The 144,179-nt window shown below is 30.7% G+C and overlaps 1 protein-coding gene across 1 annotated transcript; it reads left to right on the forward strand.

The window, feature by feature from the left end:
- Positions 1–47,952: 47,952 nt before the first annotated feature.
- On the forward strand, positions 47,953–108,994 carry LOC128989360 (small proline-rich protein 3-like). Its single transcript, XM_054411248.1, has 2 exons — positions 47,953–47,969; positions 108,253–108,994. The coding sequence occupies exons 1-2, from the start codon at positions 47,953–47,955 to the stop codon at positions 108,992–108,994; spliced, it is 759 nt and encodes a 252-aa protein (XP_054267223.1).
- Positions 108,995–144,179: the final 35,185 nt, after the last annotated feature.

A 144,179-nucleotide genomic window follows, 5' to 3' on the forward strand; every position in this document is an offset into this window, starting at 1 on the left:
TTGTCAGTCCTCCTTATTCGTCTTTGCGCCTAGCCATGTATAAGTCACGCCAGGTTGGTAAACGAGTTTCTTAATTTCACGCACAATCTAGTTGGAAACTGTATCACAGTGTACTGGAACAATGTTAACTTAATGTGCTGGACCGATTTTGGTTATTGGAAGTTGCCGTAAAAAATCATAATTATGACGTTTTTGCGTACCAGCATTTGTCCCTCATATTCGTTCTCAGGTAGTAAGAGTCATGCAGTTTTCCAATATATGTTTGTTAATAGCTCGAATTACCTTTTGTATTCTGTGAAGTGTGTTTCACAGTTGTCTCGAGGCGTAGTCGACGTCGTAAGTCCTCCTTCGTTTGAAGAAAGAGTATTTATAAGAATATTATTTATTTAAAAGAAGTATTTGCAATGTTATTTTATGATTTTAAAATTGACTAGGTGAACCAGTGCGAATTCGCACGAATAATAAATTAGGATATTATAGCAACGACGTTAGAAGTTGCGTCGTTGTATCGTTGGTCTTGAGCTCGATCGTTGGCTGTATGCATTCTAAGTTCTTTTTGCTGTTCAGTAGGATTATTTTGCAGGACGGAGCTCAAAATATGCATGAGTTCAGTGCTGCAAGAGCCATTAGCTTTGTTTAGTATTCTTTCTTGACGTCCGTGGATACAAACTTTGGTATATGTGGGATGCTCCCCTTCTGACGGTTGAAAGGTGCCAATTGAGTGATAAATTGTGTCGTTCACCTTATACATGAAAGTCCCTCCATCGTTATGTTCTTCAATTTTAGCTCGAGTGCTGACCATTGCGAGCGAAGAGTTGTACGATCTAATGTTCTCTTTGTAGTTTCTCCTCAAATTATTTGCTTCATTAAGTAGGCTCTGGATATAATAGATTTCTTGGTATGGCGGTGTCTTCACTTTTCCTTTATGGCAGCAGAATGAAAAAGCTTCGCCTCGCCCTCTTTGTTCTTCTTGAAAATGTAGCGCACCACATTTCTGACATTTTAATACCATCTCGCCAAGTGAATGCTGCCGAATTGTTGTATTTGTCAGTGTAATTTTGTAAGTACACGTTGCCACTAACTGTTCCAGCTCCTCGTCTGGGCCCTTTACGTTTTGCATTGCTTGCCGTATGTTGATTCGCCGTGTCCGACCGGCAATATTTCTTTGTCGTCGGGTCCTTGGCATGTTTAAACGAAAATATAATGTTTAAATATAACTTAAATATAAAATATAACTTTTCTCCCGTCGTGACCTAAAGGTAACATTTCTTTGCCGGGTTTCTAATTTATTTTTAAAAACATGCAAACTGTTTACATTTCAAAACCAAACAAAACAGCTGGGATTTAATTTTTTTAAAACTAACGTATTGACATCTGTTTTAGAATATAAAAACATTCAAATTGATCACAATGTTATCCTTATGGAAGGAACTTTGAGGGCAGCCCACGCCCTTAAACAGATGTATTTCGAAAATCTAAAGCCAGTTTGCACATCTACACACCTAGACGAACATTTTGGTATACAGGGTGTTCATTTGAAAACTTTCCATATCTGTTGTGTGCAAAGGTAAGGCTTTTAACACTTGTTTGTTCTCATTTCCCCCTAATTTGTACATGCCAAATCCAATAAAATTATTTTCAATTTCAAAAAATGCCCCAAAAGGGCCCAATTTGGGGGGTAGGGGTGCTTTTTGAGAAATTTTCAAATGTAAACATGGGTTGTGTGATACATCAATTTAAAGGTCTAATCACCCCGACTATTTTGGTGCAATAAAAATGTAATTATCTTTAACCGTATTTACAGGGTGGGTCAAAATGTTTAAAAAAAGGACTTTGAAGTTAAGTACCGTATTACCCGAACTACTGAACGGAACAGCGCCAAATTTCTTTCCAAGCTTATTCTTGATCTACTCTTTAAGATAACTTGTAATAAGGGAATTTTCCGTGTTATTTTCTAATTTAAAAAAAATCTCAAATTTGAATAATAAAAGAAAGCTGAAAACTCAAAAATCTTAAATAGCAAGGTATAACAAATTTCATACCACGTGAAAGGTACTTTTTTAACAAACATTTTACGTATTTAAGTTTTCTTTCTATCTCTTACCGTTTAAAAATTGCAGTAGAAAATCTGAATTTTCTATGGTAAAATTATAACTAGTTTTATAACAAAACACATTGCACTTTGCTCAACGATGTATTATGATTAATTACAAATTGATCAACTACTTTTACTTGTGTCAGTTCATCTTGGACCCTTCATCCTGTTCTTTTCTCATTGGTAACTGAGCCAGTTTCAGAAATTTCTTAACTAAATCATTTACAGCTTTATTACTTAAGGTCTTACCTGGATATTTATTGTTAAACACTTTTGTTCTGTCCAATAAGTAAAAATAAAGTCTATTTTTTTAAGTGTACACCATATTCGATTAGATACTACAGAAAATAGTACTTTTTGAAATTAGTACTACCATTGACTAGTCAATGGTACTACAGAAAGCGGCCCACATGTAGGTTGTCCTCATCAGCTATAAGACTTGTTTTTCACAAAGTAAAACGTAATGACTTGTTTGTCAATCAGTGTATCAATAATTATGAATTGTTTCCTTCAGTTAATGCACCATTAAATGTGTCTAGATACGAATTTTGGCTGTTTGATTAGAAAACTAGTTACAATATTACAATGGAAAATTCAGTTTTTCTACTGCAATTTTTAAACGGTAAGAGATAGAAAGAAAACTTAAATACGTAAAATGTTTGTTAAAAAAGGACCTTTCACGTGGTATGAAATTTGTTATACCTTGCTATTTAAGATTTTTGAGTTTTCAGCTTTCTTTTATTCTTCAAATTTCAGATTTTTTTTTATTTAGAAAATAACATGGAAAATGCCCTTATTACGAGTTATCTTAAAGAGTAGATCAAGAATAAGCTTGGAAAGAAATTTGGCGCTGTTCCGTTCAGTAGTTCGGGTAATACGGTACTTAACTTCAAAGTCATTTTTTAAAACGTTTTGACCCACCCTGTAAATACGGTTAAAGATAATTACATTTTTATTGCACCAAAATAGTCGGGGTGATTAGACCTTTAAATTGATGTATCACACAACCCATGTTTACATTTGAAAATTTCTCAAAAAGCACCCCTACCCCCCAAATTGGGCCCTTTTGGGGCATTTTTTGAAATTGAAAATAATTTGATTGGATTTGGCATGTCCAAATTAGGGGGAAATGAGAACAAACAAGCGTAGAAAGCCTTACCTTTGCACACAACAGATATGGAAAGTTTTCAAATGAACACCCTGTATAATATGGGGGGTTAAATCTTAAAACAAAAAAGCCTTATTGTTCACAAAGTTTCATGTCGCGTATTAAATACAGTATATAGATTTCCTACTGTATCATGTTATGTTTTGCAATATAACGTTCCATTACAAAATCAGTGAAAAATCCTTTTATCACAGAAACTATTGCAATTATTTCTTACAGAACGATCTTATATCTATTTTACGGGTTGGTGTCTGCCTTTTCCGCCACTTTAGCCTATATGTTATCATATTATTCTAGACATATCATCATAGGTTCATGAAATTATTGTCATACATGTTTTCAAATCATTGGGTAAATATTCGAAAATTAATAAGGCTGAGACAACTAACTGACAAGGAATCCATCCATGTCAAGGAATTCCAGCTTTATCAGTAATCCCACAAACAATTTGCCAAACCTATGATAGAGGGTTATTCATTGGCACAGAAGTACGATATGAACTGACAAACTTACACTGTAACGGATATACCCCCCTTTGAAGTTAGAACGTGTCTTCCCAACAATGCTAAATGCTCAAAATATGTATAATTTCACTCAATGTATAACAGTAACTGAATTAGTGTAAGCCTTGAAAGTAGATTTAATGTCAACATTTGAAAGATTCTAACACTATTACGAGGCTATAACAGTTTCCCATGTTATTCATAATAAGCTTGGAAGTGATTTACATATGTGTTTGTTTCATAACCATTTAGAAACTTGATAGAGACTTAAAACTTGAACCCCTGGTAACTACGACCTGGGTTTTTACACTCACCTAGGCCCCCAATAATAAAATAAAAAGTCAATTTAAATTAACCTTTTACTTACATTCAATATCAAGGGAGTTAAAAGCGCTTTGCCGATTAACGTGTTTCGCAACTTTGCGCCCCCACCCTTAACTTGTCGACCACCCCTGGAGGTGACGACATGGGTTTTTACACTCATCTAAGCCCCCATTACCAAAATCAAAAGTAAAAATCTCTGACTCTTTTCATGTCTACTCAACTGCACCTAGCACCTCGCCTAAACCATTCCCGATCAACTTTTGTAAGCACATCCAAGTGTGATTAAAACCGTTGTGCCTTACTTTAACCGGTTTAATTAATCACAAGTGCAACGATTGTTCTTGAGTTTTTATAACGGGGGAAAAGACCACGAATCATTGTTGTATAGTGCTGGGAAACTTATATTTTTTTAATACTCGTCACCAATAGCTTCCAAAAAAGGTTTCCACTCATTGACGGCGCTTCAAGGACAGTGGGTGATCGTGGATGATGCTGCGATCTTGGAAGATCTTTCTGATTTCGCTGTGATTGTAACAGAGGGTTAACTTACAGAAGTAGCTAAACTTGCTTTTCCAATGTGTCCCTTTTGGTTCCTACTTACTTCTTTGTGCTGTAATTGCTGGACCATACCGCAAATCTTGGCCCATAGCCCATCTCCTGGGTAGGCCCTACGTAGGCCTAATTATTCACAACTACATTTCCATTTCGACAACGATATCGGTACTTTTCCCTAGAATACATGGCCTTCCCACGTAGGAAGTAAAACTACAAACGTACAAAACCCTAGATTTGTTTTTTGTCACATTTCCTCCGAATGTTTTCTAGAAATACCGATCATAGTTTAGAGATTACGTAACATTTTAAATAAGAAACCTTTGTTTGGATAAAGGTGGTTTCTTCAAACTGTCATTAATATGTGAACATCAAAAGTTGCTTACAAATAATACTATTATTGGAAAATAGCTTTGATTTTCGAAAACTTAAAAAATCCAAAACCAAGAGAGATTAATAACTTCGGTACTGATACCACATCAAGTGAAAGATTTTTGAGCAAACCATCATGAATTTTGAAAGCTTTAGGTTGTTAACGTTTCATTGGTTTTTGGCCTGTGTATTTAGGCCTATATATTTGCCAATGGATTAACACCTATTAACACCATTAACACGGATTAACACCAGTTTGATTACAAGGACAGTTTGAATTGGTCGTAAGTACTATAGTTATTTTCTTAACTGTACACGTTGGTTTTTGGTACTGATACTTTTCCTTAGAACCGGTGGTAGAAGCAAGAATCATTTTTACGTACACACACATCACTAAAGTGTAGTTATCGTTAGTGCTGCAACTTATTTCTTATTAAATTTAATTGATGTCTTACAGTATGATATTTGCGTTTTCTGTCTGGTATCCAAAATATTAGTTAATGCTGTAAAAATGATAAAACATCAGTGAACGATTTTTTTTAGCAAACCATCATGAATTTTTAAAGCTTTGCGTTGTTAACGTATCAATGTTTTGTGGACTGAGTATTTATTTACTTATTTATATATTTGCTAACGGATTTATACAAATTTTACTGATTGATCAGGCCTTAATAAGATTATCATAAAATTTGATGACTCTATCAAAACTTTCAAATAATTATTTTGTTTGTAGTTTGCTTTGGTTAAATCGTAGCAAATCCCCAAATTCAATTATGTATTTGTGTGTGTATGTATATTGCATTAATGTCCTTATTTCTAAGTGTCTCGTGGAAAAGACAAGAGCAACTTTGTTAATGAAAATTTCAACCCGAATAAAGTGTGCAGTAGTGAGGTTGAGGTAATTTTTTAACTACGTTTAACCAGTGTTGGGCTATGCCTCATATGAAATATGGACTAACACGATTGGGTGACATTTAATTTCGAAACATTCATTTTGGCTCGAAACTGTCAGATATTGTATTTGCGAAGGTTTATATGTCTTCCCATACAGTAATAGTTTTGCCAGCATATCTGAAAAAATGCACTCGGCCTGGCGCACACGGTCGATTTTTGATCGGCCGATAAAAAAATTGGCCAAAAATAAATCGCCATTGATTTATGTCTAGGCACACACGTGGCGATTTTTTAGTCCAGAAATGGATTTTTTGAGTGCGTTGTTTAAGCTATCCTAAAATGGACTTTGTTGAATTAACCTGTGTTTGTACTCTTCTAATTAGAAAAAAAGACAACTTAAATATTGGGTTCATCCGATAGTAAGTCAGAGACTTTTAAATCGACAGTTTTATAAACTATACACTTCACGTGATGACAGTAAAATAGTATATTTCGTACCAAGGGCCGAAAATAAGGTTTTGCCGGCACGAGATAGTTTTTAAGTTCGAGACGAAGTCGAGAACTTAAATCGATCGAGAGCTGCAAAACCATTTCGGTCCGTGGTACGAACGCTATTTTTCACCACACTATACCATATTACCACTATTAATTCACCACTATAATAATGCACACTGATAGTCAACACAACTACAACTTTAAGGTTATGTGAAGAAATAATTTGAGTAATCAGCAAAAATAAAAATAAATAGTTGCTAGGCAACGGTGACAATAACACAATTATATTGCAATGTTATGGATTTTGATTGTGTATTTAAAATGCATTCATGTTTAAGTAAGTAAGCGGACAGCTGATTTTGCGGCCCGGTCTGTAAAAACCTGCTCGGTCCCCAATTTACGATGACAGCTGGCATCGCCAGCAAAACGTAACTTTCAGCCACCAATTAACGTATGTAATACAGCCAAAAACATCATAGTGTGGTGAAATAGTATATTTCATTACTAGGACCGAAAGTGGCATTTTCCGGCGCGCGCTTAAGTTTTTGTGTGAGGCGAAGCCGAACACAGGGAACCCCAATTTCACGTGCGAGGCGAAGCCGAGTACGTGAGAGCCATTTCCACGTACGAGGCGAAGCCGAGGACGGGAATAATGGAGCAAGTACCGGGTAATAACTTTCGGTACGAGTTATGAACGATACTTTTCATCACGACGCAAAAATACACAAAGAAAGATAAGCAGACCTCAGCATTATAACAATAATTATTAATCAAACAATTTGTTTGAACATAAAAATAAAATAAAATCTTCTAAAAGTAAACCTAAGTACATTTTAGTTTAATTTTTTAAATATAAAAATAAAATAAAATATTCTAAAGGAAACCTTTGTATATTTCTCAATACTTCAAACATCAAAATAAAAGAATAAAACAACTTTGAACAATACATACAGCTGATTCAAATCATTAAATTAAACCGTAACAAAACACTAGCGCGCGTAGTGAATAAATGGAGAACTAATTGAGAGCGAGGGAAAGTAAATTTAGAGCGAGGGAAAATCAGCTGTTCGATTTTCCCTCGCCCTAAATTAGAGCTTGGGAAACAACTACTTTCATAGATGTCAACTGTTATCGAAAATAGTTACTTTCGGTGAGGAGTGATGAATAGTATATTTCATTACTAGGACCGAAAGTGGCATTTTCCGGAGCGCGCTCAAGTTTTTGTGTGAGGCGAAGCCGAACACAGGAAAATCCAATTTCACATGCGAGGCGAAGCCGAGTATGTGAGAGCTATTTTCACGTACGAGGCGAAGCCGAGGACGGGAATAATGGAGCAAGAGCCGGAAAATAACTTTCGGTACGAGTTATGAACGATACTTTTCATCACGACGCAAAAATACACAAACACAGAATAACAGACCTCAGTAATATTACAACTAGTTTATTTCTAAATTATTTATTTTAAACATCAAAATAAAATCTTCTAAAAGGAAACCTTTGTATATTTCTCGATTAATCTTTTTTTTAAACATAAAAAAATCTAAAGGGAACCTACTTAACAATCAAAAAATTAGAAGTTTATGGTTATGTTTATTGTACAGTTTTCATTGTTGGAGACATTCACTCCTTCGTTTAAAAGTTTTTTCTGAAGTTCTTGAATCGTTGAAACGTTTGTAGTGGTTGTGTTTGTTTCATCAACTTTTCTTACTTTTCTCTGAGGACATTCTTCATCTTCTGAGTTGTTAAACACATGATCAATGTCAAAAAAATCTATTTGGCTTCCTGAATGTGTTTTTTCTACAACATTTCTGTTTGTATTCTCAGCAGCTGTTGAACTCATTGCATGCGGATTTTTAAACAGTTTTCTTGACAGTTGTAATTTTCTTCCAATGGAATTTTCTATGTAACTCTCTGCGACATTAGAGGATTTCCAACCTCCGTGTGATTTAAGGGCAAGTAAATCCCCTCCTCCCTCAACTAGCATGGTGGCTGAGGTACGCCTGAGGGCGTGTCCAGTATAGCGCTCCGGTTCGTCTAATTTAAGGTATTCTGCTACCTTTTTTGGGATTGAACTGATTGTGTGACCCCCTACATTTTGTCCCACGCATTTACCCTTCCTGTAACCAATTAAAAATCGGTTACTTTTCATTTGTCTGGGGCGCAATAACAAATATTTGCGAATCAAATCACATGGTCTATATGGACAGTTGTCATTGGTTATGGTAAAACTGCGTTTAATGTGTGTTTTGCCATCGTTGAGAAACACGACAAAAAAACTGCCATTGTCTGTAATATCTTCTACTTTTAAATTTATAAGATCGTGGTTTCGACAAGCTCCATAAATACCGAGCGTTAGGATGACTTTGCTCAATAGCCATTCATTGTCAGGAGCGTTAACCATGAATCTTTGAATTTCGTCTTCAGTAAAAACCTTAGCTTTTGTAGGTTGATAACCCACTGATTGACGTTTAAGAAATGCTAGAGATTTGTTAAATTTTGATACATCCACATTTTCTTTTAATTTCAAACCACTCTTTATCATAGAAAATTTACTCCACAACGTTGTTGGTTTCATGCTTTTAGATTTCTCAGATAAATATACTAATAAAACTTCGTCACTTACATTCTTTGGTAAAACATTGTGTCCTTGGCACCAGTCCATAAACTTCCTGAACTCCTCATTATACCTCTCTCTCGATTTCTCTGGAAGGAGGTTTTTGGTTATCTCTAAAGCTTTCTTCGATAAATCGTCCGAAATAATAGACATATTTTGGCCGCTTTTAAATACGCACTAAGCTAAAAACACAGCAAAACAAGCTTATGCCTGTTATTTATGTTTACATTTAGATTGTCACACAATAAAAACAGCTGATTCAAATCATTAAATTAAACTGTAACAAAACACTAGCGCGCGTAGTGAATAAATGGAGAACTAATTGAGAGCGACGAAAGTAAATTTAGAGCGAGGGAAAATCAGCTGATCGATTTTTCCTCGCCCTAAATTAGAGCTTGGGAAACGGCTACTTTCATTGATGTCAGCTGTTATCGAAAATAGTTACTTTCGTTACGGAGTGATGAAAAATTCTTTACTATAAAATGTCGGTACTTTCCTGTTAAAGGGAACATTCATTAATATCGATGATTTTTTTTCTCGATGTATCGATATTAACAAATTGAAACATATCAGCTGACAACTACGAAAAATATTGTTCAGTATCAACGTGGTATCAACAAACATTAATGAAATGAAACTGTTATAAAAAAATAAACCTAACATAACTAACCAAACTTGCTGTAACATTTAAAAACTCCGTGTTTATAACTTGCCTTTTATATTCAAACCCAAACGATTTTTTTTAAATGGTACAGCAAGTTTGGTTGGTTATGTTAGGTTAGCTTAGAACAGTTTCATTTCTTAATCCATATAATAGACTATTTTAGCCTAAACAAGATCAGTTAGTTGTTGTCAATTTGTAATGGATCGGAAAACAAAAACATCGATACATCGAGAAAAAAATCATCGATAATAATGAATGTTCCCTTTAACAGGAAAGTACCAAAATGTCTATTTAATGTTTCAGTTTGTATTATAACAGCTGTGGCTTTTTTAGCAAAGAAAACAACACAACTCACACTGAAGTTCACTGACTCCTGTGGAGAACAACAAGCGACTGGCCGATTTTTTAGTCGACCGTGAGCGCGGACTGATAACAAGAACCTGTACGTTACAGATTTTCGGGCGACAATCGCCTTGCCTACGAATCTGTGGCAAACCCCAGATTTTAAAATTGGCGTATTTCTCGATCGCCTGTGTCCGCGCTTCCATTCAAATACGAGTACATAATGCACAGATCGGCCGATGAAATAGTCGCCTCAAAATAATCGCTAGTGTGCGCCTAGCCTTATGCAAACAAACTCCTGTTCTGAATATAAGAAGGTTCAAACCTACTACAAGATTCCCGTACGTAGGACGGGCACACAGCTAGTTGAAAATAATATCAACAAAAGCAAACAAAGACGAACAACAAACTGTTTTTTTACACAAAAGATATGTTCTACTGTACTGAGATATCTACCCTGTCACATAGATAATTTCAATTTGATTCCGAGTTTGTTTAAATATTACAATTATTTGTTTTACTTTTGAGCGTTTTAGGGGCTTATGTCGAAGCCATATGTCATTTCATATTAGTTCCACTACATTACGTCATAATTTACGACCTGCTTATGAAGTACACACATCCTTTAATTTTATGAGAATGTTGTATTGAGGCTTTTGACAAGGTAAAAGGCCCTGAACTTAGGCTCTTTATGACAACAGTTTACCTTTCTAATTGTCCGTAGACGCTAGCTCAGTAGGCCTGGGACCCGTGTTGTCTTACCAGATGGAGTAGAGAACCTGATAGCGTATCAGTCACGCACATTCTCAACAGCTGAGCAAAGCTATTCACAAATTATAGAAAAGGAAGCTTACTCATTGTTGTGGCTTGCCCCTGAACTGGTAAGACAAATATAGTACGAAGGTAAAGGTAACTAAACCACTATTATTTTATAAAAGGAAGCTCTTGCTTTAGCATTTGCAGTTTAAAAAAATTCAATACCGTAACGTTTTTGTAGGGGAAAGCTTATTTTGGCTCTGATTGCAAACTACTTCGTAGTATTTTTGACTAAAAAGGCAATACCTATTTTTGACAGGGCCCGAGTGCAAAGATATGCGTTGTTCTAAAGGTTATGAATTTAAAATCTATGTTTTTGCCCCTGAGCTGTGATGATAATTAAAAATAAATATTTACTTTTGTCTACAGCTCAAACTGTTGTAACTTGGGTTACGGCCGTTTCGGCATTATAACTCGGATTGAAACGACGTAAATTCAAGTTATGGCCGTAACTCAAGTTACAACAGTTTGAGCTGTAGACAAAGGTAAATACCTATTTTTATTTAGAATTTAACATTGAAATAATTTCTTGTACCTTATTGAACATAACAGACCAGGCCGTATCAAAGATAAGGCGGGTTCCAACAGAAAAATCTAAAAAAGTTTTCTCTATTTTGGCTTGTAAATCTGAAGTAGATTTGAGAAATCTTTCGGACCTTGTATTTGTGCAACCATGAAAAAATGATCTGTTAGAGCACGTTTTATAATAGCAGATTTAATGAAGTTATTATTTTTACAGTCGGTGTAAAAATGATCCAGATAGCCTTCTGTTTCTTCTGTAACTCTGGTTGGCACATCGATACAACTAATAAAACCTGAACCATATAAAACATTCACGTAGTGGTGTGAGATATTGTTAGCTTTTTTTGGCAAAATGCAGCAATTAATGTCGCCGACCAGACGTTCGACCAGCCAGTGTTTCCTATATCCCTATTAACCTAAGTAGGCTTCAAGGTCGTCGATAAATGGAAATACTGTAGATCACTAGACGGACTCCTGTACACCGATAACAGGGAAAGCCGCGCACCGCCAAATGTTACCTCTACTTTAACCATATACAAAAATAATTAAATATAGACTGTCAGCCTTGCTGTGATTACCATGGTTACCATAGGTTCTGGCGCACACCGCTTGGAGCGCCGCGTAGTTACGTAGCGCGTACATACATGGTGCTCCCAGTGTTGTGTCTATGGTAACCGCAGCACAGCTGACGGTCTTTATTTAGTCCTTTTTGTCTATGCTTTAACACATGTTGCTCAAAACATTTACCAACCTTAATACCAAACAAAACATAATACCAACCTCCTCCATGCACGCAGAAAAATACTTTTTCACAAACAATCACACCATCATTACGATTTCTACTTTCTTTGTTCATAAACACGTTATAACCATCCATACTCACATTCCCACTTGATTCATCCACCCAAGACTCAGTTAAAGCAATTATATCAAATTGATATACATAACTATCTAAAATAATAATCAGCTCGTCTATATTTTTAGAGTAACTTCAAATAATTGGACTAACAACCGTTTAACTATTTTTAAAATCTTCATTAAACTCGACTGAAAAAATTAAATGTTGATATATGTCTTCAAATTATTTGTAAATAGCCTGGCAAATAGTCGAAAAAATAATAAAAACTGTGGGTAACAAAAGGTCATATATTTAATGGACATAATTCAAATTATTGATTGATTAATTCAAAATATGTTACGTTGACCATATAATACTTAGGCGAAAGACGCGCCGACCTTATGTCACACAAGTTTTGTCGTATCTGTCACGTAATACACTGATTTCTATATAACTAATAATAATAAAGACATACAATAATAACAATATAGATGTATAACCTTTAATCGTGTATTCAGAATGGTATATGGCTACGGAAAAAGAGCCGTTACCGTTCACAATTTTAACTTTTGCTAAGATTTTCTAGTTTTATAAATTTACAGTTTATTTCAATGTTTTTTTTTTATTAAAAGTACTAGGTGACCCGTCAAAATTGACGTTAATGTTTCAATTAAAATAGTTTAACTATCAATCAATGATAAATAGCTTTTTTTGTTGGTCATGCTTCTGCAGCGTGCTTTAGATACATTCGATCATAATAGTCTACCACTAAAATAAAAGCTGGTATTTAACTAAACGTTTTTGATAAAAAATAGTATAACGTGATTAGAATTGAACAAATATGTCTAAAATTAAACTCAATATTCGAGAACTAAATAATTTTATGTTTTGTAATTCAGTACCGGTAATTCAACATCTTGAACTGTTTAGGATAAATTTGTCACTTAAAAATTGCCGTTTTATCATAATCAATAAGTTAGACAAAACAAACAAAGCATATTAGCGTCTAAAAGATTTTAGGAGTTGGTATCACTGGGTAGTGTTAAGCCTGCAAGTAGTGATATGGTGAAAAACAATAAAATTGGAGTGAGGTAGTGATATACTGCAATCTGAGTGTTAGGTAGTGTTATCCCGGCTTCCAAGTGTTTGAAATGCAGGCATAACGCTACCAAACTTTGCTACCTCGCGGGGAGTAATATCCTGCAATCCAATGCGGTAGGTAGTGTTATCCTGCAGTCTATAAAGATATATATATATATATATATATATATATATATATACACGTCCGTGAACGCGATAACTTGAGTATTTTTTGTCCGATTTTGATGAAATTTGGTTTAAAGGTGTAAAGCGGGATAAACTTGAATGAGTTCGCGAACCAGCACGATCGGAACATGGGAACGGGGCTTTACGGGGGGTTTTATGGGGTAAAAATTGGTTTTTCTCACTTTTGACCCTCAAAACACAAAATTTCCCAATTTCTCTTTAGACCTTTTCAAAGAGCTTAAAAAAACAAATAATTTAGTATATAAAAGTATTTTTGTTCGAATATTAGTAACGGAAAAAATTTAAAAAAATGTAAATTTAAAATTCCCATGTTATTCTTTTATGGAGAATATTGTCAAATGTTGTAGTTTGCTTGTTTATGAATATATTTTGATCAAACTTGGCAAATTTATTTATTTTGTACTAAGCTATCAATATTTTACTCAAAAACACACTTTATTAGTTTCCTTGTAGCAGCAAACCTAGGTACTCGTTAAATCTAATGTTATTAAAATATATTTAACTGAAAATAAATTCAGACAAATGGAAATTCGCTTAGTCGGCAGGTTTGCTGCGGCGGGGGTATTTTAATATAGTGGTGGTATCTCTTAAAAAAAATAAAATTTAATTTAACATTATATTTCCCATACATTGTTTCAGTAAGGTTTTGTGAAAATGATTCAACAAAAGAGAATAAGATATTTTTTAAAGGATTTAAAACTTCAAAGTCAGCAAGTTGGCAAACTAAAGCCCACCGTAACTTGTCCCACTAACAAAGTGGTCTTAAACATTTGTTTATTTTGTCTTTCTTTGAGAACCTATACTATATTCCAGACCCATTTATTTGGTTGACTTGAAAATTTTAAAACTCATTTATGAACTAAATTGATCACAAATTTTAATAGGTTTAGAAAATTAGTGATTATTTTCATTGTGATTGGGACTAGTGGGTTTCAGCAGTCCATGCATACAGGTATACAAACTCATTTTTTGTCTTTACCAAGTAGGTTTCGATTGTATTTAAGTTGAGTAAATTTGCTTATAATTAATAAATAGATGCTAACTTGTGTTTTGATAAATGAATACAACGGATTTATTAGCCATAAACCACTAGTATTTGATATATACAAGCTTTGACTATTCATACAACAGTCAATGATACAAGTAAGTAATAAAAAAAAAACAATAAACGAAAACTACACATTACGTTTTACTTTGTTTTCATATTTACATTAATTCGGAGTTATGTTTTTACTAATAACACATTATACAAGCATATCGTAATGAAATGTAGATTGAATTGGAAATTTCCATTGATAGTGAAGACTTAACATTGTACATTGTGAACACTTAACATATATTATATTCAAGAGTAGAATTTGTTTTTTAAATTTTGAAAATCATTACCTCGACTTATTTATTTATTAAGTTTAAAGTCCTTCCAGTAACCTTGAACAAAAGATCGTCCAAACAAAAAACGTTTGAAAGGAGTAGCGCTGGCATACAATAATGATGATCTTTGGCAATTATTTCACCATTACATCTTTGTTTTAACAGCGGAGGAAAAATTGATATATGAATTGTCTAAGAGATATTTTGCGGTATGTGCATTCGTCATAGTTTATAGCTTTTAAAACACCATCAATACATAACATACAAATAATTGAACCAAACTATAAAACTCCAAGCTACATTTAAAGTCTCAAAGTGGAAAGAGATTTGATGTAGATATGTACTGTAGTAAAAATAATGTTTTTCAGCTAAATACTCTGGCTTATTTACATTCTAAATTGTATATTACGCTAAATAATATTTCATACATATAAAAAAACATTTTTACGTTTTAGTGGGTTTACTACTGTACGTAATAATAAAAAGTTTATTCAGAATATAGTAGGCTACTGGTTTAGGACAATATATAATGGTTTTTTGGTTTGTTTGCAACACTGAGTGTGTTGTAGGGATATAAATGAAAACGCAGCGCACACAGATAGTGAACGTGTGTTGGTTAAGTGTGGGGTCGGTACTGCGGTTGGTGGTTTGTCCAAGTATTGTCAACACCATGGGTATACATGTGGCAATCATGTCGATAACTATTGCTGGACTAGAGCTCACTAATTTATCGATTCGCTCAAAACGTTAGCAAAACCTCATAGACACTTCTTAAGAAAGTAAGTTACTAAGTTAATAGACGTGCTTATATGCAAGACGATTTTAGATTTTAGATTTTACAATTAAAATTCAAAACAAAGTAATGTGAAAACCAATACAGTTATTTTATTACACACAACACTTATATAAAATTACTAAAAAAATTATTATAAAAATACTTATAAATTTTGTGTTTTATGGATTATGTGATAATCTTTGTTTCAATTGGCTTGGCTATCCTGACCGTTGTCATGGAGACAAATGCAGTTCCTATCAATTGTTGATGTCTGCCAGTGAACTCGTCCTTTACTTTTATTTTATTGTCACTGGCATATACGATGATGACAAAAAAAATAGATATGTTAAAGAAGTAATACGTCTATTATTAATTGCCGAATTTGTCTTTATAAATACAGTACAGTATTTATTTATGTATTTTTTAATTTTTTGTATTCGTTACACACAATATTCAAGTCAAAGAGTTTTTTTTAACTTAAGATTATCCATGCAGCCTCAGTTCCTTATTTATATGTAAATACTTTAACACATTAGCTACCAACTATACTCATCCCTCAGTTACAGAGAAGTGTGACGGTCGGCAGGGAACGTGTTAATCCATTTTCTTGGTAAAATATCTATATCTATAAAAGAGGAAGTATGTATGTATTAATGTTTGTATGTATGCATATATGTATTTATTTACCCTATGCACTCCAAAATCACTCAACAGATTGTAATGAAATGTTTAGGCATTATTAAATATTGTTCAAGGATGATTTGTGTGAAGTTTGGTGTAGATCCGTCAAAAGGGCTCCGCCCCAGAAGGTTTTAAGGGGTCCAATGTCAGAATTTTGTTTTATATTTATCAACGTCCTAGTTTTTGAAGCTGCCCCGTTTTAAAAATGTCCACTCTCTTAAAAACTGTTTATTGAAACAGCATGCACATTTACGGCTGCTTTTTTCGTGAGGATGTCCCCACTCCCCCTGGGAATAACGAATCAGTAAATATAGCAAAGAAGTGGAATTATAATGTTTGGTCAATAAAAGTCAATATTTTATCTACAGTTCTGTTTTAGTAAACCTATATTTTCTATTAAACATCATAAAATTGAATAACAGTATTTTTTGAATATTTTCATGGTTTGGATTTTTCATTTAGGCCTAATATTCTTTATGTATCTCACAATATATTTCTCTAACTTAAGATTTCAGTCCATTTACGTTCCACGGGGAAACCTATTTTGCTTGAAAAAGAAAAGAAGGAATTATAGAATTGTTATAAGAAATTAAACTTGATTTGCTTGTAGGTAATCCTCCAAGTCTACAAAAATTGAAATCCTCAGGGAAATATAAAAGACATTACGTCTCACTGGTCTGTCCTCTTGTCCACTTATTTACCTCAATACATGAATTGTGAAAAAAGTTATATTTCTTCCAAAATAAATGTCAATAAATTCTCAATCTATCTTTAAGATACTTGGCAAGAGCTGTTACAGTAGAAGTATAACGCAATCTTTAGTGAAAACGAGTTTTTGTAAAAAGCAATAGTGGAACCCTTTGAGGAGCTCTTACGCTACTGACAGCATTCTTATTTTCAGACACCAACCTCAAGCTTTAATTTAAATGCAATATTTACTATTTTAACGATCAGATGGGTTTTGCTGTACAAAGGCATAAATTATTTTACAAATTGACTAAGTTATATCATTGATTCGGATCTTCTGTTTTAAAGTATTTAGATAATATTGATTATATCTATGTATATTATTTAAAGGATGAAAACGCTGTGCGTATGATTAAATTTTAATGTTAGAAAAATTACGTTCACAGCTTCACGTAGCTTTAACAAGTAAAACATTCCTCTACAGGATATGCTAAAAATCATGAATTGTACATAATTTTTACGGGTAATCTGAACATTTATACGGTATGCTATGAACAAAATCATTATTCTTATGTACCCTAGTAATATGTACTGGGATACTTTCTGTACCCAATTTTTAAACCATGCATTATCAGATTCCGAAAAAAACAAAAGATATATACTGGCTGTTCTAACAATTTGGGGATATAATATAAGTACTGATCACTTGGGTCAAAATAAAGTGAAAATCAAGAAAAAATATATTTTTTTCAAAATCGCTTCGTTAAGAGGCAATTTATGGAAAGTGTAACCAGAATACAGAATAATCTGCAAGGTGCATCATTCTATTATATAAATAGTAACTTGATTACAACAAAGGATAACAACAAAATTATACAAAAACTAAAGAAATTAAAATAAAAATACACAAAGATTTAGAAAACTCTTCATAAAATCCTGTAAAAATAGTTCTATGATGTATCAAAACACAAACAATACAATCAAAGATCTGATATCTTTCGTTCTTTTAACTAATAATCACAAAAAACAACAATAAAATACATACATCATTAAACAAGGAGAGTGTTCCAACAATAAGCCAACTTTAATCGAATGACTTCAACTCAAAGAGTGAAATGGACTGTGTGTCGATAAAAAGTTTGACCTACTTGTTGAGAACTTTCAATGCTAACCCTACAGTGGTCTTGATATTTTACATTGAATATGCAAAGTGTTTACTCCACTGACACGTCGTATTATTATTTAGTGATGAACCATAGTATTTATTACACGTTTCTCTTTGCTAATATAATTTATATTTAGATGAAATGAAATAAAAATCACTCATCATTGAGGCGAACTTAGGACCTCACGGTCCTTTCTTACAGTTAACCTCTAAAAACTAATAATAATAATAAAACATTAACAAAATAAAACAAGAAAGTTTACAATAAACAAAAAAATCTTATAACATGTCATAAATTTAATTCCCCCACATATAATCACAATCACACACACATACACCTTCTGCTGCACCCAGGCCTAAAGCACACCATACCACCACGTTACGGCCTACGGTTAATCAGGGTAAGGTAATACTCTTTCAGCTTCGGGATAGATTTTCTAAGGATTAATATAGTATAGATCAATATATTACGCTAATAATTATAAGGTTTTATATACAGAGTGTTCAAAAAAGGTGGGGGAGATAATTTAAGTATTGAATACTTGGGTCAAAATAAAGAAAAAATTAAGAATGACATTTTTTCCAAAATCACTTCGTTAACCAGATATACCACATTTAGTGTTTTTTACATAAACATTTTTGTCTTTGATTTTTTTTTTCAACCAATCTTTATGAAATTTAGTATGTAGCCTACGTTAGGCCTAAGGTAGGAGATACCCATCTTAGAAAAAAATCCATCTTTATTCAACCTTAAATTTCAAAATAGTGGCCATTTTAACTTGTTTAACTTAAATTACTCCAGAATGGCTGATTTTATGAAAGAATTTCTACAGCACTTTTCTTTAGCACTTTTAATTCTCTATCAAACGATACCAAGTTCTAAAAGATCGAATAAAATTATCTTAAATATTACTTTTAGCTGTAAAATGCCCAAATAACATAGATTGTTACAGTAGTACGGTGCCAAAGTGGTCAGAGTAAGAGTTGGGTTGTATTGACATCCTGCAGTGCACGTGTAACAACGGTGATGTGGCATAATATCCAACTACACAACTTGGCTCTGATTTTACTGGGTCAAAAACTCAATATCAGTTGGGATACCCTTCAGTGTCTGAAATGGTGTGTTTAACTTCGTAAACACTTGTTTTAAATAAATAATGTGTACTCTCCAAACCTGACATTTTATAATAGAGAAGCACAAGGGTAAAACGGTAGACATGTGGTTTCAACTGACCCTTTATTGTATCCTGGCAAATAAATGAAGTCCTAACCTTTGAACATTATAAATAGACACTGTTTGGTTTTTCGTAGTTTGTCTTTGATTCATACAGCCACTGAGACCTGATCGTCCTCTGTACTTGCTTAGTTACGTTTACACAAACTGTTAATTACAACGGTTTCATTATTACTAAGTACTGTGACACGGCGAGAGGACGAAGAATATAATGAGTTTTTAACTCAAGTGGAAAAAATGTTTCTTACCGTTGTATACAGAGTTAAATTAAATACAGATTGTATACAGGTTGTATACGGATTAAATACCTTATTTGGAATTAAAATTTAGTTTTGTAAAATTTTCTTTGGTTTAAGCCAACAAGATGCACCACATGAAAAAATACTATTTTGACATCGTCATTATATTGAATTTGAAATTTCTTTGATACGCAAAGCGTAGAATGTGTAATCTTTGTTATTATGAAAGAAAATCGAAAATTGAAAACTATAATTTGTGATTTTTTACTTTTGCCATTGAGACCATTCAATACACCGTCAAATACTCTAAGCCCAAAACGTTGGACAAACATAGTGGATTTTTAGGAGATTAATAGACATAACTGTGTGTTGGCTGGGGTTCCAATCGCGGTATTTCTACGGAATTTATGGCCAATGTGGTTCGTTATTTTTCAAGTTGTAGCCGGTAAATGTAAACAGACACACGCGTATCATCTCTTCCTCATAATGTTACTAATTGCGAAATCCGTTATAAAAAATATATATCCTAAAACTAATGTAAAAAATTAATCACACACTAAACACTTCTATAAAAAACAAAACTCTAAATATTACTTAGTTTCATAATATTTTCCCCCCATCCGCTCAGTTATCTACTTATAATGCAGGATAAATTTGATAAGTTTTCCGAAACTGTGAACATTTTGAAATGTTCACAAACAAATAAATGGTGAAATTGGTAGGTACGAAACATGTAACCAATAGTTGTTCTGTTTCTTATCATGGAATCAGATCAATAATATAATCAATAAACTCCAACTCCGAATTTTGGACTTGCTTGGTTATGGTTAGTCGCCTGAGGGTATTTGACCGATATGAATAACTTACATGTTGACCAATTTCATGTCTACCTTTGTGTTAAAATTTGCTCGGCCGGTTATGTAATTTTGCATTCACATAAGCAGACAGACTGACAGACATACAAAAGACCCTTTTCCTCTACCTTTGGATAAACATTGACTAAACAGTTAGCTAGGAAGCTATAACATGTCACTATACAGCTAAACAGCTTACTTAAATGCTTATTTAAACAATTTATTTGTTGGTTTTAACTTAGATGGCTATACTAGTTTAACATTAGTAACATGTGTATAATTGTTTTACAACCAATGCTTGTGGGGAGAAACTAGTTAACCTAATTGTATCTTTGTAGTGAATAGTTGAAAATCGGTTATATTGCAAGTGTGTAAACATTTTGCGTCTGCATATCTACTGAATATTGACAAAGAAACGTATCAGTGAAAAAGATAAATAAAATATAGACAGATAAATAGTAGCTACGTATTCCCTATCTGATACGTAATTATGTCTTCTTCTGAGATTTACTCTTTGTTATATTTACAACTACATGGTTTTTTTTTGTTAAGCCCTATGAGTAACATCAGTTTTTAAAATTTAAATTTTAAAAACAAATTACTAAGTTTTAAAGCTAAATGTACTTGTCTTGAATGTTTACTAACGGTACAACATCACTCCAAACACGAGATTCAATGCCTTATATGTTCATAACTTTGTATATTCGGTTTTCGCCGTCAAACTTTTTCAATATCCGAGAATCGAGGACACTAGACTGTGGTCAGCAGGTGATGTAAATTACAATTCTTTATGGGTAGATTTTCGCATCTGTCGACACAAACAACCGAATGAAAATATCGATTGTTTCATTCAATATATCGATTGTTTAGTTAGGTTAGGTTAACCTTACAAAACTAACCAAAAAATATATCGAATCATCGTAGATATATCTATGTATATAACAAATAATCGATAAATATATATATAATAATCGATATATCGATCGATATTTTCATTCGGTTGTTGGTGCCAACAGATTCAGAAGTCTACCCTTCTTTAAACCCTGTAGTTATACAATTGTAAATATCTCATCTTATATTTTATCCACATAGTTTTCTACGATAAACCTTTACGGATACGATTTCATCCGGTGACAAAAAATTTATAACTTATAACTAGCCTATGTTGAATTACTACATATATGAATTAAGGCTATTTTAGTAAAGTTAATCTAGTTTACTAGAACGACATTTTTTAGTACAACATTTTGCAATGTTTTTCGACAGTACAGGAAGTAAATGTTTCAAAACGATGTAAAATTATTGTAAAAAGAGTTATGATAAAATATTTGAATGATACGTAGCATAAACTAGGTAAGAACAAAAGAAATGATAAATTACCTTAAAATAATAGTGGGTTGACCTGTACAACTACAATTATTGTAATCTTTACAATAAGCTACAATGCACAATAATTAAAGAGAACGCTGTGGGCACAGGTTTTGGTAATTTATTTGAAAGATGTATATTTTATTTTAACTAGCCTATATACTACATTTTCTGGTTAGTTCACTTTCATCACAAGAGCAAAAAATTCGTTAATACTTGCAAGACATGTGTTGACGAACCTCAACACTTTTAGTCGTTTATGTTTAAAGTTATTAAAACAATAATAAGGTATCGTGAATTTTCTTTAATAACTAAACAACGTGTTGAAAACATTGACAAACAAACTAAATCGATTGAATTTGATCAGGATAGTCCATAAAATATGATAGATATTATAATTACCAATTTTATCACAAATCCACAAAATTCACAATCACCTAAGGTTCTCATGCGTAACAGAGTGATTTACATAAGGAAATGTGCAAAATCTTGACGAAATCTACGTATTTTTTTACTAAACTTGAAAAGACCAACAGCCAAGTTTCCTCCGCTTCGGTTATTTCTTGTAAGAAGTTGGGTAACGTTTGAACCACACACTTGAATGATCACAGAATGTTTTTAATTCGGGATGACTTTAACAATAAGCTGGTCTTATAGTGGTTTTATCAAATAAGATACGCACACTCAAGGTTTTATTAAACGACTTACCTGATTTAACAAGTGAAAACTTATCCATAACCTCAATCCAACGAAATAGTCATGAATAAAATAATAAAATAACTTTCCCAATACTGATCTAATCAGTCAATTAACAAGTTGAGGAATTGAATAGTTTGTAAAAAAAATATTAGAACAATTACTACTGTATTCATAGCTTTTTATAAGATAATCACTGTTGTTTTTTATGTTAGATGTGATTAGTGTAGTATTATATTTATTTATTTTTATTTTTAAAAAATCACAAAATATTAGCCTAACCTAGGGCTATTTGGAAAATATTGTAAACCATGATGAAATATACGTAGATACTGTTTCTGGCGTTATTCTTTTTTGTATTCGTACAACATTACCAAAGGTATTCCAAAGAAGCCAATAAAAGAGTTATTGTTATTATTTTTTAACTGAGGTATTCATAAGTTAGTTTGGTCACAACTGTATTTGTCATAGTCATTACTCATAAACATCATTAAAACAGGTATATCACATTTAAACCAAAGACAATACAAAAATCAATACGTCTCTAGACAAATTCAATCAATTGCATCGTTTAATTTATACCTTAATGCTTATCCAAATCCATGTTACATGAAATAAACCTTGTAACCATACATACTGCATTGCATTACACTCTTTAAACACACCATTGAAAATAAGGGAGCAGGAAAGGGTAATACATAATACGTGTCTGGTAAACTAAGGAGAGGTTTCCATTGTATTCCTGGTAAATGAAGTTTTAAACTTTGATCATTGTAAATAGAAACTGTTTAGTCATTGGTCGTTTGTGAACCACAAAGACACAGAGAACTGTTTGTAGATCTGCTTACTTTTTTAATTAATGTTTACACAAAATGATAATTACAAGGGCTTTTCTATTACTTTTACTTTACACGGCATATGACATAGTGTAAGGACACAGAATAGAATGACATTTACCAATAGACTGTAAAAAAGTGTTATTCAACTTTACAAAAAGTAGGGTTTAATTATTTATTTTGTGATTTTTGTTTTCTTCAATAGGAAGTGTAAAAAACCTAAATAGTACAAATTGAGACCAATTTACATTTATTCCCAAACATTCTTTGAACATATTTGCTGATGAGGAATTTTAAGGAGATTATGATTGTTAACATTTGTGTTGGCAGAGCTGTCGATATATATTGTGTGAAATTTCTGCTCCGACGGTTTATATTTTGTCCGTCCCGGAAAAAATATACAAAAAGAACAAATTGGGTAAGCATATCTTATTTGGGATGCTACTAATCACCCTACCTGTGATTCGAAACTTGGCAACAACGCTAAAATAGTGGCGTTTTATTAATCATTTAAAATACTCACATTCATGACTGATTCGTAGTATGCAACTCAGGAGATTGCTTGGTTTCATAAAGTATTCACATAATCAGTTCAGTCAGCTATGATGCAGGATAAAATAGTTAACTTTTGCAAAGTGTACAAGTAGGAAATGTAAACAGTTATTTTAATAATTGTAGTTTTTTTCATTGTCCATGGGAACCAGAAAATGTATACTTATATTAATACTTTTCAATGAAATGGCCACCATACTAAGTAAGTATTTTGAATGGAGATGAGTGTAGTATGAGTGGCGCGATCTTGTAGTCTTGTTAGTGACAAAGGCCGACATATTCCTTAGACACTTAATAGCCCAAACAGATAATGGCAACTAAGGGACCTACAGTTCATAGTGGAATTCGAACCACATTTTTGCCTTTGTATTAACGAATTGATCGAAATTAAGGATAGTACTGCGGATAGTCGTAATACTCACTAGTGCGGACCAGGGAGTATCGCATCCACAGTGCATGCCTATAAATATCCACAATTCTTGACCTCCTGGTGGCTGGATTACAGGACGACGCCACTGTCCCAGGCATAACTCCACTTCGGAACTTTGAATGTGTAAGTATGTACCCGAGGGTTATTTAAAGGGCTTGAATAGCTCACATGTTGATTTTTCATCATTAACTTCCACGCATAATTTTAACATTCGGCTAAAACAAACAGATAGACAGACTTACGGACACTGCACTGTCTTTAAACATAAAACACAATGATGAAATGTATTCAATATTTATCAGAGATAAACAATTTTACCTGATTATCCGTGTTTATTGGGTGGTCAACAGTCTTTTTATATCTTGTAAATATTTTGTATTTGTGTACAAACGTTCACAATGTTGACAGAGAAACGATTCATTGTAAAAGATTACGAGTGTTAACAAAATTCCGTAGCTTTGAAATCCCAACAGTCTGATAATAATGTTTGCTTCCGAAATTCATTCTCTGTTATATTTACAACACCTTTATCGTCTTATTTCCATGTTGTAAAGCCAGAATAAGAATTTTATGTTTATCTAAGTTGGCAAATTTCAGTTTGAAAATGTAACGCTTAACCAAAGTCAAGTGTTATTAACCTTAGAATCTTCTCACAGAACAGCGATACAAGAGTGATAAAGCTACTGCAGTTTATAGCATTGTACATTTGGATATTTACAGAAATCCTTTTTTAAATATATTACATTACACTTATTCTCTAATGTATAGTGAAAAAGAAACAGTATGGATCCCAAAAACATAATCAATGACGTCACTAGCCCGAATGTCTATAGCTATATTCGTAACAGCTCGTTTGGAATTTTTTTACAGTTCTATTGAAATCGTAATAAATCCTGTTTACTTTCGGGCCAGTAACATCATTCACTATCATATCAACATCATATTGACTGGGACGGGTGGCGTCGCCCTGTAATCCAACTACTAGTAGGTCACGAATTGTGGATAATTAAAGGGATGCACTGTGGGTGCGATGCTCCCTGGTGTGGATTAACTTCCGCACTAGTGAGTACTACGACTATCCGCAGTACTATCATAATAATTAGACCAATATGTTAATTACGAGGAAAAAATTTGGTTCGGATTCCACAATAAACAGTAGGTCCCTTAGTTGCCATTAGCTGTATGGGCTATTAATTAACAGCTGTGTCCAAGGAACATGTCGGCCTTAGTCACTAACAAGACTATAAGATCACGCCACTCATCTTACGCTCATCCTTAACTCGTATTTGGGTTAAAATACGCACATAGTGGTGTCTCCATCTTAAATAATTGATCATTGATAATTGATAATTAATTCAATTCCGTTAAAATCCACACAATCCTTATTTATAATACGTGAAGGCGATTTCTACGAAACACTACTCCTCCGTTAAAAATGGGCGGATTATTCAAACGATGTGTCAAAATTAAGTATTTTATGGGTAGATATTAATAAATAATTAAGTGGCTGATATCAAAGAAAAAAATCCATTGTTGATAGTTCAATTATTGTTGTTCAGTGGTTGTACTGTTTTAAAAAACAAACATTTTACCTGTTTTAGTTAATATATTTTTCTGGTCCGTATTTTTGTTGGATAAATACAAATTATTACGTTAAGTAAAATGGTAAACTAATGATACTATTAGACTCTAAAAGAATATAGAATCGTAATTTAAATACTTTAATTACAAATATAAATATATTACTTATACATACATTACAATATTATACATTACATTTTTTCATACATTCTGAATAATCACGATTATTAAAGGTTCAAATGGATAAGAAACAGTTTTAATTAAGTAAAGGTGTAAAATTTTGACAAAATTTATTTAAATCTCACAATATTTGAAGGGATCAACAGCAAAGTTTGCTACGCTTTGGTTATTTCTTTGAGAAGTCGGACAAAGTTCGCACCACACACTTGAGTGCTCTTAGAATTTTCATAAATTGGGGCAACTTTAACAATAACAGAGTTTGTTGTTGTTTTATTAAGTTTTGAACCGTCCAAGAAGCAATGCGTGTACACTAGGCTACAATTATAGCGTTTAGGTAGGCCCTACCTTTGATTCAGAATTACGATGTTTTTACCTCAATTGCCCATCAGTACTAACTGTATATCCATACAGTTTTCTACAGAAGTTGGTGAGTCGGTGGCTCAGTAGGTAGCGTTACGAACTTCCGGCCCAAGACAGCGTTGTCGTGAGTTCGGATTCGGTTCCGGGTCACTGTCAGTCACTCCTACTCTTTATCAGTACAGTTCATCCCTTGCTTTGCTGGATACGTTCTACGCACAGGTCGATAGCCTATGTGGACGGGCAAATGCGTTAAAATAGGCTGACAACCTCCTTAAAAAAATATCGTTACATAAAAAACCAATTAAAACACTGGTAGATCCAGTGATAAGTGCAAGAAGCGTGAACTAGGAATTCTTGCAGCCCAATAGGCTACTAGTAAGCTACCGCGTTAGGTTCAATATTTGTTGCTCATGAGAGTTTTAAAATATCGATAAGTAATTATTTTCAGTAGTCCTTGCATCTATAACGGGATTTTACTAAGATTATTGTATGCACCTCAGGGTTTAACAGCCTTAAATTTTAATTGACGAGTTTAAAGAGCCTACCAGGCATGGTAAAGAGTTATAACAAGCAAATGTATGTGTCTTGTAAATATTTTATATTTGGCTACAAATCTTCCAAATGTTGTCAAAGAAAGGATTCCGTGGAAAGATTACGATTGTTAACAATTGTGTAGCATTGTAATCCTCAAAGCCGGATAGTAATGTTTGCTTCCCAAGTTTATTCCTTGTTATGTTTACAAGGTACGTCATTATGACAGTATTTTAGTAGTTTAAGGATAGAATAATAATAATATAGACCTACTATACATTTAAAAAATTTCATTAAAACGATCAAAACTAAAACGCAATTATGTCATTTGTTACGAATAAACTCCTTTGTTCTATGGTACTCAATTACAACGTTATTTTTTATACAACATTGACTACGGTTATAAATTCATAGTTCGGCATTCAGATTTTTTTACAATTTCTGAGGATTAACGTGTTAGTTTAGTAAGAAATGAAAATATTTTCCGTGTTGCACGTCGTTCAGTAGGAGAATACAGAATATTACACACCTCTAAAGTAATATTTGTGTACGTATAGTTTGTAATCTTAAACTTTAATTTTTTGCACATATTTCAATTTCAATGTAAACACCAAATGTGTAGTTTGTCAGCATAGCATTATAAATTAAGGTATTATCAAGAATACTAGAAAATACCATTTTCTAGTATTCTTGGGTATTATGTAGTAGTATGAAAGTTTTCACAGATATAACCCATTTATAAATGGCATTGGGTAAGATAGCTTACCTTATTTCATCAATACTAAATGTATTTATTTTAGCATAAGGCGAAGGCAAAACATAACGAATTCCCAAACCTTGTAAAATTTTAAATTACAGCTGAACAGTCAAAACATTAGTTTTCATGTTATATGTGTTCAAAACGTCTTCTGTATGTTACATTGAAAAACTTTTGATTGGACGTTTAGGAACCAATGAGCGTTTGAAGGTAAAGATGAGTGTAGAATGAATGATGACAGCGTTAAACCGACTCATATTAGTAGGTTCTTTATCCCAATGATCAAGAGCAGTTGCGTCCCGGTTTCTAATGAAAAACCTCTTCTGATATTTATCAGAATCGAATTTTCAACCATCAGACTACCTGACATACACTCCTCTCTATTACTCTCTACAACGCTTTTTAATCTTCTAACTATTAAACGCTGTACATAACCCAACAACGGTGTAGGTTATCACCTAAGACGACCCCATACACCTTCAAAGATAAAAATTTCACCCTACATAACAGTGATAATTTCTTATAAGACAAATACAGGGGTCAGCTACTATTGTTAAATTTCAGGGAATACACCAGCTGAAATATGACCTAATGATTTTCATTTGTATAGATGACGTCACTCCTAGCTAGAATGCAACCACGTTTTAGTATGTATGTAAGCACCTCTATAATAATGAATGCAAGCTTTAGTAACGGAATGTAAGAAAACGCTGTTTACTGTAAAATGCAAATACCAGAGAGAGAGGTTACAGCCTGTGGCTACATGAATAACACAGACAGAAATGGGGCTCAGAGATGCATCTCTGGTTTAGTTATTTTACTTAAACAATTTTGTTTATAAACTTTTATTGGACAATATGGTTATTATTTTAGATAAAAATTGTGAAAGTCGCAGTTTCTTATTCAAGAGTACTAGTATATATCTTGGTATGTTATTTTTAACAGTTTTCACTGGAACAGAAAGACATAGGCGTGTTTTGATTGTAGCATTTATCACCAGTTTACGGTCATGTTTTTCTTTGATTTATTGCCCCAATCTGTTTGTTTATGGCTGATTGGTCTCGTGATCCTAGTTGATGGTGTCGTTTTCCGGTGATACAAACAAACCACACCATTCGATGCAATAGTATACTGGGAATACTTTGAAACAGTTGCTTATATCAACAGAATTCATAAATCAAGTTAGTGTGCTATAATATAAACTATATAATAACTAGTAAAGAACTGGATGATTAAATAACAGTATAGTTTCACATAGAAATATAAGAAAATATATGTATATATAAATAGAGCACGAGGTAAATGTTTCATATTTTACTTTAAAACACGAATAAATTAACATCCGGTACAAGAACAGAAAATCTATCAACATAAAAATAGAGAAAGAAGCAAACATAAATAAAGTTTGCACGACACATAATTTAAAACACCCGTGAATATTGTTCTAAATAAATAAAATCAAAATTACGAACAGTAAAATCATATTGTTTTTTTAATATCTTATATACGTATATATATGTTTGTGCATTAAACGTTCAGTAAGGAAACTGTATATTATTAGGCCTTTTGTCGTAATATAGTTTATGAATGAATCAATTTATTTTTCATTCAAATTCTTTATCTAATTAATTGGCAATGTAATTTAACAACGGTATCATTATTGGTCATTGGGGTATTAATTAATAAAGCTATGTAATAAATCTTAGAAGTTACATAGTAACAAGACTGGGGATTGGACCGTACCCTAAAATACTTTACAAAATTCCAACAGCGTATAAAAACACCGAAATGTACATTTTAACTGGCTGTCTCGTAAAAATGCATAAGCTTATAAACTATACAGAGACTTAAGTTTCTAACCGTGAGTCTTAAAAGATTACTGTCTGTCTGTTTGCTTGACTTGCATATCAAGGCTTGCACATCTCAAACTCTGTTTTGGTTTCACACTAAATTCTACTTTTTCTAGCATTTTATCCCTATTACATCAGACAATGTTCTTAATTCCATGTAAACATTTCTTTGGATTATTTTTTAAATTTCTTCTCTTGAAATATGAAATGAAAGTGAAAAACTTCATAATTTGTTTTGCATTTACAGTAATAATTTTCTAATGAATACCCTAAAGCAAATAACCTTTAAACTTTCTCTTATACACAAAGTTAGGACCACCCTTTCACAAAATAATGTAAACATGGACTATACATATAACGTTCGAAAAACCTCGAACAGTAATATTGATCGTGACAGACACTGCTAAACTCCTTTTTGTCTACAGATTTGATAGGGGATTCAACAAAAAATCCACTGATAAATATATTATTTTAGTGAATTTCTCGTATAGGGAATAAGCTATTTTGTGAAGATTGGGTACATACTTCAGAACAAAAGGTTATTTGTATAAGTGTTCAAGCATAATAAATTGTTATAGTACAGGTAAAATAGGGTTTTATAAACAACAAAATTTGTACATTCATGAAATTTCACCTGTGAGTTACTAATAATATGAGAAATGAAGATCCGATGAGTCCCCAAAATTTTGGGTGTCCTAAGGCCCTTTTTGGGGCCCTTTTTGGTCCGAAGGGCCCTTGTTCCTGAATAATTTTGTTTTTACGTTTAAGGTCAAGTGAGGTTTGGTTTTCGATGGTTTTAGTTATTTTAAATCGATTGGGACTAGTTTTAAGTGTATTAAACCACTCCATACAGGGTGTTTAGAAATGTTATTACTTTTTACGATATTTAAACATGTATTCATAGAGTAAAAAAATTAGTTACCTCCATGCTCTACATAAAAGGGGATTATTGAAAATAATTGTAATTTTTTACTACGTAAGGGGAAAGGATCACAAGGAGTAAGAGAAAATATTAAATACCCCCGTCACAGCAAACCTGCAGACTAAGCGAAATTCGGTTTTACTTACTTGATTTTCAATTAAATCTAAAATAGCATTGCGTTTAAAATTACCTAGGTTTGCTGCTACAAGGAGGCTATTAAAGTGTGTCTATATTAAAATATTAATAGCCTAGTATAAAAGAAATAAATTTGACAAGTAAGTTTGATCAAGGAAACAAAATCATTTTACACTATTCTACATAAGAATAACATGGGAATTTTAAATTTACAAATTTAGTATTTTATCCGTAACTAATAACTATACAAAAACACGTTAATATACTAAATTATTTGATTTTAAGCTATTTAAAATGTTCTAGAGAAAAATTAGGGAACTTTGTGTTTTGAGGGTGAAGTAAATGAGAAGACCCAATGTTTACCCTATAAACCTCATTCCCATTGTTCAGGACAAAAATGCTTGTACCGACAATGCTGCTCTGATGTCTTAGTGCTGTCCTGGTCGTCATAACCACGAAAGACAACCGTACTTGTATTGATTGAAAATAATTGTGAGGAAATTAAGATACAAGCTGCAAACGTCATTATGTATGAAAGGTGTTTTTGTACCAAATCACATTGTTCGTGCTTTAAGATTGGTGTTGCCTGTTCTGCAATATGCTAGGTTTGTAAAGGGGAATCCTGCTTGAGCACCAACTTGGACAAAATCAGTAAAGATGGACAAGTTGCTAAGAATAATAAAATTGTTAATGAGTCGTCTGAGAATAATTATTGTGATGATGAAATTGTAGAAAAATAGCTTTAGTTTAAGTACTTCATTTTAATATGTAAGGTTTTATACAAATACAATTGTTTTAATTTTTAATAAATGTAAAAAAAACAAAAAAACTTAAATAACTACCTAAGAAAAATACATATCAATTTGAAATTAGTCTTAATAGATTTGCATGAAAAACACATTAAAAGATTATTCACATCACCTTAAAAGTTGAAATTTTTGCGTAGTAACCTATGTTATTATGTTATAGTGTAAAACTTAATCCATCCCCTTTTAGCGAACTTCCCATATAGGAAATAAGCTATTACCGAAGGTCTTCAAGTAAAACATAGACCCGAAACCGATTTACGTTTTCATTTCGATGCCCCCAGAAGCCTAAAGCACCCTTAGAGGACTGCTGTTTAGAAGGTTGCGAGATAACTCAAAATATTACATAAAGGGTTTATAAACATATATATATATATAATATATCCATGTTATATACGTGTCCGTAAACATGATAACTTGAGTAATTTTGGTTCAATTTTAACGAAACCGGCAAAATCGGTCCTTGGAACGGGGTTTTATGTGGTATAAATTTAAGACCCTCAAAACACAAAGTTTCCCAATTTTTCTCTAGAGCATTTAAAGAGCTTAAAGAAAACAAATAATTTAGTATATTAACGCGTTTTGTAAGTGTATTAGTTACGAATAAAATTCAAAAATTGTAAATTGAAAATTCCATGTTATTCTTAAGGAGAATAGTGTAAAATGATTTTGTTTGTTTGTTTATAGACATGTCTTAGTAAAACTTGTCAAATTTATTTGTTTTACACTAGACTATTAATATTTTACTATAAACACACTTTATTAGCCTCCTTGTAGCAGCAAACCTAAGTATTCATTAAACTCAATGCTATTTTAGTTAATTGAAAATCGGGCAAATGGAAATTCGCTTAGTCTGCAGGTTTGCTGTGACGGGGGTATTTAATATTTTCTCTTACTCCTTGTGATCCTTCCCTCTTATATAGTAAAGAATTACAGCTATTTTCAATAATCCCCTTTTATATAGAACATGGAGGTAACTAATTTTATTACTTTATGAATAAATGTTTAAATATCCTAAAAGGTAATAACATTTCGAAAAACCCTGTATAGAGTGGTTTAATACACTTAAAACTAGTCCCAATCGATTTAAAATAACTAAAGCCATCGAAAACCACACCTCACTCGACCTTAAACGTAAAAACAAAATTATTCACGAACAAGGGCACTTCGGATCAAAAAGGGCCCCAAAAAGGGCCTTAGGACGCCCAAAATTTTGGGGACTCATCGGATATTCATTTCTCATATTATTAGTAACTCACGGGTGAAATTTCATGAATGTACAAATTTTGTTGTTTATATGGAGTGTTTTTGTATTATTTTACCTGTACTATTAGGTCTGCTACGTTTTAACTAAAAAAAACCTTAACTACTAACGTAATATTTAATTTATTATTGTGTTCCTAGATATATCATTTTTAAGAATACAATTGTGAAACTTGTAGGTTTGTATTGTATAACATTTTCCCATTGCCATTGTGCTTTACAATTTATATTTTCTTCTTCTTTACTATTATTATTTTTTGGTTATGCTTGTAAGGTCGCATCCTCAATACCGGGTTGAATCTAAACCAAATTTGAAATCTGAAATCCAAATCTCAGCAATCCTGCACAGTAAAATACTAAGTAGTTAATCTGTTGAGGTTATATCCATATGTTTAACAAACAGTTTTATTTTGGTTTGCTGCTATGTACGATTTAGGATACCTTATTTATTATAAAACCTTAATCATAAATTTGAAAACTATTAAATTTCAGGAGAATTTAAATTAAAACCACGGGTTCATTATTACGTCATAACATAATTTATAATCAATCCATTAATTTCATTTTTATTCTATTAAATAGATTTCATATTTTAAATCAAATTAAAAACACTTTTAAGTGAATTAATAAAATATTTGAGGTATCTATATATTAATTTGAAACTGTTTTTCTTTGTGACAGCTATTTTGAGAGAACGGCTGGGCGTAGAAACTCGGTAGGGGTGTCTAAAGAAAGGTCCTGGTCTGTAGATGAGCCATCAAAAGAGAAACATGGAGAATTCCCTCGGGGCTCTGCCCCAGTGGCCTTTAAATTCCCAACCCATGTTATTCTTATTGAGGAAAACGAGGTTTTTGTCACAGCTAATTTGAGAGAACGGCTGGGCGTAGAAACTTGGTAGGGGTGTCTAAAGAAAGGTATTGGTCTGTAGGTGAGCCCTCAAAAGAGAAACGAGGTAAATTACCTTGGGGCTCTGCCCCAGAGGCCTTTAAAGTTCACTCTGCAGTTTTGTTTACATTTCGACCATATGGATAATTTTACACTACTTTTAATGAACCAGCTGTTAATATTAAAATTGTATCCAAAGGTCTGCTGAAACTGTCAAAATTAAATGTTTACATTATTATTTATGATTTTAAATGGATTCTCCACTGCATGGCAAGTTTTTTATAGTTTCAACAAAATGATAAATTTATGATACGAAAAATCTATGCTTTATTGCTCTTAGAAAATTTTAAATTATGAAATAAGTGTGACATATCAATTTTAAAGGAACATATAACTATTCCTTATCGGGTTTGCTTATACATATTGTAAGGTTGACACTTGCCTTTTTTCCTACTTTCAATTACCATGTATTTTTAAATTCAAGAAAGAACACCTGAGATTAATTTATTGGTATAACAGTTTTTGATAATCGGGTTGAAAATTGTGTCATAGATGAGTACGTTGAGGATGAGAGCTGTGTTCAAGTTTTGGAATAGACTAACTACGGAGTCTATGGTTTTGGTAAAGTAGGTAAACTAATGTCAATTCAGGTATTTTTTTAAAAAGTGTACACAGTTACACAGTTTTTACTTTGATATACACATGTAGCTAGGTCGAACAACGCATCTAAACCTCACTACATATAAAACATTCGGAAACACAACAGTGTCATCACATCTCATCGCATTTGCATAATTTGTTACCAATGCTGGACTAGGTTATGGTTTTGGTTCCGCAAATGTTCAAGATTTGTGATAAAATTTCCTACAATTATGGTTTATTCCAATCCACGAAATACATGCACAGCTTTATGTGATCTATACGGCCAATGCAAAACTACCCCATAAGTTAATGAATTATCAAGTAATAACTGGATGATTAAATACATGGGTCGATGTGGCAAGAGAAGGATTTAAAATTGCTGATATCGAAGTAAGAATGTTACTGCTTTCTGGAGAATCAAATATTTTTATCAAACGAAAAAAATACTGATTTAATATGCTGATAGAATTCTGTATTTTTATGACCAAAGATGAAGATTGACTTATAAATCCGGATACAATCTGAATGATTTTTCTAAAGCAGATGGAATTAGTGGTTGGTCATAAATATTGACTCTTTCCGTAACATAATAGACTTATTATATGAACTCATTCTCCCATATAGTGCAAGTGGCTTTGGTATTAAACAAACTCATGAACAAACAATTATAAGACTCCTAAAAAACCTTTTGGGCAACTCAAAGCCGATAAAAAGGTAGGAAATATTGTGTTAAACGAATTCATCAATCACGTTTTTTAGGGAACACAATAGTCATACTTATTATTGCTTATCCTCCCTTCATTTAACTAAGATTTTAATGACTTCACTCTACCCAACGCAGTAAGCTAAATTTACATAAAACCTCAAGATTAACCGTCGATTTCAGTTTGTTTTAATTAGTCGATGCCAACTATCAGTTTATTTGCAGGAATATTAATTATTTAATTTGACTAACAATATCATTGGGTAGAAATTGTTATCAAAATGTGCATGACCATTTGATTAAAATTCAATATTTACATTTAGGTTTTTACTTTAAATTCATTGAGCTAAATATTTAATATTTTAATTAATTTATTGAATATTAATAAACCTATATAGAGACTTTTAAGGCACGGAACCCCTTAGCTACAGCATCAGCATTCCGACAGTTGTAAGTTATATTCCTGATTAAGTCTACTTCTACGCTTCATTCTATCCAATTCTGTTTAGCCATCCATAGACATAAGGAGAAGCTTTCATACAGACGTTTCCTCTACCCCTCCTTATTATCCTTCTCCTCCTCCTCCTCCTTCTCCTTCTCCTTCTTCTCCTTCTTCTTCATCCTCCTCCTCCCCTTCTCCTTCTTCTCCTTCTCCTCATCCTTCTCCTTCTCCTTCTTCTCCTCCTCCTCCTCCTCCTCCTTCTCCTTCTCCTGTAATAAATGTTTTTTTTTTATCACTATTGCAAAATACTAGTTTTTTGTTTAGACAAATCAAATAAGCGACTGTGAGCCATCATATGTACACGCTACATATCAATAAAAATAAGAATATGTATTATTGATGGAAGGAATCCAACATAATTATTTGTTTTTCATGTGAAATACGATGTATTTGACCAAATAGATGTCATATAATTTGCCCCGAAGCAATAACATGCCACAAAACTGGTAGTAAAGTTCACATCAAGCTTTTATACCTATACTCAAGAAGCTTTTTCATGATTGATTCCAAATGAGGAAATCACATTCAGTCGTATTTTCTCATACATTAACAGCACACATTATTGTGGGTAAATTAATAATTTTGTGTAGCTTGATTTCAACATTTTACTTATTTTAACTTAGTTAAAGATATTATATTTTTGAAATTGCAAACACTACAATATAACTATTTAACTACATCGATATCAAACTCCATGGATCTTGGTAAACATGATAATAGGCTATCTGAGTAGTCAAAGTGCTAGCTGTTAACCAAAATTGTTAACCAGTTTGATCTTAAGAATAGTAGCCTATATTTATAGGGCATCAAGTGACTGAGCGAGGGTTAAAATTAGCCCTTTTGCCCGTGTGGTGAACTATATTTTTCGTGATATTGCATCATCATTATAACAAACTAAGCTAGAAAACAAATAATTAATAAATAATTTGTATGTAAAGATAACATCTCAAAACGACTTCCAACTCGTTTTCAATTCTACTAATGCAATTAAGCAGTTGTTTATTAATACATAAGTAATTCAATCATTTAGCCTATTACGAATGTCCATTATACCATCGATATGTCGAGCAATCGACAACAATAGGCCTTACCTTACCTAATAAATCAATCATAAAATAATTTCCATCAATACGATTGCAACAATCAAAATTTACAACTGTTTACAACAGCTGATTTTTTCTCCCTAGAGACTAAAAATGATTTTTACTCCCTTACGGCTGTGTATGTTGGCAAATGCCGTTTATTCCATAGTTTTATGACAAAATTATAGGTCTGTTGAGCGAGGAATACATTGTTGATGACACATTTCACTAAAAAACAATAACATTTCTAGTTTTAAAATTATTTAAATTTATATTTCCTGATTAAGAGTTTATAACTACAACATCACTGACAGTTAACATCTTCCACTCAATTGACATCTGACAATAAACGAAAAGCAAGTTCACTCAAAATTACTTCTGAGTGATGTAATAGTATATTTTGTACCTAGGGCCGAAAATGAGGTTTTGCCGGCTGGAGATAGTTTTTTAAGTTAGAGACGAAGTAGAGGACTTAAAACGATCGAGAGTTGCAAAACCATTTTTGGTCCGTGGTACGAACACTATTATTCACCACACTACTATTCACAATAAGTAATGCTCACTGATAGTCAACGCAACTTTAAGGTTATGTGAAGAATTAATTTCAGGAATCAGCAAAAAGAATAATAAACAGTTGCTAGGTAACGGTGATAATAAAAAAAATTATTGCAATGCTATGGATACTGTTTGTGTATTTAATATGCCGGGCAGCTGATTTTGCGGCCCTAGGGATGTAAAAACCTGCTCGGTCCCCAAATGACGATGACAGCTGGCATGGCCAGCAAAACGTAACTTTCAGCCTCTAATTAACGTATGTAAAACAGCTAATAACATCATGGTGTGGTGAAATAGTATATTTCGTACCTAGGGCCGAAAACCATTTCGCTATTTTTCACCATACTATACCCTATTACCACTATTCACCACAACAATGATGCACACTAACAGTCAACACAACTACAACCTTAAGGTTATGTGGAGAAATATTTTGAAGATCAGCAAAAATAATAATAAATAGTTGCTAGGAAGTAGTGACAATGAACCAATTCTACTACTATGGATACTGGTTGTGTATTTAATATGCTATGTTTTAAGAAAGTAAGCGAACAACTGACTTTCGGCCCTAGGGATGTAAAAGCCGGCTCCGTCCCCAAATGACGATAACAGCTGGCATAGACAGCAATACGTAGCTTTCTGGCCTCTAATAAACATTCGTAAAATGGAAGGGTGGTGAAAACAAAATTAAATCCTAGCCTCAAGTCCAACCATGACCCAAGATTTAGAGTTGTGTTATTCATGTCACCACGAACTTTAGCTTCTGCCTCATTTACATTTTTACGGTGAATGCATTATTTTACAAAATGTAAGGAAAAACAACATTGTTAATCATAAAAGCTATTAACATTCTAATTCTGAACAGGTTGATGGGCTGCATGACAACCATCGTTATACTCAATCGTTATTCCGTAGTAGTTCTGGATACTGAAAACATAATCATAGTAAGAGGAAAAATTTACGTATCGAGTAGTATCTAAAAAATGAGAATCAAGTAGTCAAAATCAAAATTTAAATCAATAGAATGGATATTGTATCATAAAAGTTTTTTTTTTTTTTGTGGGAGATTATATAATTGGATAATACAAGTGTGCCAATCACACTACAAATATCGTCTAAACGATGACATTTATTGGAAATTATAGCTTAAAAGGTTTGTTTCAAATACATTTAATGAATGCAGTATATAACTATCTTCTAAACATATTTTAATATATTAAAAAAAGATGTTATGTGTATATATACTTTTATTCTTCATATGTTTAAGTAAATATTGAAATACAACATTGTAAAGGTTAATATAATATGCAGATTTCGCTTTTAATAATCATTATTTTCCATTTGGTTACGGCAATGATTTCATTACTAGGGTAAACATATACTATATATTATAGTATTGACCATTGTCAAACCCAAAAAAAATCTGATAATGTCATATACGTTTGTAAATTTTACCATTCACATTTATGACAATTTGACAACGCTGTGCACTATTTCATCATCACATAATTAACATCCCATAACATTATGGTTTGGTGTGATTTTTAAAGTTTTTTTAACAATTTAAAAGTAAAACGCAAAATTATCACAAATGTATCATACATATTGCCTTATGAAAGTTAGTAAACACTGAATGTTCTGTTGACCCTTATGTTTAGAAAACCGTAGTTTGAAAAATCTTCCGATAAAATCCAAAATGATCAAACCCACTACCGATTTTCATTGACATGTTTGTGTTATCAAAGCAATTTTTTGTTTATAAATCAACGATTCCTTTAATTTTTACTAGAACTAGTTTACAAAATTTAAAAAAATCAAAGGACGAATTGTGGATATTAAAAATAATTGTTGCAGCCAACAGACTACATCTCGGTGTTTTAGGTTAACACAAAGGCATTAAGTCTGTGACGAGACAGCTGTAAATATAACTGGGTAAATCTCGGCTGTAAACTCATTATCAAGACTGCCGGGATTATGAAGATATGAGCTGTTTGACGTTCATTACCATCTTCAAACAAGTTGAGATATCAGAGTACAAATCATAAATGAACAGGAAAATATAGCTATTACTGTAGGTCTCATGGTAAGACTTGTGCCCGTGGCGGATTTACTTTTTCGTTTTGAGGTCTCTAGAGGCCAAAAACACCATCAGTTCATATTCATATATACGGTTCGATTTGACCAACATGATCTGACCATAGGAACGCGCATTTATGGGGGGTTTTATTGGGTAAAAACAATATTATTTATTTATTACCATAAAAATAACCATAAGAATAACCCTGTACTATAACCTTACAGTACTAACAATGTCTCACGAGCTATGCAAAATTAACTTAGAGAGTTTGAAAATTGAAAGATTAATTTATAGCCTAATGCCTCAAAGGACATTGAAAATGTAAAATGTTTAAATTACCAGACCTTATTGAGTTCGTTGGAATTTAAAATTTTGTATAAGATACAGTAATAGGATTACTAGACGTGTAAAATAGCACAATTAACATAAATAAGTCGTACAAAATCTCTTTGCAGCTAATAGTTTTCCCCAGAAAAACTTGATCTGAAATATTTTTTCCTGGAAAAATAATGAGCACTAATAATAAGAATAATAAATTAAAACATCGTTTCTAAAATAGGTTAAAATTAAAAAGTTTGATTAATTGGTTAGAATAATAAACTAATCCAACTTAAACTATAAAACACTAGTTTATACGATTTTATAAACACGTATCATTCATGAATAAATATTTGACATTCGTCGGCATAAAGATAGTTCTACACTATAAAAAAAACAAATTTATTCATAAATTTTGATTTATAAATCACCAACGAGGTATGAAAGTGAAATGAAAAGACAGACCAGATAGACGTGATGTCATACGATGTTATATTTCCCCGGGGGTATCAATTTCTACGATTTGCAGGATTTCCAAGCATATCATCTTTTCATATGTTCCAATGAGAATTCTATTACTATATCCTTTTTTTTGGTTTTCAAGCTCATCGATGTACTATCTATTTATACTTCTATTCTATTTCTGTTCTTTCTACTTGTTAAAGGTGAATATTTTCTTTACCTATGTAACTAACGTGTTACATAACATATATGTAAAAAACATTTGTACACAGTTTTTGGAATAAGGAGACATGGTTAGCTAGCCTGTAATACGTCGGCTGTAGTTGCGTCCAAATTAAACATTATTTTACAACAAAGAAAGAACAAAAATAAATAAAAAGTTATGTGTGAAATATGAGTGGTGAATATTGTGAAATAAATAAACTATAATAACAAATATAAAGTGGCATAATCAAGTTAAAAAAATATTGTTAGTTGAAGTCCCTAATGTAGGCTTTGTTTGAATGTTATACAGTAAGAAATCCTGCAGTAGGTTATGGTATACCTTTCATTGAAAACAGATTACATGTTTTACTGGACAGTTTTATTTCCTAAAACAACATTTTTATTGTAGTTCAACTATTATCTTACTATCTCTGGGTTAATCATTTTATGATTATTAATTATAGTTCCAATTAATTATAGCCTCTTAATTATAGTTCCAATAAATTTTAAAACAATTGTAACTATAATTCACCAATATCTTAACATTTTTTTACGAAAAAATAGGTGAAGTATTAATTTTAAATTTGCAAATAAAAAGATCATATGTGAAAAATTTAGCAAAGAAATCGACCCCAGTTCTTTCCTAAAGTTAGTGTGTTGTGATTCGTACAGTTCAGAGATATTGAAACTAAATTGTCCTGAAACAGGCTTGGGAGAATGGACATTTTTGATTCAACATAACAAAATGAAAATGTAAAATACAAAATCTGTGAAATTAAACAATTTATATACTTTTGATAAGCCAATTGTTAGTTTTTGATAAAAAATATGGCATTTTTTAAATTCGTTGTTTGTATTCTGTGGTTAAAATAGACGGCCACATACAAGATTATTGAAAACTACAAACGTAAAACCTACTTTCGGTTTGGACTATCTTTTTTTACAGTACCATCAATAAGTCTCAAGGCCGAACTTTCCACATAGCTGGGAAATTCTTAAGTAAGTAACCAATGACATTTTGATTGTTTATCTAGCAGAGTTGAATCATAGGAATAAATAAAATCACTAATCTAATGCTATATGAAATATGGTATATGCATATGTTATTTGGTAATGGTATTTATATTTTGTATCTAAAAAGTAAACCACTTATGGATCAGTAATAGATACCAAAGCACACCTAAGGTAGCGTCGTACACATTAGAATTTAAAATGTAAAATAGGCTTGACCCTAAAGACGTATCTTTTATTGTTACCTACAAAAGGTACGAATAATTAAAAGTAAGGTTTTCTATCTGATACAAATTAACGACTAAAATAATTTAAATCATTCTAGAAGACCAAATTCTTTACACAATAATCACAACATTTAAGAATGCTAATAAAATACAAGCCAAAACATAAAACTGCACTGATACAATGAACCATAAAGTATTTCACTGATACAGAAATATAGTAAGAATCATTATCTAGCTTTAATGAATAGATTGGTGAGCAAAAATACAGTTTAGGGTAAAGCAATACAATATTATCAATACAACACATGTTGTGTTGTTGTGTTGTCGACACATATAATCACATTTATAACTATAATTTACTTACAAACTACACATTATAGAGAATCATGTTGTATAACCTTTTCATCATCGATATGTTTCGATATAAATACGACAGTTTATAACTAGTCTTTATCCTCATATGAGACTGAAACAACCTATTGAACAATACAACGAAGTCAACCGTGGAACAATTATAACTTAAACAATGTTAATGTTGAACAAAGGGGAGAACCAGCTGATAATAATGTGCAAAGATATTTCTTGGCAAGTTGTTTGTTTCATTATTTCACTTTATAATGAGGAGATGTTTCTTTGGTTTAACTCATAACATTTAGATGGCATATTTCCCTGTTAATAATCATTGTTGTTTCATAATAATTTTCCGTGTTCTCCCAAAGTGTGAAAGTTACCACTAAGAAAATAATAAAATGCCAATCTCGTCACGTAAGATAATTTATCTGTTAGGCATTCGAGACATATACAGGGTGTATCGCTTAAAATGAACCAATAGCTGTTTTACTTTGGGTATGGCTGCTAACTTCTTTTGGAGCACTCACCTTTATTTATTAAGATGTTTTTATGGTGTGGCATTTTAAAATATACGACCACCATTTTCAATATGGCGGAAGACAATTTTCTCGTGGAAAATTCTGTATTTTATAATAATGAAGATAGAATAAGTTATTTTAAAATGATTTTATAATTAGGAATTTTTTCGTAAGTGGTACAGTTAATGAACTGTAGCTAATAACTGTTAAGAAAAATATTATGGTTTTTGAGATTTGAAAGCAATGAAAACAGCTGTACAACAATGCGTTATGATTTTCTAGGTGATAAAGGGGAGTCCGAGGTCCTATCTTTAGTAATGTTAACTAAATGTCACTTTTCTCAGGAGTTAGATCAGGTAGGACAGTGAAACTTGGTATACTTTTATATTAACTAATTATCTAGTCACAGACACAAGATTTTTCATTTAAAATTAAAAATAACCATTTTATGGGTTTTTATAGATAAAAAAAAAATGTGTTTCAAAAATAAAATGTATTATTTTTTTTACATGCTTCTACTAAAGATATGACGAATTCCTTATGTCTGTGTTTAGAATAAGTCACTAAGACTACATGGCAAAAGATTTACAGCTGTATGTATTACCAGTCCTGAAAAAAATGACATTAAAGTTTAAAAAAGTAAAGTTGCGGAAATCGGCAAGAAGAGCCTCCAAGGGTCAACTCTGGGTCTACTAGTTTTACCTTTAAAACGTCACTGCAATGTTATGGAAAATATATAAGTAAGTATACCATTTTTAAGAAGAAATTCTGTGCTATAAAAAGAACATAAAAAGTAAAAATTGAAAAACATTAAAAAATTTCGACTTTGACTCCCCAACTGCAATTTTTGTCATCAGTGTAACAAACGTGACATTGCGTAAAGTGCGTATTTTTTGTGTAATAATATTATAAGTATTTTACCGTTTTCATACTTTTTTAATGAGATTTAAAACAAGTTTCGAAGCATCGTGAAATCAAGAATACTGATATCATGACGTGCTGTTGATAGCACTTGGAAAATAATGTTGTACAACTGATTTTTCACTGGATTCAATGCTTTGAAAGCTTACAAAACCATAATCGTTTTCGTTACAAATATTAGCTACAGCTCATTAACCGTTTCACTTATAAAATTACTACTTATAAAATCATTTAAAAATGTATATCATTTTGACTATTTTGTTTTGACTTTAGAGCATGTAAAATGCACAAGCCAAGAAACGAACACAAAAACTATATGTACCAGAATTTAGCATAACCATTGACTATTAATAATCAAAGATATAACTAAAAACTGTGCTGTTAGCTATACGATTGTTTGAGGTGGGCATTTAATAATATATAATTGACCATGCTGACCACATATTACACATTATATTGCTGTGTTAGCGTATCTGTCAACCTATGAATTGTCAGCATATTTTAAGGCAGGCGATATGTATTTTATACGTGTAATAAATTGGTTTGGAATTCGATAATTCACAAAATGTGATGTTCATTTTTTTACTAATGTCAAATTGGTCAAAGTATTCTAAAAACCCTAACTACTTTTGCAAAAAGTTGTTTTCATATTTTGTGATGCCTGTTATATAACAACATTGTCTATGCTTTGTACGCAAGTTGTTGATAAATGAATGTTTACTAAAAGCTTAAATAGCTATTAAAGGTAGCTTAAACAGCTTCAAACAAAACCACTAAAATTAGAGATAGTTATTATGTAACACAGTTAAATATAATGGAACGAAATTGAAGAGTATACAGGAGTTTTAAGATCAGTTAATTTCAGTCCCTGCATAAGGTTGTACCTTTTAAAGGTTCTTTCAACGTAAAACAAAAAAAAAATATTTTGCATTGTCATATCCATTCAGAATATACTTATTGAAAGTCAATTTTAATTTACTTGGTAAAATCCTGTCATTATGTCAGTGCAAACTTGTAATAACACTTGAATCAAATTTGAGGCGTCGAGAGGCCAAGGGAGATATGTGACTTTTTAAAAAATGTCATTATATTTTTTTCATGGTCATAAAAAAAATATAAAAATAAAAATACATTCACTTATACCCCTTGGCTTCCAACTCTTAGGTGTTTAGTTTGGAGGCCAAGGGATATAAGTGAATTATTTGTTGAAATTCCACCCTTTTTTAACAAAACCCGTTACCATGACAACTATTTTTAAAAAGTCACATATCTCCCTTGGCCTCTCGACGCCTCATTTAACATTTTATGTAAATATTTGACATGTGGTAGATCTACTTTACTCGGAAAAAGTTATAATTATCTCAAGACTTTAATTTTGTGACAGAGCAAATCCGAAGTTAAATATTTTTACGCCACACTACATTATTTTGACGAACTTCCCACGCAAGGATTTAGTCCAGAAAACAGCTGTTTGCCGCCAGCTTATTCAAATGGGGTTTCATTGCGTAATACTGTTCTGCAATGAGTTTTACCGGACACCAATCAGCTGATTATACTGTATTTGCGTGGCAATGATTGGTTATAAACAAAAACATAACCTCTCTTAGAGGTTATGAGTGGTGATGTTTAGTCCTTTAGTTGGTGGAAATATATAAGGATTTGTACGAATTAAGTAGTATGGCGTAAACTATCGTACGTAACTCGTCCAAAATGTGTTTACCGGACTCGTATGGTAATCCCGTACTCGACTTCGTCTCGCACGGGAACGACCAGACTCGTCCGGTAAACACTTATTTTCAGGACTAGTAACGTAATATTATACTATTACCATCCAAGAGAGAAATGTTTATATGTTTTTGAGTATAGCCTTTGTATTATACAAATCTGTTGCAAGGTAATTCAAAGAAACACATATGCTTGTTTATTTATGATTAATGACTTTCAGGCTTTCTATAGTGTATAATACACACTTACATTGTATTCATGTCAAAAATAAAATGTATCTTAAAGACATCATGTCATACAACTAAAAGCTGCAATTTAAAACGATTACAATCAAGTCAATCTGTAGGAATCCTTTATTGAATTGTTACACAAACCAACCAGTGGTATTAGCTCAACTATATAGGTAAACAATGTTTGATTAAATATTAGCATGAAATCAAATAGGAGAAACATTTTAATATGAGACTTGCCATGTATCTCTTGGCCCTAAAGGTTAGACTATCCATCTTGTATGATAAACACAGCTCTGGGTGATGTATCGTCCAGTGTTCTAGAGAATTTGCATTAAAAGTTCGAGGGTCGATGAAAACAATTTTTTTTCTCTGGTTATTTTCCTGTTTTAAGAAGAGATGGGATTTATTTCGGGGGTTCTCAACAATTAAATGATTTCAATTTGCTACGTTTAATTGCTTGCCAAAGTATTAACTTGTTTTACACATGGTTAACCAATAACCATGTAAGAGTGTACGATTGTATAATTAATATATATTAAAATGTTTCAGTTTAACTTCATTCGGATCACTGAACCAGTTTTGTGATAAGCACATTAAACATTTAATCAAAACACATTTCATTCCATAAGTTAATTACAAATCAGACTGTTTATTTTTGGTAATTTATGTTGCCATTAGATCTACTAATAACACCTACTGCGTTGTTTGGCGAATGTTACGTTTAATTTAGCTCCAAGAATAGTTAATCTATACTTGGAGAATGTAATGTGATAAAACCATTCTTTACGGCTTATGAATATTCAAATCAAATCAAAATTTTCTTTATTCATTATGTACACATAGAGTTCAGAAAGGCGTCAACAAGTAATATTACTATGGATGAACGTTAAATAACTGTACTAACTTCAGCCAAGAGCATCACATTGACATATTTATAACTTGTTATTATAGAAAAACGATATAGATACTTATTTATACCATTCGAGGAGTTTTGCTTCCATTATGTGTTATTTCAACTATGCTACTTGTAGGCATTTTCCAATGAATCTTATGTCTACCTACCTTTTAATACGATTACATCCCTTGTTTAACAACATGTATAGACCTCTATAAGCAATGTTAAATACATAATTCTGTTTGTATACATAACTACGGTTATTTATTTAAGCGGGAAGGGGTTTATTGGGGTTTTTGCAGTCGAACGACACCTGTACTTATTATTTAGATAAGTATTGGTCTTTGACTATTCTTGCCTTCTCTGTAAGCCCAGGTAAAGAGAACAATTTTGATGCTTCCTTCACTTTGATGCAAGCGGAAGGGAACTCTGCCCTTACTGATTGGTCAAAGATGATACTTGTAAGGGGAAGTATACAACATTGCTTACTATAACCTTCCATAGTTAAGGTCCTACAAGCATATGTACTAAATCCAAATTCAATACAAAAAGCTGTTACAAAAAGTCAGAGCTTTTATAGGTTATGAAATTTTGTAATTTAATCAATTTTTTGGCTTCCACTATATTTGTTTAGGTTCAATTTGAAATTAAATGGTAATTTTGTAAAATCTTATCTAAAGCAAACTATTATTACTTAATGTCTTTGACGAGATAATTATGTCACGCCACGCCGTATTACATACATCGAAACTATTTTTCTTAAACGATATCATAAATCTTACAAAAGGGACACAAACAGATTGCATTTTTACATACAAAAAGATGGTTACGTCCAATTTACTATACAGTAGCAGACGCCGCCTAAACCAGAGCTTATCCTGGTTTGCATAATCCACAGCTGACAATATGAAACGTTATTGCAAGCAAATTTCTTATGAAACTGGTGATTTGACGAGCGTTTATTGGAAGAAGAAAATTCCTGAAGTAAAACGATATTATATCAATGTTATAAGATATTTTTTAATCCTAAAAATTACAACTTGATATGAGATTTTATCTTACGCTTGAAAGAATGTATTGTAAACATTATTGAAATATGTAATAACCAACTATATTGAAACAGTTTTATTGAGAAAAGAATCGGTATTTTTAGTTACAAGAACTCTTTTGGGATCCACAACAACAATAATGCAATAATAAAAATTGTACAGTTTCAAAGTATGTAAACTTACTAATCTACAGTACTACAGTCTCTAATTAGTAAGTTTACACTTACTAATTAGAGACTGTATTAAAGGACCATGAGGTCCTAAAAGCCCTCATTAAAGCGCCTCATTAAAGAAGAATTTTCATTTAATAGGTTCTTAATTAAGGTTTAAATAACGTCCATGCCGTTTGACGAGATAGTACAATACAATGTTCAGAGGATAAAAAACTTGTTTGAGGTGACGTAAATAAAATTAAATCTCAGGACTCCAGGAAAACGTCTTCCATATTTACCGTTGAGCTATTAACGTAGGGAATAATATGTATTTTTAAACAATGCCGCTAATATAGTACAAAACTAGCAGATAACAATTTCAAATATACCAAGCAAAGGTAGCCTCAAACCTCATTTGCCTTGACAAAATCCAAATAATCAAACTTGTGAACCTTTACAATGATTGTTTAGGTTGTTGGTGGTCCTTTAAAACTCTGTATTTCCCAGACCGCATACGAAATATAACAGAACACCAAGGGCACAGAACCAGAATAAGCTGAACTAGTAAAAATTTTAATTTGGCGGTGACAGGACCTTTACTCTACACCACCCTGGTTTTGAAGTTTGTGTCTCTACTGACTCATCTCCTCACTCATCGATGAATATCATTACCATTATGAGATGGGGACACCACCTAGGTGAGTATTTTAAACAGAATATGCGTAAAGGATCACTTCATGTTGTTTCTTGTCTCAGGATTACTGTTTTTAGATTATAAAAGGTATAATGTTATCTAGATCTGCCAAAGTAATCCAAATGCTGTCTGTCGACTACGCGTTTCGAAGCAGTAGTAGCTTCATCATCAGGTTCTCAAGAACACTATTACTCATCAGAGGTCGTCAAGTAAATATAATTTTTACAAACATACAAACATTTTCCGTCCATGTATGCTTGTAAAAATTCTATTTATTTGACGACCTCTGATGAGTGAAAGTGTTCTTGAGGACCTGATGATGAAGCTACTACTGCTTCGAAACGCGTAGTCGACAGACAGCATTTGGATTACTCTGGCAGATCCAGGTAACATTATACCTTTTATAATGTAAAGTATGAGTGTAGAATGTTGTTTGATGATCTCTTTAGCTTTCTTACTGATTTTGATCAACTGTTAAATCAGTCATACCTTTATTACACCCTCACACATACACTACATATTACACTCACAGTCATACCTAAGTATTCCCCTTAACGCCCTTGCAGTATACCTTAAAATAGAGTATTTAAAAATTAAAACGTAATTGCTGTATTAGACAGTTGTGACTCTTGGTAATTCCCGTTAAACATTGAATTAAGACTATGATGATTAATTCATATATATAACTGTCTAAATCTCAGCTGCAAACATTATCAAGACTACTGGGATTACGTATAAGAGCTGCTTGACGTTCATTAAGATCTTAATCCCCTGATCGTGTTTTCTCAGAGAAAAAAATGTTAGATAATATTAGACTGAAGTACCAGTGCATTACAACTGAAACCAGTTCAAATATAAAAGATTGACAAACTTACACCAACATTTATATGAAACAACTGTTAGCTTCACTAACTAAAAAAATATATAGTGACTAGAATTGTTTGGGAAATGAAGCTAATGTAATTAACTGCTTCAGGTACAATGATCTCATATCTAGGTACTATACAAAGTTTTCGACAATGGCAAAACCTTCAAGAAATTAACATAAATAAATAATTACCGAAGTACATGTGTTCAACTACGTTTGGTTGTACACAGAAGAGCCATGTTTTTTAATATAAATCTAGGTTTGGTGTTAGTTATGATTTCACATGGTATTTATTTGTTTGAATACATTCATTGAATGTGGTATTTTTTTGACATTGTATACAAAATCATACTACAGAAAATAATTATATTGCCACTATCCTTAGAAGCAATATATTTTTCCGTAGCTAATCTTGATAATTGCACAGGACATACAGTTTTACAAATTTTATTTTTATAACATGAAGATACAATTGAAAATCAATTTAAGAGCAAATTGATCATTTGAAGATAAAATTGAGAATCATTGCTGATCAAGAAGTTATTAATTGGAAATCTTGCCTGGTTATTTATATGTTTGATGATGAGTTTTCCTCCAAACCCAATGCGTAAGATTTTTCAAAGGCCCGCGTAAACCATATTTCCCAAGGGCTAAGCTTGTCTTTGAGCGTTTCATTAGGGTAAAGATAAATCCATCTACTTGCTTTACCAGGGGTACATTTTTACATTTAGTGTAGAGTTCATAAATTATACCCTGATAGGCAGTTTTTTAATAACCTTTTACATTAAAATACAGTTTTCACAGAAACCCTATTAGAAGCATTGTACTATTCATTCACAATACAGTATAGGTATTCATACTATGGTTTACCAGTAGGAATATCTTGTTGGATCCGTTAAATTGTGTGGTTTCTATGATAACGTCTGTGAATACGTGTTAAGAATGAAAAGTATGAATATGAGTTTCGTGAATCAATACTATAACAATAAAGTCTTAAATATGTGATCAAGGTTATTTGATTATTAGTATTGAATTTTGATGTAGTAGAAAATAGAGTAATTGTTTAACCGACCGTTTTCAATCAGCCAGCAAGTACCACGTATAGAAAGTCTTAATCGCTACAAACTGTGAAATGACCTGTTTTCGTTGGACGTTTATCACCGGAAAAAATTCATAATTACATTGTTTACTACGGAAAATAGAATGTTTACTATGAGAAAGTAATGTTTGCCAAATTTTTGGATTTTGCTGGCATAAACAAACGAAAATTTGTTATTTTGTGCAACTGTTTCAATTTGTAACAACTAAAACTGTAAATTGATGTAAATTAACTTTAAATAGAAGGCATACCAAAAAAAACTTTGAGTTTTGTACTGTTCCTAACTTTAAAAAGTAAATTACTAATGTATATTTTGATAAAGAAAATATTGTCTTTGTAGTGTAGCGAAATATAACATTTAAAACACCAGTGAAAGTGGGTCTTAACATATTTAGAGTGCTTGATAAATCTCACACATCAAAAGAAATTTTCTCAAATATGCAATGAATCCCCTTCTACTGTTTGTTATGAAATACAAGGTGTCCATAAGTCCCTGATCGTTTGAATATTTCTTGAATTATTTAAAATAGAGCTACAATACTTTGCACTAATTTACTGGACATAAAAATCTATTTGATCATATATTCAGTGATCTACTACTTCCTCAGGGGGATAGCCCACTAGGAGTCAGAAAAAATCTTAAATGTAAGCATAGGTTGATATGCATATCAGATTAAAGACATTTGCTAGTAGAATACAAAGCCTTTAATTTTAACTTAAACGGATAAACAAGTCAAAAATGGTAGCCGATAAAAAATCTGTCATTTTAAATATTTTGAAAAATATTCAACCAACCCGGGACCTTTTGTCCGACCTGTATATCTATTTTAAATTGAACGGATATTTTGGTATGCAAAAAATCTTTTAGGATAATTTTTAAAGTAAAACAATTGAATGTAGGCTAATAGTTAGAGCAGCAAAGAAGTGTGGACTGTCACAACATATTATATGATAGCATTTGTTTTGATAAAATATTGAATAAGTAAACCTGTAACAGTTTGTGCACCTTAATATTAAAGGTTTGGTGACTGGCTTTAGTATTATAAATTTTATAATAATTCAAAATGACGTATTAAAGTTCTAAAGATATATGTCACTATTACATAAAGAGGTCAAATAGCAATGAATAAATGAAGTATGAATTCCCTCGACAAATGAATGTAATAACAAAGTTTTGTCCAATTACGAACAATAGATTTGAAGAACAAAAGGTGACCGTTTAAGTAATTCTAAAGGTAACAATACAATACAATCGTTGAAACACATTCATCACGGATCATTAATCACTATAATATATCTACAAAGTACACATTTTCATCTAGAGAATTGTATTGCATACTATGTTTTGAGCTTAAACAAATTAAACTCAGGCTATTATGAATTCCTCATCTTTATCCTAAAAATATGCTATATTAGCTGCAAAAAACTTAACAAAAATGCTGGAAGAGATATTTATACATGTAAAATAATAAAATACTTTTAACTGAACTCAGATGAGTACAGAAATCAATACATTCATTTTAGTAAAAATTTCTTGTATTGTTATAAATACAACTTTTCAAAACTGACATAAATATTTCGAATAATTTAGTTCACCAATTTACGTTGATAAGTAATACCATGTGATAATAAGGTATAAAACATCCAAAGTAAAATATTTTTCTACGAAAAACGTGGACAACATACTCAATACTTTTTACTAAATATTATTTATTTAAGTCCCAGGGTAGTTTGACCAAGTATGCACGTTTTATAAGACATCCTACCACATCAAAATGTATTCCCTGTCCAGAATACAATTAAACACAACTGATAAAATATCCCTGGAAAATACAATAAACCCTGTAAAGCTACTGTGCCGCAAGACCTAGCTGTTTGTAACAACATTTTGAGTTATTTTATATGATCAGTTTGGAATTCTCCGATGTAAAAAAATATAAATTCGAAATGTTCAATTAGCGGTTAGTTCGCCTAATACCGGATTTAACCTTTTCATTCTTTGACTGTTTTAATTGTAACGGAAAGATTAGTCTTATTATTGTATTATAATCAGTTCCTTTTACCTTCTTAGTTGTAGATCAAAATAAAAACAAATACTGTTGGATGTTTGGGCTTATTCTCTATGGCCAAGGTTTAATTTATTATGCAGGTCACTAAGCCTACCAGTATTTTAACTTCCAATTACACTAATAATAATAAAATTTTATAAAAAATGTCTTATACTCATGTGATACGGTTGCAAAACAGCCGATGCCGGCTCACGGTCAACACGAGAGTAGTAAGGTTTAAAAATTGGGGTAATATTTTGTCTTCAGTATTCAAATTTCAGTTTTTCAACTAGAACTAGTAGGCCTACATTTGGAATATTTAGGTTTCGACAGTTTAGTTTATTTGGTTTTAGCAATGCTAGCGTTTCAAAACGAAAGAGTCCGGATATTAATAATATACTAAAAATGTTTCCTACTTAAGCAACTTGTTCAAGCAAATCGTAATTTTATTTTACTTACAAATAAAAAAAAAACTTTTCATACCTGCAATTATCATTGTTAGTTTTAACAAGTATTTTCTCAACATATCAAAATGGCAAGTTGACATTAACGACAGAATAAAACTAACTTCTCGTCACGTAAGACGATTTATTTCCAAGACAGTAAATTTACGCGTGTAGTTTGTCTTGTTGTTATTACTTCACGTGGCTGTGCGGTAAAGGCCTAGCTGGGTACACAACGACAACATTTGCCAATAAACGAATATAATATATATATATATATATATATATATATTATATATAACACACAATAAATGTAAACAATAATTTATGAACTATTTCGATTGCAATAAATAGTTGGCCATTTGAGGATTGAGTGGGAATCTTCACTGCTGGACCATAAAATCTCTCGCTTTCAAATCGCTCATATCTTTTTGTCTCCGTTTTGGCTTGATACACATAAAGATATTTCCGTCGAAACCCCTTATGAATATGCCAGAGTTTGAGTTATTTGCGTCAACCAGAACAAAATGTAATGTGTTTGGGATAAGTACAATATTAATAAAATATTTGAGTATTTCTTTTGTTTTTAAGGATTATGGTTTGATTATGGTATTTATTTATTGTGTATATGTTAATTTATAAAAGTGATCAGGGCTAAAACAGAGATAAAATTCACGTATACGATTTTACCTTTCAACATACGAACAAACAAAGATAACAACCTCTTAATTTCTATTTAAGTTGTTTTATAAATGCATATAGTTGCAAATGCATACAGATAGCAAAATAATTTTATTTAAATAAAAAATAATTTTACATCTATAATTTATTTAGTATTGTAAATAGTTGACCTCTGCAGCACTTTTGTCCAAGTTATTTGTTTTTTACTTTTTTATATTAAATTTTTTTATAAAAATATTTTTTTTAGACATTTATTATTCTGCTTTAAGAAAATTCCTAGTACATTGGTTAAAGATATAATTGAATAAAATAACGTTCTTACGAAGATTAAAGATGTTATAGACAATCAACCATAATAATAACTGTCATAATAGGCGGCGGATATAAAGTTAAATAACAGTCAACTTAAAAATTGACAAAAAATACTTTTCAATCTAGACGCTAACTCTAGATTGAAATGGCCATGAAGTAAGATATAAGTTACATCAAAACTTATATAATTTAATTTCTATGTTTGTTTTTTGAATGTTTATTAGCGAATTTCCCTATAGGGAAGTAGCTATTACCGTAGGTGGCACGATAAGACCTAGACCCGGGACCGATTTACTTTTTCATTTTGATGTCCCCAGAGGCCAAAAACACCATTCGTTCAAATTTTTATATATGTATATATATATATAGACTTATATATATATATATATATATATATATATATATATATACGTCCGTGAACGCGATAACTTGAGTAATTTTTGTCCGATTTTGATGAAATTTGGTTTAAAGGTGTAAAGTGGGATAAACTTGAATGAGTTTGCGAACCAGCACGATCGGACCATGGGAACGGGGCTTTACGGGGGGTTTTATGGGGTAAAAATTGGTTTTTCTCACTTTTGACCCTCAAAACACAAAATTTCCCGATTTCTCTTTAGACCTTTTTAAAGAACTTAAAAAAACAAATAATTTAGTATATATAAGTATTTTTGTTTGATTATTAGTAACGGAGAAAATTAAAAAAATTGTAAATTTAAAATTCCCATGTTATTCGTATGGAGAATCCTATTGTCAAATGTTGTAGTTTGCTTGTTTATGGATAGATTTTGATCAAACTTGGCAAATTTATTTATTTTGTACTAAGCTATCAATATTTTACTCAAAAACACACATTATTAGTTTCCTTGTAGCAGCAAACCTAGGTACTCGTTAAACCTAATGTTATTAAAATATATTTAACTGAAAATCAATTCAGACAAATGGAAATTCGCTTAGTCGGCAAGTTTGCTGCGGCGGGGGTATTTTTAAGTTAAAACGTGTTGCGATAAAAAATTATTAAAGTGATTTTTTTATCGATCCAGCTATTTTCTGATTGTTAGGCAATTAATACGAAAGGCAAATAGTGTAACATGTAACTGTACACCGTTACACTTTATATTAAAACTATATTTTTTAAGAAATAGTTTGTTAATCTTCAGTGACCTCATAGAGAGAAATAGGTCTGTACTTTATAGTTCGGCAAGAACGACAAAATAAACAAATGTTTAAGACCATTTTATTGTGTCCCAAGTTAAGGTTGTTTTAGTTTACAAACTCCTGGACTTTCATTCGCATTTTGTTTTGTTTAAAAATACACTTTTTTGCTGTATTTTTCATATGTTATGTTTTAACATAATACCTTGAGTTCTAGAGGAAAAAATAATAATTTTTTAAATAATAAAATCTAGTTATTGTTATTTATAATGTTCACACGATGTTTTGATGAAGGAATTTTATTAAATTTGATATAATAATGATTTAAGATTCTTTTAAATATATTTTTTTTGCATTCAGACACTGATAGTTGTATAGATTTTAATAATTTATTATCAGCATTGTATGTGTTATTAAATTTACGGAAAGTAAATAAAAGAAATGGTTTATAACACTAAAAACATATATTTACGCTCATAATGTTAATCACAAGACGGTAAATATACAAAAGATGGTAAGTGGTGATCGATTTCGATTGAACACTAAAATCATCATCAGACCCAATAGGCGAATCACTTACCATCTATTTGTATATTAACCGTCTTGTAACTATAAAGTAAGTATAATTTAATAAACGATTTATTCGTTTTCCAAACCACCTCAATAGAAAGTTGCTGTATTTATTTCTCCAGCTTGGACAGTTCGTTTCCTGGCCAATTTGTGGTGTCTTAGAATATATAAATTTTTAAAGATGTGTTATTATTGTGTTGATTAAGATTACCACGTTTATTTTTTTTACTAGAGCATATTTGAATAGCTACATATCCAAGATTGGTTACCCCGTAATTCTTTTAATAAAATACCCTGTTCCCCTTAAGTATTAGGATTTAACAGTATAACTCTAAAGCTTATCTTAAATATTTTATTATTTTTAAGTACAATTTAACAACTTTAAGACGCAATAAAAGTTTTCTATTTTAATTGAATTAAATTAAATTATAATTGACACAACTACATCATCATTGCTATCAAGCAATTTAAATATCTACATTTGCTCAAGTTGTCAAAGAACTATCAGAACTCCAAAAGAATGTTTATTTAATCGGTAACCAAATATTCCAGGTTATTATTTTTAAGGTAACTTGAACATTTCATTAATACGATTTGGAGTCAAACTAAACCCTTTTAAACAAACAAAAAATTGCCAGAAACGGACCTTTTTGTGACTGTAACTTTAATTTGGGACTGAATAAACTTTAAACGTTTACAAAGAGACTCTATAAGGGTGTAATTTGTTTTTGATCCATGTAAAAAAATACTTGATTGGGGTGTTTTACGTTTAAACTATACGGATGTGTTACTTTAAATAAATAATGATGTTTCAATAGTATATTCCAAATTAATATTTGCAAATCTAGATCAGTTAATATGCTTTTATATTTAATTTTTTTCAGTTGAGAAATCAAACATCATGTAACAATTTGCAGTTTTTTTTTGTTTTTGTATTCGTAAGTAAATTTTTTGTGAAAACATTTGATATTATCCTTTCAATTCAAACAATTGAGTTATATACATAGCTAATTACATTCCAGAGTTACATAATTAATTTATTAACATTTAAAATTGCTTAAATAATCATTTAGGTGGTCCATACATTTCTAACCGTGCTACATTTATTTTAGTATTGTTAGCGAATTTACTATATAGAGAATAAGCTATTACCCTAGTACTCATGGTAAGATCTGGACCCGGGACCGATTTACTTTTTCGTTTTGGTATATCCTATTTGGAAGCCTTCAGAATTCGCAGATTTACAACGGAGGTTCGTCTATTGATTAAAAACGAATGATTTGCATAATTTACATTGTAATCGCACGTTAACATTTTGATTGCATCTCTCATATTTGTTATAATTTAAACTACGCAGATTGAATATTATTTATTTCTAATAAATACATTTAGTCAGTTTTGGTGGAAGAACGGATTTCCTTAAGAATTTTAAATGCATTATGTTAATGTGCTGCAAATATAGAGAATGAGACAGAGAGAGGAAGTACTCTTCTTAAATATTTTAATCCTTGCTGTCCATATAAGACAATTTTAAAATAATACATACCATATTTATAACTATAATCTATAACTAAAGAGTATAACATTATTTCTACTATTCTATCCTTAGGTAGTACGAAATTAGATATATAAAAGGAAATATCGTTACAAGAGACTTAACTGACCAAAGTAATTCACTACAAATCCTGGAACATTATTGAATAACAACGAACCGAGCATGGCGCGTTGGCAAACATCCAGCAACGAAATTGAACTGCTTAACATCATGCAAAGTTATGTGTTCTGGTATATTGAAAAGGCATTGCGTAGTTAAAGTGTGAGTAAAAATGTAGACAAAGTATTTAAATGTACTATATATGTATACTTTTTGCATGGAAGTTTAATGAGATATACTTTTAAAATGTGTCATATTCCTCTTCGTATTAACTACGTTTACAACCATAAAACTAAACAAAAATGCTACGTTCAATTGGCTACGTAAAATGTTGTTTTTAACTACTGTAAACGATAATAATAATCCTAACATACGTGACACAATAGCCTACATAAATCAAACATAGAGATAATAGCTGACTTAAATTGTTTCTAATAGTCTATTACGAAATTATATTGAACCGCACCATAATATAGTATGTTCAAACGTTACTCAAATCCAACATAGGTCAATGATTATATTTTATAAGCGAATGGCAAAGCCATATCGGTAGCTAATTTTTTGAAAAGTGAAGTCTGATTCCAGGACACGAAAAGAAAATAAGTAATTTTAAAAATATTAATTTTATTTTCACTATTATTAGGCCTACTACTTGTAGTGGTGCATTATAGATAGATACTAATACACAAGTAGTTTTCTTATAATTAGTTCCCCAATGAGTGTTTTATAGATATGCATTCGTGTATATTTTGAAAATAAATTATACATTATTTCTTAGTTTAAATTTAAAATATCATATATCTACAAACGCTAGGGTAACTAAAAAGCTGAGCTATTGAGCACAAAATTGCTAACAGCATCAAAAGGTGGACATTTGTCAGAAAATTGATAATACTCACATTATATATTATAATTGACATAAAATACACGTCACATTGCTGAGAAAGCAAACTGTCACATGGTAAATTGTTAGCATAGTCCACGTCAGGTGATGTGTGTGTTATATGTGAATATAGGAGGTAATAATTCAACAATGAGAATTTATGTTTAAGAGAAAATGACAAACAACTGATAAAAACCCTGTTTTATAATATAACGAATTACATTCCGTTCGGAATTTAAATAAAAGAAAGAAGTTAATGTAATATTTGAAACGGCTACAAATGTGATATGATGTGTTTATATTCATGATCAGCAGATAAACGTGAAGTCAAACTTTTGTATATGACTTGCCACGTATCTTCTAAGCCCGGGGTTTTGTCTACTGACGATCCATCTTGTATGATTAACACAGGCCTATGTGATGTATGGTCCAGTGAGTAGGCCTAAGAGAAGATTTCTATTCAAAGCTAAAATACCCCCGCCGCAGCAAACCTGCAGACTAAGCGAATTTCCATTTGACTGATTGGATTTACACTGAAATGTCTACTTACAAATATAACATTTATTCCCAATTTAAATAGAATTAGTTTAACAAGTACTTAGGTTTGCTGCATCAGGGAGGGTAAAACTGTTTTTTTTTTGTAAAATGTTAATAGTTAGTAAGAAATAAAAACATTTTCCAAATTTGATCAAAATATGTTCATAAACAAGCAAAGTACAACACTTTACTAATTCTCCATAAGAATAACATGGGAATTTTAAATTTACAATTTTTTGGAATTTTCTCCGTAACCATTAGGCGCATAATAACGCTTCAATATACTAAATTATTTGTTTTTTTAAGCTCTACAATATGGTTTGGAAAGAAATTGCAAAATTTTATGATTTTTGGGTCAAAAATGGGAAAAACCTATTTTTACCCCATAAAACCCCCCGTAAACCCCGTTCCCATGATCCGATCATGCTGGATCGCGAACTCGTTCGAATAAACGTAGGTTTACACGTTTGTACCAAATTTCATCAAAATCGGATCATTTTTGCCCGAGTTATCGTGCTGACGGACATATATATATATATATATAAATATATAAATATAAATAAAAAAAAAAATAAATAAAAAATAAAAAAAAAATTAAATAAAAAAGAATATAAAAAAAAGGGTACTCATGTTATTTTACATATTATTTATTATATATATATATATATATATATATATATATGAATTTAAACGGATGGTGTTTTTGGCCTCTAGGGACCTCAAAACGAAAAAAAAATCGGTCCCACGTCCAGGTCTTACCATGAGTACTACGGTAATAGCTTATTCCCTATATGGGAAATTCGCTAAAAGTAAAGAAAACATTTCTAACACCGTGGTATGTATCATATTTTTGTCAATTATTTTTTTGTGTACTTAAAGGTTGTTTAATATAAGATGCGTACTTAAAATGTTCTGTACTATTACGATCAAGGGGATTAGTTAAATGGAAAAGTAAGAAAGCGGTTTTTGATTGTAAAGGTGACACGTACACATAATTGAAAGTGAAATGATTTCATATTACGTAAATAAGATGGTTTGGTTAAAATATAGAGTAGGAACGAATGTTTAAATATTTATAAATGCATGCTAAATTGCTAATGCGTGTACAATAAATTATTTATAAATAAATTATTCTCGTTTAGTTTTGTACACTTAATCATTTTAGGAAAGTAGGTTAAACATCTAAGAGTATATAAAGTATAATTATTACCTCTTGGTGGATAGATAAGTCCTTCAATTATGAATTTCAAAGTACATCTATTATTCTAAGTAGGTAAAAGTTAATTCTCCCTCATCAACGGTTACAAATATGAGTATGAGTATATTAGTCATCTAAGATAGTGTAACTATTTTTTGTCTCGTGGTTTAACAACAAAAACTACTGAAAAATGACTTCTTTCGTAGAATAATCCAGTTTGTAATCATAAAGGATGTGGTGTTCCACAATTGTTACTACCAAATTTAATTAATGAAAGTGTTGGTCAACATTAAAAAGTAAAACTAATCTATGATGCATAAAACAATTATTAAAACAACATAAATTCATTTTTCGTGAATTTGAATTTTTTCCTATAATTGTTTGTAAGTAAAAGGTTTAGTTATTTTTATCATATTGTATCTTCGTTACAAGATTACGGAAAAGGTTGTAATTAGCTGTTAAATTGGACATTTTTATATTAATATTTAAAATCCCTCTAGGGTTTTGAACGTTTTGTAACATAGGCCTATCTGTTTACAATTTCACGATTGGAAATACTCAATGTTATATCAGCGTTGGGAAGCCATGTTCATGTCCTGTCAGCCTTGGAAAGAGTCCTTTTCAAGTGAAGATTGTATTTTAAACAGGCTGGTTTAAAAGAACGTCATATTTAAACAGTAAGCATGGTTTAACTCATTTTATCGTTATTGCGTTTACTAATGAATTAATTAATTGTTTACTTAAAATAAAGAAATAAATCTGGGGCAGTCACAGTGGATCAGTTATAATTATAAATCTGAAATAGGCTAATTTTTTCAGGTAGACTACTTTAACTTAAATCTCCAAGGGGAATAAGTTTTTCCTCATACAATGTACATAATAGCAATTGGTAGCAATTATGGTAAGGGTTATTTCTTAACGATTCACATAAACAATAAGAGTATTGTTATGATTGTTGATAATTAAACCTTTTCCAAATACTTAAATCGTACCAAGTAGTTTCCAACACGTTTTATTATTACTTGTTAAAATATAATATACATTTATTTTATTTAATAGCAAAGGTTTTTGAAGCAGTTTCAAATATTTAATACATTTTACTTCCTACAATAATTGAACATTCGATATTCCTAACAAACCAAGTATATTTGACGAAAGCTTTTAGAGTCAAATTAATTACATCTTGCGGTTTCAGCCCGACCACTTTGGAATGAATCCTAAATTGAACTCGACATTACACAATAAGCTTTTAAGTACTCAAGGAATTAAGCTTAACGATAACGTCAACAATTTATTGCGTTCCAATAACTAATTACTATTCACAAAAGAAATCCAGTAAATGCATTTTTTATTTCTTTTTACAAAAAGTATGGTGTATACTTTTTCTGTTTCAGCGTCATTAAGACTATTAAAATTTTTATTAGAAAACTGTCTAAAAAATATTCTTATTCACATTCTAACGTTAAAACTTTGTTATCATACAATAAAAGGAAATTGAATTGTTTGAAGGAATCCAAGCACTTCATCATTCAAGTAATTAATTTCAGATTTCAGCACGATTATCTACCTACATTGGAACTGTAAACAGTAAATTCTTCTCAAAATTGCCAACATTTGTGTGTGATCAACCATACGGTATAAAATAATTCTTTAAAACATTATTTTGATCAAAAAGAGCAAAAACCTTAGCGAAAAATGTGTTATAAATTGCTGTAGTATTTTTTATTACCCGAAGATTGTAGTAAACAATTTAAATATTCCATATGATTCATACACAATCATAAATGAACTAAAACTTTTCTTTAAATTTATATTATATATTTATAATTATATTTTGGTCACAGCAGTTGCAATATGAATGACAAAACTAAAATGCTTATACACTATTCATTAAAAACTGTACATGAATTCGATTTCTTTCAGGTAATGCTTGTTCTTTGGTGTGAATTACCTGATTATTACACGCGACACAGATATAACCACATCATAATCACTGTAATGTTACAAGTGATTGGAAAGCAATTGACAATTTAGCAATCTCACTTCAGCATATGTCGATACAAAATCACATAAAAAATACTTACAAACAAAATTGTTTAGTTATAAAGTAGTAAAGCTTAAATGAAATCTACTCTTTATCAATGTATATAGTAAATTGTAATAGTAAGGCTCGTACCTTAAATTATCCACTCGTGCCGTTAACACTATTTACGCGAGTTTCGTACACTAATTTACCTACGACAGTGTTTTAATTAATAATAATCACTACTCATAACTTATAAGAGAGGTTATGTTTTCGCTTATAACCTCTCATTGCCACTGACAGTGATGCAACGAAACATAATTGCACCACTTAATTAAATTGGCCTGAACAGCTGATTAGTTGACGTTATAATTTTTACAATTTTACTTATTCTCTTTTAAGGTATACGCTTGAACCATAGAGCCATTCTATGGTTCAAGCGTATACCTTATATGGATTGAATGGTAAGGTTAGTTTGCTCAGCTGATGTGTGGTTACTGCCGATAAAACTCTTTATTGTACGTCAACTACTATTCTGCAATTTAATAAGGAAATCGTTTATCATAAAAAAGTGAAAGAAATGCTTAAGTTTCATTAAAACTTGTATTTCTACGTAGTATTTTTTATATACGAAATTATACACAAAAAATTAGCTATCCTTTCATGCTTTTAATCAAATATATAATTTTCCATTATATGCTATCCAGTTCACTTAGCTATAGTTATAACCTTCAACTCTCAGACGATTTCGTGAGTTGGTATCTCGAAAAACTTAGATTGGTAGGAAAATGATGTTGTAATTCACTTCCCGGAATCAACAAAATTAATATTTCCCATGGTTCATTGTTGTAACCTTACGCCTTAATTGCTAAGTAGTGAGCCTGTGCGAATGAGCAAAAATATTAATAGCTACTAACTGAGCGCTTTCAAAACAATTCACTGTACTCAGGCATTTTGTTAAGAATTACAAATCCATCGTTACATAGCAATGAAGTGACACATTTCTGTTAACTAAATCACAATAAAATCTGAGATATATTACATTCAACTAGTTTTGCTAGTCTGGTGTTGTTAGTTATCTTCAAATTAGTTAGGGTCTCCTTTTATACCTAAATTAAATACATCTCCCAACAACTCGTCTTTAATTTTCTTGTAAAAATAAAATATAAGTAAACATTATTGTTACAACTTGCATCTGAATTTCTTCTCATATTCAATAATTTGTTTATAATCAATATAATGTAACAGATCAATACACAATACGGAATTAATGTTTTAATGATTTATGAGTAAGATTTTGTAATTATAAATTGAAAAATTTAATTTAATGGAATATATGTTAAGTGGTAATATTGGATGATCACTGATATTATACGATTACATGATTAGTTAGAGCAATTAGTCAATTGACATTGTAATGTTATCAATGCTCCATCGTAACCAATATAGGCCTATAATATCTTCCACATGTTCACTCATATGCATTTAAATACCAAACTCTGTAGTAATAATTTATCAATATGATTTTTTACAATTTTAATTGTCCCCACAAAATAAGAAACTAACATGTTGAATAAAAAGATTCAAAGTATCAACAACGATGAATTTAATTAATATAATTATTGAAACTTTGTCAAGCTCGGTTTAGTAGTTAACATGAAATGTTTAATTAAATAATCCTGACATTGGCAACCTCCCAACAAAGCATACTGCATTCTTTGCATAGCGTTTATAAAGGTTTAGGAATTTCGTTTATAATATTTTTTTGTTTTGGAAGGCCTTTGTGAAATTACACATAATGATTTTTAACGTTTAGACCTTTACTGCATTTGAGAACATCGTATATTTATCAATTGATCAACCTAACTCATTGTCTGTAGATTTTGTAAATGTAATTTTATTATGAATTACCAGATCGATCCTGAGAAAAGTCAGTAGTCTTTAGATGGTTCCAACTGGACTCAGCTGTTCCTGATCACTGGGCTCTAAATAAATAATCTTGGCAAAAAACAGCTGATCTTGGTCAGTAAAAAAGCTAATCTCACACCATTCTACACTCACCCTTCACTTATATTTGGGTCGAAATACGCACCTAAGTGGCGTTCTAATGTAAATTGTTAGTTACCATTGTAATGATTGTATCGGGTTATAATGCGTTATTCATAGTCTTAATCAATCTTAATCTATCATTTAAGCAAAAAGCAAACTAAAAAAAAAACAACTAACAGGAGGAACATCTATAAATAAAAATATTTTTTTCACAGGACGATGGCACGAGCCTGGGATTGTTTTTCACATTACTTCAGGCTAGACCTAGGGGTTGTGGCATTATCACTTAGATAAAAACCATTGGTGAATTGGTGGGGATCGAACCCGGGACCTCACGGACCGAAGGCCCGCGCTCTAACCACTACGCCAGCTCGCTCCCCATAAAACAAAATAATAGAGAAATATGGTATTTACTATTTTTTACTATTAGATGTTCCTTGTAATGGTTATCAAACTAGACAATAAACTAAATTACTAAAACTCCGGTCAATATTTACAGTTTATAGATGTAAGGGAAATACAAAACTAAACTTGTATGTGAAATTTAGTTATAGTTCATTCTTTACATATTTCATATAGATAGAAACCAGACTAGGACGCATACATCACATGATTTATGGCGATAGTTTATAGCAAAATGTGGATATATATCCATCCAACACAAACTCACTTCGTTGCATTTCGATTGCGACTGTCAATCCTCAGTCGATTTATACGTAAAATAAGTTGCGCCAACAATACTCTATGCTATATAGAACTCTGAAGCTGAACAATCATTTACCAATTAGACTTATATTTTGAGATATTCAGATTTGTAACCACTAATTTCGAGTGAACTGATTGGTTGTTAAGGTGATTATTATGAAAACCAGAACCAGATATGGGTGCTGGGCAATTTTTATGTATAACATCATTCTACTTTCATAACAGCATAGTTTTACTCATAACAACACGGGTAACGGACCAATGAAGTTCAAGGATTGAGAGCAATGGTTGTTCAACATTTTTGTACAATATAATTCACACCAAAAATCAATTATCTTAAATAACTTATAAATTATGATTATAATTTTCATTTATTTCTTTCTCTAGCTAATGTGCTATATAATATTATAAATGTAATAATTGTATAAATGCTATCAAAACTAAACGAAAGAGAGTCATTGGTAGCTTAACCTTAAAGCCGTTTTAAAGTGCAAAGAATTTTCTAAAACAACAGCTTTAGTGAAACATTGTTCGACTTTCACAATCCCTATTGGTGTCAAATTTTATTTCTAGGTATAATTTAATGGACAAAGGTGGAGTAGCTTGCAAAAAATCTAGTATATCTAATGGTAGTTAAGGTATTAAAGTCATGTTTTATTACAGTACTTGTTTTACTGAATTACCTAATGGTATAAAGTAATTAAAAAATATGTATTTATATATTTTAATTATTTGACTCGTGGCATTGAAGGAATAAAGAAAGAATAAACTGCGCAATATTATTCAACTTTCGAAAGTGAATAAAATCAGCCAACATAAACGCATTGAAGCAATAACAAGCACAAAAACGTTAACTTGTTTTGCTTAACATTTTACCCTTGGTTAAACAGTTTACATATAATACCCAGAGTCAACGTCCCTTTTCTTGAGTTATCCCTATACTTTTTAGTGAAATACAATACGAGTACGAAAAAAATAATTTCACTAACGATGCCTTATAAAACAATATAATTATTTTGAAATTCTGTAAAAGTTATTTCTCATTTCAATTTGCAAAAATGTATCTATTTTAAATGTATAAGTTATACAATTTGTTTTAGAAATGCTAACAAAGCTTTAATACAATGAACGCCAAACTCATAGCTTTTGCAAGTTAAAACTGACGATGTAATCAAAGTTAAAACGGAAATCAGTTTAATAAGACACAAGTTTTGATACAACCAGATCAGACGTAACTGACGTATAGTCAAATAACTGCCACTCAACTTTCGTTTAACAGTTACATGACATTAGCCTCTTTCACTAACGTGTGGAAATAAGTTATCATGTAAATCATGTGTTGTAATTCCTTTAAATCATTTATATTAGTAGTAAGTTTAATGTATAAATTGGTTTAAATACCTGCTTCTAGTAATCTAATATTCGTAATTTCTGTCACGCAACTAGTTTCGACTTCATGAAGAAGTCATCCTCAGGCGATGGATGTCAAAATAATCACTTCATCAGAAGGTCGTCGATCCAAACATGGTACATTCACACACAAACACGCACACGAACACGAACATATTTACATGAAAAAGGTACATTTACAACGAGAATAATACGAATTATGGTAGGATGATGCGTCACGACCAATGTGTTCATACTCTTTCGTAAATTTTATCTTAAGATATTTTAGGACAATTTTACATGAACAGATCATTCTTTATAATCAGTTTTCTTTAACAAAATATTTTGTGTAAAATTACTAAAAATTTCAGATATGTTTGATACTAAATATATTAATTCAATATTAAGTTCACCAGCCAAAATTTTAACTAGGCTCTTGCTCTCCATAATAGTGTGTATGCCTTCTGCAAATGGCTGAACAACAAAACAGTTTTTGTAAACGACATTTGTTACTCATCATAAATCCGATTTTAATACATTTAAAACTTTCCGAAAAAAAAGGAGAAGCATATAGGGTTTTCATACAATTGGACTACACTTTAAGTTGTGTTTTACAAGATAGCTTTTTTTTTCAATTAACAAAACATTAAACAATGATTCAGAATTTTTTAAGTTTCATATCCGAAATCCCCCCATCATTAAATGTTACTTATTTTGTGCAGAATCAGGACAGTCTTCATTGTTACGCTCTCATTGTACACTTCTGTTCGTAGTAAGAGTTTAACCTGGATCTGATCTTTTAGGATATTAAATTGCTGGGGGATAGACTACCTTCGCATTCATGATATACAAAAGTAGGCTAAATCTAATAATCAGACGATTGTCCCAACAATTTGATTTACTACATCACTTTATAACAATTTAAACGTTTTTACTTTAAATTTAACTACTGTTTAAAACAAATCAAATATGCATTTTAACAGTATGTCTTAATTTCATATAAAAAAAACACAGCAAATGCAATACTTATCAGTCACCAGTTGTTAAATTTAGCATCTTACAAAATTCAGTTTTTTTTATTATTTCAGGTTCATTCCCGTTTCAAACCAAAGGTTAATCAAGCAACAATTTTTAACTATTTTACATGTAAATATATATTTTATTGTCTAATTAAAGTGATAGCTTCAGTTTCTGTATGCGTAGTTTTAGAATGGCAACAAAATAATTTTTTTTTTTTTTAGACTAATGGGAGGTTTTTCTAATTATACTGTAAATTAATTAACCTATCCCCAAAGTATTACGCACCGAATAACTGAAAACTGAAATATTTCATTAATGCCTTTTAAGAATGCTTATTTAGAAACCGGCAACGATCCTCAAGGATTCAAACATTTTACCACCTAGCTGTAGGCAAGGTCTCGTAACCTTTTTAGTGAATTTCCTATATAGGGAATAAGCTACTACCGTAGGTATCATGGTAAGACCTGGGCTCAGGACTGATTAACTTTTTAGTTTTGAGGTACCCAGAGGCAAAAACCCCTCCGTCCAAATGCACATGGATATGTATATCACATTCATATGCATATTTGCTCGAGTTTACGCACAAATGGAGATAAGCACGACAACTCGAGCAAATATGATCCGATTTTAATGAAATTCGGATCAAACGTGTAAACCTACGTTCACAAACCAGCATGATCGGACTATAAAAACGGGTGTTTATGAGGGGTTTTAAAGGGTAAAAAAATAGTTTTCCCATTTTTAACACACAATTTAAATATCTTTCCAAGCAATTTTTTTAGCTTAAAAATCATATTTACACCTATGAACTTATATTTTATTTTTAGTTCCAATTTAAATAAATGGTATCAGCAATCTCACATATAATTTCTCCCATTTGCTTGTCAACAACCTCTATCATGTGTAAGCTGTGGGAGTAAACATGTGGCAATCACAAAAGTTACAATTTTTGAACAATAATTGTTTCAGCAATAGGTGATTCCAGTGTTTTGATTAGAATTAAACACCATAACAGATTGGGGGTCACTGCGCCCTATCTCCCACCATGTTAGCTTGTGTACCTTTTTCTTAAAATAAAGATATCCCACTTCTGATTTTTTTCTGTCAACGTTTGTGTCCTCTTACATGTGAAAACTCAAAAAAGTGTTTTTGAACAATATATAAATATTTTGTGGCGTTTTTACAAAAATGTGTAAAAAGTTTTAAGAATTTATATTTTACATATTTTTTTCTGAGTTTTTATTTTGGCAATATTTTTTATTCCACTTATGTATATAGATATAAAAAAAAATCAAACTGTTTTCATAACCGGTTCCTTAGAAAAAGGTACATAATCATAAAAAAATTGACTTTCGGAAAACGCCGACGCAAATGTAAGACAAGGTACACGATCAAACATTGATTTCAGCTAGAAAACCCCTGGACATACTCACAAAAAGTGCAAAATAATGGGTCTTAACCTTTATTTTACCTATGAGTGTATTATATCATTGTAAAAAGAAAGAAACTCTCTACAAAGTTTAAACAAAAAAGTTTTTAAGAAAAAAAATCATTTTTGCATTGACCCCCTTCTAATCATAATTTTCCATATACTCTGTATAGGTGTAGAAAGTAAAAATATTATTTATTTAAGGATACATATACTTTAATTTTAATGAGTTGATAAGTCAGAGTCATAGAGACATTGAGTACGGAAGTCTGAAGTGGGACAAGGACCTGAGTTCATCTCAAGATATAAACAATACATTTACAAGATTACATTTAACATGCAAGTTGCACCAAGCAGTAAGTGGGTGGTTTGGTTTTACAGTGTCGGCTTCAATGTTTGACGTTAACTATCAACATAAATCAATGAAGTATACACTGGCTCTATTTTTGTATTATAATGTTGTTTGAATTCAACGAAATATTGCGTAGTTTCTTTTAAATGTTAAAATTTATACTGCACCATAAAAATAAATGTACTCAGTAAAATATTTAATAAATAAATTCAGTAACATGGATATAATCCGTAAAATCACTAATCCATTACAATACTTTGCAAACAGTTTACTTTGTTCATGTATGTTTTTAGATTGTCTTTTTGGAAAAACCTTACATAAACAAGGTTCATAAATAAGATGTTCTAAAACTATATCCTAGAATATTTGGAAACAAATCATCAAAGTTTGTTAAAACTAACTCAGTGATTCGACAAGATGGAAATCTTTTATTGGGAAATGAGACAAATCCCAACATTGTCCCGCTACTATCTTAAGTTAAAGTGATAAAATACAAACTATTAGCTTCCAAACTAAAATATAACGTAGTTTTTTATTACAGCATTTAATATCTGAAATCAGGCTAGCCTTAGGTGCGGAAGGATATTAAATCAAGCCTTAGTTGACTAAATCAATAACAAAGAGAACTTGAGACTTGAGATCTGTAACCAAGTTGTGGTTGCGTAATATACCTAACCATAAATCAATTCTTCAATAAACTTGGATGGTTTTCCAATGTATTGAATTTTTTTACAATAATTATTATTCATTCGATGCACATTGCCAACTAATTAAATTTTAACAAAATATTATTAAAACATTTTTAGACTAAAGTTTTGGTTATGATACACTAATTTATAATTATGATATAACTTATAGTTAAAAGTACTGTTGAAATCACAATTGTTAATCTTTATATTCTAAAATACCTCAATTTGGAATGGATTTACTTACAAAATGTAAGCTACAACATAAAATGTTGTTTTGGACAACATTTATTTTATTAAAAAAAGAAGACAAAATGATAGATATCATTATTACGTTTATACTATCAACGTTCGGTCAGCAAGGTAAAATAACAATTTCAGTATGGAAATGAAATATTAAATCCCATCAAATTTGAACTATTACTAAAATGATGTGATGTAATCAATGCCATGTAAATCTTAATTTATCACTAATCCAATTTCTACGCAATAACCATTCTGTAACTGCATTATAAGTTTTATTTCTAGTCGTACACACAGTTAACAAAATTTTATTTTGAAAGCACTTTATCTCAGTCATGCGATTAGTGTTTTCACCACATATTAATATGGAGAAAGAATTCATTAAAAGAAGAATCAATATTGTAATTTATATACATATATAACTCTTTGGAATACTGTTTCGGAACCTAAATTTTATAACGGTTTCTCAAAAACAGCTCTTAAAACATTTATACAAAAACATCAAACAGAGACTGTTCTGAAAGTTCTGAACGACTTTACCACTATCTCCCCGAAAGTCCTAAAGTACCATTTATCTCGAAACTTTACTCAAAATAATGCAATTGCACTAATTGCTCTTAAACTTGCCAACACTCGTTTTAGAATATTTCACTCCAAGTAGATTTTGGATTTTAATTCAAGAAGTTTCCTAAATTCATTATATCGGCTACTAATTTAATAGGAACTGATAGAATCAGGTCTGACTAATTCCACTATTGTGTACCAACCTCACTTAGTAACTTTGGCCATGTAGTCAAATAAAGAGACATTTATCAGATCCTAGCAAAGTAACCATTTTGATTAACAGACTTCTTCTATGTTTTTAAGTTAACCAGTTTTAAATAGTAAAACATTACTTTACTATTTTAAACTGAGGTTTGAAGCTGAGAGTGTATCGATCCCAAATATTTTGAACATTTGTTGAAGCAGTATCTCAGCATTCTTAAGCTAAATAAAAATGTATGGGCCAGCAAATAGTTTGTAAAATTTCATTTTATATATACCATTTTCTTGGATACAATAAATACAATATTTTTACACTCTCCCACACAAATAATATGTGCAGTAATACACATAAATATTTATACTCCATTCCCTTATCAATCATGTTGCACACGTTGGAAGTTGACTGTTTTGGTATCAGATCAGCTGTAGAGACTGATAAGAGAATCAATCATGTGACACAAACCACCAGATGTCAGTAAAGACTTTGACCGATTCACTGGAAAATATTTGTTTGGATATACTTCTGACTATAAAAACCTAAGTTACCTGGGAAATAAAATATTCCTATCTTACGGTAGTAAATTATTTTAGGTTATAATAAACTCTTTTAATCAATTGTCTCCACCATTTAGCTACCTCTCGTTAAAGTGTTAGTATTCATTTGATTATTTGATTAATGTCAATTCCCGTTAAATGAGGCCAATGGTTCGGATTCCACTATAAACTGTATGTATCTTAGTTGCCATGAGCTGTATGGGCTATTAATTAAGAGGCTGTGTCTAAGGAATATATCGGCCTTGGTCACTAACAGGACTACAAGATCGCGCTACTCATCCTACACTCATCTCCATTCATACTTGGCTTAAAATACCTACTTTGTATGATCGCCATTTCACTTAAAAGTATTAAAGTATGTTATATAACGGACAGATTATTTACACTCTTTCTAAATACGTCATAAGTACTTAAAAATTATAATTTAGAGTTAGCAAAATGAATCCCTTATATTGTCCCAAATGTATATAAAAGCCAAACAACGATGGGTTTGTATTGTAGTAGAAGCTATTTTAAGCTGGTAAATTTGGTAACTGTAGAATTAAAACACTTCCAAGCTGGTTGATATTTGCCTTCAAAGGATTAGCTGTGAGTTTTCTTAAGGAGATTGCTTCATGAATACTAATTTTATGCGTAGTTGAAGAAGATCTTTGGTTGAAAAGAATGGATTAGTCTCTTATTTTGAGAATTGATGTTACACTTGATTTTTTATAACAATTTCAAAACTGTAATAACCTTTCCTAAATTGAACTGTAACATACATTAATTCTGGAAGTATCTTTTAATTCTTACATAGTTTTTAAACTTTTTTGGTATTTATTGTGTTGCAGGAATAAACTATTTCTTAAAATATTATTTTGAAAAAAAGATATTGTTGTGGGCTTTCCTTTAAACTGAAATCGACCTAAAGGTTTGATAAAAAAATATATTATTTTTAGAACTTAATTTTGTTCTGTATTAATATACACTTAACTATAATCAATACTATCAATACTATAATCAATTGATAATAATACTCATTTCAGTTTAGGGAAGCCAATAGGAATAAAGAACTGGACACCATTAAGAATACGACACAAAATATAAAACGCCTGCCAGGAGTCAAATTATTGATAATACAGCTGTTTGTTAAGAACAGATTTTTATTAATTTAAGTTTCCTAAATAGTCAATTAATTAAAAATAAATCTATACAAAATTTACTGTTGAGTTTTATTTTTAGTCAAACTTAAAAAAAAATACGATCCAAACATGAAAACTAATATTTTTTTGCGTTTATCACGTGATGGATGTAAAGCCAGAGTCAATTGATATTGGCGAAAGTTTAACTAAGAGGTCTAAAGTCCTTACTTTCAAACTACTGAGGCGGAAATATTCATTAAACAGCTTATCAGCGGTAATCTTGTTATCAAAGCCTTACAATATAAAGCAATTTATAATCTCTTAAAATTTATTACCTAAAATAGATCAATTAAACTTTGCCAGTTATGATTTTTTGCTTTTTTCTCATTATGGTTAGACGTTTGTAAATTACTGTATTTACAATCGATTGTAATTATTATTACAGTAATTACTAATACAAATGTTTCGGTACTAACCACTTCTTATTTTAAAACAAGAAATTCCTTACGGAATTAGAATAATAGATTAAACAAGAAAAGTTATTTTTACATTAAATGGATATTTAATATGTATATATTTATATTGATATACTTAATATAAAAACAAGTAATTTTAAAATTATAACTTTACAATGTGTAATGAAATTTCAGTTTAATATACCTTCTAGCGTTAGATTTAAGTTTGAATGAGTTGGTTTGAAGGTGTTAAGTACCTATTTAAACAAATTGTGGTCCATGACCTAAAACCCCACCTCCCATCTCAAAATGAACCCCTTTAGAAATTAAGAAAATATTTTTTCCAAGGACAGGGATATTCTACTTAAGGGGAGATGGAGAGGCACCAATGCTCTTTAGCTATAATTGACTTTTTTACAATGATCAGCAGGTCAGTACTGGATGTAGAGTAAATAATGAGTGTTTGTCAACGCTGATTCAATGATTCAAGAAGGAAACTAATCAAACCTGGGATTAGCAGTGTCTGCATTATTTTGTATCCTTCTCATATTTTCTTTTGAGAAACCTTTGGGCATAACAGAAATAAAAAAAAAAATGAATTTCTGTTTCCAGTAACCAATACTAAATCTTCAGCTATTGGACGATGCAAAGATAGGTATGATAATCTGACAGATGTGCAGCAAAATGAGACATTTGTAATATAAATCACACCATGACCTTAAGTGTAGTTTAGGACATCGGACTTAGTAACAGGATTTTTTTATGATAGAGATAAGATTATTGTATTGGTCCAATGACCAAATAAATAATTAGAAAACACTGTTCACTAAAGATAATGAATTTATTCCCATTTAAGAAAGAATAATAGTTTACATGCTTGTTTTTACGAACAAGCAACACAAACATTTCCCATTTAAAAATAGTTAATCTGTTCCAGCTGTAAGCACAGAGCTTGTAGCCTCAACCGTGTCCGCTCTACTTACTTAAGTACTTGAACATGTAAATGAGACTGAGAGGTTTTATTTCTTTGAAGTTAAAATTATAAAATACCAAGAAAATATATAAGGTTATATCTGTTACGGCTGATGCATCACATTCTGGAAATATTCGTAATCGAACTTCGAAAATCGCTATAACAATAATGAAATCAGTGATGAAACTGGTCTTTACATAATGCTACTAACACCTTTTCATATAACATCATCGTATTAAACATTCGGTTAGTATCAAGAGGAACCAACAAACAAAAATAAATTACTTTATACTTTATACTTTATTATTTTTATACTTTAAATAGGGTACTAAAACAAAAATAAATTACCAAATATCAATCCGAGAACCCAATCCGTTCAAATAATTAGATAATTGAATTTAATCACGAAATGTTCCCATTTATTAAGAAAATGCCACTCAATCTGCTAATTGAGTCACATTTCATTGAAACGATTTCTTTATTCTCAGTAGGAAGGCTAGATATGTCAATTAAAACTAATGTGTTGTATATATAAATGTTTATATTATCAAATAAGTGCATCGTAATGAAGAGTAATAAGAAGTGTAAATAGATACGACTAAAAACACTTCTAAGGTACGTTTAATAACATACTCACTAGTATGTAGGTATATATTGTATACACAAAATGTTGTTATGGCTGATCGATATAATTGCTACACATTACTAAACATACTAGTAAACGATTTACCACCAAGTGAAAAGGCATTGTTTGTATTGTAAACTTAAAAGCAAAAGATAGGAAATGTCTTGAGTACATGGCATGTAGATAAATCATAAAAAAACAGACAACTTCTTGAAGCTTATAGCCTACAATACTTTCCCTAGAAGTAAAAACTGGCTTGCTACATCTGGTAAATTATGGATTTAATAACCACATCAGTGTTAAAGTCAATAGTAGACTTAGGTGGATAAAAAATTGAACCAAATTTGATACAACGTTTTAAACAGACTTTGAGTTTCAAAGTGCTCTGATTGACACTTTAAAGTGATTTTCCGTAAAAATCTATTTTAATAATTGGAGACTGGGTTTTATTAAGTTTTGGTTTTTTTAACAACATTTATTCGGTGTAAAGTCCTTTTGTTTTCGAATCTATTTATTGGTGGTTAAAGTAAACATTACCATTTTGTAAACACAGTGGTGCAGTACACAAGGGTACATAAAGCTGTATACACACAGTATATACACATAAAGCGGTATACACACAACAAAGTACTGTACTTTATAGAACGCCCATCGTTTGATGTAAAGTTTGTGTTTCACTTGTAGACAAGGCAAACATTTCCTCATTGACCTAATGAAATTTAGAATCAATAAGTGTTCAACACAATAGGTACTATATGAACTGCAACACAGTTTAAAATAACGAAGCATCAAACATGATAATTAATTAATTGTACCACATTTTAACAAATAAAGTAATTCAATTGACTTTCCAAGCTTACTTTATGTATTTAGATAATGTTGAAAGTTCCTTTATAAAACACCAAAAAGCTCAATAATCTTCAGAAAAAGTGGTGAATTCCAGATAGAAGATTCTATGTAAAAAAACCTAATAAAGTAGGTAAATTATTACAAAATTGCATTCACAAGTCAGATTGAGGTTCTACGGTAAATAGCGTCATGGGAAAGTAAATTTTTGAATAACTATGAAAAATTTATCAATTAAATACTTATAGTTATTATTTAAGCTTCCGTGCATGCTTGTTTAAAAACAACTTTATTTTATGCTAAAAGTTAAGGAGTTAAACTTATAGTTAAGTAACATGAATCAGCTGCTTTGAAACATGAAGCACGTAATCAAGACAGTAGTCCTTAGATGACATAAAACAAAGTAATTGTGTATGTTAGCAGCCTTAGATTGTAAAAGTATTTATGTGGATATTTGCATTTATATTTTACATAATTCCAAATTTTTATTTAGAAATTCATTAGCATATTTGTTTTTCTGTAGGCTACATACAACAGAATTTTAAGTATTTTCTAATATTGCACATAACCTTACTGAAGGTGTGTGTTAAGGTATTTATATTGATCTAGTAGCTTTAAGGCTCATACGTTGTCATGAGCCTTAATTGATACAAAAATAAATCATGTAACGATGTGACAATAATAGTGATAGAACCAATGATAGAATCTGTTTCAGATTTCAAGTCATATTGTTCTATGAAAATAATCAACGCCGTCAACCGATATTGTTAATTTTATCTTTACAGTTTGAGATATATATATATAATTGTGCATACAGTATACATGAAATATGTAACGATTGTGAACAATTTGAATAGTCATGCCAAGGCAATTATTTTTAAAATATTGCAAAATACATTTATATTACATTAAATTCACAATTGAATTTCCCTAATAATGTGGATTTATTTACAGAACATATAGGTTTTTGCCTGGAACTATTTTCTGTTTATTAAGTCTCAGTGAAACTTAAAAATAATTAAATACCTTTGACAGAACATTAACAAAGAAATACTTCTTATTAAATAGAACTATAGACAAGAATAGAACTACCTGAAGACAATTCAGGAAGAATCCAACTAAGAGATCAGTGATCTTAACCAACAATATAAAATTATGTCTGTCATTGATAAAATCGAGTCATTTCTCTTCAATAATGGTTAATTATACTTTGTTTCTCATTTGTGCTTTACTTGTCACACCTCTCGGACTTCCATGAAAATCAAACAATGTAACTTTTGTAGTGTTGTTATAGGGTTGTTATTGAAAAAAAAATAAGTCACCCCCACCCCTACCCTGTTAGGGGGGTTTAAAAATATTTTTGATGTAAATACAGCGTGTAAATTAAGTTTTGAAACAAATCTGTATTTTTAAAACCAAAATAAATAGAAATATTCTGTTTGTGGCACAAATTGTAAACAAAGGTTCCGCAATTTTTTACATCAAAAATATTTTTTAACCCCCCTAACAAGGTAGGGGGAAGGGGGTGACTTATTTTTTTCAAATAGTTTTATTTTTAGTTTATTTTTTAACCCCTATTGAATGGTTTGTCAAAAGAAACACAATGACGCATATCCTAGCCAAAATGGCAGATATTCCAAAATAGGTGTTTGTTTACAAAAATTAAATTTTGGAATACCCGCCATTTAGGCTAGGGGTGAAATATCTACCTCGCGTTTGCGTCATTGTTTTTCTTTAAACAAACCCATCAAAATGATGGGTCACTCAATAGGGGTTGTTATTGAAAAAAATAAGCCACCCCCACCCCTACTCTGTTAGGGGGGTTTAAAAATATTTTTGATGTAAGAAGCTGCGGAACCTTTGTTAACAATTATTGCCATAAACGGAATATTTCTATATATTTCGGTTTTAAAATACAGATTTATTTCAATACTGAATTTACACACTGTATATAGTTATATACGCAACAAGACATAAATGAGTGTAAGTAATAAGGGATTTGTAAGGAAGCGATTTTTCAAAGTCATTTTAAGAGTTTTAAATTCAAGTTTCTTCCTACTTACAGACTGTTGTATCTGTGTACAGTGTGTTTAAATTTTAATCTTTAATATCCACACCGAAGCCACACTTTGGCATTCAAACTAAATAACCACTATTAAAGAATATAGTAACCGTCTGAAAAAAACCTGTATAATTAACATTATGATATTCTTATTCAAAAAGGCAATATTTTAAGGTTTATTTAACAATTAAAATGCCGAATTATTGCTTCGAAAATACTTAGTCAAATTTGTTTACGTATTTATTAGTTGTAACAAAACATGAATTGTACTCCATGATGAGTAGGCAATAAAATAAATAGAAAGTACAAATACAAGTTATTTATATTTTGTTGGAAATAAAAGATAAAACACTATCAATATTAACAGTCAGATAAAGTACTGTAGTTCCTACCATGGACTCTGATAATGTTTAGGTGGTACAGTTATGTTGGTGTTCCACACAATATCTTGCACCTGCCACAAGAATATTACGCGACAAATGACTGTTGTTCATATTTGTCATAATATTTCGTACTAATATCACTATGGCCTTTATCAACCTTATTACTAAATCTTTGAGATATTTCATAATTTAAGATTTAATAAAATTGTTTGTGAATTCTATAAATAATATAGTAAAGAGGTATATTCATGTAACCTACAAAAAACGACTCATATAAAAGAACCTTTATATTACGGTAAATCAAATACTGTAACAGATGAAAAAATATTATTACAAAATCCCAGAACGTTCTGTTTACAAAACTCTCCTGATAACTTGGATATCTATCGTTACACCAAACAGCCAAAAACAAACACTATGTATATTTAGCTGGTGCATTCGGACTTATTTACATATCCTACCAACCCCACACCTTATTTACCGATGATTGTCAATGTATTTACTCGTGATAAACCAGCACATGTTGGTCAATCTGTTAAATCACAATATGAAACCACTATATAAAATATTTATATTATGTTTTAAAGTAAAGTTTAAGTGTAAGAAAGAGCCATGTGGCCCTCACTTTGCCTGTATAAATAAATTTTTCATTTCATTTCATTTCATTTCATTTCATTTCATTTCATTTCATTTCATTTCATTTCATTTCATTTCATTTCATTTCATTTCATTTCATTTCATTTCATTTCATTTCATTTCATTTCATTTCATTTCATTTCATTTCATTTCATTTCATTTCATTTCATTTCATTTCATTTCATTTCATTTCATTTCATTTCATTTCATTTCATTTCATTTCATTTCATTTCATTTCATTTCATTTCATTTCATTTCATTTCATTTCATTTCATTTCATTTCATTTCATTTCATTTCATTTCATTTCATTTCATTTCATTTCATTTCATTTCATTTCATTTCATTTCATTTCATTTCATTTCATTTCATTTCATTTCATTTCATTTCATTTCATTTCATTTCATTTCATTTCATTTCATTTCATTTCATTTCATTTCATTTCATTTCATTTCATTTCATTTCATTTCATTTCATTTCATTTCATTTCATTTCATTTCATTTCATTTCATTTCATTTCATTTCATTTCATTTCATTTCATTTCATTTCATTTCATTTCATTTCATTTCATTTCATTTCATTTCATTTCATTTCATTTCATTTCATTTCATTTCATTTCATTTCATTTCATTTCATTTCATTTCATTTCATTTCATTTCATTTCATTTCATTTCATTTCATTTCATTTCATTTCATTTCATTTCATTTCATTTCATTTCATTTCATTTCATTTCATTTCATTTCATTTCATTTCATTTCATTTCATTTCATTTCATTTCATTTCATTTCATTTCATTTCATTTCATTTCATTTCATTTCATTTCATTTCATTTCATTTCATTTCATTTCATTTCATTTCATTTCATTTCATTTCATTTCATTTCATTTCATTTCATTTCATTTCTTTTCATTTCATTTCATTTCATTTCATTTCATTTCATTTCATTTCATTTCATTCCATTCCATTCCATTCCATTCCATTCCATTTCATTTCATTTCATTTCAAACCAGAACACCTCATCACTAGTGAGAGCCAAGTTGTCTAATTTTTTCACATCACCATTGTTACACGAGTAAGTTGTCGATATATTTTAAAACAAACAACTCTGTCAAACATGCATGTGCTACCTAATGTGGAATTACTTAATATTCATTTTGCATGTAAAAACTTTCGCCTGAAATATAAATGATTTTAGTTGAGTTAAGCCTAAATCATTGAAACATTCAGTAAATTATTAATTTCTGTTACATAGACCAGCTTCCAATCAAAGGAACGTAGACATATTACTATAAACTAAATGTAGCATTCAACCAACTACTTTCGAAGGTTAAGTCTGACTTCGTCCAGAACACGTACTGTATATGGCCTGACTAATTAAGTATCCAATGTCAACGTTAAAAGTATATAATGAATATTGTTTAGTAAAATGTAGCAGAATCTTTCCATAAAGTAAAGACTAAACAATTAACGTAAAAGACTCTAATATAGTTCGTTTATTTGATTTGATTTTGTGTGCTTTTACGCCAGTGGAAATTTTTACGTTTTGAAAGGGAAAGGTCCAAACCCTGGTCTTGTTACTATCTAACGTCGACCTTTTTCTTAGAAAGCATCATTAGTTTTTAAACATTAACATTAATTTTTAACTTTTATCAGGACAGTTCACCTTTGTACTGTACCGGCTCACCCCTTGCTTTGCTGGATACGTTCCACGCACAGATCTGTAGTCTATGTGGACGGGAAATGCAAGGTTAAAAGAGGCCGCCAACCTCTTAAAAAAAAATCTTAGCCCAATGACAAATGGGATCTAGATCTGGAAACGATCTCGCTTGGATTCGAACCAGCGAACTTCAGATTTGAAGGCGAGCACTACCCATTCGGCTACCCAGACAATAGTTCGTAGCGTAACGAAGTATTTTATGGGTAAAGAATGGTTTTAGAAATAGTTGGGGATCTTTATAAACACAAAAATTATCTCATATTATGTCCCTTTTTATAAAGTTCTTGTGGAAATCAGGGATCAATGTGAACATAACAGTTTTGTTTACCCTATACAGTGCAGTGTAAAGGAAGCTATAAACATAAAGCGTTTGTACCCGCAACCAAGTACATCCTGTAACGCCCCTGGTTTGGTGTAAAGTTTGTGTATATCGCCTATGGGCAATACTTACATCTTCCTTTGACTTCACGAAATGTAAAAATATAAGGTTACATTTTTAACAACATATAACGCAGAACCCTCTGTTCTCTACGCTCTAAAATTAACTGTTATTTTTTTAATGAAAGAGTATAGAAGGAAAGATTTAGATTATAATAACTCTATTTAATGAAGAAAAATAAAATTAAACTCATACATTTTATACTAGCAATAATTTTACTGGTAACACAAAATTAGTATTGTAATAAGAATACAATTTTTAACTAACGATTATGCGCCGAAAAAATATTTGTTTACATCTCTTTCGATTATATAGATTTACATCTGTTAATAAATTGTGGCTTACAGCCACTAGTTCCCTAATTCAATCTAAGGGGTTCACCAGACCTGCTTTTAACCAGTCGCTTTAGATTAACAATTTACACAGGAGATTTATGTATAACACTAAAGTACATGAGATATTTTTATTATTATTACAAGATAATGTTGAATACATCGTACAACACTACTTTATATTCAGTGTATTAAAAAGTCCCGGAACGGCTAATATTTGTTTAACCAACATAGGTGGTACAGTTTTGTATCTAGATATTTATCATAAAAATCTACCTATTTAACCAACTAACAATTTTTCTCTCCTTCAGGGGGACGGCCCAAAAGGAGTAAGAAGAAAAGCATAGGTTAATATGCACATCAAATAAAAGGTAAAATACAACGACAAATAGGTGGGTACTAGTAAAATACAGTGCACTTAATTTGAACTCAAACGGACAACCGAGTCAAAAATGACAGCTATTCAAAGATGCATTGAATTAGCATTGCTATAAGCAACCTTCTAAGGGAGGCACCCACTAGAAGTCGGATGAAAATCGTAAACGTATGCACAGCAAATTTAAGGTCCTAATTAGTAGAATACAATGCCACAAATTTGAGTTCAAAATAACATTTGAGTAAAAAATGGCAGATGTTCAAAGATTTTAATTGGCAGATTCAAGATATTTTTGTCGTTTGGTCATTTGGGTTTAATTTTGTGGCATTGTATTTAACTAGTAAAACCCTTTAATTTCATATTCAGATAAACCTATGCTTACATAAAATATTTCCTTGAAATCCTTGTGGGTCGTCACCCTGAAGGAGAGGAAAATTTGTTTTTGCTTAAAAAGGTTTTAATGATAAATACTTACAAAACTGTACCTCCGTATCTATGTTGGTTAAAAAATATCAAGCTGTTCCGGGATTTTTTAAGACACTGTATTTAAACTTCATTATCAGCCATCATTATGGCCAATCGGTATTGAATCGTATTGATAATTGAATCGTAAATCTTAACAGGTAAGGGTAAATACAGGGTGATTAGTACTCAGTGTGACAAAATTTTTTTGGTATAAGTACAAAGTAAATGCAGTGTGATGATGCATATAACAGGTTTAAGTCTAAAAATTAGCTTCCCAAAGAATTATTTTATGTTTATCAAAAATAACTATGTTTTTAAACTTAATACAGCTATTTCTTAATTACCTGTAAATGGATTTGAGTAGATAATGTCATTTTCGTGTTCTACATTAAATTTTGAATAAGAATAATGTAAAATGACGTGGGATCGGTTGTAAAAACTCCTTTGTAATGAGATTCAAAGATAAAATTTAAGATGTCTGATAAAAACTTTAAAAACATTGGTCTATTGCAGTTTTCACACCCTGTATACAATAAAGTGTCGGAATATGTTAAAAACTGCGCCATTTTATAAGCTTTCCAAACATATGCTACACCATTGAGATTTATGTCTGATTATGTACGCTTTAGTGGTTTGAAGACTACAAAGCATGGTGCCTTAACATTAAAAACATAGAAAGTCGGCATGTATTAAGCAAAATTTGTATTTTTGTTTCAGCTTGAACGGTAAAAAAAGTAAAAAAAGTTCCCTGTTTTCTGGTATTCAAACCACTAAAACAAACAAAAAAATATCTAAACCTCAATCGTGTAGCATATGGTTGGAAAGCTTATAAAATGGCGCAGTTTTTAACATATTCCGTTACTTTCTTGTATACAGGGTGTGAAAAATACAATAGACCATTGTTTTTTAAAATTTTTATCAAACATCCTAATTTTTATCTTTGAATCAATTTACAATGGAGTTTTTACAACTGATCCTCCGTCATTTTCTATTAATATTATTCAAAATTTAATGTAGAATCCGAAAATGACATTATCTACTCAAATCCATTTACAGGTAATTGAGAAATAGCTGTATTAAGTTTAAAAACATAGTTATTTTTTAAAAACATAAAATAATTCTTTGGGAAGCTAATTTTTAGACTTGGAACCTGTTATATGCATCATCACACTTCATTTACTTTGTACTTACACCAAAAAAAATTTGTCACACTGAGTACCAATCACCTTGTATATATAGTGTTGCTGGAAGACCTGTTTTCGTCTATCGAAACCTAATAAAACAAAACATAACGTGCTAATAAAATCTGTTGATACCAAAAAAGTTGACCTATCATTTAATATGGGCTCCGAATAACTGGGTCCTGGAATTGTCTCATAGCTAACAGCTTTTAGTGACTGGTGGGATTCAATCCTGAATTTTTTGGAGAGAGGTTTCACGTTTTCACTACTTGATTAGTCCGAATGTATTTCAAATATGGAAGCTATACTTTTTATTGGAAGGAAAATTTAAATGGTTAAACTATTTGTAATTTAATACTCAATTAAATGTGTAAAACGTATTGTTCTAGCATTTCCAAACAGTATAGGGCACTTTCACCACATTTGTGACTTGGCTCTTTATGAACGTCGAATGTTTACCCCAAAGAACTTTTATTAAAACTAACTCTCCCCTTGAGAGAGGGGTTTCAGCTTGGCTAGATTAATCTAAACAAACGCTCGGTTATATACTGAGCAGCGAGAATATACATTTGTGAAGACTTAATAATATTTTTGCTAAACATTTTCTATGAGCCAATATTCTAAAAACATATTAGTTTGTGACTGCATTGATGGGTAAAATAGCTATTTACAAAATGAAAACACCATATTAAATATTTTTTACTTTATAACATTCTTTCGCAATATTTAAAAATTGCATATTGATATCACGGTTCGTCGTTTTCAAAACCTTTAAATACAAAACTATTTAATATAATGTATAATAACAGAGTTATTCATAAAGAGGCTGCTTCAAGTTTAATATTGAATATATTGCCTCTTAAATATACCTCTAATTTTGGATTCAGTTACGTTATTTTCAGTTTAATATATGGATAACTTTTGCGTCATACATAATTTTCTTCGCATCACAACGTCACACCCTTAATGTGATTTAAATTGCTTGTTGGGTCACAATATTATTCAAAACGTAACACAAAACGATTAGTTGCATGAGAGCATTGTCGCTTAGAGACAGAGCTGGGCATCCCATAAATAGTAGCTTGTAAAAATTCCTACAAGATTTTGTATCATTCATTTGAAAAGTATTCTGCTATCAAGGATGTGAAATGTAGATAAACACGACGAAAAGGAAACCCTCCTGATTACAAGGAAATAATTTACTATGAGATTCGTTGTTTAAACACCATACCACGGGTAAATGGATTCTTAGATATATCTTACCACCTCATTGAAAGAGCAATTTAGCACAGCAAAAAGGAACACGTACAAATAAACATTATAAAATAGCAGACAGGAAGGACCGAATTGTGGAAATGAGCTGTCTAGAATATGAATTGGTATACGTGATATTCTAGGTAGTGCATTACATTAATCCTTTCCAAGGTGTTATGAGGAATTACTCTGTAATTTGTTAGAAACAATTAGGAAATTGTCTACAAGTTGATAAGCAAGATTAATAAATATTAATTATAATAGGCTCTAAATGATCTTGATTGTAGATTAAATACGGACAATATTGTGATATAACAATATTTTCGTCAATCCATAGTGATTTGCATTGATAATTTAGTCGTACAATTAATTGCATGAACAATTAATTGATTTGATGGACAATAAATCATAGATAAAAGAACCAAACCCTCATACCCAAGCACATTTTTAAGCAATTGTAGACCTACCTGGTACATTAGAATACAAATATTGTGTAAATTAATTTAAAGCTGGTGGAATTTAAGTTAAATATACTCTTTACAAGTTAGAAAGCTAAGCCTGTTTCTATTTTTGTTTATATTAATATATTTTGTAATACATAATAAGATCTTAGTCAAGTATTTGATTATAATTCACAAATGTTATGTAAGACTAAAAGAAAACAATCCCTTTTAAGGTCTATTTGCAAACGTTTAATGTTTATCCAATTTCAAATTAAAGTCGCAGTCACACGAAGCTGCTCTCCTGACAAACGTTTTTGTTAGAAAAGGTTTAATTTGATTCTGAAATCACATAAATAAATATAAAATATAGTTAGTACTCGTAGAGTATTCAGTTATTGATTGAATTAAATCAATGTAGTAATCATAACAGTAGTTTTCCTTACCTTTTGAAGTAATTGAATTACAATATGTTATTCAATTTTCAAATGTTTATACAGTTTAAGGTTTTAGATTGCTTAGGTTCCTTGGACATTTTTGAATCATCATGGTATTTGTATTACAGGACTGATAAGTAAAAGATGTAAGCTTTTTTTGATAAGAAGTTTTTACTAAATTGTACCTAAAATTTTTGTAATTGTTACTGAATTATATTATCTAGATAAAATGCCTTAATGTACTAAATTAAAATGTGGCGGATAAATTATTTTGAAAGTATAAAAATAGTTTTATTTTTAATAATAGAGGTTAAAATAGTTTGATTTTTCATTGTTATTCAAGTTCGACGTAATAAATAATTGCAATAAATATAAGAATAAACTTCTATGAGATATTTTTCAGGCTGCTTTCTGGTGGAACTCAGGAATCAGAAATAAGATGATGGAATTCAAAGACACCGGAAATTGGACAGGAAACGAACAGTAAAATTTTCGGGGTCAAAAGGGAGAAAAAGAACTGCCTTTTGGTGGTTTTAAGACTACTAATTTATTTGTTTGGAAATGCATATCTTGATTTGGTTGGACTAACAATTAAAATTCGTCCGAAAACTTTTGATACCGAACTGTTTAAATGAATTAAAAAACATATAATGAAATGAAAACTGTGCTTTGTAAAAAGAGACAAAGTTGGTAACTTTGCAGGAAGTTTAATTTCTTAAAACTCATGGTTCATTTGATGCATTTGTAAAGCTTTTTTTGTTTTCCATTAACTTTTATACTCATACATAATTTCAAAAAACTGAAAAAATCTAAATAAGGAGTTTACAAAATGTAACAACTGACAAAATAAAAATTGGGTTTAAGAATAAAGTGAACATTTTATGAAAGTCCAGGAGCTGCAAACCGAAACCAACCGTAACATTTCCTGCAAACAAAGCGGTCTTAAATATTTGTGTTCAGTCATAGATAACTTTTAAATTCAAAACCTGTCTAAATTGGTTTACCACTACAAAAAAGTGTTGTAAGGTAAAAGTAAAAGTAAAGTAAAATAATTATTAATTATGATATTTGATCACTCATTACTTTTTTCTTTCCTGCAAAATGTTCCATCTTACATATACATAACTATTATGTAAATATTAGTAAATTATATAAATTCCGTATATATTTTTTTGATATTGATGTGGAAAAATACATGAAAAACTTAATTTTATTCCACTAACCTATAAACTATTCTAAACCTAGATGCCAATCTACTTCACAGCACAACCAATGAACCATGAGCATTTTTCTTAATATAATACATTATATAAAATTACTGAGTTTCCTCTGTTAACAATGGATTCCTCGAACAAAAGATCACAGTGTGATGATTTCTAAAGGTAACAATACAATGCTATCGTCGCTATACATTTATCATTAATCTTTAATCACTATGACTTATTGCATCGTATTGTATTATTTTTATTGTTCCAGTTTCTATATTTTATAAACCATTCGAGTAAACGTAAAACGTAACAAATTTTTAAAAGTCAACCAAAAAGTTGTTACATTCTGTAGCTCGGAATAAAATTACAATTTTGAAAAACGCAATTGTTGATAATTGCTGTTGTTGCGTAATTGTTGAAGTGATTGTTGTTGTAAGTAGTGATTTCAACTTTTATGTAATAGTATATTACGTTACTAGTCCTGAAAATAGGTGTTTACCGGATGAGTGTAGTCGTTCCCGTGTGAGACGAAGTCGAGTACGAGATTACAATACGAGTCTGGTACACGTTTTGGACGAGTTACGTACGATAGTTTACGCCATACTACTACATTTGTACAAATCCTTATATATTTCCACCAACTAAAGGACTAAAAATCACTAGTCATAACCTCTAAGAGAGGTTATGTTTTTGTTTATAACCACTCATTGCTACGCAAATACAGTATAATCAGCTGATTGGTGTCCGGTAAAACTCATTGCAGAACAGTACGCAATGAAACCCCATTTAAATAAGCTGGTGGCAAATAGCTGTTTTCTGGACTAAATCCTTGCGTGGGAAGTTCGTCAAAATAATGTAGTGCGGCGTAAAATAAATATGAATAAGAAAGCACGTTGTGTAATAAACATCCTCTTTCGATAGCGTATATTTTCCTGCTCAGAATACAACGTAACCGACCAAATTTCCTGGAATATACAGCAATAGACCCCCCAAAGCAACAACTTTTACTGTCCTGCAAGACCTGGTTGTTTCACGACATCTCGCGTTCTTTTATACAGCTCCTTTTATTTAGTTTTACACACACTAGCTGTGTTACCCACGGGCTTCACTCCGTTTGCCTTTATAATCATTAATACAACTATTTATACGTTTAAGTTAGGCTGAAATAAACAAAACATAATACAGTAATGCAAACAAATAATCACATCTGATTTTAATAAGGTAATAAATTGAAAGAATAACATACAAATAAGTACAGCTGAGGTATTTTTGTAGCATTAGGCATTCGGAAAATCTTTTTGGATAGGAATTACAACCTTAAAGGGCAATTTATGTAATAATGGATAATTTTGCGCAGGGTTTCTCGTCACAACGAGCATTTTAAGTATGTGGCTTATGGAGATGTGACTTGTAGTTTTCTCAAAAGTTTATATCTACTTTGAGATTTATATATGGATAAAAAAATAAAAATACCTATTTATTTGTAACAGAACAATGAATACCTTAAGAACCTTTCGTTTAATTATAACTGTATGTTTGAAAAGTTGTTAAATAAATAGCAAATTATTGCATAAATAAATGGTAACATATATGATTCCCGATTTTTTTCAAAATAAATACAATTACCAAAACTAAAACTTTGTGATTTACTGTACCCATCTAAAAAAACTTTTGAACAAAATTTTAGTCTGGTAATCTGTAATTAATTCCGTAACCCTTTAAAGATATAAAAGTATTGCATTTCAAACGACTGCTTTACAAATACAGACTAAAACCATTGTTGTTGTATCTTTACAACAATGAAACCAAACCACCTTACAGCAAATCAGCATCAACATTGTATTAAAATAGTATTAAATATTTAAGTAAATAAGTACAACTGAGCACCCTGAATATTATATTTTATAAAAAGAAGTGACATGTTTCGGACATAAGTCCATTTTCAAACTTCAAAATACATTAAACACTTAACCGTTGTTTATATAGTTTGTTTGTAAATAAATATGATTTATATATACAGATGGTTTATAGAACTAGACAGGATTTGGAAAAACTTTTTTGTTACTGATTATTTAATTTTAAAATTTGGTCAAAGATTGGGTTTCTTGAAGGAATTTGGCTATTTAAAATATGATTTGGATTTTTTTGATTTTCTTCGTATATGAAATATTCTTCAGTTGAATCCATTCGATTTCCTTTGTTTAAAACTTTTAGAATTTTCATGTTGTTTTTTAAATTTGTGTAATTGTGGTTGGTCGATAAAAGGTGTTCAGCAAAGTTTGATTTCATGGATGTTCTGTTGTTACTCTTAAGAGCTTGAATGTGCTCTTTGAATCTACAGTAGATCTAAAAGAGCGTCCTGTCTGACCAATGTAGAAGTGTTCACAATCAGTGCAGTCAATTTTGTAAATGCCAGATTTGTCATAGATGTCTTGATGTTCTTTATTTGTATTAATGTTATTTGCTATCATATTAAAAGCATTATTTTTTGTTTTAAAGCCAATTTTGTATTCAGAATTTTGAAAAGTTTTTCTTGTAGTCCTGTTAAGAGTTGTCTTGAATGGGATACTAATGAATTTCTCTTTCTTCTTTCTTTCTTTGTTGTGTTCTTGATTTTGATTTTTCTTTCTTTTGATGTTTTTAATCATATTGTAGATAATGTTTTGCTTATATCCATTCCTTGATGCTAAGTATTTAATTTTGTTTAATTCTATCTCGTAATTTTTCTTTGTCATTGGAATGTTCAAAAGACGATTTAGCATGGATCTGAGAGCAGATAGTTTGTATTTCCAAGGATGGTTAGAATTTGATGGTATCATTAGGTCTGATTGAGTTGGTTTTCTGTAAATTTTGAAATCGTGTTTGTTTATGTTTTTTGAAATAGTTAGGTCGAGATAGTTTATTTCATTATCGTTAATTTCTTGGGTAAATTTTATTTTCTTGGACAATGTGTTCAAATATTTCAAAAAATCTTTACTTTTCTCTTCATTTCCTTCAAAAAGGCAAATTACATCATCCACATATCTGTACCAATATTTGATTTTTGAGTGGTATGGATTTAAATCATTGTTAATTTTGTTTTCTTCCAATTTATGTATGTAAATATCAGCTATCAAACCAGATAAAGGGGACCCCATTGCCAAGCCTTCTCTTTGTTGGAAGAATTTTTGATCAAACGTAAAATAATTTTGGTTTAGACATGTTTCTGTCAGTTTTCTGATTTCTTTAATTTCTTGTTCAGAAAGGATGTTGCTCTTTTCTAAATCATGTTATAATATCTTCAAAGTTTCTTTTGGGGGAATGTTGGTATACATGTCCTTGATATCAAAAGATATAAATTTTGAATGTGTTGGTATTTCTTGATTTTTTATTTTGCTAACAAGTTCAATGTTGTTTTTTATGCTGTAGTTTGTATCCCAATTAAGACTGTTTTTAATTTTATTATTTAAGTATCTACAAAGTTTGTATGTGGGTGCTGATCTAAAATTTACAATAGGTCTTATTGGTATATCAATTTTGTGTGTTTTAGGGAGTCCTTTCAACATTGGAGCTTTAGGATTTATTATTTTCAAATCAGATTTTTCTTGGTTTGAGAGATGTTTGCTTTGTGATATTACTTTGTTAGTAGCTTTTGAGAATTCTTGTGTCGGATCTTTTGTTAGTAGGGAAAAATTGTTACTGTCAATAAAAGTTTGTACCTTTTCTTTATAATCAGAATTTTTTATTACGACTGTTGTATTTCCTTTGTCTGCTTTAACTAGAGAGGAATCGTTATCTTTCAATTTTGTGCAAATGGAATTAATTATTTTCATTTCTTTGTTTGTGTTATTGATTAATTTAGTATTTCTTACCTTTGTGTTGTTTTTGTTCAATTCGTGGATAAAGTTGTATTTTATCGGTTCTTGGTCTTGTTTGTCAATGTCTTTGAGATTTGCATTAATTTGTATAAGGTCTTCTTTTATTGTTGAGTTATTGAAATCAAGGTTATTGTACTTCAATGATTTGTCTAGGATTTCCGTTTCTTCTGTTGAAAATGTTATGTTAGTAAGGTTTTTGATTCTTGGGTAGAATTCATGTGATTCTTCGTTTTCTTCATTAGGTAATAAAGGTGTTTGTTTGTATAGTAATTGGTTAATCTTCTTATTATGTATACATCTTTTCTTTAATATTTTAGGTTCTATCCATTTATTAATGTAAATATAGATTTCTTCCAATGATTCGGGGTGGTATTCTGTTTGTATTTTGTTTACAACGTTTGATTTTGAATTTTGGATTTCATTTAGTCTTGTATACAAGTTTTTTATTTCTTCTTTGATCCAGATTTTCTTAGCAGTATTCAAAGTTTTCGAAGCTGCTTTTGATTGATTTTTAATTTGAATTTGGACGTAGTTCGGTGTAATATTCTTCTTTAGGCATGTTTTAAACTTAATATCTTCTTGGATCATTCTTTCTTTGAGGGTTAAGTATTTCAGTTCGTGAACTATTTTTTGGTTGTTAGTCATTTATGTTTTAATTTAGGTGTTCACTTAATTGTTACACGTGCAGGATGGAGATGCAAACTAAATTTATAAAATATAATATTCAGGGTGCTCAGTTGTACTTATTTACTTAAATATTTAATATATCAGCAGCCCTATTAAGTGAACACCTAAATTAAAACATAAAATAGTATTATTTCACTGGACGAAAATTCTTATATAATGATAAGGTATATAGCCACAACACTAAGGCTTATGTGCGAATTTAGTAGCACAGTTATGTTGATGTTCTCACACAATATCCTGCACCTGCCCCAAGAACATAACAGGACAAATGGCTGTTGTTGAGTTCATAACTATCGTTACGTAAAGTGTTTCCGGCAATTCGGCCTTAACAAATTTATTACCAAGCTATCTACATAAAACTGTGACAGTAGAGTTTTTTTTATTTAAATAATATATACCGGTTACAGCTAAATAAACATCAATCAAAAGATGCGCCATATTACAGAAGAACACTCCACAAAAACTAATAATTAGTCGTATTAAGTACAAAGCCCTAAACCTTTTTTGAACAATATAATTTCATAATGACAAGAATATACTTTAACAGCTATAATTTTTTACTTGATTGTCTATTTGAGGCACGGTTTGCGGTATTGTTTTAAATTTAGCCATACATTCAATTTGATGTGCATATTAACTTATGTTACGTTTAAGATTTTCAACTTTCTCATTTTGGACCTTTCCCCTTTGGTGACATCCGATTACCATCTCCACAAAAAAATAGGTTACTATTACCAGTAAAGTTTTCCAAATTTGTTTGTGATATTTATTTGTTATAAAGTCGTCCTAAGATTTAATTGTCACCCTGTATATTATATAATGATACAATACAAGCACTTTAAATATTATCATAGATAAACATAATCTCTTAGTAGATTTCCTATCCTTATGGAACAGCTGAAGCCAATTTTATTGTTAATTCTGTCCGGTTTTCTGTAGATGTCGTGTTTTGTTTACAATTTGTTTCTTGTTATTTCAGTAATTTAAAACCTCGTTTAACCAAATAAAACTATCTAATCATAAGCAATAACTCGTCCACTAGCTATATGACCAAACAGTGAGACACAAATATTGAGAAACTAACCCTAAAATAATAGAAACAAATTGTAAACAAAACACGACATCTACAGAAAACCGGACAGAACTAACATTAAATTGGCTTCAGCTGTTCCATAAGGATGGAATATCTACTAAGGGAGTATGTTTTATCTATGATATTATCTAGCTGGTATATATTGTATTATTTTTCACCAATACTGAGCCATTTTGGCACTGTGTCTGTATATTCACAATTTATTTACCCGTAGTAAACCAGCACATGTTGAAGCTGTTTAGTCCCTGTATAAAACCAGAAAGCCTCATCAACAGTGAGAGCCAAGCAGTGTACAGTAGTTGGAGATTAAGTCTCATCACTATTGTTACACGTGCAGGATGGCGATGCAAATTAAAACACAGAATATAATTTCAACAAACCACATTCATACGTATAAATATAGTCAAGTTCAGAAATTAACGTAGTTACATTGAGCGCCCGACAGAGTACGGTGCTCTAAATTTCTTATTTATTTTATAAAGTGTGTATAATAAGTATTGAAATAAAATCTGTATTTTGTAAACCGAATTAGATAGAAATATTCTGTTTGTGGCATTGATTGTTAACAAAGGATAAGCTATGTTTTACATAAAAATATTTTTCAATCCCACTACCATCAGTGGGTGACTTATATTTTTCAAATAGCAACCACCATTAAATTACTCCTCATTTCGAAGGGTTGGTCAAAATTAAAGGAACACAATTATGCCAACCCAATGTGGATAGCTCACCCCTAGCCAAAATGGCAGGTATTCCAAAATTTTATTCGGTGAAAAAGCACCCATTTCACAAATTCAAAATTCTAAATACCTGCCTTTTTCGTTTTGCCTAGGGGTGACATATTGACTTCAGGTTTGCACCATTGATTATGTATCGACAAACCCTTCAAAATGAGGGATCACTCATTAGTGGTTTTTATTTGAAAATAAATAACTCACCCCCACTCTTTACACTGTTACGGGGGTTATACACATTTTGATGTAACAAATTGCGGAGCCTTTGTTAAAAACCAATGCCACAAACAGAATATTACCATTGACTATACACCTCTACGAACGTACGGTTTAAAAAATACAGATTTGTTTCAATACTTAATTTTACACACACTGTATAATCCAAGTATAAATTAATTGTGCCTACTTTTAACCAAGATAAAACAGAAAAGACTTATGTCACTATAGGCATTGGCCTACTGTCTTTTAAATCAAATCAATTGAATACTTAGAGTATATGATCAGTCATCTGTAGACGATAAATACCATCGAGTACTAGCACATATGATATTGATCAAATATTGCAAATAAATTAACAATATTAACATTTGAGAATGCAAATCAATTGTTTGTAAACCCAGTAAGTGTTTTAATGGTTTCAACTTGATTTAATGATCGTTGGACTTATATATAAATACAGCAGCAAATATTTTGCAATGTCCCTAAAAAAATAACTATTACTTTGAGAAGTGGAGCTAAAAGTTAATTTAGGCACATTGAGAGACAGCTGTCTTCCGTGCTTGGACAATAGAGACAGTTTGAATTCATCACATTTCCCATCTCGTGCAAATAAAAACTTTTTCGCAGCCGTCTCTTTGCCAAAGCAAAAATTACAGTGAAGATAATGGCGTCAAATATGATAAAATGCACAACAAACACTGAAATAAAAATGAATATTCAAGAGTAAAATTTATCCTTTTGGCGAAATAAATAATAGTTGGTATATGTATAATATTATTACAGTCCCAACACAGGGATTATTTAGAGTTTACTATTATAATTTATTAATACATTATTGATCTTTGATTTTACAATATCCCCGATAAAACAGCTTACGTTGGATTGGAATTAAGCACACTATATATTAAGATCTTTTGAATATTATAAAAGCGATAAAATGTTCGTGACTAAGTGATTCTCTAAGTAATCGTTTACAGCCTCTTCATAATGCAATATTACAGATTTAACGGACCTGCTTTTAACCAGTCACTTTTGATCAATTTTGCACCGAATATTTAGTTTGTAATACCTCAGAGTAATAAAACAAAATCTTTTGTTTTATTGCTCTGAGGTAATACAGTAAATTATATGAGATTGGTTCATACTGTACATGTTGCTAAAATTCTAGCAATTGCAAAGTATTACATAACTTGGATTAAATTTTGAATTTTTTTAAATATTTAATCCAAGCTAAATGCTTTTTCCTAAAAACATAACCTTAAAGTATTACATAAGTTTTTTTTAAAAACGAATAACGGTCATATTTTCAATGAGTTTAAAAGAGTCAACTCAAAGATTACCAGTGTGTAACTCAAGGAAATACTCACGATGTACTCGTATATAACAGTTCGATATAATTAACATATTCTGTAGATATTTTATCATGTTTCATAAGCTGATATTGTTTTCAGTGTTTTCTACAAACATTTCCTGACTTATAGCCGCATAAGGTTGTCCATGTTGATCTTCATTATTGATTATGTACATGATACCACCCTTGTCACCAGCAGTAAGTTTAAAAATTTAAGTAATTTTTAATAAAGATAAAATTTTTTTCTCATTACCTTAATTACGGACTTCCTGCATAACCTGTCTGTCACAATTTTATTTGTTCAATTGGTGTTCTTTTGGTTAGTTGCAATAACGTTAACTATATTTCCCTGAGAAAATGCAGAGTAAAAGGCCAGATGTTCAGTTGTTTTTTTTTTGTTTCTCGTAACTGTAAATAATAATTAAATCTTTCAATGAAAATTATAGTAAGGGTTTCTTGGATTTGCTATTCTTCTAAAATCACTTGACTTTTATATATATATATATATAGATTAAATGTCCTTGACTTACCAGATTTATTTGGCCTTTCCTCTGCAATGATCAAAAAGTTAAGTACAGTACATGTTTCCTACTAAAAGTTGAAGTACTTTGGCTAACATCCTCGTTATCGTTTTAGGAATCTTCATCTTGTAGTTATTCTTAATTATACAGGATGAGTGTTAAATGAGTTCTCCCCACTTCTTTCTACATTTCTTAAGATATCAACTCCGGACTACGTCATATCATCGTAGAATAGTAAGTACTTCATATTGACTGGGTATACATTTTTGGACACCATCTGGGATCCGCCATATTGGATAAAAAATGTATTTTCAAATGTAAAGGTGGGGTTGTGACTCATCGCTTTAACTAGAATTTCAGGCTGAATACGATACTGCAATCTGTTTTTCAAAATCGTAATCCGTTAAAAAGTTATTAAGAATTTTTGAAAATATTTGTTGTATACATTTTAAGTTACGCGCGCACTACGTAGTGCGCGCGCAGCTTTGCTGACTGAAAATTTATAATAAAATTAAGTCAATTTGACCTTCCACTATTCAGTCTTAACTCTTAATCTTCGTTCTTTCTAGCAAATATTGGAAATTAGGGGTCAATTCTAACATTATGCCATGAAAAATGTATACACAAATTATGCCTTTATAAAATCTTTGAGTTTCCACCAAAATCCCCCATTTTGAGGATGTACACGAAGTGGCGGTTATGCCCAAAAAGTAGTTCGTAACATTCCATACAGGTGTGCAGAGTTTAGTTTTTCTAGTATAGCCCGTTAAAAAATTGACAGGGGGTCTCGAGACTTTTTATTAACCCTGTATACATTTTATTATTTTATTAACAATAACATAATATGGTAGTTTTGTAGTTCACAGAAAGTTATCCTACTTGATGTTTTAGGTTGGTCTCCAAATATATTCGGATAAAATAAAATACATCTTACGAACATAGTCAATATACCAAACAGCTGCCAACCTCGACTAAACCCGAAACAAATTTAAAGTCTATCTGTATTTTTATAGTATTGAAAACAAATACATTTGTTTAAACATCTATAACAGCTTTATATTCGAATGGCCCCAATTTTACTGAACCGTACACTTTAATGCTAATCAAGAAGTGGTTTCCACATTGGTGGACCAATAGCCTATCCCTATCAAGAAATAACCTGATTTCCTGTACTCTTGTTGCAGTATTTATTTACTAAACACGTTTTATGGTAATACATAATAAGTGTTTAGGTTTATAAATAATAAACTAGTGGCTTGAAGGGCCTAATACCCTGCAATAATATATACTATAAAGTATATTTTGCTCGTGTTTTCAGCTGTTTAGACGTCTTGGCTGTATTGTAGCTTGTGGTTTTTAAATTATACCTGGCTTTCTTTCCGGTTTGTACTTTATTTTTTTTACTTTTACATACGACTTACTTGTATATCAGTATACTATCTGTTATACACTATGAGGTACTGTGGATGTCTTTCAATAATCATATCCGACTTTTTATGATGAAGTAACGGCATAAAACGAAAAACGACGAGGAATATGTTTTAGTTTTAGCGAATTTCCCTATAGGGAAGTAGCTATTACCGTAGGTGGCATGGTAAGACCTAAGCCCGGGAGCGATTTACTTTTTCATTTTGATGTCCCCAGAGGCCAAAAACACCATTCGTTCAATTTTTTATATATGTATATATATATATATAGATATATATATATATATATAGATTTATATAGTAATTTTTGTCCGATTTTGATGAAATTTGGTTTAAAGGTGTAAAGCGGGATAAACTTGAATGAGTTCGTGAACCAGCATGATCGGACCATGGGAACAGGGCTTTACGGGGAGTTTTATGGGTTAAAAATTGGGTTTTCTCACTTTTGACCCTCAAAACACAAAGTTTCCCAATTTCTCTTTATACCTTTTTAAAGAGCTTAAAAAAACAAATAATTTAGTATATAAAAGTATTTTTGTACGGTTATTGGTAATGGAGAGAATTTAAAAAATTTTAAATTTAAAATTCCCATGTTATTCTTATGGAGAATATTGTAAAATGTTGTAGTTTGGTTGTTTATGGATATATTTTGATCAAACTTGGCAAACTTATTTATTTTGTACTAAGCTATTAATATTTTACTAAAAAACACACTTTATTAGTTTCCTTGTAGCAGCAAACCTAGGTACTCGACCTATAATGTTATTTAAATATATTAATTGAAAATCAATTCAGACAAATGGAAATTCGCTTAGTTGTCAGGTTTGCTGCGACGGGGGTATTTTTACATTGTAATGTGTAATTATTATCTATCCTTCTAGAGTTAATAGGATTGAGAAAGCAGTTGGGCCTTATATTAGTAAAATAACCATTAATTTAATAGGTCTATATTAAAGCTCCTTTGTTTGATATTATTCTAAACTTAACTACCTCTAAAAATAAATACAGCCTCAGTTGAGTTGGAAAGTATTTTTTTTTCGTAATTTTGTAGAATAAATATCTTTCACATACCAACCAACACATTTTCCTATTGGGACTAACATTTCTCTTAAATACAATGAATGCATAACAATGCTATTTCATACCGAATGAACATGGTTTTCTAGCTGAAGGTGATGCATTACAGCACATTTAAGAGGTACTTGGAACCCATTAAAAAACCATCAGCGGAATAATGGGAACGGGTATTCTGTGGAGAGAGGAATCTAAGTGGGACTATTCTGGATAGGCTCCCAGTCTTTTGGGGCATTAAAAGTTATAACAACTGAACATGTTATAACAAATAATGCTCGTTATACAATCAGGATTGGTTATCATATATATTCACGCAGTAGAACAAAAATTTCAAAATCAAATAATTGTTAAAATTTTACAATATATTCTTTACATGTCTACAGAGATTTTTAAGATAAAAAGGACAAAAAAAATCCTATCAGAATAAGAACATATTACGTTTAAAACCCCATAATATCCATAATAATATCCATAATATCCATAATATCATATAAGTATATGTTTAAAGAAAAATTGTAAATGTCAAATTAAATAACGTTGTTGTACATTATTAACAAGATATTTAGAACGGTTTTGTATGATTTATTTTAATATTATGGTGTAATCTCAAATTGGCTTTATTTATTGGATTTCAAAAAGTGCCTGCTCTTACTGTACTTAAGCACAAAATCGGTGAGTTTTAAATTCAAAATGTTATAAAACCTACTTATTTTACATTTCTGGAGAGAAAAACCAGAGGCCATTCAAACATGAGTTTGCTTTCAACACATTATTCTTTCACTTTTATTCTCTAGAAAAGATTTCCTTAGACTTAGAATTAGTATTTTACGTATATATGTATTTACCATTACCATAAAAACGTGTTTCAGAATGTACTAATAGTTTTAAATATTTTTAGTGGATTGGCAATTAAATTTAGTGTTCCTAAAAGGGTAAGTCTTCGGGGATAAAATCTAACAAACACTGATAGCTTAAACACAAATATGCTTTTACTAAATTGAATAGATCGTCAAATGCTAGTTACTATACAATACTTTACCTATGTGAATTCAGGTTTTGTGTTTGAAGAAAAATTACTCAACAGCGTGTTGGATTGTAATATAAAATTATTTTAGTTGGAGTAAGTTATGGGACTTTGAATACAAACGAGACTAGTTATCGTAGAATTTATAAATACCTTGTCTATATACTATTTATGTAAAGCATTTTATTTGACAAAATGCCTTAAAGGCTAACCATTATTAAAGTATGCTGTGGAGGAAGAATAATATCTAGTTGTGTTTGGGGAACTATAAATCGTATTAAACTGAATGATACAATTAAAAAGTTAATTTATACGATTACCAAACTGATTTAGATGAATGACGGTGTACACGAATGATTTTAATTAATTACAAATGTTCATTGTCGCATTCCTTTAATTGAAATTACGCCCTATTGTTTGTAATGTCAATGACACATATTAATACGAGTTTACCCGTGCCCATACAGTTAAATAAGTTTTGCAAATGCTTTTTTGCTGACTTTCTAAAAAAATAACATGTTTTTTGATGGTGGTTATAAAAAGGTTATACAATGTTCCTAATTTAAAATTATGTTCTTTTAGCTCTTTTAGCCATTGGCTTATTGAGCAATGAAAAATATATCTTCCGATCCAAATGAGAAATTTTAGATTTTCCGTGCTAATTTCGCAGCAAGAGTTTTGCCAATACACAAAAAAAAATATAATGTACTAAGATTTGTGGCAAGTCACTTTTTGTGAAATTAAATTCTATTATAATATTTCTGTATAATCATTCGAGTACGAGCATACGTTAATTTTCTCAACGCTAAATACTTCAAATTATGCACTCTATCTATGCTATTATTAACCAAAAGTTCGTATAAGGAATCATGTTTACATCAGAAAAACTAGTTAAGTATGATTTTTCCACTCTGATTTACTGTAATACATTACACCCCCTCCAAATACAGTTTTTACTGTAATTTAAATTTAATTGTAGAGGTAAAAGTTGGACTTTTTAAGAAGGGAGTAATAAAGAAATAGGGCGAATAGTTTTACATTGAAAAAAATACGACTGTGTTTGTCAAACGTGTAAAAAGTTAAAATCTAGACATTTACTAAACAACCTAAGCTCTCCACTCTATTGACTGTCATGTGACGTTAATAAAAATTGAAATTGATTGTTGAATTATGATATTTTAGACGCCACAAAGAAAAAACTATTCTTATTAAACCTATCGTTAAAACTATTATTCTGTCAGCCTGAAAATATATAGACAATTTCGAAATTTGTAGTGTCATTTAGTACCTGTTTTATATTACTGTATATCCAACGATAAGAACTTTTTAGTTTATTGTGCGTAATGTGTACTAATATAACACGATACAATATCTGTTATTACATATTAAATTATGTACTTTGAGTGTAATTAAAAACACCTGCTCAAGTTAGTATACTTGTAAAGTGCAATGCTCTATGTTCCCATATTACTTAATATCTTAATAATTTTACATTAATTTATTGCCAATTAAGCGTAATCTAAGGATCTAAAGAAATGTGTATAAAATGGTACATGCCATTTTCTTTTTTTAATACAATGCTTACAATTATGGATATTATCTTTATCTTATATGGCAATTTTACTGCATATGAAAAATGCTGTGATATTTGGCAGTGGTAGTTCTTACTATCTTTTGATCTTTGTAATATTAAGCATTCTTCACGTCAGCATCAAAAGTATTAAGTCTCAAGTCAAAATTCTTGAGAAATTGCACTATTTTTGTATAAACCAACCAACTGTGGTGTCTTAATTTTTACACAAAATTAATATGTATGTGAAAATGCAAGCATATAATTAGCAAACATTGTATTTAATCTATAGAATATGATTCTTTTTGACAGCCTTACAGAATGAAACATTTGATTTCGTTAAGAATTCATAAAATGCAATAAATTTCAAGGCTATTATGCTGCAATCAGACAATTTCAAACAGGTTTATTTTTGTGTCTGAAATAACAACGCTACTTTGTACTACTGTTTTAGTTTACAACCTAACTAAAAATGCAGTACTAATACTACAATTATTAGGGCTTTGAAATCAGTCTAAAGTCTAAGTAGGATTTTTTTACTTTTATTTAACTTAAACAAAATTTGTTTGTTTAGTTGTTTTGTTCATAAAGAGGTGTGTTATGAAGGATGTTAAATGCAATTTTGGATCGGTATGTAATTATATGCTTCAAAATGCTGTATTTGGTAAATTTTGAAATTCGTATTTATAGTGTCCTCAGATTCAAACTTTTAGCACAAAAAATATTATCACAGATTTATTTACCATGAAAATACACTTTTATTTACGACAAACAACAACTAAACAAACAATACTATTTAAGCAACATAAAAACAAAACTAAACCAAAACTATTCATACTATGACTTCAAAGCATAATTATAACAATTGAAGTAACAGTGCGGGCAAAGAAACTTAGTCAAATAAAACAGTGGTTGTTTCAGACACCAAAATGGATCTATTTTAAAGAGCCAGAACGCAGATTGTTTAAATGTAACTTTTTTAATGACATTATATAAAAAACAGGGACTATAGGTTATTTACGTATTTATTTTAATATAGTGGTGGTATCTCTTAAACAAAATTATATGTATGGATTAATAAAATTATAAATAAAAATTATAATTTTTAAAAATTAATTATAATTTATAATTTATAATTATATATATATTATAAGAAATTATAATATTTTTTAAAATTATAAATAAAAATTATAAATTATTAAAAAAATATAAAAAATAAAAGTTAAATAAAATGTTATGTGTCATTATATTTCCCATACATTTTTTCAGCAAGAATTTGTGAAAATGATTCAACAAAAGAGAATAAGATCTTTTTTTAAAGGGTTAAAAACTTCAATGAAAGTCAGCAAGTTGGCAAACTAAAGCCCACCGTAACTTGTCCCACTAACAAAGTGGTCTTAAACATTTGTTTATTTTGTTTTTCTTTGAGAAACCTATACTATATTCCAGACCCAATTATTTGGTTGACTTGAAAATTTTTAAAACTTATTTCTGAACTAAATTGATCACTAATTTTCATAGGTTTAGAAAATTAGTGATTATTTTCTTTGTGATCGGGATTAGTGGGATCAGCAGTCCATGCATACAGGTATACAAACTCCTTTTTTGTTGGTACCATGTAGGTTTCGGTTATAAATTTGATTACATTTTTTATAATTAATAAATAGATGCTAACTTGTGTTTTGATAAATGAATACAACGGATTTATTAGCCATAAACCACTAGTATTTATTATATACAAGTAAGTAATACAAAACAACCAATAAACGAAAACTACACATTACGTTTTACTTTCTTTTTATATTTACATTAATTCAGTGTTATGTTTTTTTATGAATTACACATATATACAAACATATCGTAATGAAATGTAGATTGAATTGGAAATTTCCATTGATAGTTAATTCTCAACATTGTACATTGTGAATACTTTACATAAATTATATGCTAGTGTGGAATTTGTTTATTTTTATTTTGAAAATCATTACCTCGACTTATTTATTTATTAAGTTTAAAGTCCTTCCAGGAACCTCGAAAAAAGATCGTCCAAACAAAATACGTTTGAAAGGAGTAGCGATGGCATACAATAATGATGATTTTTGGCAATTATTTCACCATTACATCTTTGTTTTAACAGCGTAGGATGAATTGATATTTGAATTGTCTAAGGGATATTTTGTATATTAAAGTAGTATATTAAGTTTATAGCTTCTAAAACACCATCAATACATCACATACAAATAATATAACCAAACCATAAGACTCCAAACTACGTTTTAAGTCTCAAATTGGAAAACAATTAAAAATAATGTTTTTTTTAGCTAAACAAACTGGCTTATTTAACATTCTAAATTGTATATCACGCTAAATAATATTTCATACATATAAAAAAAGCAATTTAACATTTTAGTGGGTTTGCTATGGTAAGTAATAATAAAACGTTTATCCAGAATACAGTAGGCTACTGGTTTAGGACAATATTTAATGGTTTTTTGGTTTGTTTGCAGCACTGAGTGTGTTGAAGGGATATAAATGAAAACGCAGCGCACACTGATAGTGAACGTGTGTTGGTTAAGTGTGGTGTCGGTTCTGCGGTTGGTGGTTTGTCCAAGTATTGTCAATACCATGGGTATACATGTGTCAATCATGTCCATAATTATTGCTGGACTAGAGCTTATAAATTTTGTGTTTTATGGATTAATTTATAATCTTCGTTTCAATTGGATTGGCTCCAACTGACCGTTGTCATGGAGACAAATGAAGTTCCTATCAATTGTTGATGTCTGCCAGTCAACTCGTCCTTTATTTTTATTTTGTCATCACTGGCATATACGATAATGGCAAAAAAAGATATGTTAAAGAACTAATACGTCAATTATTAATTGCTGAATATTCATTATAAATACAGTATTTATTTATGTATTTTAAAATCTGTTGTATTCACTACACACACGATTCCAGTTAAACAATTTTTTTTTTTACTAAAGATTATCCATGCAGCCCCAGTTCTTTATTTACATATATGTAAATACTTAAATCCATTTTCTTGGTAAAATATCTATATCTATAAAAAAGAAGTATGTATGTATGTGTGTATTTATGTATCTACCCTATGAACTCCGCAACCGATCGACAGATTGTAATGAAACATTCAGGCGTTATTGAGCATTGCTCAAGAATGGTTTGTGTGAAGTTTGGTGCAGACCAGTTAAAAGGGCTCCGCCCCAGAGGGTTTTAAAGGGTCCAATGTCAGAATTTTGGAAAAGCAGATGTTTACTTTAACTGACTGTTTTGTATGTTTGTTTGTATAATCACAACATTCAGCATTAGTCAGGATTTAAAATAGTGCCAAACTGTTTACATAGAATGCAGCACAGAAAAATATTTTCCAATACATTATACCTCAATCACAGCACACCTGTGTGCTCAACAACGCTTACATTCTCCACTATTAAATATGTAAACAAAAAAACTTTATCAAAATATTATACACAATAAAAGCGATGGCTATGCCTTAATATTTGTATCTTTTGGTCTATACCCACATAATCTAACATAAATAATTAAGTTAATAATAACCGTGTGTGCTATCTCAGGTATTCAAATGCCTGCATATTTACCCACCATTAACCCACCACATTACTGCCATTAAAAGAAGGGACTTCAATATTACTAATGCGAAACTTAAATTCACCAAAGCTGTACAACAGAACCAGATTGACTATTTTAAAAATCACACCAAACTTGATGCAACAATCATCAGAGGTATGTTTAAATGAGAAATAGTCTTAATCCCAAGAATGCAGATTATTTTATCCGAATCATCCTTTGAATTCAAGTGACTACGATTAATTTCCTTTGCGTGTTTCTTTCCCAACCAACATTATAAGGCACAAGGGCAATCCCTAACTATCAATGGTTTACATTTAGAAAATGTATGATTTTCACACGGAAAGCTGTATGTTGCGTGCTCACGTGATGGTACGCCTTACTTACCGAAAAAAAATTAACAAATTAAAAACAAATTACCATTAAATAATAGTTGTTAAGCGCATCAACACGCGCCGGGTAACTGCTAGTAAATTATACAGGGTGTCCCGGAACTCTCTACAAATATTTTAGGGTATTGCTCCTGGGTAAGAAGCATACCTAAATATCACATTTAAATTGTCCGGAAGTCCTAAGTTACTCACACAGCCACCATTTAGTTTTTTTCAGTTATTATATCATTTTTTCAGTTATAAATTTTTTTCCAAAGAATGGTTAAACATACGAAATGGAAACTTTGCACAAACAATTATGACAACTTGACAAAGCTACAAATATATTATGACGATTTTTCAAATTCATAAAACAAAATGGCGGCCGTATATAAATATTGTTTCTTGAATAAACGTCGATTTAAAAAAAAAAAATTAACGGCCGCCATTTATGAATTTGAAAAATTGTCATATTTTTTTTAGCTTTGTCTAGTTGTCATAAATGTTTGTGCAAAGTTTCCATTTCGTATTTTTAACCATTCTTAAAAAAAAAAATAATAACTGAAAAAAAACAAAATGGTGGCTGTGCGAGTAACTAAGGACTTCTGGACAATTTAAATATGATATTTAGGTATGTTTCTTACCCAGGAGCAATGCCCTAGAATATTGGTAGAGAGTTCCGGGACACCCTGTATAATAGTGTCACTGAACAGCGTGATGAAGGCCTACAGTAATACATTATATTTAGCTAAAGTTTATATGTTTATACTTATTTAACATAAGATAACCTAATTGGGAATTTAAATAAAAAATGTTTAAAACCATCTTTTATATTTATCAACATCTTAGTTTTAGAAGCTGTCCCGTTTTAAAAATGTCCAATCCCATAATAGACTGTTTATAAAAAAAACAAGAGTTATATAAACACTGTTTCTTTAATTGAAACAGCATGCACGTTTACGGCTGCTTTTTTCGTGAGGATAAGGTTTATGTCCCAACTCCCCCTGGGAATAACGAATCAGTAAATTTAGCAAGTGGAATTATGACTGTTGGTCAATAAAGTGAATATTTCATTTACAGTTCTGTTACTATAAATCTATATTTTATATTAAACATAATAAAATTGTATAACAGTATCTTTGGTATGTTTTCATGGTTTGAATTTTTTATTTAATAGTCTTTATGTCTTTTATTATATATTTCTCTAACTCAAGATTTCAGTCCATTCACGTTCCACGGGGAAACGTATTTTGCCTGAAAAAGAAAAGAAAGAACAATAGAATTGTTACAAGAAATGAAACTTGATTTGCTAGTCGGTAATCCTACAAGTCTACGAATATTGAAATCCCGGGGGAAATATAACAGACATTACGTCTCACTGGTCTGTCCTCTTGTCCACTTATTTACCTCAATACATGAATTGTGAAAAAAGTTATATTTCTTCCAAAATAAATGTCCATAAATTCTCATCTATCTTTAAGATTCTTGGCAAGAGCTGGCAGCAGAAGTATAACGCAGTCTCTAGTGGAAACGAGCTTTTGTAAAATTCAATAGTGGACCCCTTTGAGGAGCTCTTACGCTACTGACAGCATTCTTGTTTTCAGACATCAACCTCAAGCTTGAATTTAAAGGGACAATATTTATTCTAAACGATTAGAAACCACTCGACAGATTTTAATGAAACTTCAGCCATTATTAAGCATTATTCAAGGATGGTTTGTGTGAAGCTTGGTGCAGATCCGTCAAAAGGGCTCCGCCCCAGTGGCTCTGGAGTTTCCCATATTAACCTTATGAGTATCATATTTAAATGTAATTAAAGAATCTTAACAGCTGGTTCAACTAAACAATTTGATTCTGTGATGTTCAAAAAAGTTAATATGTTTACCAACAGAGTGTGCAGCATTATTATTCTTTTAAATTCATCACAACAGCTAATTTGCAACCAAAAGGTGAGTGAGCGTAGCGAACGAACTTCAACCTAGAGGCGAGTTAGCGTAGCGAACGAGCTAGCCTGAAGGCAAGTGAGCGTAGCGAACGAGTTCAAAACTAAAGGTGAGTGAGCGTAGCGAACGAACTTCAACCAGGACGTGATTGAGCCATACGAACGAGCTCATCTTGAAAATGAACGAGCATTTGACATAAAACCACATTAGGACAGGACGACGTCTGTCGGGCCAGCTAGTATTTATATTCTTTAAAGGGTGCAACCGCTGTGTGTATGTTTACATTTTAATGTTTGAAAAATTACCTTTACAACTTCATGTAGCTTTAATAAGTAAAACATTCCTCTACAGGATAGGCTAAAAATCATGAATTGTACATAATTGTTAAGGGTAATCTGAACATTTGTACGGTATGCTATGAAACGAATCATTATTATTATGTACCCTAGTAATATGTACTGGGATACTTTCTGTACCCAATTTTTAAACCATGCATTATCAGATTCCGTTCAAAAACAAAAGATATATACAGGCTGTACTAACAATTTGGGGATATAATTTAAGTACTGATCACTTGGGTCAAAATAAAGCGAAAATCAAGAATTTTTTTTTTTTTAATCGCTTTGTTAAGAGACAATTTATGGAAAGTGTAGGCTAACCAAAATACAAACTATTCTGCAAGGTGCATCATTCTATGTAATAAATAGTAACTTTATTACAACAAAGAATAACAACAAAATTTTACAAAACAAAAACAAATGAAAATAAAAAAGAAATACAAAAAGATTTAGAAAACTCTTCTTAAAATTCTGTAAAGTAGTTCAAACGAAGGTGATGTGCACGTCAGAGTTCTTGAGCCAATAATGAAGTGGTCATGATACTATTACATTCAAAGTTTTGTTGGTTGAAATGATTATTGAAATAAAAGCTTGGTGACAAATCGTATTTGGGTCCAAAACTAAAGCTGCATTACATCGAAATAGAAAATTTTACATTTGTGAACTGCTGAAACAGTTCAGTTTCAATCTTATAAAATCTAAATATCTTGATGCTAATGCAGTTTCTTATTTAAATGAAGATTAAGTTGCTGACAAGAGCCGTGAAAGCTTGGTTTATGTTAAGCAATATTATGCATCATAGGCCTATGATGTATTAAAACACAAACAATACAATCAAAGATATGATATCTTTCGTTCTTTTAACTAATAATCACAAAAAGACAAAATAAAATACATACATCATTAAACAAGGAGAGTGTTCCAACAATAAGCCAACTTTAATCGAATGACTTCAACTCAAAGAGTGAAATGGACTGTGTGTCAATAAAAAGTTTGACCTACTTGTTGGGAACTTTCAATGCTAATCCTAGAGTGATCTTGATATTTTGCATTGAATATGCAAAGTGTTTACTCCACTGTAACATCTTATTATTATTCAGTGATGAACCATAGTATTTATTACACGGTTCTCTTTGCAAAAATAATTTTATATAGATGAAATTAAATAAACTCGTTATCACTCTTTATTGAGGCGAACTTACAGTTAACCTCTAAAAACAAATAATAATAATAAAACATTAACAAAATAAAACAACAAAGTTTAAATAAACAAATAGATCTAATAACATGACAAAAATGTAATTCCCTCACATATAATCACAATCACACACACATACACCTTCTGCTGCACCCAGGCACATTATACCGCCACGTCACAGTCATCAGGTTAAGGTAATGCTGTTTCAGCGCCACCGTCAGTCGGGGTTGGTTTCCTGAGGATTAATATAGTATGGATCAATATATTACGCTAATAATTATAAGGTTTTATATACAGGGTGTTCAAAAAAGGTGGGGAGATAAATTACGTATTGAATACTTGGGTCAAAATAAAGACAAAATTTAGGAATGACATTTTTCCCAAAATCACTTCGTTAACCAGATATACTTCATTTAGTGTTTTTTACATAAACATTTTTATCTTTGATTTTTTTTCAACCAATCTTTATGAAATTTGGTATGTAGCCTATGTTAAGGTAGGAGAGACCCATCTTAGAAAAAATCCATCTTGATTCACCCTAAAATTTCCAAATAGTTGCCATTTAAAAAAATTTTCTAACTTAAATTACTCAAGAATGGCTTATTTTATGAAAGAATTTCCATAGCAATTTTCTTTAGCACTTTTAATTCTCTATCAAACGATACCAAGCTCTAAAAGATCGAATAAAAATTAGCTGAAATATTACAAATTTTAGCTGTAAAATGTCCAGATAACATAGATTGATACAGTAGTACGTAGCCAAAGTGGTCAGAGTAAGAGTTGAGTTGTATTGACATCCTGCACTGCACGTGTAACAACGGTGATGTGGCATAATATCCAACTACACAACTTGGCTCTCTCTGGTGATGAGCGTTCTGGTTTGTTAAAGGGACTAAACAGATTGACCAACATGTGCTGGTGTAGCTTTACCACGAGCGAATACACTGATAATTATCAATGGGCAAGTATTTGTGAAACACTATTCAGTATAAACTGGCTCCATATATATTTTTATTTTGTATTAAATATTTATATAACAATAACAACAATTGTTAAAATAATGACTGGGACGGGTAGCGTCGTCCTGTAATCCAGCTAAAAGGAGGTAACGAATTGTGGATATTTACAGGCATGCCCTGTGGATGCGATACTCCCTGGTGTGGATTAACGTCCACACGAGTGAGTACTACGACTATCCGCAGTACTATCCTGATAATTAGACCAATTCGTATATACCAAGGTAAAAATGTGGTTCGGATTCCACTAACTGTAGGTCCCAGGTCCCTTAGTTTCCATTAGCTGTATAGGCTATTAATTACCAGCTGTGTCTAAGGAATGTCGGCCTTAGTCACTAACAAGACTACAAGATCGCGCCACTCATCCTACACTCATCTCCATTCATACTTGGCTTAAAATATCTACTTTGTATAGTTGACATTTCATCGAACAGTATTGAACAGTATTATAAAATATTTTTTGGTATTTTTTTTAATAGAAGTTTATTCAGCTTAGCATTACATTTAATTTAATAGAAACTATTTTTTTCACACGCAAATTTAAAGTTATTGGCCTATTCTAATACTTTGCACATAGCTAAACAAGAATTAACCTTTTGTATATGTAATATAAGTAATTTTTTATACACCTCCGAATAATTTAGAAACTACTACCTGGTAATACCTGGAAATGACTATCTGGTAATACCTGAAAATGACTATCTGGTAATACCTGGAAATGACTACCTGGTAATACCTGGAAATGACTATCTGGTAATACCTGGAAATGACTACGTGGTAATACCTGGAAATGACTACGTGGTAATACCTGGAAATGACTACCTGGTAATACCTGGAAATGACTATATGGTAATACCTGGAAATGACTACCTTGTAATACCTGCAAATGACTACGTGGTAATACCTGGAAATGACTACCTGGTAATACCTGGAAATGACTACCTGGTAATACCTGGAAATGACTACCTGGTAATACCTGGAAATGACTACGTGGTAATTCCTGGAAATGACTACCTGGTAATACCTGGAAATGACTACGTGGTAATACCTGGAAATGACTACCTGGTAATACCTGGAAATAACTACGTGGTAATACCTGGAAATGACTACCTGGTAATACCTGGAAAAGACTACCTGGTAATACCTGGAAATGACTACGTGGTAATACCTGGAAATGACTACCTGGTAATACCTGGAAATGACTACGTGGTAATACCTGGAAATGACTACCTGGTAATACCTGGAAATGACTACGTGGTAATACCTGGAAATGACTACCTGGTAATACCTGGAAATGACTACGTGGTAATACCTGGAAATGAGTACGTGGTAATACCTGGAAATGACTACGTGGTAATGCCTGATGTATTAAATATAATACATTAAATATTATATATTAAATATAATGTATCTACTGATTATCGTACCAGTTAGTTCTCAGTTTTACTTTTGGCTTTACAGCGGTTTTTAAATTAATGATCCTGGCTAGCCACACATAGGGAGGACTAACCCTCTCATCATTACGAATATTTGGATTATATACTAATAACTCTGTAAAACAAAGACTATTGAATAAATCTCATGAAAAAATATCAACTTACAAGCACGGTGTGTCATTGGTATCTAAAATCTGTCAATTAAGTAGAATTAGATTAAAATAGTTGTGGATTATTTTTAAAAATTTAAAAATTAAATTCATGCTTTATTCAATCAAAAACCTCTGCCGTATTTGGAATAATGTAGACACTAAATACAAATGAACTAAAGACCATATTGCCAATAGAATCTAACGGAAGATATGAACACAATGACGGCCATTTGTCGCGTAATATTGTTGTGGCAGGTGCAAGATATTGTGTGGAACGTAACTGTGCCAATCCGACAATGTGTTCATGGCGACAATAATAGTACTTTGTATTTACAGTTAATTTTCTTCGAGTGGTATTATGGCGTTTATTTATGCCAGTGTCATTTTTTACTTTTTTTTATGCAAATGTACATAACCCTGGTCTTGTCTTGTTACTGTCTAAATTCGAGCTTTTGATAGACAGCCAACATTAATTAATTTATAGAAAAAAGGAGCAATTTTCGCTATTGTGTAAATAATTGTATTGTATTAATACAATAATTTATTAAAATGAATAATTTACACGCTTCTGTTTCTCGTACAGTAAAGTTGTATCCAATAAATGTGCAACAAGCAACAATGAACTTTGAATTTCAAATTACAAATAATTTTCCCAGTCTGTTTTGTAAACTATGCTATAAACATAGCCTATAACTACAATTATACAGTACCTTCCGTCATAATTTACTTATTATCTGATTATAGCCATAATGCGCTTAAATTAAGAAAAAAACTTAGAAATCACTAACGTATTTTATAAAACTCGAACAGCATTAAAATGATTGGCACAAACTACCACAAACTACTGTTATTATTATAGTTGTATTCGGAGTGTGATGTAAATTAAATTTTATTAACTCTAACATATTATACCAATCTTATTAGGGATGCTCATCACATGTACATTCCACCTCATTTTCCACACAAGAGAAGCATACAAGAGCAAAATAAAACCTTGGAAGTGTTTGAACATGTAAAATTGCGATATTAGGTTTGCTGTAACGATTACTCTGAATTTCGATTAAATGACCTCGAGGCAGAAAACCTACCGAATAAGCGAATTTCAATTTGGCTGATTTGATTTTTATTAAAATATGTCCGTAAAAGATATGTTTATTCCCCAATTAGTCCTTAAAACTAGATTTAACGAGTACTTAGGTGTGCTAGGTGTGGTTAGAGTGTGGGTTTTTACCAAGTGTTAATAGCATAAAATGAATTAAATAAATTTGATCAACATACATCTATAAACAATCAAACTACGTCCGTTTTTTTCTCCATTAGAATAACTTGGGAATATGAAATGTACAGCTTTTTTAACTTAAAATTTTTCAGCAACGCTTTAAATTACAAAATTATCAGTTTTTTAAGCTCAACACGATATCTGATAATGAAAAACGGACATTTCCATGTTTTTTAGAGTAAAATCGTGTAATTAACTTTTTTTAATTTCCAAACCCTATAGTACTTCCCTTCCAAGACCCAATAGGTGTTCGTAAATTCATTCAAGTTTATTCTCCTCTACACATTCAAGCCAAATTTCATCAAAATACGCCCAAAATTATCTGAGCTATCGTTTTCACGAACAGACACGCACACATAGAACGATATTTGTATAAACGAATAGTGTTTTTCGGCTCTGGGAACATCAAAATGAAAAAGTAAGTAGGTCCGGAATCGAGGTGTAACATGACACCAACGGTAATAGCTACTTCCTTTCCCTATAGGTAAATTCGTTAAAACCAAATAAATTTTGATTTTCATAAAGTAATAATCCATGTCATTTAAATATTGATAATTACCTAATCAACAATGTAAAACTAATCACTCAATCCGGTCGGGCGTAAGTTAAATCATGGATTGCGATATTTACGAATACGTTAATTAGTAACTAACTGATTAGAGGGATATTGTATTTTAAATTGTTAGTTGGATACAGATATTTGTCAAATTACATCACCTTAGTTTTCCAGATACAAGACTTCTTTCTCATTATGTTTACTTGCTCAACAACAATTATGAGAAAAACTAAACATTTGGACCACGACAACACAGGTATAATTTATTATTTGTTGACACCAGCATTTAAGCGGAACCATAAATTGGATTGTTATCCACAGCACAGTTACCCAGCTGTCATAAATTATGTACCAAAAATTGCTCTTATTATAATGGAAAACTAGTCTACTTTATTCCATATTTTTCTGTATAAGGCCTACAGAACCGCTTTAATATTTTACATTAACCTACATTCAGTTCAAGCAGTTTTACAAAAGTGCATAAAGAACATGTCCATAGGTGGTGTTGGTCGACATATATATTGGTCAAGTCCATCTTTGATGTTTTTATTCCTTGTACTTTAGCTCAAAGTGTTTGTCTCTTTTCCAACAAGATTAAAGTCAATCGTTCTTGTGATTAGAGGTCTATGGAATACATCGGAGGACTGTTACACTTTATTTGAACGTGCAGTTACAATGAGTGATATTGTGGGATTGTTGTCCTCAATTCCCGATTGCACTTGTTAATATTATTTATCTTGTAGAAACTTTGATAGATGTCTTACAGAGTATATTGCATTACTGGTTTAAATAGTGTTTTTTAATCGTGAAATTACTTGTTTCGTTACCATAAGCTGTTGCAATACACGTGTTTGTGTTGTATTCTTATGGACTTTTTCCTAATAATAAACTGAATTTACTCTCAATTCAAATAATTATTATCTATATTAGGATGCAACTTTATTATAACTATGTCCGAAATATCTTTGGATGGAATGTGCAATATAACTTACTTCACATAAAAGTCAAGCATAAAAATATAGTATATAAAATAAATATTATTAGGATAGTGAAAATGTATGTTGTATATGTAACCATCAATTCACGTCAGACTGCATGAGTTTAATGAAATTAAATATATAGCTTAAGGGTGGATTGAAGTCTTAAATTGGACTTATTGTTCTTTTACATATATAGATCTTCTCTGAGCAAGGTTACCAAATTAGGTTTATGTAAAAATATCTACATCGTAACAGGTAATCGATTTCGATCCATCGTTGATCTTTTGGGCTGATCCATAACTTGATCAAATTCCCAAATTTGTCCTAAGTATTCATTTACGTATCTTTTCTTACTCACCGTATTTCAAATTTCAAACAATTCGTTTTTAATATTCTTTAGTAATGATTGGCTAGTATAATCCCTAAATAAGCAGCTAAGGTGACATATTTCAAATATCTCAAACATAGTTGTGTTTGCGTACACCATTATCTAATTATCTAATCATTATCTAATCAAAGTGATTAGGTAATTACATTGTTATCAAGTTACTGCAAACAATTTTGCTTATTATGTTGGTCGAATGAATATTATATACAAATTCTTGAAATAATGTTAATTACACAGTACAAATATCCATACTGACTATCTACATAACGACTATTCACACAAAAATTAAGTTCCGTGGGCCATCCAGCAAGTAAACTAATACCACTATCCTATTTCATATTCAAGTTTAAGTTACTGTCATGTATCACACGAAATTTTGTAAGATAATTTAGTTAAAAACGAGTATTTTTCTCATTTTAGTTGGTAAATAAAATGTTGCATTTGATGAAAATCTATAATAGACAACAGGAAACTCTGCCAGGGACACAATATGACTCCTTTTATTATTATTTTAGAGCTTGGCATGACATAAAGATGTGGCTATGATTATAGTATTATTCATAATCAAGGATAATACAACATTTAAATTCAAAATTAATTGAATTCCTGTATTTTCATGTTCATTTTCAATATTGCTTACTTATTTTGTCACCATTAGCAATAAAGGCCAATTTTTACAAATAAATTATTTTTCACATGAATTGCGTTGGGCAAAACCAAACACAATAAATGCAATCAATATAAGCAATAAATATTGATCATTTACTATGTGTGAAACAAGAGATTCTATTATCATGATGTAAAAGCTAAAGTTTTAATTTTTTTATATAAAATAAACTTAGTTTAATCAAGTTTTCCACATCATGTGTTGCTGTCAGTTACTGATTTCTATACACTATCTTTTCAACCAAACAAAACCCACAGGTGAGCTTATTAAAACGTTTTTATTAACTCATTTTCTTGTCCGGTACAAATGTTGTAATCAATTTTATACTGGCTTCCTGATGAGCTAGAGACTTCAAACTCGAAACATAGCTCACAAATGGATGACAATGCAATATTATATCATTTAATTTTTATATTTAACTTGGGATACGCCCCATGGGCTTCTAAATTTTTCAAGCTTACATTTTGAAAGAATGAAAATATATCAATTAGTTTAAGTCAGCGGTAAATACTTAAATTTGACAGAAGAGCAGAACTTAAGAGGTACAGGTTTAAAAAATCAAGAAACATCCGATTACAGATAATAAGGTTTTGGTTTATGTATTAACAGGCCATATAAAATAGATATAACATATTTACACATTAAAGACTAAAAATTAGAAAAAAAATTCTAAATAAAAATACTTTTTAAAAATGCCACATTTTTTAACTCACTAAAAGGTAAGAAATAATTTATAAATATGTTGGGAGAATAAATACTTGTAAGAATTAAAACGAAAAACGTGGGGCGCATGCAATAGATCATAATAGTTGAATAGGTGAAGTTAATTGTAAATTAGCTTGTGCCCCACGTTATTCTCTTAACATATTTCTAAATTATTTTATACTTTTTAGTGGGTTTAATAAAGTATTTTTATTTATAAATTACTTTATTCCTCGCACCAATTATACTATTATTAAAACCTCTGTTTTCTTTCGACAGGAGCTTACTTGAGAGCGTGATCTAGAGGTATACATACTGTAGCTTCTATCCAAGTAAATAAGTGTGTCAATTATACAATGTACTAAATATCTTTGGATATAATATACAAATAAATATAGTTATCACATAACAACCTGAAGAAACTTTTCTAAATACTGTAATAATGTTTTGAAGACGCTATTATCAGTGTTTCGTGAAATTAATTTGGGAAATAAACAATCCGCGGTTGATGATTTGTACCATAATTTTATAGTAATAAAATGTATAGTACAAAAAATATAAATCTGAATGTATCCAGACAAAACAATTGTTTGACTATAGCAATCTAACCATATCTCCGGACGTCCAGTAATGTGTGGATAATAAAGTTTGGTCTGTGGTGCGAGGAAGCATGGCACCGGTCAGTGGGTAACATCAATGGTGTATTGTGGATTTATCACATTACTGCACGGGACATTGGTGTTCAAACAATCGTGCCATTGGAAATAAAACAGTAAAATGTATAAATGAAATCATTTAGCCACGAGCAAACGAGCAGTTCATCCCACAATCGAAAAATACTCGTATTTTGTAAGATACAATTGTCTGCTTGCACAAGGTGTTTTTAAGTTATATTTGAGTTAACCTTGATGATAGGATCACACATATAAACATATGTTCTAAATTGTAGAATATGTTAGGTAAAAATTGTTTGTGATTCGTCATACTTATAATGCCTAGTGAATCAATAATTTATTCATAAAACACGTTAGTGATTTCTGCCATTTAATGGTGTCCAGCCGACATCATATAAATTTACTGTAAAATAGCTAAATTAAAAATTCTACTTATTTTTCAAATCTATTAATAGTATCATAATTAAGAATTATAGTGATTTCTAAAGCAGATAACACTGTTTGACAGCAAATTATTATTACCTAAAATTAATTGATCCTATATTCTAATAGAGACGTTCCCAATATGTTTAGGTGAATACTGTGCATTGATTCTCAAGTATGTTGCGTCGGTTTAGTGTGATTATGGATCTCACAGGGTAAAAGTACAGTCCATTTGCCATGTGATATGTTGTAACTCATTGATTGGAGCATAGATACGTTATACTTAGTGTGTGAATTATCCTGGAAACACCACGACAACATGCCCCTCCACACTCTCCAAACACTAAAAATGTCCCTTATTTATAGGGATGTTATGGATGTTTTAAATTTATTTATTAACTTCTGTTGGATGAATATGTTAACGTCTAAAATAAGTAAAGAATGAGCCAGGGGGGCTTAGAACCATTGATTGAAACGTATTAGATGACAATTTCAGACTCCATTCTCATTTCAAATTTTGAGTAAACCTGGTTAGAGCGTGATTGTTCTCTCGAGGTTTGGGTTCAATTACCACTAATCACCAATTGCTTTTACCTACTTTATGTCATAATTCCACAATCCGTGGTTGAAGGCCCTTATTATGCTGCAGGTATTCTACTCTAGAAAACAATAAAATGGGACTTTCAGGTTACTAAACTTTTTCTGAATCAAAGAAACCCCTAATTTGCAGATATAAGATTATTATTTAATCAACTACGAATAATAATGTCCCATTTTTCCTAACAAGACTGAAAAGTACCTTCTTAAAATGACGTGCATCAGGTAAATCATATACATTTTTGAGAAATTTGTTTTAAATAGTTGAAAAACAACAACTATTTAAGGCATCCTAGTGGTGTGAGTTTCATAAGAGCTCCTCGTTTACATATACTCTAGTGTTGTGTGATGTTCTAGTGCTTAAGGATGTTAAGCACATGGAGTTAAGCTATAAGCTCTGAGCTTAGAGCTAAAACAAATTAACTTCATTTTAAGTGGAATCCTCTTGTCTTGCATGTTTGTAAGTTAGTTTCCGCGTACAAACAGGTAAGTACCTTAATATTTGAGACTTTTATTCAAACGTGTTGGTTAGGAGTTCAATCAACTTATGTCCAGAACAAGATAATCTAGCGTTAGTATGCGATCACATGAGTTAGTGGTAAGCTAATTTAATAGTGGCGAAACGAAAACTGTTAGTGTCCCTTTGTCCTTTTTTCTGCACTCGTCAGTCAGATTATCTGGTGTTATTTGCATGTTGAGGGAAGTCAGGTGCGGATTAAGGAGTTTGATTGCTATAGCCTAAGCAGAAACACTTAGCTCGACTATGCCTTGGCCAGTCCTGCATGTTTGCTTGCTTTTACTGCTATCCTACATCCTGCAAAACTATCCCCTAAGGGAATATTAAGGGGGATGCAAATTGTGCAGAACATTGTCATTATTTCACTTTTTGCGTGAGTCTTGAGATATGAGTCATCCATAAAGACTATCTTTATTCACTTCCCATGCGTTCCATAAAGTAATGGTTTGCTGTAAGGTTTTCAAAAGGTTATTTTTTTGGAGAGTCTCGGCACCTTTGAGACAAACTCAACATATGTTGGTTATAAGTATTTGGCAGCTTTAGTCCTCGCAAGGTTAGAAGGGAGGACTTCCAATCTTTTGACCCTGTGTTGTGGAACAAACAACCAAACTATTCTTAATTTTAATAAATATTAAACATTATTATTTTAAGAGCTGTAAAAAAAGTACTTTATATATCATTCAATGTAATTCTTAACTAGATCGATAAAAAAACAATTAGGCTTTAAACTGAGTATCTACTACTGTACTACTTGAAGTTAACATATCCTACATCTTTATTGGAAAATATGATAGCCAAGGTCAAATAAGTAAATAAAATGTAAATCAAAGCAGATTTGGATAAAATAATTCAAACAATAACTGATAACATTGGAAACTGCTTGATATTGTAAAACAACAACAAGATTACCTTTGTTAAGCTGCATGATGAATATGCCCGACTGAGTAGAAAGTTGGAGTTTAAGTCAAAACTTGAGGCAACTTTAACCCTCTTACTTAAAACTTTCACCTGCGAACTCAATCACTGTAGTTGTATCAACAAACACCTAAATATTTAATTTATTTACGTTTATATTATCTTGTAAGTATTACAGCATATAATTGTGTGTTTGCAAGTTTAGTATTAGGTAAACGGTTTGATATACTTCGATCATAAGCCTATCTCATTTGAATTTAGGTAAATGACAGTGGCATTTTTTTAAATTTTGAAAGGGAACGGTCCAAACCCTTGGCATTCATAAATTTCTGGTAATATTATTACGTTACTAGTTAACAGGAATTTGAGTTTTGGAAATTTGGTGGTTTCCATTTACACAAGGTGAAACAATAATGTCCAACAGCTTGATAACAATGAGTTTGAAAACAATTAAAGAGAGACAATTAGGGAAACATGTAATGTATGTACTAAATTATTAGGGTCTGAAAATAAACCATAACAATAGAAATAGGTTGATTAATGGAACTGTAACAAACAATATAAATTGTTCTCACTTTGCAACAGTGCTAGCGTACAATTTGTGTAGGATAAAAGATAAGTCAACTACCTGATATTTCTTAAAGTTCTAAGTTATAAAGTCAATGGTTCTACGTGAACTATTGCAGTTATTTAACAGTTAGTACAAGTAAAAACAAAACTATTCTTTTAAATGTGTTATTTGTGTTTTTTATTTTGTATACGTCCATAGTTTCTACTTATCTTTGAATAACCATAGCTTCTGATTTGGGTAGTTATAGGTTAGATAGATATTAAAAAATTAATTACCAACGATATTTAGATAGCTGAAAAGGGTAAACAAATAATAAAGACCATAAATATGAAATGTATTATAAAAGAATGTCAGATTGCCAAATTTACTTACGGTCATTATTGTCTATCACTTTTATCTAATTGGATATTGTATTATGACATATTCCAAGTGTAAAAGTAGAGGATTTTATGAACACCTCATTTTAACATGTAACTGTTTGTGTGAAAATAATAAACATTTTTGAAATTGTTTTAGAGTCTACATAGAATAAACTGGCTTGCATCAACCATAATCAGCATTACTGCCACAACAATGACAGTTACAGCTGACCTTGACAGAAAATCACAGATGTCGTTCACAACGTTTGGGTGTTGGTGTAAACATAGTAAGAAACATCACCTAAAATCCTGGTCGATTATTCCGTTTCATTTATTCAAGTAAGGTCACATAATGTATAGTTTTTTTACTATTTTTACACAGATTTAAACGTTCAAATGTAAGTATACAAGTCAGGAGAAGTTTTTATGTCACACACAATCACAGTGATAACCTTAAAAAACTCCAAAAAAAGGTTTTGCATGGATTACAATTATTTTTTGTAAAAATGGAATCTTACGTGTAAAGTGTACTGGAATTATTAAAGAAAACTATTGAAAATCAGAAAGCTTCTAAATTAAAAGACTAATCTATTCTTTTCAACCAAAGCTTCTTCAACTAACTACGCATACAATTAACATTCATGAAGCAATCACCTTAAGAAAACTTTAAACTAATCCTTTAAGTTTAAAATTTACCAAGCTCTATATTAGGCTATTACATGGTAGACTCATTGTTGTTGGATTCCTACAGTTATAAGATGATTTGTTACTTATTGGCAATTTCAGTCCAAAATGATCAGTTAAAACATTTCTGTAGTATCGGTGAAATGAATTATCAATCCGAAACATTACACAAAAGTGTTAATCGTTTTAAAATCAATAAACAATACATAGAACTAGTTATATTCAATGGATATTTTACAGTTTGATCATTTTTGGTAAGGGATAATTTGAAATGAATGAGTATTAACACAGGTTTAACAAAGGAGGTGAATTCGGTCTAGAATTGACATCTTGCAGGTCTGTGTCCCATGATTGATTCTCTTATCAGTTAACTACAGCTGATCTGATAGCACGAACCAACAGGGACATCCAACTGCTCAACTGTGTGCAAAATGATTGATAAGTGTGCGTGAAAAATATTTGTATTTTTCATATTTGGCGAACAAATTAAATTAGTATTTCGGGATATGTATGTGTATTATTTGTATATGGATTATATTGCATTGGGATAGTATGTAGATTTGTATTAATCTGGAAAATGTATATGAATAAAATAAGTCTTATCATGCAAATAAGAAGAAATATTATAAAAGTGAGAATATAAATAATGTATTTTTTACCAGAAACGATTTGTTTACCACACATTAAGTACTATATTTTTGTTGAATATTTTGAAAACCTGACTTTATAAATAAAATAAAACTATTGAACAACTAAAAAAATTAATTGTCAGATTTATTTCCTATGAAAATATCATTTTTATGAGTACTCAGGTTTGCTGCTACATGGAAGTGTGTTCATATTGAATTATTGATAGCTTATCATGAATAAAAACAAATTTGCCAAATTTCGTTAAAACATGTCCATAAATAAGCTAACTACAACAGTTTATTTGTTCACCATAAGAATAACATGCAAATTTTAAATTTTAAATTTTTTAATTTCTTTTTCGTAGGCCTAACTGTCAGACAAATAAAAACGCTTCAATATGCTCAATTATTATTTTTTATACTCTACAAAATAGTTTAGAAACAAATTGGGTAATTATATGTTTTTAGAGTGAAATTTTGGAAAAACAAATTTTTACCCCATAAAACCCCCGATCCCATAGTCCAATCATGCTAGTTAGCAAAATCATTTGAATAAATGTAAATAAACACGTTTATACTAAAATTCATCAAAATTGGATTATTTCTGCTCAAGTTGTCGTGCTAATGGACACACGTACCTTTTATAATAGTATATAATATTTATATCAATTTGAAAAGAAGTTTTTGGGCTCTGTGGACATCAAAACGAAAAAATAAATCGGTCCAGGGTCCAGGTCCTACGTCTCATGGTAGGTAATAGTTTATTCTTTGTATGGGAAATCACTAAAAACATACGACAGCTACCGACAATTTATTATAATTTTGATACAATTCATTACAATAGTTTAACATTATTTAGTAACGCCCAAACTACTAAAACAAAAAATACTTGAAAATTTTTAAAAACAATTTTAATTTTAACATTTTTAGGGACTTTTTGTGATCGTTTATTAACGAAAACTCAATTATGTATCTCACAGGTAGTAAATATAATCAAACAAAACTTTTTGAAAGTTCCCCGACGAGTTTCGTTTTAACCTTTACCACTTTCTCTCCAAAAGTCAAAAGTACAATTTATCTTAAAACTTGAGACAAATTCATTGCATCATGTTAGTTGATCTAGAACCTAACAAACTCTCGTATTCTTTCACAATATTTTACTGAGCATATTTTAGATTTGGGCTTAAACATCATCCGAAAAATATTTATCCGTCAACTAGTTTGATCAGAATAAATGAAATTGTCCCTCTAATGAAGCATTAACTGCAAGGGCGATGAATCAAGGTAACTTAATTATCTAGTATAGGCCTACAGTTACGCATATGATGGTAATATTTGCCAAGCAAAGGGTATACTGTGCATTGGATACATCATTGAACACTTAACCCCAAATAGTAATCGGTTGTTTAACTACGATATGGCATTGGCAGTTATGGTTACCATAATTATTTCTTACTAATTAAATCATTTATGTTTTCACCCACTATGGGAAACCGTTTTGAAAATTTAAACATGACCATGAATTAATTAAATAACGCTCCATCAGTGCTCAATTATAAAACATTAACCATTGACCATGCCTGAAATCAATGCTAAATAAAAAAATTTAACCCCTAGCTGGATCATCTTATATGTAACTGGAATATACAAGCTGTTAGAATTGGTCTTATAATTTTACAACCAAACAGTTTTAAATGGTTAAATATGTTTAAATAATTTGTATGAAATCTTTAAGAAGGTTAGTTACATTTTTAATTTGATACAATGAACAACCTGAAATCATTTCACTGAGGAATTCCTAGCGCTACTCCTTGGACAAAAGGATTTTCTTTTATATACCTCATTGCATCCTGATACAACAATTTTACAAATATTTTGTGATTTCATCTATACTTCTAAACACTCACAATTGTTTAAGTGTAGCATTAGCTTGTTTATCAAAGCGTCTAGGCACTTGACTGTCCTGCTCTTAAGTGTGACGTGTTTTTTTTTTTTTTTGTAATAGTGACACTTTAGCTTGATGTTTTAACAACTTAGGAAAGTTCTAGATCTCTTGCGTTTCTAGTAGCCCCTAACCTTATAAGTTTGTGCCTACAAATAAAGAAAATCAAGCGTCCAAAGTGTAAGTTCCTTAATTTTTGTTTATTGATATTTGTTATGTATTTAATACAGGATATCTGTGAATTGAATATTCATGTAAATACATAATCTTAGGCAAATGTTATTCAATGTTCGAATATAATTTTCTGATCATGACTACTCAGCTGCATATATAAAACTATAAAATATAAATCTTATAGCGAATATTTCAATATTCAAGTATGCCTTGATTGTGGAATTTTATTAATTTTTACCTTAAGATATCCTTTTTTCCTTATTCCTATTTTAATCTAGGCTATTTCAAATTATAATTTACCATTGTTACTATTTCGAAATTCTATAACATGTTCAAATATTAAATTAGTAGTTTCTAAACAGAATTTTCAAATGGATTTCCACCACATCAGTTTCATTTAAGTTGGGTGGGTTCATTAAAAAATATTAAATACATTTGCACTAAACAATTTAACCAGAATAACTCATGACATGTTTGCCAATATTGAAATAACGACATGGACCTTTGAAAACGATCCGGTAAGTAATTCTATGACAGACTTTTATATTAAAGACATAAAAGTGTCAAATATTGTTGTATTTTAGGCTTATCGTGTTATTACTCTCCTTATTCATACATTCATATAGTAATGTAACGATAACTTTACATGTAAGTGGACCTTTTCCATCAAGGATAGACAGTAACGCTAATATAACCTGATAGTTATATTTATCTTGTTAGATGTGGATCTTATAAACTTGTTACCAGACCTTGCCTCTGGTAAGGTTATAAAATGGTTGACTCCTTGGACAAGGTAATAGCAAAGGCATCATGTGTTTGTTGTAGCTTTTTTATGCACACATTTTTTTATGCAATCTATGATGTGATTCCGTTCATTCGTTATTCGTGATCCGTCGGAGACTGCGTAAAGTAGTAGTAGGTTTGACTTAGTTAGTCAAGTTTAGTCATTTTTGTTGATCAACCTTTTTCAATAATGGCTTAAGCAGAAGGACTTAACGGACTTTGGTTTAAAAAATATATACCTTTCTTAAATTATGGCATTATTTGTATGGTGACAACTATGACAGGGGAAATGATTTCTAAGAATGAATCCATTCTGAATAAGCTCCAGTATGACACCCTTCAACGCATGAAGATGAATTCATAAAAACTCAAAAACAGTCGTGACACAATCAACAACTATTGGATTAAACGGAAGCAATGTTGAAACCAATGTTGTTACTTAATTAACTTAATTCAGAGTAAAAAAAAATCTACATACATAATAAGCTCTTTAAATTAACAAAAAGCATAATAATTAAAGAAAATATAAACTCATGATTTTACTAAAATTTTATTAAATCATCTCTTTAGTTATTACCTGGTTTCACCTTTATATTTAAATGCAAAATATTTGACACTGGGAAAAATGAAATTGGAGTTTTAAATGTCTCCATTATTGGGTCAACCACGATTTTAATTTTCTAGATCCATAGATTAGAAATTATAATAGCAAGGCAGTCAGAGTTTCAGGGCAGTCTAATATCTCGAAATGTTCCTAATCCAAGTTTAACTGTTACGTCGGCTCAAGTGTACAAAACAATGAGGACTGGCCCGATCTTGCAGAAACTAAGTAGGATTTGATGGGAGGGACTAGGGAGGGATTAAGATTTAACGCACTTTGTGTCTAATTCGTTATTTATTTATTTCTTAATAAATGTTTATTGCATTGGAAATCACCTTAATAAGTATTATCAATAATATCTCCACAAGTAAACATAATTTATTTATTCATCGTTTGATTATGAAAAAACACAATTATATTGGACCATTTTGGTGCTATATTCTTAATAAATTAAATACTATGGTAAAGTATTAAAAAACGAATTAATACAGTATAAACCGAAGAAAAATCCAAGAATAATGTACACCAAATTACAAAAAAACCGTAGGCCGAATATTTTTTTTTTTTTTTTTTTTTAGTGGAGAAGTAATATTTATTATCACGTAACACTTGACATGCGTGTTAAAATGTTTTTCAGCCATTCCTCATGGCATACCTAATCCATAAACTAAAATCAGGAATCCAGGGCTAATTGAGCACCATCGAAAACGGATTTGAAGTTAAGTAATAACTCAAGCATTAAGCCTATTAGCTAGCGAGTAGCACTGCAAAACAATATCGACCTCTATCGTAACCTGATTATTTAGCTTGGTACAGAGAAAGTCTGTTGAATATCGATTTCCAGCTTTAGAGTTTTGTTCGTTTTAGTAGCGAAACACGGTAAAATTGTATGTCTTATTTAACATTTTTATTTCTATCCAACAAAAGGACACATTTAACCAAACTGAAACAGAACTACAATTAATAGGATGATAAAAATAGAACTCATAAAATATTGACAAAAATTCATAAAAATAAAAAATGACATTAATAAAAATGAATATTGTATTGGGTAATGCATATTTCTGCACATGTCATTCATGTTGATACATTTTTCTTAAATTTGTAATAGACTGTAATGTTCTTTCAATCTGATCTTTTCTAAAACCTTATGTAAATGAAAGCTACTCGATTATTAGAACGATACCTGACAGATAAAAATATTTTTTATTGAATACCTGTAATAAACCATTACATAATATAACCGTAAGTAACCCTTGCCATTGTATACAGAGTGGCTGAAAAAAACTTGTACCCACCCCCCTTAACTTTTGAACCTTTTTGAGATACTTGATATAGGTTTGCGGCAACCTTCTAAGAAATGAGGGGCTACCATGATTATGGTTAATTTACAAACATTTACCCTAATAGTGGGGGTAGGGGGTAGCACCACTTTTAGCGAATTTCCCATATAGGGAATAAGCTATTACCGTAGTACTCATGGTAAGACCTGGACGCGGGTCCGATTTTTTTTTCGTTTTGAGGTCCCTAGAGGCCAAAAACACCATCCGTTCAAATTCATATATATATATATATATATATATATATATATTTATATGTATATATATATTTATATATATATTTATATATATATGTGTCCGTTAGCACGATAACTCGAGCAAAAATGATCCGATTTTTATGAAATTTGGTATAAACGTGTAAACCTACGTTTATATGAACAAGTTCGCGATCCAGCATGATCGGACCATGGGAACGGGGGTTTACGGGGGGTTTTATGGGGTAAAAATAGGTTTTTCCCATTTTTTAACCAAAAAACATAACATTTAGCAATTTCTTTCCAAACCATTTTGTAGAGCTTAAAAAAACCAATAATTTAGTATATTGATGCGTTATTATGCGCCTAATGGTTACGGAGAAAATTCCAAAAAATTGTAAATTTAAAATTCCCATGTTATTCTTATGGAGAATAAGTAAACTGTTGTAGTTTGCTTGTTTATGAACATATTTTGATCAAATTTGGAAAATGTTTTTATTTCTTACTAACTATTAACATTTTACAAAAAAAAACAGTTTTACCCTCCCTGATGCAGCAAACCTAAGTACTTGTTAAACTAATTCTATTGAAATCGGGAATAATGTTATATTTGTAAGTAGACATTTCAGTGTAAATCAAATCAGTCAAATGGAAATTCGCTTAGTCTGCAGGTTTGCTGCGGCGGGGGTATTTTAAATAGTTACAATAGAGTCGAGTTTGGTTCAAATATAGTCCAATAGTTCAAATATAGTCGAGTTTGGTATCATTTTACAGGGCTTGTCAAAACAACACAATTGGTATAAAGAAAACCAAAATTGGACCACTAATAACAAAATGGTGCCTTAAAACGTATTAAATCCTAATAACAATAAGGGTGGCTGAAAATTAACTTGCACCCCCCTTTAACTTTTTGACAATTTGAGATATTTGAAATCGGTTTGCGGCAGCCTTTTTAGATATGAGGGGCTTCAATAATGACGGTCAATTTCGATAATTTTTTCCTTAGGGTTAATGGGGGTAGCTCAAAAAACCCAAATAGGAATTGTGGTAGAGCTTGGTATTATTTTACAGGTCTTGAGAAAACAAAACGATTAACATAAAGAAACTAGAAATCGGACCACTAATAACAAAATTGCAGTTAAAAAAGTACTTTAAATAACCATTTTTTTTATCGTTTTTAGCTGTAATTTTGTTATTAGTGGTACGATTTCTATTTAGTTTTTTATATCGAATGGCTATACTTGCCATTTGAAAATGTTGAGCTACTCCCTTAACCCCGTTACCCCTAATGGCAAAATTTTCAAAAAATAACCATAATTATTGTAGCCCCTCATAGCTAAGAAGGTTGCCGCAAACCAATTTTTAAATATCTCAAATAGTTGAAAAGTTTACGGGGGTGCAAGTTACTTTCCAGCCACCCTGTATATTTTTATATTGAATATACCTAAATATTTTACCTGAAAAAAAAAATAACAAAAAAAAATTACTCTTCAAAGAAATTAACATTGGACATAATGTAACTACTGTTTTGAAAGTTCCAAGATGAGTTTCGTTGCAACCTTTACCGCTATCTCTCCAAAAGTTCAAAAGTACCATTTATCTTAAAACTTAACACAAATTCATTTCATGGCCTTAATTGCTCTAGAATTTAAACCAACGCTCGTTTTCTTAATAGAACATTGTTAAAGCATATTACTAGTGTAATTGTAGCAAACAATATTGGGTGTAATTAAATCTCCGTACGACTACTATACTTATGATTATTTAGCAAAATACAAATAAATCATTAGCAAACTCATATCTCAGTAGCGAAGTAATTGTTCATGTTACAGTAATTTTTTACAATTTTAATACAATACGCGATGGCTCCACTCTTTAAAAACATTTCAAATATTCTTAACTGTATCCCGGGTATCCCATAACTAAAGTGTCATGCACGGGAAAAACATTCTATGTACAACTTCACATAGCTTTAGCAAGTAAAACATTCCTCTACAGGATAAGCTAAAAATCATGAATTGTACATAATTTTCACGGGTATTCTAAACATTCATACGGTAAGCTGTGAAACGAATCAATATTCTTATGTACCCTAGTAATATGTACTGGGATACTTTCTGTAAACAATTTTTTAACCATGCATGCATTATCAGATTCCGATCAAAAACAAAAGATATATACAGGCTGTTCTAACAATTTGGGGATATAATTTAAGTACTGATCACTTGGGTCAAAATAAAGAGAAAATCAAGAATACATTTTTTTTTTCAAAATCGCTTCGTTAAGAGGCAATTTATGGAAAGTGTAACCAGAATACAGAATTATCTGCAAGGTGCATCATTCTATGATATAAATAGTAACTTGATTACAACAAAGAATAACAACAAAATTATAAAAAAAAAACTAAAGAAATTAAAATAAAAAGAAATACAAAAAGATTTAGAAAACTCTTCTTAAAATTCTGTAAAGTAGTTCAAACGAAAGTGGTGTGCACGTCAGAGTTCTTGAGCCAATAATGAAGTGGTCATGATACTATTACAGTCAAAGTTTTGTTGGTTGAAATGATTATTGAAATAAAAGCTTGGTGACAAATCGTATTTGGGTCCAAAACTAACGCTGCATTGCATCGAAAAAAAAACTTTTACATTTGTGAACTACTGAAACAGTTCAGTTTCAATCTTATAAAATCTAAATATCTTGTTGCCAATGCAGTTTCTTATTTAAATGGAGATTAAGTTGCTGACAAGAGCCGTGAAAGCTTGGTTTATGTTAAGCAATATTATGCATCATAGGCCTATGATGTATCAAAACACAAACAATACAATCAAAGATCTGACATCTTTCGTTCTTTTAACTAATAATCACAAAAAACAACAATAAAATACATACATCATTAAACAAGGAGAGTGTTCCAACAATAAGCCAACTTTAATCGAATGACTTCAACTCAAAGAGTGAAATGGACTGTGTGTCAATAAAAAGTTTGACCTACTTGTTGGGAACTTTCAATGCCAATCCTACAGTGGTCTTGGTATTTTGCATTGAATATGCAAAGTATTTACTCCACTGTCACACCGTATGATTATTAGTGATGAACCATAGTATTTATTACACGTTTCTCTTAGCTAAAATTTATATTTAGATGAAATGAAATAAAAATCACTCTTTATTGAGGTGAACTTAGTTTCTTACAGTTAACCTCTAAAAACTAACAATAATAATAAAACATTAACAAAATAAAACAAGAAAGTTTACAATAAACAAACAGATCTTATAACATGTCATAAATTTAATTCCCTCACATATAATCACAATCACACACACATACACCTTCTGCTGCACCTGCACATCATACCGCCTCGTCACAGCCATCAGGTTAAGGTTTCCTGAGGATTAATATAGTATAGATCAATATATTACGCTAATAATTATAAGGTTTTATATACAGGGTGTTCAAAAAAGGTGGGGGAGATAATTTACGTATTGAATACTTGGGTCAAAATAAAGATAAAATTTAGGAATGATATTTTTTCCGAAATCCGTTCGTTAACCAGATATACTCCATTTAGTGTATTTTACATAAACCTTTTTATATTTAATTTTTTTCAACCAATCTTTCTAAAATTTAGTATGTAGCCTATGTTAAGGTAGGAGAGACCCATCTTAGAAAAAAATCCATCTTGATTCACTCTAAAATTTCCAAATAGTGGCCATTTAAATTTTTCTAACTTAAATTACTCAAGAATGGCTGATTTTATGAAAGAACTAGCTGGCCCGACAGACGTCGTCCTGTCCTATTGTGGTTTTATGTCACATGCTCGTTCATTTTCAAGATGAGCTCGTTCGCATGGCTCAATCACGTCCTGGTTGAAGTTCGTTCGCTACGCTCACTCACCTTTAGGTTGGAGCTCGTTCGCTGCGCTCACTTGCCTTCAGGTTAGCTCGTTCACTACGCTAACTCGCCTCCAGGTTGAAGTTCGTTCGCTACGCTCACTCACCTTTTGGTTGCGAATTAGCTGTTCTCATAAATTAAAAATAAATATAGTGCTGCACCCTGTTGGTAAACCTATTAACTTTTTAATGCTATTGAACATCACAGTATCAAATTGTTTAGTTGCACCAGCTGTTAAGATTCTTTAATTCCATTTAAATATGAGTACTCATAAGGTTAACATGGGGAACTCCAGAGCCACTGGGGCGGAGCCCTATTGACGGATCTGCACCAAACTTCACACAAACCATCCTTGAATAATACTTAATAATGCCTGAAAGTTTCATTACAATCTGTTGAGCGGTTTTGGAGTCCATAAAGGACAAACATACAAATATACAAACATACAAATATACAAACATACAAATATACAAACATACAAATATACAAACATACATTGGATTTTATATATATAGATTTCCACAGCAATGTTCTTTAGCATTTTTAATTCTCTATCAAACTATACCAAGTTTAAAAAGATCGAATGAAAATTAGCTTAAATATTACTTTTTGCTGTAAAATGCCCAGATAACATAGATTGATACAGTAGTACGGTGCCAAAGTGGTCAGAGTAAGAGTTGAGTTGTATTGACATCCTGCAGTGCACGTGTAACAACGGTGATGTGGCATAATCTCCAACTACACAACTTGGCTCTCACTGGTGATGAGGCACTCGTTTGTTACAGTGACTAAACAGATTGACCAACATGTGCTGGTGTAGCTTTACCACGAGCGAATACACTCATAATTATCAATAAACCCAATGTCAGATATGGCAAGTATTTGTGAAACACTCCTAAGTAAAAACTGGCTCCATATATCCTTTTACAAGTATAATCTGGTCACAAAGACATTTTTAATCGACTATATCTAAGTTATATATAAACCCCAAATTATTCATTAACTTTTTAGAAAACTACACCCCCATGAGCCATATACTTCAAATGTTCGTCAAGACGAGAAACCTTGCGCAAAACTATCCATAATTTTATAAATTGCCCTTTAAAGTCGTAATTGCTTTATGCTTTCTAAGGAAAACTTTCCATATACCTAATGTTGGAAATGCCTCAGCTGTACTCATTTGTATGTTATTCTTTCAATTTATTACCTTATTAAAATCAGGCGTGATTTTTTTGTTTGCATTGCTGTATTCTGATTTGTTTATTTCAACTTAACTTAACCAATCAATAATTTTATTAATACTTATGAAGTCAAACGGCCGGGGTGGAGCCCGTGGGTAAAGCTAGTCTTTTATCATATTAAAATAGGTAGCCTATTATTGAATTATCTAAAAGTTCTAATTTTATATACTTTTAATCTACTTGAGCTAATTTCGAAAGTCATAAGATAATAAATCTTGTTTTTCATTATAAACGAACAGCTGTTCTCAAGCTATTTAACTATCTGAAATTTGAAAATGTACAATTAAAATTTGTCTGATAAATTGTGGTTGAATTTATCCTTTTTATGCTTGTACAGTACTAGCGATGAAATGTAGCTCTGCCCCACAAGTATTGAAATCCAGTTTTAACATGCTATATGTTATAAAATACATTATTACGTTCGATTATATTATTGTAGTTCGACTAACCCTCTTATAGTTAGGACTGTTTGGATTATATATTAAAAACTGTAAAGCAAAGACAATTGAATAAATTTCCCGAAAAAACAACTTACAAGCACGGTGTGTCATTGGTATCTAAAATCTGTCAATTAAGTAGAATTAGAGTAAAATAGTTGTGGAGTATTTGAACATTTTAAAATTAAATTCATGCTTCATTCAATCAAAAACCTCTGCCGTATTTGGAATAATGTAGACACTAAATTCAAAAGAACTAAAGACCATAGTGCCAGTAGAACCTAACGGAAGATATGAACACAACGACGGCCATTTGTCGCGTAATATTGTTGTGGCAGGTGCAAGATATTGTGTGGAATATAACTGTGCCACTCCGACAATGTGTTCATGGCGACAATAATAGTACTTTGTATTTACAGTTAATTTTCCTCGAGTGGTATTATGGCGTTTATTTATGCCAGTGTCATCTTTTACTTTTTTTTGTATGCAAAAGGTACATAACCCTGGTCTAGTCTTGTTACTATCTAAAGTCGAGCTTTTGATAGATAGCCACAATTAATTAATTTATAAACTTGCCACAGCAAACTTGCAGACTAAGCGAATTTCAATTTGGCTGATTTGATTTGTATTAAAATATGTCCGTAAAAGAGATGTTTATTCCCCAATTATCCCTTAAAACTAGATTTAAGGAGTATTTAGGTTTGTTAGGTAAAAAATGTTGTTTTTTTTACTAAGTGTTAATAGTATAATATGAATGAAATAAATTTTATCAACATATACAATCAAACTACGTCAGTTTTCTTTTTCTCCATTAGAATAACATGGGAATATTAAATGTACAGTTTTTTTACTTTAATTTTTTCAGCAACGCTTTAAATTACAAAATTATTAGTTTTTTAAGCTTTACACGATAGCTGATAATGAAAAACGGACATTTCAAGGTTTTTTAGAGTAAAATCGTGAAATTAACCTTTTTTATTTTCCAAACCCTATAGTACTTCCCTTCCAAGACCCAATAGGTGTTCGTAAATTCATTCAAGTTTATTCTCCTCTACACATTCAAGCCAAATTTCATCAAAATACGCCCAAAATTATCTTATCTATCGTTTTCATGAAAGCACACGCACACATACAATATTTGTATAAACAAATAGTGTTTTTCGGCTCTGGGAACATAAGTAACAAAGTAAGTAGGTCCGGGATCTAGGTGTAACATGACACCTACGGTAATAGCTACTTCCTTTCCCTATAGGTATATTCGTTAAACCCAAATCAATTTTGATTTCCATCAAGTGCTATCCATGACATTTAAATATTGATATATTCGTTAAACCCAAATCAATTTTGATTTCCATCAAGTGCTATCCATGACATTTAAATCTTGATAATTACCTAATCACCAATGTAAAACTAATCACTCAATCCGGTCGGGCGTAAGTTAAATCATGGATTGCGATATTTACGAATACGTTAATTAGTAACTAACTGATTATAGGGATACTGTATTTTAAATTATTAATTTGATACAGATATTGGTCAAATTACATTACCTTGGTTTTCCAGGTACAAGACTTCTTTCTCATTATGTTTACTTGCTCAACAACAATTATGAGAAAAACTAAACATTCGGACCACGACAACACAGGTATAGTTTATTATTTGTTGACACCAGCATTTAAGCGGAACCATAAATTGGATTGTTATCCACAGCACAGTTACCCAGCTGTCATAAATTATGTACCAAAAATTGCTCTTATTATAATGGAAAACTAGTCTACTTTATTTCATATTTTTCTGTATAAGGACTACAGAACCGCTTTAATATTTTACATTAACCTACATTCAGTTCAAGCAGTTTTACAAAAGTGCATAAAGAACATGTCTGTATTGGTGTTGGTCGACATATTATATATTTATCAAGTCCACCTTTCATGTTATTATTCCTTGAACTTTAGCTTAAAGTGTTTGTCTCTTTTCCAAGATTAAAGCCAATCGTTCATGTGATTCTTAGAAGTCTATGGAATACATTGGAGGACTGTTACACTTTATTTGAACGTGCAGTTACAATGAGTGATATTGTGGGATTGTTGTCCTCAATTCCCTATTGCACTTGTTCACATTATTTATCTTGTAGAAACTTTTATAGATGTCTTACAGAGTATATTGCATTACTGGTTTAAATAGTGTTTGTTATTCGTGAAATTACTTGATTTCGTTACCATAAGCCGTTGCAATACACGTGTTTGTGTTGTATTCTTATGGACTTTTTCCTAATAATAAACTAAATTTACTCCCAGTAAAAATTATTATTAAATTTATTAGGATGCAACTATATTATAACTATGTCCGAAATATCTTTGGATGGAATGTACAATATAACTTACTTCACATAAAAATCAAGCATAAAAATATAGTATATAAAATAAATATTATTAGGCTAGTGAAAATGTATATTGTATATGTGACAATCAATTCACGTCAGACTGCATGGGTTTAATGAAATTAAATATAGCTTAAGGATAGATTGAAGTCTTAAATTGGACTTATTGTTCTTTTAAATATATGGAGCTTCTCTCAGCAAGGTTACCAAATTAGGTTTATGCAAAATATCTACATGGTAACAGGTAATCGATTTCGATCTATCGTGGATCTTTTTGGCTGATTCATAACTTGACAAAATTGAAAAAAATTTCCTAAGTATTCATTTACGTTTCTTTTCTTACTTTCCGTACTTCAAAATCCAAACAATTCGTTTTTAATATTCTTTAGTAATGATTGGCTATAATTATAATCCCTAAATAAGCAGCTAAGGTGACATATTTCAAATATCTCAAATATCTCAAACATAGTTGTGTTTGCGTACACCATTATCTAATTCATCAAAGTGATTAGGTAATTACATTGATATTGAGTTACTGCATAAAATTTTGCTTATTATATTATAGTCAAATGAATATTATATAGAAGTTCTTGAAATTATGTTAATGACACAGTAAAAATATCCATACTGACTATCTACATAACGACTATTCATACAAAAATCAAGTTCCTTGGGCCATCCAGCAAGTAAACTAATACCACTATCCTATTTTTTGGTCACACGATATTTTGTAAGATAATTTAGTTAAAAACTAGTATTTTTTTCATTTTAGTTGGTAAATAAATTGTCGCATTTGATGGAAATCTATAATAGACAACAAAAACTCTACCCGAGACACAATATTACTAATTTTGATATTACGTTAAAAACATGGCAGGGCATAACTTAAAGATGTGGCTATTACATAGTAATATCCATAATCAAGTGTAATACAATATTCTAATTCAAAATTAATTGAATTCCTGTTTTTTCATGTTTATTTTCAATATTGCTTACTTACAGTATTTTGTCACCATTAGCCATAATATGAGCAATAAAAGGCCAACTTTTACAAATAAATTATTTTTTACATAAATTACGTTAGGAAAAACCAACACAATAAATAATGCAATAATATAAGCAATAAATATTGATCATTTACTATATGTATGGAATAAGATATTCTATTATCATGCTGTAAAAGCTAAAGTTTTATTTTATTTTTTATTTAAAATAAACTTAATTTTATCAAGTTTTCTACATCATGTGTTGTTGTCAGTTACTGATTTGTATACACTATCTTTTCAACCAAACAAAACCCACAGGTGAGCTTATTAAAACGTTTTTATTAGCTCACTTTCTTGTCCTGTACAAATGTTGCAATCAATTTTAACCTAACTTCCTGATGAGCTAGAGACTTGAAACTTGAAACATAGCTCACAAATGGATGACAATGCAATATTATATCATTAAATTTTTATATTTAACTTGGGATACGCCCCATGGGCTTCCAAATTTTCCATGCTTACATTTTGAAAGAATGAAAATATATCAATTAATTTAACTCAGCTGTAAATACTAAATTTGACAGAAGAGCAGAGGTTAAGAGGTACAGGTTTAAAAAATCAAGTAAAAATAAAACATCTGATTACAGATAATAGGGTTTTGGTTATGTATTAACAGGCCATATAAAATAGATTTAACATATTTACACATAAAAGACTAAACATTTTAAAATAATTTATAAATAAAAATACTTTTTAAAATTGCCACGTTTTTAAACGCACTAAAAAGTATAAAATAATGTATAAATATGTTGACAGAGTATATACTTATAAGATTTAAAACGAATGGGGCGCATGCAATGGATCATAATAGTTCAATAGGTGAAGTTATTGTAAATTAGCATGCGTTCCACGTTTTTCGTTTTAAATCCTACAAGTATTTATTCCCTTAACATATTTACAAATCAATTTTATACTTTTTAGTGGGTTTAAAAACGTTGCATTTTTAAAAAGTATTTTTATTTATAAATTATTTTATTCCTCGCACCAGTTATACTATTATTAAAACCTCTGTTTTCTTTCCCTGTCGCTTGCTTGAGAGCGTGTTCTAGTGGTATAAATATTTTAGTTTCTATCCTAATACATAAGTGTGTCAATTATACAATGTACTAAATATGTTCGGATAAAATATACAAATAAATATAGTTATCACATAACAACCTGAAGAATTTTTTTTAAATAATAATGACTATTATGTTCCATTGAATGCGCCCCACGTTTTTCGTTTGAAATCTTATAAGTATATTCTCTTAACATATGTATAGATTATTTTATACTTTTAATGTGTTTAAAAACGTGGCATTTTTAAAAAGCATTTTTATTTATAAATTATTTTATTCTTAGCACCAGTTATACTATTATTAAAACCTTTGTTTTCTTTCGACAGGAGCTTACTTGAGAACGTGATTTAGAGGTACCTATACATACTGTAGTTTATATCCTAATAAATAAGTGTGTCAATTATACAATGTACCATATATGTTTAGATGAAATATTCAAATAAATACTGTTCTCGTATAGCAAAGCAACCTAAGAACATTTTCCAAATAATGATATATTGAAGACGCTATTATCAGTGTTTCGTGAAATTAATTTGGGGAATAAACAATCTGCGGTTGATGATTTGTACCATCACTTTATAGTATACTGTATAGTAAAACTAATATAAATCTGAATGTATCTAGACAAAACAATTGTTTGACCATAGCCATTTAACCATATCTCCGGATGTCCAGTAATGTGTGGATAATAAAGTTTGGTCTGTGGTGCGAGGAAGCGTTGCGACCGGTCAGTGGGTAACATCAATGGTGTATTGTGGATTTATCACATTACTGCACGGGACATTGGTGTTAAAACAATCGTGTCGTTGTAAATAAAACAGTAAAATGTATAAATGAAATCATTTACCCAAGAGCGGTTCATCATACAATCAAAAAATACTCGTATTTTGTAAGATACAATTGTCTGCTTGTACAAGGTGTTTTCAAGTATTTTTAGTTAAGCTTGATCGTAGGATCACACAGTGAAAAAAGTTTTCAAATTGTAAAATATTTTAGGTAAAAATTATTTTTAATTGGTCATACTTATAATGCCTAGTGAATCAATAATCTATACTATTATATAAAAATCTAATGGTGTCTGTCTGTATGCGTGTTACTAATGGGTGCAAAAACTACTGACCCAACTGGGCTTAAATTTTACAAAAATATAGCTATAAGTTTGTTTACATTTCCTTTGAAATTTAAATGTAAACAAGAAGAACTACTAAACTGCATATTTCACAATTCCAGACAGCTGATACAAAGAAATTAAATATAATCTTTTCCATAACTATGAGGTAGGTTTATTTTAATCTAACCTTTTATCATGGATTATTTATTCTAAAGCTATGTCAATGATTATAGAAAAAAAGATTCTAAAACCGTTGTTGTATCAACTCCGGCTCTGCTTTGGTTTTTTTTAAAGCGTCTAAGTTATGAAAATATTGTTATTGATATGTTTTCATGGAAACAGTATGAAAATTACAATGTATGGATGTTTTGTATGAATTTGGAGGCTACTTTAAATAAATTCGAACTGCTTAACATGTGTTAGATTAACTTAACATAACTTGCACATCACATTGTTTTTTATATGTATATTTAGGTAAATTTAAGTTATTGTGTTTTGCTAAACCTATGCTTATATTAAACTAAAGATTATCATCAATAACTAAATTGTACGTCGTTGATTTTTGTTTTCTAAAATCTGTTGTGTATGTGTACCTATATTTAATTATCAAATGGTAATACAAAATACTCTTATTTTATCTTAACATAGCTTTCAGTTCACATTTACTTTAGGCAATTTGATACATGTATTATTTGTGTTTTGCATTTTTTAGTCCTCGATGCTTTGATAATCATAGTTTTTTCTGCTGTCTTTAATGCTACATTATTTGTTTAGCATTTTTTATAGTTAGTCCAGTCGGCAGGTAGAAAAAACAGGCGTTAGATGGAAAAAGGTCGGAAGTTAATGAAACTTGGGGATGTTGTTCAGGGATGTTAAATCAACATTTTCCCAAGTTTTGGACCTCGAGGACCCTGTGGAAAAAAGATGGTGGCGGAAAAACTTCAAAATTTTAGTCACTTTTTTGCTTTTTTCTCAATAACTTTTTTCCTTTACTTCCTACCGAAAAAGCATATGTTACACTTTTGTAAAGCGTTAAATTTTCTACAATTCTACAGTTCAAACATGTTTGTACAATAATTTGTTCAAAATTGAAAAAAGCAAAAAAGTGTCCAAAATTTTGAAGTTTTTCCGCCACCATCTTTTTTCCACAGGGTCCTCGAGGTTTAAAACTTGGGAAAATGTTGATTTAACATCCCTGAACAACATCCCCAAGTTTCATTAACTTCCGACCTTTTTCCGTCTAAAACTACCTGCTGACTGGACTATTAGTGATTTCTGCATTTTAATGGTGTCCAGCTGACATCATATAAATTTTCTGTAAAATAGCTATATTAAAAATTCTACTCATTTTTCAAATTTATTAATAGTAACATAATAAAAAATGTAGTGATTTCTAAAGCAGATAACTGTTTGACAACAAACTAGTATTATCTAAAATTAATTGATCCTATATTCTAATAGAAACGTTTCTAAGATTTATATGTTTAGGTGAATACTGTGTATTGCTTCTCAAGTATGTTGCGTCGGTTTAGTGTGATCATGGATCTCACATGGTAAAAGTGCAATCAATTTGCCATGTGATATGTTGCAACTCATTGATTGGACTAGAATGTGTTCGTGGATTGATATCGCTGTACCAAATATACTATGCTGTAATTTAATAATTAGTGTGTGAATTTTACTGGAAACACCACGACAACATGCCACTCCAAATGCTCCTTCTTTATTAGCATTTTCTTTAAACATCTGTTTCGATTAACACGTAAACAACTAAAATAAGCAAATAATAAGCCAGGGAATTTAGAACTAGGTATAAATTGAAAACTATTAGAAGATAACTTACAGACAATGTCAAATTCCATTTTCACTTCCAAATTGAAGTAAGTCTACCTAGTGATTAGAGCGTGGGTCTTCTCTCGAGAATCGGGTTCAATTACTACTAATCTCAAATTATTCTACTTATTTTATGTAAAAAGAAATTGGTGGTTTAAGGTCTACATTATGCTCCAGGTCCTCTAATCTAGAAAATGGTATGATGGGACTTTTGGTGACCAAACCTTTTCTGTATGAAAGAAATCCCTAATTTAATACGTATACAATGATTTACTACGAATACATTTAAATAGTATCTCATTTTTCCTAACAAGACTGAAAATTATCTTCCTAAAATGTTGTGTATCACGTAAATCGTATACATTTTTTGAGAAATTCGTTTTAAATAGTTGAAAAACAACAATATTTCCCATCCTAGTGGTGCGAGTTTCATAAGAGCTCCTCGTTTACATATATTCTAGTGTTGTGTGATGTTCTAGTGCTTAAGGATGTTAAGCACACGGAGTTAAGCTATAAGCTCTGAGCTTAGAGCTAAAACAAATTAACTTCATTTTAAGTGGAATCCTCTTGCATTGCATGTTTGTAAGTTAGTTTCCGCGTACAAAAAAGTAAGTACCTAAATATTTAATATGTTATTCAAACGTGTTGGTTAGGAGTTCAATCATCTGATGTGCAAATTGAGATAATCAAGCGTTAGTATACGATCCCACATGAGTTAGTGGTAAGCAAATTTAATAGTGGCGAAACGAAAACTGTTAGTGTCTCTTAGTCTCTTTTTCTGCACTCATCAGTCAGATTATCTGGTGTTATTTGCATGTTGAGGGAAGTCAGGTACGGATTAAGGAGTTTGATTGCTATAAGCAGAAACACTTAGCTCGACTATGCCTTGGCCAGTCCTGCATGTTTGCTTGCTTTTACTGCTATCCTACATCCTGCAAAACTATCCCCTAAGGGAATATTAAGGGGGATGCAAATTGTGCAGAACATTGTCATTATTTCACTTTTTGCGTGAGTCTTGAGATATGAGTCATCTATGAAAACTATCTTTATTCACTTCCCATGCGTTCCATAAAGTAATGGTAAACTCAACATATGTTGGTTATAAGTATTTAGCAAGACACACTATTTTAGGCTTCGAAAGGTTAGACGGAAGGACTTCTAATCTTTTTACCCAGTGTTGTGAAGTAAACTACCAAACTAATTTTAACTTTAATAAATATTAAATATTATTATTTTAAGAGTTCATTCCATGTAATTCTCAACTCGAGCAACAAAAAAAAACAATTAAGCTTTAAAATAAATATCTACTACTGTATTACTTTAAGTTGACATATCTTACATCTTTATTAGAAAATGTGATAGCCAATGTCAAATAAGTAAATAAAATGTAAATCAAAGCAGATTTGGATAAAATAATTCAAACAATAACTGATCATTGGAAATTGCTTGGTACCGTAAAACAACAACAAGATTACCTTTGTTAAGCTGCATGATGAATATGCCCGACTGAGTGGAAAGTTAGAGTTTAAGTCAGAACTCGAGGCAACTTTAACCCTCTTAAAACTTTCACTTGCGATCTCAATCACTGTAGTTGTATCAACAAACACCTAAACACTTAATTTATTTCTTGTTGAGATTATCTTGTAAGTATTAAAACATATAATTGTGTGTTTGCGAGTTTAGTATTAGGTAAACAGTTTGATATACTTCGATCATAAGCCTATCTCATTTGAATTTAGGTAAATTTCAGTTGCATTTTTCAAATTTTGAAAGGGAACGGTCCAAACCCTTGGCATTTGTAAATATGTAATATTATTACGTTACTAGTTAACAGGAATTTGAGTTTTGGAAATTAGTGGTTTCCATTTACACAAGGTGGAACAATAATGTCAAGCAGCTTGATAACAATGAGTTTGAACACAATTAAAGAGAGACAATTAGAGAAACAAATGTATGTACTAAATTATTATGGTCTGAAAATAAACCATAACAATAGAAATAGGTTGATTAATGAAACTGTAACAAACAATATAAATTGTTCTCCCTTTGAAACAGTTTGTACAATTTGTGTATGATAAAAGATAAGTCAACTACCTGATATTACTTAAAGTTCGAAGATATAAAGTCAATGGTTCTACGTGAATGAATTGCAGTTAAAACAGATAGTACGAGTGAAAACAAAAGTATTCTTTTAAATGTATTATTTGTGTTTTTTCTCATATATTCACATCCATGGCGGCTGCTTATGTTTGAATAACCAAAGCTTCTGATTTGGGTAGTGATAGGTTAGATGGACGTTTAAAAATTACTTTCCAAAGATATTTAGATAGCTGAAAGATATTCAAATAATAAATACCATAAATATGAAATGTATTACAGTATAAAGAATGTCAGATTGCCAAATTAACTTACGATTTGTCATAATTTTTGATCAATTTTATTGCATTGGATATTATATTATGACATATTCCAAGTGTAAAAGTAGATGTTTTTTTGGACACCTCATTGTAACGTGTAACTGTTTGTGTGTAAATAATAAGCATTTTATAAAATTGAATAGAACAAACTGGCATGCGAAAACCATAAATCGGGAATACTGTCACAACAATGACAGTTACAGCTGACCTTGACATAAAATCGCAGCAGTCGTTCACAACTTTCGTTTGGGTGTCGGTGTAAACATAGTCTTGAATATTTTTTTTGTATTTACACAGATTTTAAACGTTCAAATGGTAGTATACAACTCAGGAGTTAAATCACCCAATCACAGTTAAAACCTTAAAACCCTCCAAAAAAGCTTTTACATTTCTTGTATGGATTACAATATTTTAATTTTGTAAAAGTGCAATTGTACGTGTAAAAATATACTGCTAGTATTAAAGAAAACTATTGAAAATCAGAAAGCTACTAAATTAAAAGACTAATCTATTCTTTTCAACCAAAGCTCCTTCAACTACGCATACAATTAGTATTCATGAAGCAATCTCCTTAAGAAAACTTTAAACAAATCCTTTAAGTTTAAAATTTACCAAGCTCTATTATATTAGGCTATTACATGGTACATTGTAGTTGGATTCCTACAGTTATAAGATGATTTGCTACTTATTGGTAATTTAAGATTCTTGATTCTTGATTCTTGATTCAGTCAAAAATGATCAGTTAAAACACTTCTGTAGTATCGGTGAAATGAATTATCAATTCGAAACATTACTCGAAACATGAGTTTTAATCGTTTTAAATTCAATAAACGCATATATAGAACTAGTTATATTCAATGGATATTTTACAGTTTGATCATTTTTAGTAAGCGACAATTTGAAATGAATGAGTATTAGCACTGGTTTAACAAAGGAGATGAATTCGGTCTAGAATTGACATCTTGCAGGTCTGTGTCCCATGATTGATTCTCTTATCAGTTAACTACAGCTGATCTGATAGCACGAACCAACAGGGACATCCAACTGCTCAACTGTGTGCAAAATGATTGATAAGTGGACGTGAACAATATTTGTATTTTTCATATTTGGTGAACAAATTAAATTAGTATTTCGGGATATGTATGTGTATTATTTGTATATGGATTATATTGCATTGGGATAGTATGTAGATTTGCAGTAATCTGGAAAATGTATATGAATAGAATGAGTCTTATCATGCAAATAAGAAGAAATATTGTAAAAGTGAGAAAATAAATAATGTATTTTTTACCAGAAACGCTTTGTTTACCACATATTAAATATTTTATTTTTGTTGAAAATTTTGAAAACCTGACGTTTAGACATTAAAAGAAAACTATTGAACAACTAAAGCAATTGTCAGATTTATTTCCTATGAAAATATCATTTTTATGAGTACTCAGGTTTCCTGCTACAGGGAAGTGTGTTCGTATTGAATTATTGATAGGTTATTATGAATGAAAACAAATTTGCCAAATGTCGTTCAAATATGTCCATAAACTAGCTAACTACTACGGCTTATTTATTCACCATAAGAATGACATGCACATTTTTTTATTTAAACTTTTTTCGTATCTTTCGTATCCTTTAGACATACAAAAAACGCTTAAATATGCTAAATTATTATTTTTCATGCTTTACAAAATGGTTTAGAGACAAATTGCATAATTATATGTTTTTAGAGTGAAAATTTGGAAACACCAAATTTCACCCCATAAACCCTCCACAAACCAAGATCCCATAGTCCGATCATGTTGGTTCGCGAACTCATTTGAATAAATATTAGTTTATGCCAAATGTCATCAAAATCTGATCTGATCTGATCTTTGTGATGTTCCAATCCAGAGAGCTGAAACCCTATAATTTCTGCTATAGTTGTCGTGCTAATGGAAAATCTTGCCTTTTATAATAGTATATAATATTTATATCAATTTGAAAAAATTCGTTTTTAGCCTCTGTGGACATCAAAACGAAAATGTAAATCGGTTCAGGGGCCAGGTCTTACCATGAGACCAACAGTAATAGCTTATTCTCTGTATGGGAAATCCCTAAAAAACATACGACATCTACCAATAATTTATTATTATTTTGATATCATTCATTATATTAGTTTAACAGTAAGTAACACCCAAAGTACTGAAACAAAAGATACTTGGAAGTTTTAGGTATATTTTTATATTTAACATTTTTAGGGGTTTTTTTTGTGACCGTTAATTATTAACGAAAACTCAGTTGTGCATCTCAGAGGTAGTAAATATAATCAAACAAAAACTGTTTGAAAGTTCCAAGACGAGTTCTGTTGCAACCTTTACCGCTATCTCTCCAAAAGTCCCAAAGTACAATTTATCTTAAAACTTGAGACAAATTCATTGCATCATGTTAATTGATCTAGAAGTTAACAAACGCTCGTTTTCTTTCACAATATTTTACTGAGCATATTTTAGATTTGGGCTTAAAACATCTTCCTAAAAATATTAATCTGTCAACTAGTTTGATCAGAATAAATGAAATTGTCCCTCTAATGAAGCATTAACTGCAAGGGCGGTGATCAAGGTAATTTTATTACCTAGTATATGCCTACAGTTACGCATATGGTAATAATAGTCTATTTGCCAAGTCAAGAGTATATTGCGAATTGGATACATCATTGAACAAATAACCCCAAATAGTAAACGGTTGTTTAATTACAACATTACATTGACAGTTATGGTTACCATAATTATTTCTTACTAATAAAATCATGTGTGTTTTCACCCACTATGGGAAACTGTTTTGAAATTTAAAACATGACCATGAATTAATTGAATAACACTCCATCAGTGCTCAATTATAAGACATTAACCATTGACCATGCCTGAAATCAATGATAAATAAAAAAATGTAACCCTTAGCTGGATCATCCTATTTGTATCTGTAATATACAAGCTGTTAGAATTGGTCTTATAATTTTACAACCAAACGGTTTTAAATGGTTAAATATGAATAAATAATTTGCACGAAATCTTTAAGAAGATTGGTAACATTTTAAATTTGATACAATGAACAACCTGAAATCATTCCACTAAGGAATTCCTTGCGCTACTCCTTGGACGAAAGGATTTTCTTTATATCCCTCATTCAATCCTGATACAACAATTTTACAAATATTTTTTGATTTCAGATGAAATAGAATGAATTAGAAAAACTGAAATAGTATAGAAGTATAGATATACTTCTAAAAACTCACAATTGTTTAAGTGTAGCATTAGCTTGTTTATCAAAGTATCTAGACTGTACTGTACTTAGGTGTGACGTGTTGTTTTTTATTGGTAATAGTGGCACTTTTAGCTTGTTGTTTCAATAATAGAACAATAATAGCCTGGTAAGGTCAAGATCTCTTGCGGTCATAGTAGCCCCTAACCTTATAAGTTTGTGCCTACAAATAAAGAAAATCAAGCGTCCAAAGTGTATATTCTTTAATTTTTGTTTATTTATATTTGTTATAAATTTAGAACAGGATATCTGTCATTTAAATATTCATGTAAATACATAATCTTAGGCAAATTTTATTCAATATTCGAATAGAATTTGCTGATCATGACTACTCAGCTGCAAAGATACAACTATAAAATATAAATATTTTAGTAAATATTTCAATATACAAGTATGTCTTGATTGTGGAATTTTATTAATTTTTACCTTAAGATATCCTTTTTTCCTTATTCCTATTTTCATCTAGGCTATTTCAAATTATACTTTACCTTGTTACTATTTCGAAATTCTATAACATGTTCAAATATTAAATTAGTAGTTTCTAAACAGAATTTTCAAATGGATTTCCACCACATCAGTTTCATTTAAGATGGGTGGGATCATTAATAAAAAATATTAAATATATTTTTGAACTAAAAATTTAAACAGAATAACTCAATTCATGTTTGGTAATATTTAAATAATGACATGGACCTTTGAAAACGATCCGGTAAGTAATTCTATGACGCACTTTAATATTAAAGACATAAAAGCATCAAATATTGTTGTCTTTTAGGCTTTTCGTGTTATTACTCTCCTTATTCATACATTTATATAGTAATGTAACGATAACTTTACATGTAAGTGGACCTTTTCCATCATGGATAGACAGTCACGCCAATATAACCTGATAGTTATATTTATCTTGTTAGATGTGGAGCTTATAAACTTGTTACCAGACCTTGCCTCTAGTAAGGTGATAAAATGGTTGACTCCTTGGACAAGTTAATAGCAAAGGCATCATGTGTTTGTAATTGTTGTAGCTTTAAGGACACATTTTGTTATCTAATCAATTATGTGATTCTGTTCATTCGTGATTCTTAATGTGTTCGATACGTCAGAGACTGCGTAAAGTAGTAGTAGCTTTGACTTAGTTAGTCATTAGTTAGTCAAGTTATTCATTTTTGTTGATCAACCTTTTTCTTAAAAATATATACCTTTCTTAAATTATAGCATTATTTGTATGGTGACAACTATGACAGGGGAAATGATTTCTAGGAATGAAGCCTTTCTGAATAAGCTCCAGTATGACACCCTTCAACG

Source organism: Macrosteles quadrilineatus, unplaced genomic scaffold (genome assembly GCF_028750875.1).
Source record: "Macrosteles quadrilineatus isolate MER2022 unplaced genomic scaffold, UCM_ALF_1.0 Scaffold_3__2_contigs__length_128488019, whole genome shotgun sequence".
Taxonomy (NCBI): Eukaryota; Metazoa; Arthropoda; class Insecta; order Hemiptera; family Cicadellidae; genus Macrosteles; species Macrosteles quadrilineatus.